The sequence below is a fragment of the Sciurus vulgaris genome (genome assembly GCF_902686455.1).
Source record: "Sciurus vulgaris genome assembly, chromosome: 8".
Lineage (NCBI taxonomy): Eukaryota > Metazoa > Chordata > Mammalia > Rodentia > Sciuridae > Sciurus > Sciurus vulgaris.
Genome location: NC_136468.1, coordinates 153,762,132 through 153,872,958, shown reverse-complemented (window position 1 = coordinate 153,872,958; position 110,827 = coordinate 153,762,132). Strand labels below are relative to the sequence as shown.

General features: G+C 44.2%; 2 protein-coding genes, 1 long non-coding RNA gene and 1 pseudogene across 7 annotated transcripts; 1 reads left to right on the top strand and 3 right to left on the bottom strand.

Annotated features, from left to right (window-relative positions):
• Positions 1–60,129: 60,129 nt before the first annotated feature.
• ZNF268 (zinc finger protein 268) lies at positions 60,130–74,323 on the bottom strand (the record flags this gene model as incomplete). Its single annotated transcript, XM_079150425.1, has 6 exons — positions 60,130–63,608; positions 68,141–68,233; positions 68,452–68,578; positions 69,396–69,596; positions 73,684–73,881; positions 74,027–74,323. The coding sequence occupies 6 exons, from the start codon at positions 74,321–74,323 to the stop codon at positions 61,138–61,140; spliced, it is 3,387 nt and encodes a 1,128-aa protein (XP_079006551.1). The 3' UTR covers positions 60,130–61,137.
• A 3,914-nt stretch (positions 74,324–78,237) lies between these two features.
• Positions 78,238–81,899, bottom strand: LOC306667119 (diablo IAP-binding mitochondrial protein-like; annotated as a pseudogene). Its single transcript has one exon. The product of its transcript is annotated as a diablo IAP-binding mitochondrial protein-like (transcript).
• A 10-nt stretch (positions 81,900–81,909) lies between these two features.
• Positions 81,910–104,176, bottom strand: ZNF10 (zinc finger protein 10). 3 transcript variants are annotated; one of them, XM_079149438.1, is made up of 6 exons: positions 104,051–104,176; positions 97,281–97,436; positions 96,439–96,516; positions 91,516–91,642; positions 91,071–91,166; positions 81,910–86,148 (listed from the first exon to the last, which is right to left on the bottom strand). In XM_079149438.1, exons 3-6 carry the CDS (start codon positions 96,469–96,471, stop codon positions 84,701–84,703), a joined length of 1,704 nt encoding a protein of 567 aa, XP_079005564.1. In that variant the 5' UTR covers positions 96,472–96,516; positions 97,281–97,436; positions 104,051–104,176; the 3' UTR covers positions 81,910–84,700. The 3 variants fall into 3 exon arrangements, with proteins under 3 accessions (XP_079005564.1, XP_079005562.1, XP_079005563.1); XM_079149436.1 differs by lacking the exon at positions 104,051–104,176 and adding an exon at positions 101,355–101,489; XM_079149437.1 differs by lacking the exon at positions 104,051–104,176 and adding an exon at positions 101,362–101,489.
• On the top strand, positions 101,361–107,614 carry LOC306667121. 2 transcript variants are annotated; one of them, XR_013765449.1, is made up of 3 exons: positions 101,361–101,492; positions 104,055–104,867; positions 106,890–107,614. It is a non-coding gene; the product is annotated as an uncharacterized lncRNA (long non-coding RNA). The 2 variants fall into 2 exon arrangements; XR_013765450.1 differs by having other exon boundaries at positions 106,739–107,614.
• The last annotated feature ends 3,213 nt before the right edge of the window (positions 107,615–110,827 follow it).

Here is a 110,827-nt window from a genome sequence, read left to right as displayed (position 1 = left end):
TAACCCTAACAACCCTAACCCTAACCCTAACAACCCTAACCCTAACCCTAACAACCCTAACCCTAACCCTAACACCCTAACCCTAACCCTAACCCTAACCCTAACCCTAACCCTAACCCTAACCCTAACCCTAACCCTAACCCTAACCCTAACCCTAACCCTAACCCTAACCCTAACCCTAACCCTAACCCTAACCCTAACCCTAACCCTAACCCTAACCCTAACCCTAACCCTAACCCTAACCCCTAACCCTAACCCTAACCCTAACCCTAACCCCTAACCCCTAACCCTAACCCTAACCCTAACCCTAACCCTAACCCTAACCCTAACCCTAACCCTAACCCTAACCCTAACCCTAACCCTAACCCTAACCCTAACCCTAACCCTAACCCTAACCCCTAACCCCTACCCCTAACCCCTAACCCCTAACCCTACCCCTAACCCTAACCCTAACCCTAACCCTAACCCTAACCCTAACCCTAACCCTAACCCTAACCCTAACCCTAACCCTAACCCTAACCCTAAACCCTAAACCCTAAACCCTAACCCTAACCCTAACCCTAACCCTAACCCTAACCCTAACCCTAACCCTAACCCTAACCTAACCCTAACCCTAACCCTAACCCTAACCCTAACCCTAACCCTAACCCTAACCCCTAACCCTAACCCTAACCCTAACCCTAACCCTAACCCTAACCCTAACCCTAACCCTAACCCTAACCCTAACCCTAACCCTAACCCTAACCCTAACCTAACCCTTACCCTAACCCTAACCCTAACCCTAACCCTAAACCCTAACCCTAACCCTAACCCTAACCCTAACCCTAACCCTAACCCTAACCCTAACCCTAACCCTAACCCTAACCCTAACCCTAACCCTTACCCTAACCCTAACCCTAACCCTAACCCTAACCCTAACCCTAACCCTAACCCCAACCCTACCCCAACCCCAACCCCAACCCCAACCCCAACCCCAACCCCAACCCCAACCCCAACCCCAACCCCTAACCCCGAACCCGAACCCGAACCCGAACCCGAACCCGAACCCGAACCCGAACCCTAACCCTAACCCTAACCCTAACCCTAACCCTAACCCTAAACCCTAAACCCTAACCCTAACCCTAACCCTAACCCTAACCCTAACCCTAACCCTAACCCTAACCCTAACCCTAAACCCTAACCCTAACCCTAACCCTAACCCTAACCCTAAACCCTAACCCTAACCCTAACCCTAACCCTAACCCTAACCCTAACCCTAACCCTAACCCTAACCCTAACCCTAACCTCAACCCCAACCCTACCCCAACCCTAACCCTAACCCTAACCCTAACCCTATAACCCTAACCCTAACCCTATAACCCTAACCCTATGCGCTATCCTGAACCTTACTCTGCCCCTTTTCCTACATTCTAGTGTTCTCAACCTAATTTAAAACTGTAACCTTTCCCTTATCCTTATTTCTAATTCAAATCGTAACACCAGTTGTTTCCCGTTCCACTCACCATTTAACATTTCACTGATTATGTTCAATCATCAGTTATCCCCTCATATGAAGTCTGTAACTCCAATCCTATACCCTATCCCTCACACTATTTCTGTTCCTATATCCCTTCTCAAAACCATTCTGATCCCCTTCTCGAAGTATAACTCCTAACTTCAATTCTAAATCAATTCCCATCATGGCATTACTTACCTTTGGATGGCAGCAGCTGTCTTATCCATAAGTCTTTGGTCCACAAATCAGAATCCTCTTCAGATGCTGAGCATCAGTTTCCCAGCTGACTCTCGGCTTCTCTTTATCATGAACACACAAGCTTTTATGGCCTTCTTTATTCATTTACTGGAGTGGCTCACGGCAGTCAGGAAAGCAGTGTTCCCCATGAAGCCATCTTTAAACATACCCTAAATGATGCACTTGAGCAGGCAGACGACAGCACACAGGAAAGGCAGTGCTGAAGGGCACGTTGCTCCCGTGCCCTCTCCGGGCAGCACCCTCTCAGCCCCTCAAAAACAGAGTCCTGAACCCTCGCCCTTCTGCTCTTCATGGACGCTGCATTAAGTGGACCTAATTCACTAAATCACTGCTCACCGGTGATCAGCTGAACCTTCAGCCCTCAACCCTCCCCCAATCTGTGGGAGGGCTCAAGTTCCAACAGGCTAATCACAGGGTTAGTTCCACTGCACGCAGCCATCCAGGGCCACCCCGGAGCCCTACCCCATGGTCCAACTCACTGACATCAATCACACTGCTGCAGAGATTGAAGAATCAGGAGGTAAGTGCCAGGAAACTGGAGCAGAGACCAAAAGTGCAAAATTCTTGGTACCAGATAGTGAACCCTTGGAACCTTAACCACTGAGCCCCAACCCCAACCATCTTATTTATGTATTTATTTATTTATTTATCTAGCTTTTTATTTATTTATAGACGGGGTCTTGTTACATTGCTTAGGGACTCACTATGTTGCTGATGCCGGCTTTGGAAAAGTGATCCTCCTGGCTCATTCTCCAAAGGCACTGGGATTATACACGTGCATGACTGTTTCTTGCCCAAATTTCTTTTATGACACAATAACTGTCGAGAAGGAAAAAGCTGATCTACATATCCTGCGATCCACACTGTATAAACAACTTTTACAGTTCATCAACAGAAGCACACAAAACCCCAATTTTCAAATTGAAAAAGAACCTGGATACACACTTCAACAGCAAACATGAAAAGATGCTTAACATCTCAGTCATTATGGACATGCAAGTTAAAATCACACTGAAATTTCCTCATTTGATAATATGATATAATAATATAGCCATTATCAAAATAATTTAAAATAGCAAGCATTGGTAAGGAATCCTTATATATACATGTGACAATAAAAAGTGTCTGCAGTTTGTCAAAAAGTTAAAATTAGAATTATCATAGTACTCAACAATTCTTTTCCCAGGTATTTACTCCAAAGAACTGAAAAGCGGCGTTCAAACCAACATGTGCATGTGCTCTTGCCGTCTGTCGAATTCAGGAAAATGAGGGACGGGCTCAGAAAGAGTTCCAGGAGGAGAAACCTGGACACGAGTGGAAGAGGAACGTTTCTCCCAGTTGAGCAGGTGGCAGGAGTGAGCGCTGATCATCACGGCGTCCTGCTTTGCAGGCCACGTGGTGGTCACGGGGAGTGGCCCTGCTCTGCAGGCCATGTGGTGGTCACGGGGAGTGGCCCTGCTCTGCAGGCCGGTCACGGGGAGTGGCCCTGCTCTGCAGGCCACGTGGTGGTCACGGGGAGTGGCCCTGCTCTGCAGGCCACGTGGTGGTCACGGGGAGTGGCCCTGCTCTGCAGGCCACGTGGTGGTCACGGGGAGTGGCCCTGCTCTGCAGGCCACGTGGTGGTCACGGGGAGTGGCCCTGCTCTGCAGGCCACGTGGTGGTCACGGGGAGTGGCCCTGCTCTGCAGGCCACGTGGTGGTCACGGGGAGTGGCCCTGCTCTGCAGGCCACGTGGTGGTCACGGGGAGTGGCCCTGCTCTGCAGGCCACGTGGTGGTCACGGGGAGTGGCCCTGCTCTGCAGGCCACGTGGTGGTCACGGGGAGTGGCCCTGCTCTGCAGGCCACGTGGTGGTCACAGGGAGTGGCCCTGCTCTGCAGGCCATGTGGTGGTCACGGGGAGTGGCCCTGCGTTGAGGAAAGTGCACTGCAGTGTTTCATGTGGAGGTGACATTACGGTAGGGCAGTGGCCACCGTGGAAGATGTGGGACATGTGCAGAGCACTTCACACCAGCGCGGCAGGCTTCCTGTAAGCTCAGCACTCTCAGGAAATCAACTGCTTTCAAAACAGCCACGTCAACTCCAGGCCAGAAACCAGACACATCAAGTGTCACTGGAGGCCGACCCTTATAAACCCAGTTCAGTCAAAGGCATGGCACAACTGCACTTCCAAAAACAGCTGTCAGGAGAAACCACATATGAGTGTCAGAGGCTACTGGAAGGCTACCATGTGCAATAAGGAGACCACAATGAGGATATCATGTGAGTGACAGAGGCCACCGTGAACACACAACAGGAGGGCCCGAGCCCACAGTGGGACTGTTTAATTAATACTAGAGCCCACAACACAGCTATTATATTAATTTTGGATGATACAGTATGGATAGCAAATCCATATTAAAAAATACAGGGCAACTACTACTTTTCAATAATATAGTGTGGCTATTATATTAATAATAAGGGCCACAGTGTGTATATTATATTTACATGCTATACTATTGATATGCCATTGATATTAAAGGCCAAAAAAACAGTGGTTATATTAGTTTTAGATGCATATTATGAATATTACATTAATTTAAACGTAAGAGGGCAGCTATAATGTTAATTTTAGACGTATATAGATCACAGATTAATATTCAAGCATACAGGGCAGGTATGAGATTAGATTTAGTTGGAATTATACTGATATTACATCAATATTTAAGGCCAAAAAGAACTCATTATATTAGTTTCAGATGCTACAGTATGGACATTATAGGTTACAGGCCACCTATCATATATTGTAGGCACTACTATAGTATTAATAATAAAGGTCTCAGGACAACTAATATATTAGTTTTATATCCTATAGTGTGGACATCATTATTAGCATTAAAGACCACAGAACACCTTTTACATAAACTTTAGATGCAACAGTATGGATATTGTATTGACATTAAAGGCCAGAGGGTGGCTATTATATTAGTTTCAGGTGATACATACCAATATGTTAGTATTAAAGTCCAAAAAACATTTAATTTTAGATAAAATACTAGGGATATTATATTAGTATACAAGGCTATGGGGAGATTATTATATTAAATGCTATAACATGGACATTGTATCAATAGATAAGTCCACAGGGCAGCTACCATATTAGTTTTAGATACAATGGTATGGATATTATATTAGCACTAAAGGCCAAAAGGCAGAAATTATATTAATTTTAGATATTATTGCCTGCATATCATATTAGTATTAACATCCACAGTTCTGGTAATGTATTAGTTTCAGCTAAATTATGAATATTATATTAGTATAATAATCTTCCTCAGGCCAGATTTATGGCAGTTTCAGGTGCTGAAGTATGAATATGTTAGTAACAAAACCAAGTGGGAGCTATTATCCTGGCTTTAGTTGCAAAAATATAGATATCATATAAGAATTAAAGGCACTTGGGAAACTATTACATTCAGTTTGGAGGCTGCAATCTGGGTATGATGTTAACATTAAAGGCCAAACATCCACTATCATATTAGTTTTGGTTGATATAGTACGGGTATTGTATTAATGACAAAGACCACAGGGCAGTTATTACATTACTGTAAGATGTTTTATTATGACATATTACTATTAAAGGTCACAGGCAAATAATCGGTTTTAAGTGCTGCAGTACAGATATCACATCAGTTAGTTTTAGAGGCGGTAGAGTGGATATTGTAATGCTATTAAAGGCCACAAGGTGGCTCTTTGTCAGTCTAGATGGCATAATACAAATAATAAAGGTTATAGAGTAATTATTATGTTAGTTTGAGAATCAATGTATGGATATAATAATAACAGCAACAAGGTAGCTATTATATCAGTGTCTGATGCTGTTATATGGGTATCATATTAATATTAAAGGCCAGGAAACAGCTATTATATCAGTATTTATATTATGAAATGTATATCATATTATTATTGAAGGCCATAGGGAAGCTATTTTATCAGTTTTAGATGCCACAATATGGATATTATGAAGAAATCAAAGGTCAATTACAGAATGAAACCATTTAGATGCTACAGTTATTAATATTTTAGGCTGCAGTACAGCTATTATATTACTGATGGATGCTATAGTGTCGATATTATATTAGTATTAAAGGCCACAGGTCAGCTCTTATGTCTGTTTTAGATGTTATCATATGGATATCATATTAATAAAAGTCATAGGCAGTTATTATGCTAGTTTTGTATGTTATAATATGGGTATCTGCATAATAAAATCCAGAAGGCAGATATTATATCATTTTCTAATGCAAAAATATGGATATAATATTTGTATGAAAGACCACAGGGAAACTACTACATTCATTTTATTAAATTTAAATACTATACTATGGATATTATGTACTCATTAAAGCCACAGGGCAGATACTGTGTCAGTAATAGATGCTTCACTATGAAATTCATATTAATATTAATGAGTAGAATGCAATAATAGTATGGATATTATATTAACATAAAGGTGACAAGATGTATTATATTAGTTTCAAACTGAAGTATGGATATCATATTAGTATGAAGGAACAGAGGATATCTATTATATTAGTATTAGATGCTACACTATGGACATCATTAATATTAAAAGACACAGTGTAGCTATTGTATTAGTCTCAGATGCTACAACATGGATATTTCATTAGCATTAAAGGTCACAGAGTAGCTCCTGTATTAGTTTTGAATAGTATAGTATCAACATCATATTAGTATAAAAGGCAACAAGGCACCTATTGTAATAGTTGAAGATTCATAAGTATGATATTAATACTAAAGACCACAACTCACTATTGTACTGGTTTTAGATGTTCTAGTATATTATATTAAAATTAAAAGACACAAGGCAGCTATACATTAGTTTTAGATGCAACAGTGTGGATGTTATATAAATATTAAATCCACAGAGCAGCTATTATATTAGTATTAGATGCTGTAGTACACATATAACATTATTGTGTTAGTTTTAGATTCTACATTTTGTATAGCAATTTAGTAATGAAGGACACATGAGCTATTAGTTTCTGAGGACACAATATAGTTATTATATTAAGAGTAAAGGCAAAAGGGCAACTAATATATTAATTTTAGTTAATATATTATAGATATCATAGTAGTACCAAGAAAAGACAGAAGGTACCATTTTAATATTAGATACTACAGTATGGATATCATATTAGTACTAATGACCAAAGGGCAGGTATTATATTAGTTCTAGATGCAGCAGTATGGATTTCACATTAATATTAAAAGCCCACGGCAGCTCTTACATTAGCTTAATAATAGAAGCCCACTTTCCTGTCTCTCCACATAGACATGCGCAACTCTGTAACTGTACAATTCACAATGTCGAAATCAAGTGTCTTGGATCTGAAAGTAGATATCATCAGTCTTAAGAATTCTGCCATCAGAAAGCTCCATTTTCCTAGATAATCACCTAGAATTCAACAGTGCTGCACACCTCAGTTCTCTGGCTCTCCACACAGAATTCAGAAGCCCTGTGCTTCTTTCCATGATAAAACACAAGTACTCTGACTCTACATCTAGATACAGCAGGCCTGGTTGTCTTGGGACTGTACACAATTCCCTTCTCTCCACATAGATCTCAACACTGCTTACACTACATCATAAAACTATATTTCTCTGACTCAAAAAGTATAGATTCCTGTGAATACTGCCATCAATAGAAAAACAGTATCTTGTGTTTTCACAAAGTCCCACCTTGTGCTTCCTCCCAATTTAGATACCGTGTTCTCTAGCTCTCCATGAAAAGCTCACCATTTCTGCAAATTCTGGGACTTTAGAAATCCAGTTCCCTGACTCTTCATATAGAGACCAGCAGCTTTCAGTGTTCTGCTATCACCGAATAGCAGTTCTTTGAATTTCTAAACAGACTCCAGTAGCCTTGGGTGTCCTGACTTATTAGATTCCCAGTTCTCTGGCAATCTGAGAAGATGGTGTAGTCCCAAACATTGAGCCATAATAAACCTCCAGCTCCCTGGCTTGAGGTTTAGAGTCAAGATGCCCTGTGAATCCTGCAAGCACAGAACATTAGTTCCACAGAACTCCACATAGAACTCAACATCCTTGCACATTCTGCCATCATTAGAATCAACATTCCCCATCTCTCCACCAAGAACACAGCATCCTGTGAGACCTACCATCATAGAACTTCAGTTTACAGCTTGGAATGCAGAGATCCCCTGCCCTTAGTGTCCTGTTATCATAAAAACATATTTCCCTGTCGGTGCACATAAAGACCAGGATTCCTGTGTGTTCTGCCACTATAGAACTCCATTTTCCTGATTCTCCATGTAGATTACTATAGCCCTTTAAATTCTGTAATCACAGAATCCAAGTACCTTGGCTACCCATATATGGCTAAGCAGACCTGGGCATTCTGCCATCTTAAAATACCATTTACATCCCACCTTTCATACAGCTCAGCAGCCCCATGGAATCCTGAAATCTGAAGTACCTGTCTTCCGTGGTTTTCTAAGAAGAGTCCACCTGCCCTGGGAATTCTGGTCCTCCCGGAGCCCAGAAGTTCCCTTTCTCCCATCCAAGAGCAGAGAAAACCTGTGAGTCCTGAATTCATAGAACACCAGTTCCCTGGAACTTCCACGTGAATCGCAGCAGCTTGGGAGCCCTAAAATAACTGACACCCAGTTCCTTTCTCTCCACATACAGACCCTCAGGATTGCAAAACCTACCACCATAGAAACCCCGTTCTCAGCAACACTGTGTATCTGGTGAGCATACAGTCCAGTTCCCTGATGATCACGTGGAGGTCAACAAAACTGTGACTACTGCTATCCCAGAAATCACCTTCCTGGCACTCCAGGTAGAGCCCAGCAGCACTGGGAGTCCTCCATCGTTAACACCTGGGTCCCTCTCTCCATATAGAGGTCAGCATCCCTGTGAGTCCCACCAATACAGACCTCATTCTCTGCTGTTCCACAGTGTCCACCAGCCCAGTGTATCCAGTCATTCTAGGCTCTACGTCCCTGATGTCTGCACAGAGCTCAGCGGCACTGCAATACTCATATCATAGGAATCAAATTCCCTGGCACTCCAGATACAGTCGAATAAACCTGGAAGCCCTTCCATTAGAGAACAAAACTTCGCCAAATTTCATAAGGGACCCAGAAGTACTGGGAGTCCTATGACTACAGGAACCTGGTTTCTTGGAGCTCCACATAGAACCCAGCAAACTTGGGGGTCATATATTCCACAATACAACATTCTGCAAAAAAAGTCAATTTTCTGAAAACCCTGAGCAATGGAAATAGGTTTCTTATTTTCAGTTCTATTAAGTTATTTTGATAACTATGCAAAATTTAAAAAAGAGAAAACAATAAACAAAACGAAACTGGGCGCCCAGGCTCCCTGCGAGTCAGCCACAGTGTCCCAGAGCCTGGAGACACGGATCCCTGGGCTAACCTCAGAAGTGAGCACACGGTCACGACTTCTGTCCTTCCTCATCAAGCTCCATGACGACAACTCTGCCTTGCAGAGCAAGCAGATCTTGCTCCGAGGTGTTCTCCGCCACCAGAGTCCCTCCAGCTAATTCCGGCCTTGCTCCCTAAGACGCGGCTCCGGGGCAGCGCAGGCCCCTCTGCGTTAAGGAGGGGACCGGCCGCGCGGTCAGTCTGGAGCCGTAGGTCTCCGCCCGCCCTCCACCGGGGGACCCGCCGCGCTCACCCCGCGCCAGGCTACGAAGCTGGCCATGGACGGCGCGTCCGAGCGCGCCTCCATCCCGGGTCTGCAGCCATAAGAGCCGGGAGACCCGCCGCCCCGCGGTCCCCGCCCGCCCCGCCAGTGCTCCGCCGCCGCCGCGAGCCGCTTCCCACGCGCGCTCGGGGAGGCCGCGCTCACCTGGGTGGAGACGCTGACACGAGACAGCGGACAGGACCGCAGCATCCCAGCGGAGGGAAAGGTGCACGCGGGAACAGGGCGGTCCGCGCGAGAGGCAGCACGTGCGCCTACCTCGCTCCGCAGCACTGCGCACGCCTGGCCTCGCCCCGCACCCGCCCCGCTGCACCAGGCGCAAGGGCGGGCTCTCTCTCCGGGTCGCGCTCTGCGCAGCCCGCAGCCCGACCATTAGGTGCCTAGGGGCCTGCGTTGCACGCCCAAGTGGACTCTCAGGAAAACCAACCCGAGAAGCGGCCCGGCTGTCTCCTAGAGTCGGAGATTAAGAAAGAAGGAATCGATTTGGCCCAGTTGTGTAGACAACGGAGTCCGCTCACTTTGGAGAGGTGCTGTTCACTGCAAAAGCAGTGCACAGCCTCTTCTGCACCCCTCCTGGTTTAGAGAACGTTCTGCTGCAATCTAGGGTGGGCTGGGAGATGAACCCGTGCAGACACACTTGGAACCATTCCACCGAGCCTAATCAAAGCCCAAAACGTCAACTGTTGAACGAGAATTAGGATTCCAGTGTAACAGTCATGCTACTGGTACTGCATCTCAATGTCATACTTGTGTATCTTCCATTATGTTTGCCAAGGAAGTTCAAGTCCTCACTAGGCAATTTACCACCATGTGATATGTTATAGAGGTTGACTGTGCTACCCTTCTCATTTGTAAAACAGAAATGAGTTTGAAAATTATTTAAAGTCTCTCATGGCAGTATATGTTCTGTGCTTTTCAGGTTATGTTAGCAATTACATGATACTCTGTTTCAAATCTTGTCCCCTAAAGCCCTCCAGAGCAGCCTTCCATTTTGTTTAGTAATTTTGCTGACACATCCCATCCACGCAAACCCCTGTCTTGCCTGGTGCTGCCAGTGTGGTGATTTTCTAACCTTGAACCTCTCAATGCCATTGAGCGCTTACATCCTCCTACAGCACTGTGCAGTAACAGCCACACCTTACACCTGAACATCTCTAGCAAGCTTTTTGGTGTCAAGATCTCAACCCTAAAAATTAATTTCCTAATTCCTCATTATGCTAAATCCTTAGCCCTCACCCCCCATGTGTGGGTTAGGATTTTTTTGCCATAAAATGTTATTAGGACTCTACTAAAGTAACTGGGAAATGTAAATCATCTCATTCTCTATTTAAAAAGCATGCAGTGAGCCAGTTTTGTAGGGCATACTTGTAATCCCAGCTACTTGGGAAACTGAGTCAGGAGGAGTCCTGGAAAGTTCAAGGCCAACCTGGGCTACCTAGACAGACCCTGTGTCTCAAAATCACCACAAAAGAAAGGGGCGGGGATCTTGCACAGTGGTCAAGTGTGCAGAGGGGTGATTTGAATTAAGTCATGGCCTCTGACTCTCTCATGGCTGCTGGGAGCTGCCTGTGCAAAAATGCAGGTTGTGATGGCCCAGTCGCTGTGGTGATGCCAGTCCAGGGAGAGGAGAGGCTTTGTGCAAAGGCACGAAGCAGTTATCAGCTGAGGCCTTGAGTTCAGATACCAACTCCCAGAGATAGAGGATCCTGAGAAAAAACAAGATGACCCTAATGTCTCACCAGTCCTGCATCCTTCAGATTGCCTGCTTTGCTGAAACTTTCCAACAAATCACCTTTTGATGAAACCTACATGATAAACATGCTGAGCTAGCTCTGGGTCAGTCAGTCTCCATCAGAGCTTGGCTGTCCCGCCTGGCTCCACCTTTTCTACCAGTGTCTATTTGTCTTTTCTTCATCCTCCATTGCTCCTCTTCTGGTTTCTAAATTAATGGCCAGGCACGAGTCCTTGTGATATCACCATTTACCAGTGACGGGTCCTGCTTCCTCAGGTGTTGAAGTATAACGTCAGAGAAGCACGCCAAGGCAAGCATATTAAGCAGGTTTTATTTTAATGTAATAATACAGACTTCTCCTAGGAGAGAGAAGGGGGCCATGGCCGATGTTCTAGAGTCCCAAGAAGTGAGCATGCCCAGAATCTTTTATAGTTAGTGTCTTCTTTTTTTCTCCAGTTATCCCCACCCCCCCTTATCTCTTTCCTTCCTGCCTACTGACTAGGCCCAGGAGATGCTGGTGACATAGCAAAAGTGAGAAGCAGATGGGCAGGGGGAAGGGCCATAGGGAGGATTTAGGCAGGTAGGGGCCAAGGGGGCATTAATTAGCAATTCCCTGCCTGCAACTTTTTCGGAGGGGCAGTTAGGTAGCCTTGGTGATCAAAAGGGCTCTGGAGACACTGACATTCCAACTTCCCAGACTCTGATGGCCTCCATGGGCTCTATTTCCTCAGTTTGACCTGATCCCCTATTTCTACCCTAACTGCCTGTCCCCAATTCTGGCTTCACTTGGCAGCTGAGCACTTTCCAAACATGCAAGAGCCCCTAGGTTCAATCCCAATACTGCAGAAATAATAAAATAAAAACAACACAGTGGCATATTTTCCAATTCGTAAAGCCTTTATGGATGGCAGTATAATCTTCAGCATATGCAGATGTTTGGGGAATTAATGGCCATCATACATAGGAGATCGATATGGCCATACTTCCAACACCATTCACTTATACACCTTGTATCTCAGAGGAACTCAAGTATAAGCTTCTAAAGTGTATTCTGGGTGCCCCTAGGGAACTGGAGTTCCTTTCAGAGGGTCCATAAAATGAAAACTTTTTATAATATAAGACACTACTTGCCTTTTTAGTCTCATCATTTCATATTTTTACAGAAGAATGTTTCCAGAGACTACCAGACTTACATTATGCCAAGTGTCTGGGAACCTATTTCCTGTGGCTGTGCACAGACTTATAATTCATATGGGTTGATCTGCTGAATGTACCACCACAAGCCGTATAGGAAAAGATAGTATTTATTAAGACATATAAAGTATATACAAAAGGAAAACCATCCCAGGTAGCATACCAACTCAGCACAGGAGAGACATCACAGACACTTCGCAGAATACATAACCAAAGAAAGCAGTCTTGTCACCTTTGAGTTCTTCCCATCTCTTAAATACACTGCAGTAAACATATAAAGTTATTGTCTGGAGCCACTGGGCTCAGTGCCATCAGTACGTTTGGTCTACAGACCTGGATCTGGCCAGGAGCCAGGCCTTGAGAGCAGAAACCAGATATCTCTAAGTTTTTTTTTTTGTTTTGTTTTGGTTTTTTGTTTTGTTTTTTAATGTTCTCAGGCAGAGAGCTTATCTGTCCTTGAACAGGGGCACTGCCAGACCACTAAGTTTCTCATGCAAGTTGTTTACTCCTTGCCCTGATTTCACTTTTTGAAAGCACTCTTAAACAAGACTCCATTTTTCTCTACAACAGCACACATAGAAACCACAGAGTCAATGCATTTTCAGCTGTTGAACCAATGGTTCCCAGTTCTGGCTGAAGTATATATACAGTCACCTGAAGGGCTCTTCAAATTCCCCAAATCCAAATTGCATTGAAATGATGTAATTCGTATCCCTGGAGAGGGTCCCCAGCAACAGTGTTTTTTAAAGATTTGGAAGGAATTATCATGCGTAGCAAAACTAAAAACCACTGCTTTAAATTAACATCTTTTTTTTTGGGGGGGGGTCCTGGAGATGGAAGTCAGGGCCTCATGCTTGCAGGGTAAGCACTCTACTAACTGAGCTATATCCCCAGCCCTTGAATGAACATCTTTTGATGAATGAATTGCAGATATATAAGATGTTTGTTAATGACTTTGACATTTCAGGCTCATCCAATTTGTTAGTCAGGTTTTTCTAACTACAAAACGTTCCTGTCATAATCACTTAATAAATTAAAAAATCTTATTTTGAATCAATGTTCTGCAAATTCTTGTTGATAAGTGATTGGTATTACAGGTTTGCAACTGAGGTGAGGGAGCACATTATGGCAGCAGCACATGGCAACATAGAATTTAAAAAGCAAACAGGGGTCCACAGTTCCCTTCAAGTACATACTGTACAATGAACTAAACAGTCCCACTATGCCGTACTTCATAAAGGTTCTGCCACATCCAGCACCCTGGCACCACGCCTTTAATGCATGGACCATCAGGGACAGTTATCCAAACCAGAGCACTAGCATCGTCTAATTGATATCCTTTGTATAAACTGGGCTTTGATAGTCATTTGTTTTCTCATTCAACCCAGATAAAAATTATTGACAATACTTCATAGGGCAGTTCTAAGTGCCTTGTTCATGAACAACATCATTGTACAGAAGAATTTTCATTGGGGAAAATCACGATAGAAAATGTGTTCAGCCAAGTGTGGTGGTGCATACCAGTGGTCCTGATGACTGGGAAGTTTGGTACAGGTGGAAGCAAGTCCAATGACAGGCTTGGTAACTTAGTAAGACCCCTTCTCAGAATATAAAATAAAAAACATATAACTCAGTGCTAAAACACCACTTGGTTCCATCCCCCATCCTGAGAAGAAAAAATAAATAAGTAAGTAAATAATAGAATACTTACCAACTTGTGGCTGAAATGAAAAGACTTACATCCAAGTGTTAGAACATGCATAAGTGCCTGAGAATATGAAAATCCAAAGTGAAACAATTTGAGATTTGAACCAAATCACAGATTTGCTATTATTCTCATACCTAATCATTTCACAAACATAACATTTAAAATTTCCATTAAAATATGATATACATATGAAGACACACAAAGCATTTATTTAACGGTTCAGAAATATCCAAAAGTAAACACATTTTGAATCGGCCTTGCTCAGGACAACTAAATCACTTTATCTATGACCCCAAAAAGCAACCAAAATCTTAAAACTCCACATACAAATGTTTTATTACATAAATATAAAATATATATATAAATAAAGTGCTTGTTATTATAAATATCAGTTATCCAAATTCAACATCACTTATTACATGCCATTTTTATTTCTTGTATGCTTGGTGAGGTCATATGTACATGTTTTGAATGTCACAATATTAACTGTACAGTTTTAACAAATAAAAACCTTTAATACTTTTAAGCATAAAATATTTACAACATACCAAGACAACTATGTTCTTTCCTCCACAACTTTTTGTTTCCCAGAAGCCAGTTACTGTAATGGATATTTAACCATACATTCATTTTGCCTCAAAGTATGCAATATAACTTTTAAATCCAGCTGTTAAACCATACAGTATCTGTGAGAGTCAATTAGTGTGTGTGCTTCAGTAATGTGCTCCTTTTTACTGATAACTACTATTGTATTTTATAGAAACACTACAACTTGTTCATTTCAACATTCAAGAATGTTTGAGTTATTTCTTATTTTGGACCACTAGGACTACAGGACCTACGAAAATTCTTTTTTTTTTTTTTTTTTTTTTTTTTTTCACAGTACTGGGGATTGAACCCAGGGCCTTGTGCTTGGGAGGCAAGCATTCTACCAACTGAGCTATATCCTCAGCCCCCAAAAATTCTTAAATAACTATTCTACTGTGTTTATTCTTTACTAGCATTTCAGTGATGCAGTATTCCATTTTTACTGTTTGCTATGAGGATTATAATTTTCATCTTACCATTTCAATTTAATTAATCCATATTATATGAATTTACTAAATATGAAATATAAAATCCTTACCACAGACTGTATATTTTCTTGTATCCTATGGGCAACTACTGTAAATATTTATCTACACATTATAGATTCCAAAATACATTGTATCAATTTTCTTCAAAGCAATCATAGATTATTTTAAAAACCAAGAAGAGGTATTAATCATATGATTGATAATATATATTGCCGAGGTCCAGCCCTAGCAGGAGTCCATGGGTCCCACACTGGTAACGGGGCGCGGGGAGACAGCGTCGGCGATGGATGGAGAATGAAAGACACAGACTCTAGTTCTGGTGCAATCACTCCCACTTTATTCTGGGGAAGGCTGGGTTTATATACATTTTTCTTCAGGCTTTGATGACAGGCTTGTGACTAATAAAATCAAAGAAGTTTCCAAAGCATAGGCAGAAATTGTTTTTACCAAAAGATTATAAGAAAACAGTAACCTTACAGATTATCCTTACCTAATCACCAGGGCTTGCCATGGTGATTAGGCAAAATAAGCTGGTCCATACCTAGTAGCTACTGTGGGAGGTGCTTTGTGCTTAGAACTTGGGGAAACTTTGTTATCTATAAGTTTCTGTGCCCTAACAGGTTCTGGCTGTACCAGTAAATGCAGTGTTTGGTTTTTAACATAATAAAAACATTCTTTTGCAGTGAAGTTCACATCACAGGGTTTCAACATGTGTTTTGTCTCCATGATATTTTTCTGGAAATTTGTAGAATTATCACCTCTAGCAAGATCCCCAGACTGAAGTGAGTAATATATTATTAGGACAACTCCACAGAATAACATCCAAGCTAGGGAGGCATACATCTGGCTACGATCCTTTTAGGATGAGTCTTTGCAATCATCCTTCAGTGGAACTCTGTCAAGCACTGTAAGGAGAGCCAGGCGCCCCCGAAATATATCAGGCATGACAGTACACACCTATCCCAGCAACTTGGAAGGCTCAGGCAGGAGGCCTGAGTTCAAACCCAGCCTCAGCAACTTTGCAAGGCCCTAAGTAACTCACCAAGACCCTGTCTCTAATAACAATATAAAAATGGCTAGGGATGTGGGCTCAGTGGTTAAGTGCCCCTGGGTCCAATCCCTGGTACCAAAAAAGAAAAAAAAAAAAGATTGCTAATATATTATAAATCTCAGGTAAGGAGCTAAAACTGTGACAATGATATGCCAACTACAGAATTTAATAGATAATACTGAGAAATTTTAAAAATGATTAGTGACTTTTTTTGCTATAATATTAGTAGATAGGTATTTCTTGGAAGATTTTCTTTCCTATGTGCCAGATGGTCCTAAGTATAAATTTTCAATGCCATTATTTACAGCCTCAGAAATAATTTAAACAGCAGGATATATGTATGACTTGTCATACTAACTGTTTTATGTACTACTGGATATTTCCCTCAGGAATGGGAATTCAAGTATCATTTCAATGTCACCAAACACTACACAGTAAGAAGTCCAGAGATCCATTAACACCCCTGGTGACAACTCTCAGACAAGTAAGAGATGAAAAAGAGTTTTATGTAATCATAGTCAAATTAAGTTCCGACTCTCGGTTTTTTATCTACAAATATGACGGCTCACCTTAGAGAGCATTCAGGCCCAAGCACACAGGCTTTCTTGGCTTTCCCATCCCTCACATTTTTCCTACTTTTACACACTTCATTTTTTGTGACTTTCAACAGATCTACTTTACAAACTCTCTTATTTTTCACTTGGGGAAAGAACAAAATTAAGACAGCAAGGGATACACAGAAGCTACAGTACCCTTACGTGAACCTAGACAAAGACCTTGGTGGGAAATCTCACAAACTGCAGGACCTATGAATCAGAAACAAAAGGACAAGACCACAAACCAAACACAAATGTATTCACTCAGCACAAGAGTGAGAGAAACATTAGCCAGCCAATTTCCTGTTCTCAATCAAGTGAAGGGCAAAACCAAGAAAGAAATCTGCCAATCTTCAAAAAGGAAAACAAGTCTAATCAGGAAATTTCTGTCAGGATCAGCCATACTCCTTTGCTCACTGCAAACAATAAAATATATTCCACTTAGTTTTAGGACAAAATATTTCATAAAGTCTTACCACTTCAGATTGATTCAGTTTGGTAACATTGTCAATTCAACTTGCAAAAAAAAAAAAGAATGCTGTATGGTGCTTATCTGAATTCTGTGACGGGGCAATCTACATATATGTTAATTCTATTACTCAATTTCTAAGATATTTCCTATAATTTGTATGGACTTACATATCTGAAGGCCTCTTTCTTCATTTCCGATCAATGTACACCCAGTGATAAAAGCTGAAGCAAAAAGTGGGAGAAAATATTTGAAGAGCACTTATGTAGCAAAAAGTTGATAGAGTAGAATGAAAGAGGTATTGTATTTGTGAGGAAAACAGACATGCCAAAAGAGCAAAGCACAAATTGTTTCTAAATGCACTTAACAAAGAAGGAAATAGAAAAAAAATAAAAGAAGGAAATAGTCACCTGCCATATGAATATACAAATAGGAGTATAAATCAATACTACTAAGACAAATTAATACTAAAACCAATACACTATTGCATACCCATAGGAAGGGAAACATGAAATAAAAAGGCAAAAGATCTGAATTTTTAAAAAGACTGAACATTACAAACACGTTATGTGATTGGAATCGTCAAATCCTGTGGGTCATGCAAAATTTTAGAGGCACTTGGAAAATTTGGTACTGACTACTTAGCATACCTAATGAGTCATCAATTCTACTCTATGACACAACAGAAATGCACAAAACTATTCTTAGAATGCTCCAAAAGGTAGCTGCCACTGCTGCTTTCACCACCAAACTAGACCGCATCTGCCAACACCTTCCACACTCCTGGCCCCTAATTAGGTCTCTGGTACCTAAGATTGCCAAAAGCCTATGCCCAGTCCCACACAATGTGAGAAAAGCATGGGAAAAGTTGCATACGTGAGAATTAAGGATCTGAAGGAGGAGATGATGGACAAAAAAGTAAACTGGACAGAGCAAAGGAAAAGTGGTGAAGGAGTAGGAGAATGGATCTGAGGAGAAAGAAGAAATGCTGAGGATGTATAACATGCAGAGGGGAAAAAGGTGGATCCCAAGTGGGAGAAGACAGGAAATACTGTGACTGAACAACACGTAGGCCACTGCTCTCATATTTGAAAGTTCCTAAGGACCAGGAGTTAGTGGTGTCATCAGAGAAGCGCGCCGCACAGCTGGCTCCCTGCTCTAGGAGCGATGCCACACTCTTCCCCCAAGCCTTGTCATTCATTCCTCGCCAGGCACTGCTCATCCAAGCTAAATCTGCTTCAGCTTCACTGTCTGACCTGTTCCATCTGAGCTCCCCCAGCTTGTCACCAGCAGCCCATATTCTCTTTTTATTCTTCAACACCCCGATCCTTATCCTCAGGTAACCTCACGTAACTGCACTCTTAATGCCCCAGCCCTGACATTCTGAGCTCGCCCTCTTTATTCTGATTCCTCGATCACCCTCAGATTTGTTCCATCAACAAAGCATCAAGCAAGCTTTGGGTCAGGTTTGGTTTCCTAGACAAAGCTACATTAGTCTACCTTTTTAAATAATTAGTACATGGTCCCACTGTTGTTTTCTCCCCTTTGTTTTGTTTTAGAAAGGAATGATACTTTAAAAGAATTAGTTGGAACAAAACAGGTGCAGTTACAACAGGAGACTGGATGGTATAGTGATAGACAAAAAGACCTGAAGGTATTGTCTGTAGCATCATTGATGTTCTATTTCTTGATAGAAATAGTAGTTATATGGCATGTTCCCATTGTAATAATTCATTGACATGTATATTTTTGATGCTGGTTAAGTATTTGCCTTCATAAATAAGATCAAATTCATTAAATAAAAGGTGGTAGGGAAGAGCCAAAAGGAGAGACTTTAAAAGGATACTAGAAAATACTTCAGGATAATGGATATATTAATTTTTTATTGAACTGGTTTTATGGATGTGTTCACATCAAAAGATAAACGTATATACCATAAATATGTATAAAAATCATATCAATAAACCTGGAAAATGTGTTATGTGTCTAAGTTGAGGTTAAAAAGAAATCACACATTATTAAATAATAAATTTAAAATGAAACTAAGATATCAGTCTCAAATTTCGACAAAGACAATTTTTATCAAAAGAACAGTAGAGGAAAAATACTAAGCAAAGGAGAAAAATTTAAAGCTACAGTGAACATACCTTAGAAAGTATCAGAAATGCCAGATGTTGCATTTAGAACACAAATGAAATTGAAAGAGCGCTAATAAATTCCCCATTTAACAAATGCATGTTATTTATATATTACATAATTATAACATATATGGTTATATACAATGATGCCTCACTTAATGATGGGGATACATTCTGGAAAATACATCATAAGGTGATTCTGTTATTTAGTAAATGACACAGGTTACTTACACAATCCTAGATGGCATAGACCACTATATACCTAGGTTATAATTTAGCCATTAGAACACAGGAAATTCATCATTGCTAAAAGCATTGTGCCACATATGACTATAGGATTTAACATTATAGCCATCAGCATAGAACTCATAAGGATATGAATAATGAGCCCTGTGGAACCAAAGACAGAATCCTTTAAAAGACTCTAGCCATTTAGATAATTATAAAGATAGAAACTGCACTGCAGTAAAAGAGAAAAAAATACATCCTTTCCAAAGTTGCTTGGATGAGGGAGTATCTGCATGACAAAAAATGCCATTGTATCCTTTCCTGATATAACTGAATAAATCATTCACTGGCAATATATACTTGAATATAAAAGGAAAATAAAAGATATGCCATGGTTTTTATAAGAAAGGGATTTATTCAATGTATAGAGTGGTGTGTGACTGTAATATCAACTATTTGGAAGGAAAAGGCATAATAATTACAAGATCAAGTTTAGCTTGAGTAACAAAATAAACTTTACAAAGGACAGTGATTGTGGCTGAGTACTATAACACATCTGTCTTCAATCACCCAAAATAATAATAATAATAATAATAATGAAGAAGATGAAAAAGAAAACAGAAGATGGTTATTTGTTTCCGAGTTAAATAATATCTTTATAACAAGATTGAGATATATTAAAGTTTATATCTATGATATGATACCATTCATGGGTACAAACCAAAGAGACAGATTAGGAGAAATTAATTGCCTCACCTGTTTAAAAACAGTTTGAAAAAGAAAGGAAGGAGGCTAAGGCAGGAGGATCCCAAATTTAAAGCTAACCTCAGCAACTTATCCAGGCATAAGCAACTCATCATAACCCCATCTCAAACAAAAAATAAAAAATAGATATATAAAGCAGGGGTTGTTGCAGAGTGCTTAAGCAACCCTAATTTTATAACCGGGTACCAAAAACATAAATAAAAAATGTAAAGAAAGTATAAATCAGGGACCAAAAGAAGCAAAGGCAAGAGCCAGGCCTATAATCCCAGCAGAGGAAGAGAATTCTGAGTTCAAAGCCAGTCTCAGCAATTCAGTGAGACCCTAAGCAATTTAGTGAGACCATGTCTCAAAATAAAATATAAAAAAGAGCTAGGGATGTGGCTCAGTTCTTAAGGATCTTTTGGGTCCATCCACAGTACTAATAAAAAAGAAGGGAAGAGACTTGCATAGCTACTTTTTAAGGAGAAATGTAAGTGTTCAATGATCATAAAATAGTTCAATAACTTCAGAAATGAGGAAAATGGCAAAATAAAATCACATCTGTGAGACAAAATTAAATAGTATCAGTAAACATGTGGAGCAAATAAATTCTCATGAACTGAAGAGTGACTGAAATTTGTTATTTCTTTGAAGAAACTGGCTATTGAAAATCAATGCTCATTCCCCAGCAGAAGCATATGCTTATAAAAATCACTGTACATATGAACCATGGCAATATCTAAGGACACGGCAGCATCGGTCAAACAGATGAAACGCAGGACACGAAGAAAAGGAAATGTACACTGGGAAAGAGATGAGTAGGAAAGGGTGCGAGATGATTTCCGGAGCCCATTTTCATCATGCTGTATCTGGTTTGACAATTATGGTGAAACAGCACGTGGTTTTGTGTGAACATCACACACAGGTGATATTTTACATGCATATGTGTTTAGGAAATATGTAGAATTTGAGAAAATAAAAAAATACAAAAGAACATAATAGACTCAATCATACACACCATTTGTGTACATGAAAAAGCATCATTATCATGAAGTAAAAGTCTCACCAAAATCTAAAATATTACCCCCTTAAAATGTGAGCATACTTTATTTTTCATGGAAGGAACCAGAATAAAAATTTCATAAATCATGTGGAATATACATATGAATATATATAAAATTAGCCACCAAAATTATGAATTGAAAGAAAAGTTATTTTGCAATAATAAAAAACCAAGGAATCATAATTCAAATGAAATCCATAGGTGAATTTATATGTATGCAAATTTTTATGTAATTTTTAAATAGCTATTGAAAATCCAACAAAAATATAAACACCTCAAGAACAACATCACATGTGAATGGATGACATGGCCATATCTAAAGGAAGATTGACTGGGGGCAGAGTTTACTGGAACTGTGTGTGTACAGAGTCAGCAAGGCACTGGAGTCAAATTCCAGCACAACAATTGCCGGGGGCCAGCCCTAGCAGGAGTCCATGGGTTCCACACAGGTAACGGGGCGCGGGGAGACAGCGTCGGCGATGGATGGATAGTGAAAGATAGACTCTAGTTCTGGTGGAATCACTCCCACTTTACTCTGGGGAAGGCTGGGCTTATATACATTTTTCTTCAGGCTTTGATGACAGTCTTGTGGTTAAAGAAATTAAAGAAGTTTCCAAAGCATAGGCAGAAATTGTTCTTAATAAGGAACCGAAAGATTAAGAGAAAACAGTAACCTTACATATTTTCCTTACCTAATCACGATTATTTTAAGAATGTCTAACTAAGTCAATGAGCTAATACAATGTTTATTTCCTTAATATCTAAACTCTATGTGACCTAAGTCTATTCTTATTACTCTTGCGGTTAAAGCGATAGACAAGTAGTCTCATGTGACCATCTCTACTAGGTCCATCTGGTTAATATCTAAATTGCTGAGTGAAGGGCTACAGGAGGGCAGCGGTCGCAGTGGTTCTCCTGGCCAAGTTTTTTTACTGAATAGATTACATTGTCTTATGTAGCTCTTTTTCCCAGAACAGGGCATTGTGCACCAACGTTTATTATAGGGGTGACCTATTCTTTGTAGGAAGGAAGGAATGTTGTGAAACCTTATTCTTTTACCCCACCACCACACATAAACAAAACCATCGTTAGGATTTACCCAGCCTGTTGGAGACAAAGGCAGATCTATATCTATTTTCTCCAGAGTCTTTCAGGGACTCATTGCACAGCTGCAAAATCATTTTTAACTTTGTTAGTGGTAAAGACCTATTATCTTTCAGATTGTAGGTAATATTTTCTGGAATTTTTGTTGTATTCCCCTCGTCCCCTTAAGCAATCTGTTCAGACTGAAATGAGTAATATATTGTCAGAAAAACACAGCAGAAAAAACACCATGCTCCAGAGCAAAACATCGGCAATTCCCTTTAGGATGAGCCTTTGCAAACATCCTCCAGAGGATCTTTGTCAAGCACTGGATGGAATTCCGGACGCCCCTGCAAACAATAAAAGGCAAATCAAGAGAGGGTGATGCGAGGAATATAGAAGAATAGGAGGATCCTGAATTTTCCTCCATTCATGGATACACTGAATATACATATTATATTTCAAGTACCTCTTAGGCAAAGAAAAAAGTGAGTTGAGAGATTTATATACATTGCACAACTGGGAAAATATCTGACACTCAGTGATTAAGTAAAGCTAGGATGGAATTGGGCCTTAGTTCAGCCTTAGGCAATGTGTCATATGATTGGAACAGATCACCAACAGCCAGCCTCACCCTGAGAAGAGGAAGATTGGGACCATATTTAAGATCATATATATAAAACCCTAGCTCTAAAAATTCTCCTGTGGTTTAGGTATTAGCTTAGATAATGTTGGAGAAGGATCTACCCATTCATGAGTACTAAGAACACAGAAAAAGTGATGGTTATCTATGTTCATGCGAGTATATCCCTGGGTTTCAACCCCTGTGGTGAGGGGAGAGAAGTTAAATCTCAAAGGCCTTGGTTTATGCCTCAAGAGAATTGCTAGGGTAACCTGCCAACTAAAGTTACTGACAGCTGAGCTACTCCCTAGCCTGCATCAAAGTTAAAAATGAAAGAAGACATTGGAACAACTGCAGCCTTTATGGGTGTTCGACACTTAAAGAGACCCAGCCTCCAGCTTGACACTGTGGAAATTCCAGTTCTGCTGATTTTCCCTGTAAGGAACACTTTCTTCACTGAGTGTCTCATCACTAACATCTTTCATTCAATGGAGGAAACTAATTGCCTCACATATAACAAAACACTTTGAAAAAGAAAGAAAGTAGGCTTAGGCAGAAGGATCCCAACTACAAAGCCATTCTCAACACTCCAGCTCTGGGAGTTAAGCTTACAGAGCATAAATAAATCTCCCACAGGTCACTAACCAGTGGTTTCCATTGGTGTGAGAGCATCTCCTTTGGCTGCTACAATTCCAAGCAGTAGTTTGGAGAAAGGGTTATCATGTAAACAAGTCTCTTAATTTCCAGAAAAGGTTTATAGCACTCTCTCTCTCTGACTACCTGACAGACTGGAATCTACAATCTCCCATCAGAGATTGAATGCAAAGTAAAGCAGTGGACATTTGTCTCTCACCCTGCACAAAACTCAACTCACAATGGATCAAGGACCTCGGAATCAGACCAGAGACCCTGCATCTTATAGAAGAAAAAGTAGGTCCAAATCTTCACCTTGTTGGCTTAGGACCAGACTTCCTTAACAGGACTCCCAGAGCACAAGAAATAAAAGCAAGAATCAATAACTGGGATAGATTCAAACTAAATAGCTTTCTCTCAGCAAAGGAAACTATCAGCAATGCGAAGAGAGAGCCTACAGAGTGGGAGAATATCTTTGCCTCTCATACTTCAGATAGAGCACTAATCTCCAGAATCTATAAAGAACTCAAAAAACTCTACACCAAGAATGCAAATAATCCAATCAACAAATGGGCTAAGGAAATGAACAGACACTTCACAGAAGAAGATCTACAAACAATCAACAAACATATGAAAAAATGTTCAACATCTGTAGTAATAAGAGAGATGCAAATCAAAACTACCCTAAGATTCCATCTCACCCCAATTAGAATGGCGATTATCAAGAATACAAGCAACAATAGGTGTTGGAGAGGATGTGGGGAGAAAGGTACACTCATACATTGCTGGTGGGGCTGCAAATTAGTGCAGCCACTCTGGAAAGCAGTGTGGAGATTCCTTAGAAAACTTGGAATGGACCTACCATTTGCCCCAACTATCCCACTCCTCGGCCTATACCCAAAGGACTTAAAATCAGCACACTACAGAAATACAGCCACATCAATGTTCATAGCAGCTCAATTCACAATAGCCAGACTATGGAACCAACCTATGTGCCCTTCAATTGATGAATAGATAAAGAAACTGTGGTATATATATACAATGGAATATTACTCAGCTATAAAGAATAATAAAATTATGGCATTTGCAGGCAAATGGATGAAATTGGAGAATATCATGTTAAGTGAGATATGCCAATCTCAAAAATCCAAAAGAGGAATGATCTCACTGATAAGCGGATGATGACACTTAATGGGGGGTGGGAGGGGGACAAGAATGGAGGAAGGAGGGACTGTATAGAGGGAAAAGAGAGGTGGGAGGGGTGGGGGGGAAGGAAAAAAATAACGGAATGAATCAAACATTATTACTCTATGTAAATATATGAATATGCAAATGGTATGCTGTTACTCCATGTACAAACAGAAACAACATGTATCCCATTTGTTTACAATAAAAATAAATTTTAAAAAATTGAAATAAAAAAGAAAAAAAAAAAAAAAGAAAGACTAAGGTTTGAGAAAATTTGGTATCCAGGGTCCAGACACATTTTTGGTTTCATTACATTCAGTTAAACTAACAGTACAAACTACCACATAATTATTGTATAGAAGTGGCATCTTTGTGATACATCACATGTATAGAGGCCATCAAGGGAAATATGTAGAACTTATCACAAAATAAAAATTTACAGAAGGACATAAAATGTATGTAAATAAAACCCATCATTGCAAAGACAACCATTTTACCTCAATTTAATCTATAACATTTCCCCATCAAAATTTTAGCCTGCTTTTCTTTTAATAAAAGAAGGGACTAAAACAAATATTTTTTCCTAAAATTTATCTGGGAAGTAAAATATGTAAAATACTCCCTGAACCTCTAATTTAGAAGACCAAAAGGTTGTTATGACACTAATGTATATTATGAAACTATATTGCAATAATACAAAAAATAAATTACAACATAAACCAAATCTGAATCCATATGTATGTAAATTTTTGGTATTGTTAAGAGCAATAGAAAGGCCTACCTAAATCCAACCATATGAAAAATAACATTAGATGTGAATGGATGAAACTATCCAATCTAATGTTAGAATTCGGGACTGCAGGTACAGTCCACTTGCAGAGTGTGTGTGCACAATGTGCAAGATTCTGGGTTCAAATCTTAGCAACACAATAAAAAGCAGATGTTGAGGGGGGATGATGTTGAAAATAAAGCAGAATATTAAAATTCTGGACTCTCCCTCCATCCATAAATATGGTTAATAAAAAGCTACTCATGAGCGTCTCTGACAAAGTCAGAAATGAGTAGAGAGGCATAGATACATTGGGCAATTTAGAAAATATCTACCTTCAACGAGCAGGAAAAGCTGGGGTACACGGGGACTCGTTCTCTCTTGAGCAAAGTACCAACATTTCAGGCCAAATCCCCAACAGCCAGCATCACCCTCAGTGAAGACAAGTACTAAGTCACAGAAAATGTGGTTTCCTATGGCCATGAACATCTTTCCAAGGGTTTCATCAGCTGGGATTAAGGCAGAGAAGTAGCCAAATATCAAACGTGTCAGTTTATCTTGAGAAGCGATTTGCCAGCATATTTTCCCAACTGCTGTTGCTGGCAAATGAGCTTCTCTCTGCCTTGCATTTTGGGTGTAACGGGGAAATACAGTAAACCACTCAGCCTGAGTGAGATTTTTGCACTCCTCAGCTGTGACCCACCCTGCTCACCCCAGGAATACCTCCAGGACTGCCAACTGCTCCTAGAAAGAAGTTTGTGCACTGAGTGTCTCAACTTCAACGTATTTTGTGCAAGTTACTATGTCCTGAAGTTCCAACCTCTAGAAGCAAAGTGGGCAAAAAAAGGAATTTACATTGTTTACCAGCACTTTTATGGACTGTGATACCCAGCGGTAGTGCAGAAAATGGGTTAGAAACCACAGATTCCATGGGGCTGGGTTGTGGCTCAGTGATAGAGTGCTTGCCTAGCATGTGTGAGGCACTGGGTTCGATTCTCAACACCATGTGTAAATAAATAAGATAAAGGTCCATCGATAACTAAAAAAAAAATTTTTATTCAAAAAGAAACCACAGACCCCTATTTATTCCCAAGAAATCTTTACAGAACCCTCTTACTCTGGCTACCCCACATAAACTTGACTCAGGGAGTTAATGCATCAGCCAAATAGATTTCCTGCAGCCTCTGCAGCGCTGTTAGAATGGCCATTATAAAAATCTGAGAGCCAGGTGTGGTGGCACATGCCTGTAATCCCAGAGGCTCAGGAGGCTGAAGCAGGAGGATTTTGAGTTCAAAGCCACCTCAGCAACTTAGCAAGGCTCTAAGCAACTTAGTGAGACCCTGTCTGAAAATAATACATCCTGGGTTCAATTCCTAGTACCAAACCAAACAAATATCTGAAAGATCATAGGTACTCCAGAATATATGAATATGTAAAAATGTTGGTGATGATATAAATTTAATAAGGATATTTTAGAAAAAAGTGTTATTTCTCCAAAAGCTCAAAATAAAACTGCCATATAATCCACTAATAATAGTGCTGGGTAGCAGGGCACGGTTGTACATGTACTCCCAGTGGTTAGGAGGATGAGACAGGAGGATCTCGAGTTCAAGACCAGCCTCAGCAACTTGGCAAGGTCCTAAGCAACTCAGTGAGACCCTGTATCAAAAAGAGTGCAGGGGGCCTGGGGAGGTAGCACAGTGGTAAAATGCCTGTGGGTTAATCTCCAATACCTAAATAAATAAAAATAAATAAATAATAATTTTGGGTATAAAATGCCAGACTATTCAGTAATGATAACTCTGGGTCTATATCTAAAGGAATTGGAGTTCTTTTGTCAAAGAAATCACTGCACTTAATTTTTGTGTGTGTGTGATCATACATTTACATAGGGTACTGGTGTTTGATTCATTCTGCTATTTTTTCCTTCTCCCCACCTCTCCCACCCCTCTTTTCCCTCTACACAGTTCCTCCTTCCTCCATTCTTGCCCCCCTCCCACCCCCCATTGTGTATCATCATCCACTGATCAGCAAGATCATTCGCCCTTTGGTTTTTTGAGATTGGCTTATCTCACATAGCATGATATTCTCCAGTTTCATCCATTTGCCTGCAAATGCCATAATTTTATTATTCTTTATGGCTGCATAATATTCCATTCTCTCTCTCTCTATATATATATATACCACAGTTTCTTTATCTATTCATCAATTGAAGGGCACATAGGTTGGTTCCATAGTCTGGCTATTGTGAATTGAGCAGCTATGAACATTGATGTGGCTGCATCACTGTAGTATGCTGATTTTAAGTCCTTTGGGTATAGGCCTAGGAGTGGAATAGCTGGGTCAAATGGTGGTTCCATTCCAAGCTTTCTAAGGAATCTCCACACCGCTTTCCAGAGTGGCTGCACTAATTTGCAGCCCCACCAGCAATGTATGAGTGTACCTTTCTCCTCACATCCTCTCCAACACCTATTGTTGCTTGTGTTCTTGATAATCACCATTCTAATTGGGGTGAGATGGAATCTTAGGGTAGTTTTGATTTGCATTTCTCTTATTACTGGAGATGTTGAACATTTTTTCATATATCTGTTGATTGCTTGTACATCTTCTTCTGTGAAGTGTCTGTTGATTTCCTTAGCCCATTTGTTGACTGGGTTATTTGTATTCTTGGTGTAAAGTTTTTTGAGTTCTTTATATATTCTTGAAATTAGTGCTCTATCTGAAGTATGAGTGGCAAAGATTTTCTCCCACTCTGTAGGCTCTCTCTTCACATTGCTGATACTTTCCTTTGCTGAGAGAAAGCTTTTTATTTTGAATCTATCCCATTTATTGATTCTTTCTTTTATTTCATATGCTATGGGAGTCCTGTTAAGGAAGTCTGATCCTAGGCTGACATGTTGAAGATTTGGACTTTTTCTTCTATAAGGTGAAGGGTCTCTGGTCTGATTCCTAGGCCCTTGATCCATTTTGAGTTGAGTCTTGTGCAGGGTGAGAGGGGTTTAGTTTCATTCTGTTGCATATGAATTTCCAGTTTTCCCAGCACCATTTGTTGAACAGGCTGTCTTTTCTCCATTGCATGTTTTTGGCTCCTTTGTCTAGTATGAGAAAATTGTATTTATTTGGCTTTGTGTCTGTGACCTCTATTCTGTACCATTGATCTACCTGTCTATTTTGGTGCCAATACCATGCCGTTTTTGTTACTATTTTGTTACTATTGCCCACCTCTGCCAGCCCAACACTTGGTCCTGGAACCTCTTCCAGGCAGACTCTGGTGATTGCTGCTGCATAGATAGGTAAATCCTGCAGGCAAAGAAATTCCCCAGTCCACTAGAAGGAGGAGGGAGCACAGTTCATATGCAGCACAACATGGCCTTAAGTAGGGAGGCAGACACAGCATCTAGCCAGCCTTCCCGGGCCACCTGAGCCAAGTTCATCACCCCTATACCTCAACCTCTCTTTCTACACCCTGGTCTCCAACCAAGGATGGAGGGGAACTGAGCAGGTTAGATGACCCTACTGCCTGAGGGGATGACAGTACCTGGCAGCCTTGAGGTTGTGTCTTCTCGAGGACATCCGTGTTGTAAATGCTACAGGTCTGGGAATTGTGGCTCTGTAGAGTATGATTTTGAGGTCATCAGACATTAGTGACTGTGGTTGAGTGAGACAGGTTTAGTTGGCTCTAATGGGTCAGCAATAGGTGGATTTGGGGACAATAACCAAACCTGAGGGTAACAGAAGACACCCTTGCCTTGTTCTGATCCTGCAGGGATGAGGCTTCCTCTCATTCATCCAAGTCTCCTTTAGTGGGAAAGAGGGTCCTTGGTCAATAGTTCCTGCAGGGAACAGTCCTCAAGCTTATCTGACAGCAGTCGCTGACACCATGGTCTAAGTAATCCAAACAGTCTGGACAGAGAAACTAAGCTAATGGTAAAGACTAGCCATGGAATGAAGGTCTTTGCAGCTGCTGAGGCTGAGCTAGGAGCTGAGGGGAGGCCTCGCTCTGTCAAGCATCCCAGCAAGCTGTTATGTGAGCTCACCTGTGCTGCCTTGCCTCATGCTGTGTGCAGGAGCTTACCGTCCCCCCAGTCCTTTGTCTCAGACTTGTTGCTGGGCAGAATCACTTAGGCATTCTTGGTTTGTTTACACTACCTCGATGTATAGTTCGCCTATAGGCTGGTTCTGTTATGCTTTAACAAGCATGTTAACCTGATTGGATAATGTGCCTATTTATGTCTTAGACAATCCTAAGTAAAATTAGATCTGTTGCCTGGAGGCAAACTTCAGGAACCCCACAGGGCCACACCTGCCAGGGGGAACCTGGAAGCAGCTCCCAGGCCCCACCACTGATCAGCGTGGAGGACCTTGTACTGCACTTTAATTCCCCCAACTCAACTTTTGCTTGTTTCTTTCCACGGCAACAACCGCATCCTGAGGAGGATTTTGTTACTTTGGGTTTTCAGAGAGAGCTACACTGCCTAGTCCTGATGCATAACCTCTGAAATTCACTGTTCTGGTTGTGCTACAACATAAGCTTGCACATTTAAGCTGAAATAGAGCCCACTATTCCATGCCATGCTATGAAAAGATGGTGCTATGGTTTGGATGTTTGGTTTCCACATTTCAATCCAGAAAGCCCAGGGTTGGACAAACCACCCTTCACATCTCCACCCTCCCCTTCTCAGCCATCCATAGTTTCGAACAGCCAAGATGTCCCCGTTAATCTCAGCAGAGAAGGTTCCTCAGGAAATCAAAGAAGAGGATGCTCCACCTGGTCAAGGCATCTCACCTGTGTCCCCTGGGCCCAAGCTGGCCCTTTAAGGGAGTGAGGGTAGAACAAGCTAGGGGCCATGCCCCTCTTCTCAGGAAACCTGAACCTTCTCAGGAAACAGAAAGGGGAGAGAGGAAGGGAGGGGCTGGTTGTAAGGATACTGAGGGTGGATTTCTCTCTCCACAGGGATTGAGTACAGTGACTAAGGAGGGACATCTTGCCTCCATCCAGGGCCTCTGATAATTGCCATAGGCACCCCTTCTGAGGAGGTCCAGTCCCAGTCAAGGTTCAGCTCCAGGACTTTAGTCCATTTACCCAAAATGGGCATGATGCAGCTGAGCGAGTTAGGGTTCTGCAACTTCCAGCACTAGCACAAGCTTGTTCACTATAGGAGGAAGCAGAATGCCCTCCTGCAGCCCACGCCTCCAGCTGTGCCTGCCTTACAGGCATCTCCTTGCTGGGACTCCAGGCCCTGCTGGCTGCAGAAAAGGCCACGGGTCAAGACAGAGATGGCCTGGGAGTCTGCATGTTTCCTGGGAGGACTGAGGGCTGGCACTCCCCATAGAGCCACTGCCTCTTCCCTCTTGAGTCTGGGGGCCTTCCTGGTGGGGGATGCATGGGACCAGTGCTCCTGTGGCAGGTGGACAGATGGTTGTTCACACACCCTGCTGGCAGCAAATCCCAGAGATCAGGGGCTCAGCATAGTTTGTGCCTACGTGCAACACTCCCAACTCCACCACCTCCATTAAAACGACTGCCTGAGGAAAGCTCGAGGCTGCCAGGAAATCTTCCTACGTCCTAACCAACCCTGACCTCCGTTTCTCCTAGGATTTACTAGAAAGGGATTACAAATGACAATATGAATCTCTTCCAACTCAGAAGTGCCTCTCTCAGAACCTGAGAGCCCTTCCCTTGGAATATAATCATCAAGCAGGATAAGACCTCTCTCCCAGTCTTTGGGAAGACAACCGCCACAAACACAGCTGGCCTAATCGCATGTACATGGACTGACACCACTTTCTTATTTCACTGACTCCCAAGCTCAAACTCTTCTCTATCCCTCCTTTCCTCTTTAAAATACCCAAATTACCTCTGCACAGATCATAATGGAGCTCAGCTCTTTCCTCTACCATCAGTAGTTACCCAGTAAAATCTGTTCCCACTGCTTTACCTTATGTCCAGTTGTATTTATCTGTGACATTGCAAGTGGGCATTCAGGAAAGGAGAAAAAGGAGTCAAGGAAACCACCCCCCTAAACTCCATCCTCTGCACTCAGCCCCTCCAAGCATAGCAGTAGCCCATGGACACGGCGGGCAGAGGGACCACATTCATCAGGTGCACACCACCGAGTACTCAGTCCACTGGGTGCAATGGACTCATCTTCTGTGCACCCAAGGGCTGGGCCACAGGACAGAGATAGAAGCTGCCACAAAAGCCTCTGGGAGCTGCAGGCTGTATATCTTCTCTCCCCTTGCCCCAGGTACTCTGGGTAATGCTGTCCATCCTACCTGTGACTGCCTCCCACCTCACTGCCTCTGGAAGCTGCTGGCCCCGAAGGGTTCTGGGTAGCGTAGTCTGGTATCCTGCCTATTCTGCCCTTACTGCAGAGAATCTGCGGCCCTGGCCACGCTGCGCTCCTAACCATCCACCTGGACACTCTTGGGCGTTTCCTGCAGGCACTGGAGGAAGCTGCACCCACTATATGGACACCAGTTGGGACTGAGGGGCAGCCTAACAGGTATGGTCACACAGTAGGCCCCCAGGTGCTGGGGTGGGACCAGGAGCTATGCTGTCTCAGGGGCTTGCTGTTGCCTGGAGGGATGAACCCTAGCCCATGCATACTCCCAGTCCAAGGGCATCATGCACTCTGAATGGGAGCATCAAGGCAGGATGCAAGGAACAGGTCAGGGCTATTAATGCTCCAGTGACACCTGTGGTCCCTGGAGGTAAAGCAGGCCTGAACCTTCAGGGTTCCTGCCCCTCATCTGCATGGGGGCTAAGCTCTGAGAAAACCCACAAACCAGGACTGTAGAGGGCAAGCTGTGTTCTGCAAGAACAAGGTCACTGATTAGAGCTCAGGGGCTAGGGAGGGGAGAGTGGGAGTCCTCACTGGGGACAGCGGGAGGACACAGGCCCACACTGTTTTTGAACCCAGCACCTTACTGAACTGGCAGACACAGAGGTCTGTCCCAGATTGCTGGGGAGTATGTGGCACTGTGGGAGTGGCTCCCTGCCTGGTTATATGATAGTTTCCCTGAGCAAACTGGCTCCCCTAACTCCACCCCATCGTGTTCATCACAGAAGAAGCCCCTCCTCTTCCAGGCCCCTTAACCTGTGTGACTACAAATACAGGAGAGGGGCTATTCCATGTTGTTAGAGGTCAGAGCTGGTATGGCAGACCCGTCACACTCCCTCTCATTTAAAAATAGTATTGGCTCTTGTGTGTTCATTGATTACATAAGTTCATGGGTAATCAATTGACTTATAGCCAACATTGTCCTCCAGCAGTTAACCCTTTTCTCATCCACGTGGGACATGGCAGAAACCCCCACAACTCTAGTATGGATATAATATTAATATTAAAGGTCACAAGACAACTATTTTATCACTTTTAGATGCTACAGTATGGACATATTTGTGTTAAAAACCTTAGGGCAACTATTATATTAATTTTAGAGGCTAAAGGATGAAGATAATATAAACTTAAATGCCACAAGGCAGCTGTTATATCAGTTTTAGGTGCATACATGGGTATCCTATTAGTATTAAAGCCACAAGGCCCCTACTGTATTAGTTCCAAATACTCGGATGTCATATTAGTATTGAAGGGCATAGGGAAACTGTTATGCTAATTTTAGTTGATATGGACATCGTATTAAAGACCATAATTCAGATATTTTATTAGTTTTTGACATTCCATCAATATTAAATATTCCATTAATATTAAAAGCCACATGGAAGCTATTGTATCAAATTTCAAGCCTATAGTATGGAAACCACATTATTTATTTACTTATTTACTTACTTATTTATATGTGTGCTCAGGTTTTAGAGGCCACAGTACTGATGTTATATTAATGTTAAAATCTACCAAGGCAGCTATGATACCAGTTTTAGATGATATAGTATGAATATTATATTAGTAGTAAAGGCCAAAGGTCAGGTATTATATTAGAATTAGATGCTTTACTGTGGATATTACGTTAGGCCCCACGGCGGTTGTTACTGTAGTTTAAGATGCCATAGTATGCATATTTTATTAGTGTTAAAGACCAAAGTTCAACTATATATTATTTTCAGATTGCATATTATAGATACCATATTACTATGAAAGTCCATAATGCTGCTATTATATCAGGTTTAGAGTCTATATTATGGAGATTATATTAGAATTTAAAGTCCACTAGGCAGATATTATATTAGTGTTAGATATTACAATATGAATATTCCATTAATAATATATTAATATTAGAGGCCACAGACAGCTTTTATATTACTATTAGATGTCATATTATGGATATTATCTTAGATTATTAGAGGCCTCAGTGTGGATAATTAATAATTAATATTAAATTCCAAACAGATGTTTTATTAGAAGCCACAGTTTGAATTCTATATTTGCATTAGAAACTACTATATGGTTCTTATATTTATGTAAGATGTAACCATTGGTTATTTGTTAATAGTGATGGTATGGATAATATATTGTTATTAAATGCCACGAGACAGCTATTAAAGTAGTGCTAGGTTCCACGGTATACATATTATATTAGTATTACAGGCCAAAGTGTGCACATTCTGCTAACATCAAAGGACAAAGGGCATGTATTACATTAGTGTTAGAGGCCACGGTGTGAATAATATATTAGTGTAAGAAGCCACAGTGTGGGTGTGGTGTTAGTGTTAGAGGCCGCAATGTGGACATTACATTAATATGAAGGACCACAGGGCAGCTATGACATTAGTATGAAAGGACACAGTGTGGATATTATGTTAATATCAAAGACCATACGGCCACTCTGTGGACACTATTAGTATCAGAAGCCACATGTGGACACCGTAGTATCAAAGCACTAGCACTAGAGGCTGCATATGGATAACATGTTAGCATTACCACACAGCCACAGCCACATCAGTGTTACGACACCCTGGGGTCCTGGAAGGCTGTGTGCCCTCCGGTGGTTGCTGGGACTCGGCACAGCATGCAGGGCATGCGTCCCCTCCAGGCATTCCTGAGAAATGGAAGAAGTCCGGTAGTGGATCTAGAGTGTTCAAGACCATGCTTTTGGAAATTCAAACTGATATGAACCTACTATCCATGATTTTTCATGACCCAAAAATGTACCTATAAATTATCTGCATTTAGACAAGTGCTTTGAAAAAACATATCCAAACAAAACCAGCATATAATTATGCACATCAGCTCTGCTAATGCTGATCAGATCAAAACTCAGAATGTCCTTCAACAGCAGAGTGCACAATCAACACAGAGCAGAAAGGAATGAAATATCAACCTACACAAAACACAGAAGGATACCTGGTGTGCTAAGTGAAACAAGTCAGATGAAGAAGTGGCATGGCATATGGCCCACCTTTTATGACATTTTACAAAAACAAAATTAGTCAGATGACAAGGTGCACAGGAGGAAGCTGGGAGGGTCCATCCCACATGGAGTTGGGGTGCACCCTCTGTGTGCATGGTTGTGTTCAGCAACTCAGAAACTCTCTGAACCACTTATTTCAGAAACTTCTGTGGAGAAGTAATCAAGTAGGCATTATGGATTATTAACTCAATCTCCAGCTTCTGTTCACAGAGGATGGGATAAGAACTGAAAGTCCCAAGTTGTTAGTCATCACTTGGTCTTCAAATGATCATCCTACATCCTGAAGTGTCCTAGAGCCCACCAAGTGTCCTTATTAGATCAATAGATTCTCCTCCCACCCAATAGATTCTGCAGGATTCAGGAACTCTGTGCAAGGAGCCAAGGTCAAAGAACAAATGTTACAGCAAAAGATGTTCCTAACACTGCCATCACTCAGGAAATGAGTATTTGGGAAGCTCTACGCTAGTAATTGGGGGCAGAGGCCAAATGTGTGTTTCTTACTATGTCACAACATGTAATGTGGAACAATAATTAATTCACTGGCCATAAGAGAACAATGAATTAATTACAAGGTAGAATCTAGGAACCAGGTTTCTCACTGTGGGATGAGAAGTTATAGATAATCAAACGGTAAAGGCAGAGTGATCTATGGCATAATGGATCAGAATCCACTGACAGTAGATCATTATAAACTCATGTTTAGCTTAATACACACACAGGTGGTCACACATAAAATAGCCATAATTGGAGGGGTGTAGATTAGAACACACATATGCTCTCTTTGCATCTGTCAGTGGTAAGGGTCAAATGTAATGGGTACATTCACCTGTCAGATTAAAGATTTTGATACCACTCTAATAAAAGGAGCCAGGGCTCTTAGAAGAAGTGACTGACACTAGGACCAAGACAATAAATATGTGAGTCAGGATAATCCTTGAGTATCAGAAAGAAAGAACTTTGGATAAAAAAAAAAAAAAAAAAAAACAGAAAATATATTAAAGAACAACAGGAGACAATGGAAAGAGCTCCCTGTAGAAAGAACTCCAAAAGGCTAAAGCAGGAATGAGTTGAGCAAGAAGATACTATTGAATTGGATAAAAACAACAACTTAAGGTAACTATCCAACGTCCACATTGGTATAATAAATGACTGAATAGATAAACAAATGAGGTTGACTAGAAACCTCTTGTGCAAAGAATTACAGGAGGTTGAAGCAGACACAGCTATCAAGGAGGTGGAGCTGACTCCCTGCTCCTTAAGAATGGGCCCTGCGATTGTGCACCGGGCCCACTCCAGAGGAACAGAGCCAGTGTGGACTGCAGAGAGCAGTGGCTTCTCCGTGCGGAACCGGGAAGGACTGCCTCAGCCAGGTGAACAGTCAACACTAACACAATTCACCTTGAGGGCCTGGAAGGCAGAGCAGCTCCCCACCTCTGCAACCTGCCTCACTCAGACCCATAGCCCTAAGCTAAATATGAAAAAAGTGAACCCCAAGGAGAACAATCTAACGAACACCTGATGGATCCTCCTCAACACTGCTGAGGTCATTGGAACAAGGAAGGTCAGAAAAGCTGCCACCCCCAAAGAGACTATAGAGATACAATGACTGGATATTGTCTGAGATTCTGGACGAGGTCCTGGATGGGGTCCTGAAACAGGAAGATGCAGAACTGAGAATCCAAAGGAAATATGCCTTCAGGGGCTGGGGTCCTGGCTCAGTGGTACAGCTCTTGCCTAGCATGTGTGAGGCACTCGGTTTGATCCTCAGCACCGCATAAAAATAAATAAAATAAAGGTATTGTAGCCATGCACACCTAAAAATAATTTTTAAAGAAATATGACTTCAGTTAGTTACAGCAAACCAGTATTTGTTCTTCGTGACAATGGTCTAAGATGCCAATACATCTAAGATAGCACACATAAGTCATCACAAGACAGAAAACTAGGTTCAGCTACCTAAAAATCTTTGACTTTCTTTGCAATCTCTGTTTAAAGATAAAACTACTCTAAAGTAAAATCTTAAGACATTGTGATTATTTTTCAAACACCTGCTTGTTTATAGTTAATTACTGATAACTAACACTCTCAGCTAGTTTTGTATTCTATTATGAACACAATAGTTTATTACAACATAAAATTAAACAATTCAATATAATGTCTAATTCAAGAGAACTGCCTCTTTTACATGTCGTATGTTGAAATAATAGCACACATATGTGAACTATATTTTCTTTTTTTTTTTTTTTTTTTTTTTTTTTTTTTTTTTGGGTGCTGGGGATCGAACCCAGGGCCTTGTGCTTGCAAGGCAAGCCCTCTACCGACTGAGCTATCTCCCCAGCCCCGTGAACTATATTTTCATGCAGTCACTAAGTCCTGGGTGTGCCTTCTAAAACTTGGTCACTTTAGACTCAAGAAAAAAAATAGCATTTTAGAGACTATTTCAACTCATAACTGAACTGTCTCAAAAGAGTGACTTTGTAAAAAATATAGATATACATATTTCAATGGCAAATTGGCTCACTGTGACTGGATCACTTATCCCAAAGATTCCTTGTCTCTAATTTTATTTCCATGCATACCCTTAGAATCGAATATCTGCCACTGAGACAAATAATCAAATAAAATAAAAAAGAACAGAAGAATGGCAACCACGGCGAGTGACGCCTCACAAGCAAATGAGTTTGACGGGACACTGGCGGCCGTCTCCTCATGGCGCTCTGCAGGAAGTGGTGAGGCAGGAGGGCACAGGCGGTGCTCAGGCCAGGACTGGCCTGATGCTGCTGTGTTGTGGGAAAACACTGTGCCTTCTAGAAACCACAAGGATCTAGCAGATGCCCAAACTCCTCACTGGTTCCAAATTTAGTTGAACTTATAACTGATTTTGTCATCACTCTAGTCAGGAAACTGATGATAACTACTGGGTCTATGGGGCTGGGGATGCACCTCAGGGGAAGTGTGCTTGCCCAGCATGCAGGTGGCCCTTGGTTCAAACCCCTGCACCACAAGGGGAAAAAAGAATTTGTTACTTATTTGTGTAATCAAATAGAAAATGAATTATCATGACTCCTAGGAAAACATGTTGGGCCCGAAACACAGCTTAGACCCTCAGAATCAAAATACTCTCCATACAGTGGATTGCACAGTGGTGTCACGTCATAAAGATGTTCACATTAAGCACACATAAAAACAACAAAAAAGACTTTATTGACTGTTGAGGAGAAGAAAAACAGACATAGTCTAGCTTAGGAAATTACCATACATTATAAACATGACACTGACATCAAAATCCTCCAGGACAAGTCAAGCACTTTGACACATGCCTGTCATCCCAGTTACTTGTGAGGCTAAGGCAGGAGGATCACAAATTTGAGGCCTACCTCAGCAATTTAGCAAGACCCTCTCTCAAAATAAAATTTAAAAAGGGCTGGGGATGTATGTTGCTCAGTGCTTATGTGTAAGACCTTGCATTCAATCCCCAGTGCCAAAAAGTTCTCCAAGCTACATCTGATCATAGACAACCATGGCAAAAGAACATTATGTCAGAAACCACTGAATGATTAAACTAAACCTGCACTTTGTTTAGCTCACAATACTCACATGTCTAACCTCTGCTTGTACTAATTCAAGTACGATAAATTTTCAATATGATAAAAAGTCTATGTATTTTTCTAATGAATCCAACAGATATAAAGAGATATACTCAACTCTGCTCTAAAAGCCACCTTATAAGCACATTGAGGCACCAACATTAAAATGTAATCACAGCACTTCCAACAAAATAATGCTAAGTACCAATAAATACAAACTCTCAAAAGAAGAAATTCAAATTTACGCAATCGAGAGCATGATGGCACTTTCAAAGGATAGTCTGAACTGAGGGGAACACTTAATGAGTTCAGCTGTGATTCCTGACAACGTGTGAAGTCTTGTGCTTGTGGGAAGGCCCATGCCCCTGCTTGCAAGGGATAAGAGAAACTTCCTAATGAATGTGGAGCTTTAATAAGACTCAGGGATCTACTTTCTAAGTTTGAAAAGTAGAAAAGTCTGTTTAAAGTCTAAAAGTCTGTTTTAAAAAGGTTTATTATTAATAAATGTATCTTATCACAAAAAGCAGCTGTTGACTCGTCTCTTACATTGTAATGATTTGATTCCTGAGGAAATTTCCTATCTACAGTGGTTTCAAGTATCATATAATATCAATAGTTGATATTAAAAAAATCACCATCCTGTTTCTATCATCTACAACTGATTTGAATTTTGGCTTTGAATAATTTCACCCAAATTTGGAAGAGTTATGGTGGCATGTGTCTGTATGTGTAAATACATGATTTTTTAAAACATACCTCTGACACTTGAGTTCTGCCAAAGGCACCATCTGTGGGCATGTCCAGGTGCTGGGATCCAGCCCAGGGTCTCTCACATGCTAGGCAAGTGCTCTACCACCCAGATGCACACCCAGCCTCCAGAAGTCTTAAGAAGCAGAAATTAATTAAAGTCGCTTAGGATTATCACGAGAATTTTCAAACAAGACGACTCTTTCAATCAAAAAAGTAAGCCATAAGTGTATTTTTAAAATATTGCTGATGAAAAAGGGTAGAAGTTCACAGGATTAAGGATTCTGTAGAAAACTAGAAAGAGGGCCGGGGTTGTGGCTCGGTGGTAGAGCACTTGCCTAGATTCGATTCTCACCACCACGTAAAAATGAATGAATAAAAAAATAAAGCTCTGTCAACATCTAAAAATAAATGAATAAATAAATAAAATATTTTTTAAAACAGAAAACTAGAAAGAGGAGAAATTAAAAGTTGAATAGGAGAAACCTACAGAGCTGGAAGCCTGGAGGATGGGGATTTCCGAACACACACGGACATTTCAACACGACTCTACAATAAGGAAACTATACGTGGGTCAATCAGCATAGAAAAGCTCGAGCTGGTGCTTAGCAATCTCCACTGGAAAAGATCCAGCAATCTTCGGGGCTCACAGCCGAGTGTTACCTGACCTTTACCAAATTCTGATTTTATTCTGAATGTTCATGATCAAGAGAAAAGAGAAAGAGGTGACTTTCCTGAATTCATTTTATGGCCAAGGAATTTCATCCAATGCAGAATGTCAATGTTCAGACAGAGGGCCATGTTGTGAACCATTACAAGCACGCTGCCAGTTAGCTCCCTGAGGCTTAGGAGGGAGCCGAGGCTTGACCTACCCAGCAGGGGCGGAGCCTGGAGGAGGGGCGGGGCAGGATGGAGGGGAGGGGCCTTGTGGAGGGGCGGGGTCAGGAGGAGGGGCAGGGTCTGCAGGAGGTCAGCAGGGGACCACAAGGAGTGGCCTTGGTGGTCGCTAGCTTAGAGCTCCTCAATCTCCAGCCTTCCACCCTGATATCTTGCCTGGGGGAAACTGAGGCTGAAGTTGGGTCGAAGCAGCGACAGCCTTCCTGATCCCCACCAGCCATCGCACTAGGCACCAGCAACCTCCCTGAATCCGGGGGCAGTAGTCCCTGGGCCACCCACCACCACGGCCTGCTCTGCACCAGCTGCTTAAAGTGCTGGGGAAGTGGCAGGCCCACACCTGCAATTCCAGCTACTAGGGAGACTGAGACAGGAAGACTGAAAGTTTGAAGTCAGTCAATTTAGCAAGATTGTCTCAGAAGAGACCTGGGAACAGTGTTCAGTGGGAGAGCACTTACGTAGAACGCATGAAGTCCTCGGCTCCATCCCCAGAAGAGGAAAAAAGAGGGACGCAATGCTATCGTTATTATGAAGCCCATTTCCTTCTATTCTGCCTTCAAATTTCTTCATCATTTCAATGCATTTTAATGTTCATGGACAATTAACTATTCTAAAACTAAAATATAAGGTCCTATTTATTGTATATCAATCCATTCATGATAAAAAAAATTTCTAAAATGAAGTTTTTAGTCAGTAGAAAATCTAGACTGGGTTCATAGAACCTGTCTCTCCAACATTTTGGCACAGGTACCAACTTCCTTAACACGATGCACAAAGTTCAAAAATAAAATGAAGTCTCATTAAGTGGGATGACTTTGTAGGACCCCCCAAAAGGAAGACCCTTACTCGAGTCTCAGGATGGCGGCTCCAGGAAACACGAGAGACCGGCTTGATGCAAAAGCGCGAGGCACTTTAATAACGGAGCTCCAGGCCAACACGTATCTCACGCAGGAGATAGAGGAGTTGACCCCGAGGCTCAGAAATCAGGGGTTTATATAGGAAAAGTTAGGGAGTTTGGCACGGGTACACATAATTGGCTGATTCAAACATAAGCGGGCACATGACTACATTGATTACATCAGCAAGTAGTAGGTGCAAATTGACATTCCAGCAATGTGGTAGGGCAGTTTATTTTGGTTAGCAGGGGTCAAGCTAACCTTAAAGAAAAGGGAAGAAGGGGGAAAGTGGGTGACACCAGATGGTCCATGGCCTTGTGGAGATTGTTTATCCTCCCTGGGCAGTTAGATTTTGATGATTTGGCAGTCTTATTTTAGGCTTGTTTAGGTATGTTCAGGCCTCAGGCCTGTCCCTCTTTGTTTCTTTTCCTAAGTTCATTTGCTGGACTACAGATTCTGTGCTTTAATTATGGGCACTTAAATTTTAACTCCTTCAACTTCAAATTTAAAAACATCTGCACAGCAAAGCAAACAGGAGCATGAAGAGAGACCCTCAGAATGAGAGAAAGCTTTGTCAGCTACTTTCCAACAGGGGATTAATATTCAGAATATATACATAATTCAAAACACTGAACACCAAAAAAATTAATAATCAAAAATGAGCAAAAAAAACTAAACATATTTCTCAAAAGAAAATACATATGGCCAACCAACATATGAAAAAAAAATGTTCAACATCCTTAGCTATTGGAAAAATGCAAATCTAAACTGCAAGATTTTTATCTCCAGTTAGAATGACAAAATCAAGAATACAAATAATAAATTCTGGCAAGGATGTGGGGAAAGGTACACTCACATGTTGGTGGCAGGACAGTAAGGTAGTGCAACCTCCCAAGAAAGGAGTGTGGAGATTCCTCACAACACTGGGAATGAACCACCATGTAATGAGAAAAGGAAATAATGGGAATTGCTATAGTCGTGTGCTATGCAGTAATAATAAGCTGCATTTGGTATCTGCCTGGACTTGTAAAACTAAAATCATAACAGGCGTCTGGTGACAAACTTGCTGTGTGGCGGGATGACACTCCTGAACAATGCCAACATGGACCTTTACCTATGATTTGAGTGGCGGCTCCTAGTCTAGTCGTGTTCTGGTCTTTATCATGAGGACCAGAGCATGACTGGGCTGAAATCGCTACTTAAACCCCTGGACTTCGGGAGCAAACTGTCAGCAGCACTGTGACCAGAGGACTCCCGTTGCTCTGTCTCTTGACTGCCCCAGCTGCTGTCCACTCCATCACTGATTGCTGATTGACCATTGTCACTGAGGCCAGATGAATGACCACCTCTCCTGCGGCGAAGACTGCCACCCAGTCTCCAGCTTGTCGGACACCCGAGGACATCCAAAGACATCTGAGGAGCTGAGAGAGGCTACGGCTGAGAAGAATCCCCTGGTCTTGCTGACTGGCTTCTTGGCTAAGAGACGTTGCATTGAGTAAGTCCATGGGGATCGGACTCTAGGTGAACAAGGGAGTGACTCTTCAATGCACTTGTGACTTGCTGTTTTTAGGAACGTAGAGTTGAGTGTGCATCGCAAGAATAAAATCCACTTGTCGGAACCAAACTCCATTCCTCTCTTACTGCTTGTGACACACCATATGACCCACTCCTTAGTATTTATCCAAAAGAACTAAAATCAGCACACTATAGCGATACAGCTACATCAATGTTTACAGCACCACAATTCACACTGACTGACTTATGGAACCAGCCCAGATGCCTACCAACTGATGAACGGATAAAGAAAGTGTGATATATATACACAACAACTCAGCCATAAAGGAGAATGAAATGACCACATTTGCTGGTAAATGAGTGGAACTGGAGATCAGCAAGCTAAGTGAAATAAACCAGGCTCAGAAAGTCAAACATTTTAACTCACATGCAGAAGAACCAGGACATTTGAAAAGGGGGTGATACCACAAAGATAGAAGGGAGGTCAGTGGAAAAGAAGAAGAGGATAGAGGGGGAGAGAGGAGGACTGGGAAAGGGAGGAACTGAGGAACAAAGAGACCAACTGATGTGTGTGCACATACGAGTAGGCCACAGTGAGCTCCACGTTCATGTGCATCTATAAAGCACCAACTTCATAAAATGATGAATACACAGAGGAAGACCTGTAGGGACGGAGAGGAGGGGGAGAAGAAAGCGGAAGATGGAGAAAATCATATCCCATGTATGTCTGCACACATCGAAACGGACCCTTCTGTCATGTATAACTAAAATGCACTAATAAGACCATTTTTAAAAGAGGGACAATGTACGTGTACTGCCAATTAAACTCGGACTTTCTCAGACAAAGAAAAATGTGGTTAATGAGTTCAGTTCCATGGAAATTATGGAATAAATTTTTAATAAATTCTGACTTTTTTAGAAATAATGAATTTAAACTTAAATACCTTAGTGGGCTTAACACATGTAGTTTTCAATTTTCAATATTTTTCTACTATTTTAACACTGCAAGAGAAAAACTGAACCATTAAAACATTAAGGAAAACAAGTGATGGGGTGCACTATGGCCCCCTTCCCTCAGGTTAGGACCCTCTCTCAGTATTCCACCTTCCTCTCTGCCAGGTTCTCCAGAAACCACCTGGGTTTGCTGTGTTAAGCCACCTGTAATCCCAGGGGCTCAGGAGGCTGAGGTAGGAGGATCATGAGTTCAAAGCCTGCCTCAGCAATGGCAAGGTGCTAAGCAACTTAGTGAGACCCTGTCTCTAAATAAAATGCAAACTAGGGCTGGGGAGGTGTCTCAGTGGTCAAGAGCCCCTGAGCTCAATCCCTGCTACCCGCCCCCCAAAGTGAGGAGGGTCACAGCCTAAAGTAGACTTCAAGTCAGAAGGGATAAAGAAGGACATTTCACACTGCTTAAGAGAACCATAAATCAGGAAGACATAACGATCATAATTATTTATGCCCCAAACAATGGTGCATTCATGTGCATCAAACAAATCCTTCTCAATTCTAGGAATCAAATAGACCACAACACAATAATTCTAGGTGACTTTAACACACCTCTGTCACCACTAGATAGATCTTCCAAACAAAAACTAAACAAAGAAATCATAGAACTCAATAACACAATCAATAACCTAGACTTAACAGACATATATAGAATATTCCATCCATCAAAAAGCAAATTTCTTCTCAGCAGCACATGGAACCTTCTCGAAAATAAACCATACATTATGCCACAAAGCAGCCCTTAGTAAATGCAAAAAATAGAGATACTGCCTTTTGTTCTATCAGATCATAATGGAATAAAATTAGAAATCAATGACAAAATAAAAAACAGAAATTACTCCAATACCTGGAGACTAAATAATATGCTATTGAATGAAACATGGATAACAGAAAACATCAGGGAGGAAAAAAAATTCTTAGAGGTAAATGAGAATGACAATACAACATATCAAAATCTCTGGGACACTATGAAAGCAGTACTAAGAGGAAAATTCATTGCATGGAGCACATTCAAGAAACGAATAAAAAGTCAACAATGAAATAACCTAACATTACAGCTCAAAGCCCTAGAAAAAGAAGAACAGAACAACACCAAAAGTAGTAGAAGACAGGAAATAATTAAAATCAGAGCTGAAATCAATGAAATTGAAACAAAAGAAACAATTCAAAAAATTGATGAAACAAAAAGTTGGTTATTTGAAAAAATAAACAAAATAGAAAAAACCTTAGCCACACTAACAAAGAGAAGGAGAGAGAAAACTCAAATTACTAAAATTCATGATGAAAAAGGAAATATCATGACAGACACCACTGAAATACATAACATAATGAGAAGTTACTTTGAAAATCTATATTCCAACAAAATACAAAATACCAAAGACATTGACAAATTTCTAGAGACTTATGCTTCTCCCAAACTGAACCAGGAGCACATACACAATTTAAACAGATCAATATCAAGCAATGGAAGAGAAGAAGCCATCAAAAGCCTACATCCAAGAAAAGCCCAGGACCAGATGGATTCTCAGATGAGTTCTACAAGACTTCAGAGAACTCATTCCAATACTTCTCAAAGTATTCCAGGAAATAGAAATGAGGGAACCCTACCAAACTCATTCTATGAAGCTAATATCACCCTCATACCCAAACCAGGCAAAGACACATCAAGGAAAGAAAATTTTAGACCAATATCCTTGATGAATATAGATGCAAAGATCCTTAACAAAATATTGGCAAACCGTATCCAATAACATATTAAGAAAATTGTGCACCATGATCAAGTGGGGTTCATCCCGGGAATGCAAGGTTGGTTCAACATCCATAAATCGATAAATGTAATCCATCATGTCGGTAGACTTAAGGATAAGAATCATATGATTATTTCAATTGATGCAGAAAAAGCGTTCAACAAAATACAACACCCCTTCATGCTCAAAACACTAGAAAAAATAGGGATCGTAGGAACATACCTGAACATTGTAAAGGGTTATGCTAAGCCCACGGCCAATATCATTCTTAATGGAGAAAAACTGAAAGCATTCTCTTTAAAAACCGGAACAAGACAGGGATGCCCTCTTTCACCACTCCTATTTAACATTGTCCAGGAAATACTAGCCAGAGCAATTAGACAGACTAAAGAAATTAAAGGGATACAAATAGGAAAAGAGGAACTTAAGCTGTCACTATTTGCTGATGACATGATTCTCTATTTAGAGGATCAAAAAAACTCCTCCAGAAAACTTCTAGACCTCATCAATGAATTCAGCAAAATAGTAGGATATAAAATCAACATGCATAAATCTAAAGCATTTTTATACGCAAGCAATGAAACATCTGAAAGGGAAATGAGGAAAACAACTCCATTCACAATAGCCTCAAAAAAAATACTTGGGAATCAATCTAACCAAAGAGGTAAAAGATCTCTACGATTAAAACTACAAAACATTGAAGAAAGAAATTGAGGAAGACCTTAGAAGATGGAAAGACCTCCCATGTTCTTGGATAGGCAGAATTAATATTGTCAAAATGGCCATACTTCGAAAGGTTCTATACAGATTTAATGCAATTCCAATTAAAATCTCAATGACATTTCTCATAAAAACAGAAAAAGCAATTATGAAATTCATCTGGAAGAACGAAAGACCCAGAATAGTCAAAGCACTCCTGGGCAGGAAGAGTGATGCAGGAGGTATCACAATACCAGACCTTAAACTCTACCGTAGAGCAATAGTAACAAAAACGGCATGGTACTGGCACCAAAATAGACAGGTAGATCAATGGTACAGGATAGAAGTCATGGGACATACCCACATAAGTACCATAACCTCATACTAGACAAAGGTGCCAAAAACTTACAATAAAGAAAACATAGACTGTTCAACAACTGGTGCTGGGATAACTGGAAATCCATATGCAGTATAATGAAAATAAACCCCCATCTCTCACCATGTACAAAACTCAGCTCAAAATGGAGAAAGGAGCTAGGAATTAGACCTGAGACCTTTCACCAAATGGAAGAAAAAGTAGGCCCGAATCTCCAGCATGTTGGCTTAGGACCAGACTTCCTTAACAAGATCCCCATAGCGCAAGAAATAAAAGCAAGAATCAATAAATGGGATAGATTCAAACTAAAAAGCTTTTTCTCAGCACAGGAAACAATCAACAATGTGAAAAGAGCCTACAGAGTGGGAGAAAATCTTTTCCACACACACTTCAGACACAGCACTCATCTCCAAAGTTTATAAAGAACTTAAAAAACTTTACATCCCAAATACAAAGAACCCAATCAATAAGTGGGCTAAGGAAATGGGCAGACACTTCACAGAAGAAGATATACAGGTGATCAACAAATATATAAAAAAGTGCTCATCATTCCTAGTAATTAGAGAAATGCAAATTAAAACCACCCTAAGATTTCATCTAACTCCAATTAAAATGGCTATTATCAAGAACACAGGCAATAATAAGTGTTGGCAAGGATGTGGGTAAAAAGGCACACTCATACACTGCTGGTGGAGTTGCAAATTGGTGTGGCCACTCTGGAAAGCAGTGTGGAGATTCCTCAGAAAACTTGGAATGGACCCACCATTTGACCAAGCTATCCCACTCATCGGTTTATACCCAAAGGACTTAAAATCAGCATACTACAGTGATGCAGCCACATCAATGTTCATAGCAGCTCAATTCACAATAGCCAGATTGTGGAACCAATCTAGATGCCCTTCAATTGATGAATGGATAAAGAAACTGTGGTATATATACACAATGGAATATTACTCAGTTATAAAAGAGAATAAAATTATGGCATTTGCTGGTAAATGGATGAAGCTGGAAAATATGCTAAGTGAAATAGGCCAAGCTCAAAAAACCAAAGGCCAAATGTTTTCTCTGATAAGTGCATGACAATGTATAACGAGGGGGCGTGATGGGGGAAGAGAAGAATGAAGGAACTTTGGATGGTGTAGAGGAACATGGGGTGGGAGGGGGAGGGGGGGAAGATAGTAGAACGAAACAGTATTACCCTATGTATATTTATGATTTCATGAAGGGTGTGAATCTACATTGTGTACAACCACAGAAATGAAAAGTTGTACCCCATTTGTGTACAATGAATCAAAATGAGTCTGTAAAAATAAAAAAGATTTTAATAGTAAAATAAATAAATAAATAAAAGTGAGTTTTATTCACATAATAGTAACACTGACCTCTCCTGGGAGGAAGAAGGGGACCACAGCTAATATCCTGGAATCCCAAGAAGTGGGAGGATCCTGCCCATTTTATACATTTTAGATTTACCTTGTTCTCATGGCCTCTCCCCAGCATCCTGTCTACATGACCCATGACCAAAGTGACTCATGCCCAAAATGTGGGCCAGGGGCAGAACAAAGTCACCCAGTGGTCCAGGCAAGAAGGGAGCAGCCCAGGAATCATTCACTAATAGCCCTTGTTGGAAGGAACAATACCCTGGAAGCAGGTCACCTTGACATCTAGCAGGGGAAAGGGCTCTAGAGGTATTAGCATTTCAATACTTCAAAGGCAGGTGACTTTAGACACTAGTGAGTGGTTGTGTCCTGAAGATACTAACGTTTCATTCCCTTTGAATCAGCTTCCACTTCTCAACCTGACTCAGCCGCCATCTTCCTGACCCGACCTGACCATCTACCTACACTAAACTTTGATCTTTGTTCTTGCTTCACTGCAATGCAGTCTTCCTGCAGAGATCTCGTGGAACTGCAGCTACACCCAGGCACCCCTAGGGATTCTGGGCAGTGTAGTCCTGTATTCTGCCCAGGCAGCCCTCACCACAGAGGATTCTGGAAGCTGCAGACCCCCAAGAATCATGGACATTGTGGTCTGGCGCCACATTGGTGTGGCTAGTGGCACTTGGATCTCCATGCCCCCAGGTATTCTGGGTATTGTAGTTTGTTCTACTCAAGCAGCCCTGACTTCAAAAGTCTCTGAGAGCTGCAGGCCATTGACTATTCTAAGTAGCTCAGTCAATCCTAAATTGACCTCACCATCAAGCCTCCCATGGTCTGCACACTGCAAGCCTGCCTGGGCACCCATGAACCCACAACCAGCACGGCCAAACTCACGGTTCTGGTGAGGGGTGCAGGGGGATTAGAAAAATAAAGACTCACAAACACAGATTTTGAAGATGAAACTGGGATCAGGTGAAGCCTGCTCTCTGATGGAGAAGTAGATCTAAAGAGTTATGCCAGCAATCTTTATTTATGTATGTATCATTAGCAGGTTAAAGACTATGCAAACATTATACTTTGTATTCAGGAAAGTTACAGAATCTAGGACATCTATGTAGTTTTTCTGCAGTTGCAATCCACAGTTGCAAAGTGCAACATCGGGAGTTTTGTGTGGCTCTCAAGAAAGTCCATTGTTAGAAACAGGAGAAGTAGAGCTGGTAAAGCACTGTGGCTGTCTAGCATAAGAGTTCCTTCCTTCCCAGGAGCTGGGTGCCTGAGATCAAGGTCAGAGCTGATAGGACTCTTGCACAGCCTCCTCATGCAGGGCATTGCCACAGCAGCTAGGCATCCTGTGCCCTTGCACAGAAACATTCCCAGACACCAGGCATGCCACAGCCATGAGGTCATCAGAGACCCCCAATCCCAGGCACTGCTCTCCCATCCTCTGTCACCACTCTCCACAGCAGGTACCACAATATAGAGCTGACCTGTGCAGCCCTCACTGTGGAGAACTCTGAGAGCTGCAGGCTGGGCTCTCACCTGGGTGTTATGGGGTGCAACTTAAGAACAGACCGATCACCACTGAGAAGTCCGAATTTGAGAGTCTTTATTAAGCCGGCCGCTGACTGTCTCACACGATGCCCCCAAAAAATGGCTATTGGGAGAACAGCCCCGACCACAGGGTTGTAGGGGTTTTTATACCAAAAATCACATCAATCATAAGTGTCTGTTGCTATGATTCAAAATTACAAACTAACATCATGAGATCATCGACAGGGGGAAGTGGGTCAAACTGACCCTTAACTAGGTGCAAACTGAAGAATGGTTGCTAACATCCATACAATTACCGTTTACATGGTACATTGGTTACTACATAGGAGCTGCCATTGTATATTATTAAACATGTCATGCTAAGTAACTGATGATGGGCACAGAGGCAGGGTGTTCCCATGGGAGAAGCTTACTTCTCAGAGCAGAATGGAGTCTGTTTAGTCATTTCCCTTAGAGTCTGGCCTATAACATTCTCATGGAGCCAGATCTGTCAGCCGATCACACTGGGCAACCTCCCCAGCATTCTGGGTAGGGTAGTTCAATGCACTCAACAACCCTCACCAGTGAGATTCCTGGGAGCTGCAGTTTCCCGAGTATCTTGGGTAATGGAGGCTAATGGTTTGTCTGATCATCGCTGAAGATTCTAGGTAGTGCGCTCTGTCAATGCAGCCCTCACCACGTGAACCTCAGGGAGTTACAGCATGACAGGGTATGGGCATGCCCTTGCAGGCCCTTGCAGCCTTCACCCCGAAGGCTTCTGGGAACAGCAAGCATCTGATGTATGGGCAGCATAGTTTGTCATTCTGTCCACACAGCCTTCACTGCAGAGGTCTCCGCAACCTGCAGGTCTCCAAGTTTTATGGGTAGTGTAGCCTGTCATTCAGCCCATGCTGCCCTCACTGCAGAGGGCTCTGGGGACTGCAGGCCCCAAAGGATTCTGGGTAGTGCAGTCCATCTTAACCTTTGCAGCCCTCACCCCAGAGTATCCCAGGAGCTGCTTGTTGCATTGTTATCCAGCCACCCTGAGGACTCTGGGCATGTGGGACAGCAATCTGCTGCCCAGCATGCACCAAGAAGGCCCCTGGAAGCTTTGGGCAATTTGCTTGCCCTGAAGGATTCTGGGTAGTATAGTCCAGCAACTGCCTGCCCAGTCAAGAATTCTCCACAAAGTCCTCTGGGAACTGCAGGACACGTGGTTGCCAGGAGCCCTCTTGACTTCTGGGTAGTGTTCTACCCATGCAGTTCTCAACACACAGGATCCTGGGAGAAGTGGGTCCCTGGGGATTCCGGGTAGTGTTGTCCACCATTCTGCCCACACAACCCTCAGTATCTGGCCCATAGGAGCTGCAGGCCACGTGCTGACCCTTGTAGTGCAGCCAAGAAACTGCCCATGCAGCCATCACCACTGTGGGACTTGCCAGAGGGCCACCCCACTGTGGACGGATGCAGCCAGAAAACTCCAGCATCATCAGCTCTCTTCTAAAAAAAACTGAATTCGTGTAATGGAAAGAAGTCTTTGATCCAGCCACAGTCAAAAATGATCACGACTAACCCAGGAGCCCCGAGCCAGTGGTAAGCCTGAGACTACAGTAAGCACAATTCTAACAGGGAAGAATCTTCCAGGGTTTCCCACACTAAGAGGTTAAACCCAAGACTACATTATTCACACTCCTAAGGGGAGAGAAACTACCATGATTCTCTGCTGCTAGCAAGAAAAAAATGCAACTACATTATCCACCATCTGAAGGAGAGGATATTCCCTGAATCTTCTGCAGAGAGAGGGCAAATCATGGGACTAGGTTACCCACGATGCCAAGGAGGAGGAAGCTCCAGGACACCCGGCACTGAGCAGGCAAATAATGGGAGGTTGCCCACAACTCTAAGGGGGAGGAAGCTCCCAGAATCCCCAATGATTGGCGAACTCAAAATGACTCCAGTCCACATCTGGTCACCTGGCCTGCCCTTACCTTTGTGCCTCACAGTAGGGGAAAGCGTTCTGTGTGGAAACACCTGTAGACAATCAGCTCAGTCAGTAGAACGCAGGGGCAGAAGCCCAGGTCTCCATCTTCCCCATAGGAGCTTCCCTTGGAAGGACCAGACCTGGAAACAACTGAGCCCCACAGGGCCACACCTGCCAGGGAGAACCTGTGTCCCACGCTGATCAGCCTGGAGGACTTTATGCTGTAGCTTCATTCCCACAACACGACTGTTAATCTTGTATTTTTCCACAAGCAGCCACTCTATCCTAACCCTGAATATCGCTCATTAACTCTGGAGAATGAGAGAGAGCCATGCCGCTGCTGGGACCTGGCGCGTGACCCACGGCATTCAGCACGCCGGTGGCCCCACGTACGACCTCGCTCATTCAAGCTGAAACGGAGCCCACCACCCCATGCCTTGACCTGAAAGGATGGTACTATGGCTTGAATATCTGCCCTCCGGATTTCATGTTTTGGACACTTAATCCCCACAGTCCTGGGGCCCAGAAAGCCCAGAATTGGACAAAACACCCTTCACATCTCCTCCAGCCCCACTGCAGACACCCCCAGTTTGGAAAAACCAAGGTGTCCCTTTTCATCTCGGCAGGCAGGCTGCCTCGGGAAAACACAGAAGGTGCTCCACCTGGTCTTGGTATCTCACCTGTGTCCACTGGGCCCTGCTGGCTGGAGGACAGGCCACAGGCAGAGGTGGGCTGGCTGAGGGCGGCACATCCTGTCATGGCCCAAGGCACAGGAGCTGCTGCTGCTGCCCTCTGGGTCTGGGGGAGTCAGCCTGATTGGGAACAAGAGGGCCCAACTCTCCAGTTGTCCCCTCAACCCTCACGTTCTGGCAGCACATCCTCTGTCCTTGGGGCTCCCAGGAGGCCAGTGTCCATGTTCTTCCCCCATCCCAGGCCTAAGGGCTAACAGGCTTACATGGGGCCACAGTGGGCAGTGCAGTGGCCTTTGGATGCTGGACTCTGAGGCCCCCGTCTCTCTGCTGCATCATCCTCTCCCCCTGCCAGGAAATGCCCTTGTCCAATCTCAGTCAAGCTTCCCTCCTCCAGGGAGTCCTGCCCCCAGCTCCCAGTAAGGACTCCTTGATCTCATACCTTGGACCTACAGGACAGAGGGTCTTCATGCCTGACCCTCACTGACAAGCTTGGGCGCTTCAGAAGGCAGGGCTGGGGTCTGATGCCTGGGTCTAGTGCTGATGACCCCCAGCCCAGCCCACACTGGGCTTGGCTCTACAGTTGGCACATGGGGAGGTAACAAGCGCCAGTCTCAGACACCACAGTGCATCCCTCAGGCCCAGACAACCTGCCTGGAAACGCAGCGGCCAGGAACTTTTGTGTGTGCGGTGCTGGGGATTGAACCCAGGGCCCTGTGCATTCGAGGCAAGCACTCTACCAGCTGAGCTCTATTCCTGTCCAATGCCAGGAACTTGTCATTGAGAAATAACCAAGTGAGGGCAGAGGGCAGAGGATGGAGCACCCAGCCTGACACGGCTCACAGGTCAGAGGCTGGATACACCGTGTCCATCAGTAGGCAACAACACATCTACTGATGCCCACCAACCACCAAACACCAGCACAGGATTTAAAGCCGATGGGAAACACAAACCATAGTCATGGACTGATGTCAGGAGGCAGTGAGGTAAAAGAAGGGAGGGCATCCAAACCATCGACTTCGGATGAACAAAACATTTCCTTCACAGACACAAAGAATTAAAATCTGATGGAAATCCACCCTCGGCTACCCGGCCTTCTCTAACCACCTTGTCTACCCAGTGAGGTTTGCCTCCAACACTCAAGGGAGACATGTGAACACAAGATGTCAGAAGGCAGCCCACACCCCACTCAAAAGGCTAACGGGTACACAAGTGTGGCCGTGGGCAGAGGAGGAGGGAAGGCGGCCAGCAGGGACACTCCCTCTCTGTGGGGCCTTCACTGCACAACTCACAGGGCTGACGGGGCAGTGTGGCTGTGGGCAGAGGAGGAGGGAAGGTGGCCAGCAGGGACACTCCCTCTCTGTGGGGCCTTCACTGCACAACTCACAGGGCTGACAGGGGGCAGTGTGGCGTGTGCACAGGTGGAGGGAAGGCGGCCAGCAGGGACACTCCCTCTCTGTGAGGCCTTCACTGCACAACTCACAGGGCTGACAGGGGGCAGTGTGGCGTGTGCACAGGTGGAGGGAAGGCGGCCAGCAGGGACACTCCCTCTCTGTGAGGCCTTCACTGCACAACTCACAGGGCTGACAGGGGGCAGTGTGGCGGTGTGCACAGGTGGAGAGAGGGCGGCCAGCAGGGACACTCCCTCTCTGTGGGGCCTTCACTGCACAACTCACAGGGCTGACAGGGCAGAGTGTGACTGTCTGGCTGTCCAGAACGGTGACACCAACTGCCGGGCCTCGGTGTGGTCATCATGCTTGTCTTTGCACAGTGTGCCCACCGGGGTCACCAGCTCTCTGCGGCAGGAAGCAGTCCTTTGGTCCCTCAGCAGCACCAGGAATGTCCCCGTCTTGTGCCAACACAGCTGGTCCTTCCCTTCTAACATCCTAGCGTCCATCTGTGAGGCAGGGACTCTGCGGCCAGGCCCACGCCCAGCAGGCGAGTAAGAGCTCTCCTGAGAGGAGGCCTACATCACACCCTCTAGAATTTCCTTCTAACACCCCAATGTTTGCAACCCTAGCAACGGGGACTGTGTGCAAAGCACAGCGCTGGATGCTGCCCAGGGGGACCAGGGGGCGGCGGCGGCTGGCTTCCCGCCCTGCCGGGACACTGCCAGAAGCCCAGGCTCTGCTTCCCCGCCGCAGACCCCACCTCGGACCCTGGAAGCCTCGCCCAGCGGCCTCCCCCGCCCCAGGCTCCTGTCCGTCCACTTCCACGGCGCCCGCACCCGGCCGCTCCCGCCCGCCGCGGGGCGGGCCCTGCAGGAGGAGCCCGCGAGCACGCTGTCCGGGCTCGCCAGTCCACTCCCGCGGGCGGAGACCCTGCCCAGAGTCCAGGCGGGGCTGAGCTGGCGCTGCCCCTCCTCGGACCCGGGCGCGCCCTCCGCCCAGACCTGAGGGCCGCGGCCCGGAGCTGGCAGGGCCGCCCCAGGGGCCAAGGCGGCCACGCTGCAGCTGATGCAGCAGCTTAGAAGCCGCTCAGGAAAGTGGAGCCCGGGGCACCTGGAGCTGGGCCTCAAGGGGAGGCCAGGTCTGTCTGGAAAGAAGCGTGTGCAAGGCCATGCAAAAGCCTTGGGCAGAGACGGACCGGCAGCCTGCGCTCCAGGGCGGACGTGGACGCAGCCTGGCCTGTTGAGCAAATCCTAGGTACATCGTGGCTCCCAGGAGCTCGTTACAACTAGGTCAGGGTCAGGGTTGCCTGGTTGGCAGTGAAACCAAATGGTGTGTTCCAGCACTGGGGGAGGCTGTGGTCACCTGAAGTCAGTCACACACGCAGAGATCAAGTTACTTAGGCCACATCGTTACACCTTGGCTGCCCCTGGAAAATACGGTTATCTTAGAATTTCTATTAAACTTTTTTTTTTCTTTTTTGCTTCTCCACATTTTCTAACCTAGCAGTCAGATCTGGGGAATTCCCTTTATTACTTTTCCTTTTCAGAAACCTCAGTGCACTTAGCTGAACATCTTTCCACTCTTGGTCAGCCTCCTGGGAACTTCGGCCTCACCCTGAATCCCTCGTCCCCACCCCCGACCCCGGGGCTTCCCTAAGGGAGCGTGACTCATGGGCCCTGCCTCCAGCGCCTTTTGGATGCTTCTTAAACAGGCAGATGCCTCTCAGATTTGTCTGCATATGAGGGCACCCGGCTATTGGGGAACAGTCTTCTGGGCTCCCTCCATGGTCTCCCAAGGAACACCCTGGAATACTTGCCCAGCAGAATCCTGTGCAGGGCAGAGAGAACATAAAGAGGTGAGGGAGTGCTCAGAGTCTGGTTCCTTCTTGGAGGCAGGCAGAGTAATCTGAAGGCAGAGAACAGAAGACAGGATCCTCAATTCAAAGTGCTCCCCACATCCTGACCTAGAGGGAATCCGGAATGGTCCCTCTGCTGTGAGAGGTGACTCAGACCAACAGCCACACTCAGAGGGTTGGAGGTTCTCCTTTCACATGCCTCCCACTGGGCCATCTATGGACAAATCCAGCCTCCCCTGTAAGGCCCAGGCCATGTGTCCTGGAATGCCCTATTCCTTGTTAAGGCTGGAACTGAGGAGAAGAGGGTGACACATTAAAAACTCAGCAATTAAACCGTTTATGCAACAGTTTTAAAAATCAAAACATGCTGAAGGGTCAGGACACTAAAGGCAGTACTGCTGACTTCCTGCCTGAGGCTCTTCACCAGCTCCTACCCCTCTTTCCCTCTGGCTGGGAGCTGGGGCCAGCAGGGGCTGTGCTCAGAGTGCAAGGGTCACATTTTCTGGAGGTGTGCCCCATGGCAGCTCACGTCGCATGGCACCCCAGTCACCCCAGCACAATGTGTCCATTCAGAGGCTGGTGGGGGGCAGGCCTGAGGCCCACCTGGCCACCCCGGGGTCCTCCTGGTCCCAGTGGCACTGATGCAGAGGGTGGGTCTCACTGTAACCTGCACTGTCTGCAGGCTGATGATGCTGTCCTTGGAGACGGCATGAGAAGTGAGTTGGGGCCCCTTCTCTAGAGACACAGCTCTTAAAAAGGAGTTGTTGGCTGCCTACCTCATGGAGGGCAGGAGAAAACAGCCACCACTGTTGTGAAAGAATGGGTGCTTTTGAATGACAAATACTCAGCACTTTGTTAGCTGAATACTGCACACAAAAAGTTGATAAGAAATATAAGCCCAAGAAAGTCAAAGTGTATTGTTTTGAGTGTTAGATTCTGATTCTGTATTTTTCCTAAAGAGCTATAACTTACATGGTGTCCACATCTCGAGTGTACACCTGATTTTCCTTGTATGTGTATGCATGATCACCAATTCCAGGACCCTAAGTCTCTCATGTCCACGACCACTCTATACCCCCAGTAGCCACTGCTCTAAGTCACCCATGACCCTGGGCTGTATCTGTACTTATGTGGATGGAGTTTTCACTTGCACTCGGATCAGGACAGCTCCTGAAAGCCACACGTTCCCCTTGCTGGCCACATATCCCAATGACAACCACCATTTGGCTTCTATTGCCATAGACTAAGTTTGTCTCTTAAATTTCACATAAAGTGAATTATGTACTATACATTCTTGAGCCTGGCTGCTTCTGCTCAACAGTGTTCTGAGAGTCATCTATGCTGTTGCAAATTCAACAGTTCATTACTTTTCCTTGCTATGTAGAAGCTTGTGGTTTAATGGACCACAAAATGCTTGTGCATTCAAACAGTGAACACATGAACAGCCTGCAGTGTATCATCAAAGGCACTGTGAACATCCTTCTAATACTTAGTAGCAGGGGCATGCACTTATTTCTCTTGGGATATAGCCAGCAATCAAAATATTGAATTATAATACTGGCAAGTTTATTTCTGGAAGAAACTGTCAATTTCCCAAAGTAGCTGTAAAAATGTATGTTCCCTTAGCATGAGTTCCAATTCCTCCACATTTTTGATGGAATTTGAAACTGTCAGCTCTTCTGTCCACCCTGCAGGGAGCACTGGTACATCCCCATGCTGTTCCTGGAGGACTGTGACATAGGCACATTTGCATATGGACATTGTCCGTTTGTTTTCCCTTTCTGTGGACTGTTTCACATTGGGTTATTTTCCCAGTTCCTTGTTTTACTGCTTCGTTTGGTGGAGCTGGAACCCAGGGTCCATGCATGCTAAGCACATTCTCCCATGGAGCCACACCCCAGTCAAGCTTATCTTGTTGTTTTATTTTCCTTTTTTTACGATACGGGAATTGAACTCAGGGCCTACCACTAAGCCACATCCTCAGCTTCTTCCCATTTTCTTAAAGATGTCTTGGCGGTGGATTTCTTGATTTTAATGAAATCTATTTATTGTACTCCCTTTATGGTTAACATGTTTGTACTCTATTTGATACATTTTTGCCTTATCCAATGCCATAGTGTGGTTAATTACATTAAAAGACTTCTAACTGTAAACTTTCCAAACATACAACTGTCTTTTAAGTACAATCAGCCAACTATCCTCTCACAAGAAAGGTGACAGAAATGGGTGATCATGAAAAAGACCACCCTAGTTGCCAGAGTCTCTTTCTGCTGTACATCCCTGCTCCAGATGGATCAGGTTCTGAGACAGCTCCTGAACCTCCATTGTGTGTTGCAGATAGAGAAGAGAAAGGGCTGAAAGGCACGGGGCTCTCCCCAGCAGTTTCTCTTGTAGGGGAACTTCCGCTTCCATCTCATTGGTCAGAACGAATCACTAGTTTAGAAGCACGGTCACACTTAGGACAGTGAGGGGATGCAGTTTAAGAGCACACTGCTGGGCTGGGGTTGTGGCTCAGTGGTGGAGCACTTGCCCAGCATGTGTGAGGCACTGGGTTTGATCCTCAGCACCACATATAAATAAATAAAATAAAGGTCCATTAACAACTAAAAAATAAATAAAAGCACATTGCCATTGTGAGTACAGTGGTCGGTGGGCATGAAAGGGAGGTTGACCACCATTAGTACTCCGTTAAACCTAGCATGTCGTTTTAAATTTTTTTTTTAGTTGTAGAGGGACACAATACCTTTATATTTATTTTTATGTGGTGCTGAGGATCAAACCCAATGTTAATTAAGTGCTGTCACTGAGCCACAACCTCAGCCCTAGTAGGTCTTTTTTTTTTATTTTTTGGCCAGGTATACATTTGTTTGCTATAATTCCATTAAGACAGGGGGATGGGAGGGAAATTTAAGCCAGGGCCTCACACTTGCCAGGGAAGTCCTCTACCAACTGAGCTATTTCCCCAGCCTGAGAACTGTTTGACTCTATGTTCACAAATGTTATTTGCAAATCATTTCTCTCCCAAATAGCTATTTGATGGCAGTTTATAAACTGTTGAAATGGTCTCTCCTTGGCTCCCCCGCAAAAAAAAAACACCCAAGCAATTATTAACTATTCCTGAAGCCTCTAGAACCTTTGTCTTTCCAGGGCTGTGGAGGGATAGAGGAACTTACTAGATCTACAAGTCATGAGTGAATTATGGGTTTGCTGGTGGCAGATCCAGGATTTGTTGCCACTCATAGATGAAAAGCTCATTCCTGTCAAGCTTCATTCATCTGACAAATTTTTCATGTAAGAACTTTTATCCTTAAGTATGCAACACTTCTGCCTTCTACGTGCTGAGGCTGCACGTATGAGATGGCAAACTGAAGTCTAAGCCTGGGTGGTAGTTACCCAAACGTACACTTTCTCCTAGAAGCTTGTTCTATCTTATTCGGTATATCAATGACAAAATACACTTTTACACAGTTTACCAGTTAGGATATGCACTTTAGCAAACATTTGCAACTCTTTACATAGGTTTCTTCTCTGCCAATCATCCTTCTTCACCCCAGGTATCTTGGATTCTGCATAATGAGCAGAACAGCACAAATACTGGGCATTCAGAAACCAAGGGCTCCCTCCCATCAAGGAGCACTTTGAGTCCCTTCTCAAGTAAACAGCACAAAATGGAAACTGTTTCAGAAATATTTACAGTGCTGAATCCTTATATTCTTCCCAGATAGCCCTAATCTGCCAGGGTCCTGCTCTTTCCAGATCAATGCTCATTTACATACGGAATGTGTGAGGTTGCAAAGGAAAGTGACTGTGGGAGAGATGCCACCTGATTTTCACCACCTGATTCTATAGCTAGGCACAAACAGCAGCACCACCTCTCAAAGCCCCGGCTTGACACACCACCTCGATGTTTTGAGCTCACCATTTCCCATGTTATCCATGACCATCAGAGGCCCCTCCTGGCCACAATCCAGGATCCTTGTTTGAGAATTTGCAGCAGCAGCACGTGCTGATATCCCCCAGAACACAGAATCATATGTAAGTATGATTCTGTTAGCTTTTCTACTTTGTACCATGTGCCAAGTTCCGGCCACAGAACTTGAAAGCCTTCCGTCCTGTCATGTGAAACCACCATTTCCTACTTTCCTTTCCACAAAGCCTTGCAAGTTTCTGTCTGCACCTCACTCTCTGGCACCCATTTCTGAAGCAGTCCAAGTTATTATGCAGTTAAACACACACACACACACACACACACACACACACACACACATTAGCTTAGCCAATGTATTAAAAAGGATACCAAATAATTCAACTTGAATATAAGTGACTAGGTAAAATGACATTCACTAAAGCTGTTCATGCAAATCTACGCAGAAGGAACAATCACATCAAGATGCTACCACAGGACAAAAGCTCAGGTTGCTTTTCCGTGCTTGAGAATTTTACTGAAAATCTGGAGTTTCAGCCGACCTTACTGATCATGCAGGACACCCTGAACGGTGGTCGTGTCATGAGTCCCACACTGTGAGGGTTACTCCTTGTAAAAGAAATCAAGATGTTCTAGCCAGAACATCTAGCTCATCATGGGATGAGCACCAGGCTGATTTCCGTGACTAAGAAGTCAGCTGCTAAGACTGCTTACAAAGGGTGAAAATGACAGGAAGTACTTGTGGTATTGTTAAAAACTCACTTTTAATTAGCCACAGTTCTCTAAAAACAAGTTGTATTTACTCAGAAACAGAAACATTTGGTAGATGATACTTTATATGTTATCTATGTTTCACACGTGGCTTTCCTAAATAAAATATCCAACTAGACAAAATCCATATGAAGTAACACTTATAGGAAGATATTTAAATCATTTCTGTGGGTCTTGGGATGTATTTTTTATTGAAATCCTGATTATTACATGAACACACTAAAAAACCTTATATCCTATTACCATTCAAAGTTGAGTATATTCTCCAATCTTCATAGCAAATGGAACATCTGCAAAATAATTTCCCTTAAAATTATTTCTAAAGGAAAATTTCCATATTAAATGAAATAACAGGCATGAATGTTCTGACACCTGCTAAGGTGACCCTTCCTGCTAAGGCTTCCCCCTCTTGTGATACATCAAAATCTTCATTCCTACATCATCACCACTATTATTATTCCTAGAAGCTGGCCATTTCTAGATGAAGAAATCATAATGTACAGCATGATCCTCTAAGGTATGGACTCCTGATACCTAATGTTTGTAATTTTGATTGTTCTGCCATTCACTGGTTCTATTATTTTATTAAAATCCTAATGAGTAATAATTGATGAATGTCAGCAGAGTCCATTCCACATTCACTTCCCCACGAAGCTTTCTCCATGAACTTTACCTTGGACTAAGACAACCTGCCAGCATTCATCTCGCACACATGGTATCCCACAAGTGTAGACTGAAGCCAGGTATAGTCCCCACTACTCAAGAGACAGAGGCAGGAGGGTCACCTGAGCCGAGTCTGAGCAACTGAGTGAGATCTGTTTAAAAATAATAAAATAAAAGATCTGCTCCTGAAAACATTCAGAGGGTTTGCTGAATTTTTAGCATTCTCGTGTTTATCCCTAGTATTTGTGGGTATACAGAATAGCTTTTTGTAGATTACTGTGGATTCCTGGCATATGCCAACCATTGAAAAGGTTTCTGCTCAATATGAGTTTTCTGGCATATGAGATGATTCCAGTTGAGTTTCTCTTTTATATGACTTTGTTGGTATCCCTTGTGAATTGACTCTTGAGAGAAATTTTCTGATATGAAATGCATCAATATGTTTCTCATGTGCATGAGTCCTCTGATGCATAATGAGTTGTGACCTCCAGCAAAAGGCTTTCCCACACTCAGGGCACTTGCAGGGTTTCTCTCCTGTATGTGTCCTCTGGTGTGCACTGAGAATTGACTTCTGAGAGAAGGTCTTTCCACATTCAGTGCATCCATAGGGTTTCTCTCCGGAGTGAGTTCTCTGATGTACAAGAAGCTGAGATTGCCTAATGAAGGCTTTCTCACACTCACTACACTCATACGGTTTCTCTCTTGCGTGTATTCTCTGATGTACGAGAAGTCGTAACTTCCCGCTGAAGGATTTCTCACACTGATTGCATTTGTAAGGGTTTTGCCCAACATGAGTTCGTTCATGTACAAGGAGTAGTGACTTCCAAATGAAGGCTTTCCCACATTCATTACATGCATACGGTTTCTCTCCTGAGTGAGTCCGCATGTGTATAATGAGGTATGACCTGCTGCTAAAGGCTTTCCCACATTCACTGCATACATACGGCTTTTCCCCTGCATGAGTTCGCTGATGTGCGATGAGTTGGTCTTTCCTATTAAAGTCTTTCCCACATTCACTGCATTCAAAGGGATTTTCTCCTGTGTGAATTCTTTGATGCACAATTAGCTGTGAATTGAAACTGAAGGATTTCCCACATTCGGTGCATGCATGTGGCTTCTCTCCTGTGTGTGTCCGCAGGTGTATAATGAGATAAGACTTGCTCCTGAAAGCTTTGCTACATTCATTGCACACATAGGGTTTCACTCCTGTGTGACTTCTTTGATGCACAATGAGCTGTGACTTCAAACTGAAGGCTTTCCCACACTCACTGCACACATAGGGCTTTACTCCGGTGTGAACCCCCTGGTGTACAATGAGTTGTGACTTGAACGTGAAGGCTTTTCCACAGTCAGTACAGACATAGGGCTTCTCTCCTGTGTGAATTCTCTGATGTACCATAAGGTTTGATTTTGTATTAAAGGCTTTCTGACATTCACTGCACTTGTATGGTTTCTCTCCTGTGTGAGTTCTTTGATGTATAATGAGCTGTGACTTCAAACCAAAAGCTTTCCCACATTTGTCACACCCACAGGGTTTTTGTCCTGCATGAGTCCTCTGGTGGGAAATGAGCTGGTATTTCCGACTGAAGGCTTTTCCACATTCCTGGCATTCGTAGGGACTCTCTCCTGTATGAATCCTCTGGTGTATGATGAGCTGTGAATTAAAACTGAAGGCTTTTCCACAATTACTGCATTCATGTGGCTTCTCTCCCGTGTGTGTCCGCATGTGTATGATGAGATAGGACTTGCTCCTGAAGGCCTTCCCACACTCACTGCATCCATACGGTTTCAATCCTGTGTGACTTCTCTGATGCACAATGAGCTGTGACTTCAAACTGAAGGCTTTCCCACACTCACTGCACCCATAGGGCTTTACTCCAGTGTGAACACCCTGGTGTACAATGAGCTGTGACTTGAACGTGAAGGCTTTTCCACAGTCAGTACAAACATAGGGCTTCTCTCCTGTGTGAGTTCTCTGATGTACCACAAGGTTTGATTTTGTATTGAAGGCTTTCTCACATTCACTGCACTCGTATGGTTTCTCTCCTGTGTGAGTTCTTTGATGTATAATGAGCTGTGACTTCAAACCAAAACCTTTCCCACATTTGTCACACCCATAGGGTTTTTGTCCTGCATGAGTCCTCTGGTGGGAAATGAGCTGGTCTTTTCTGCAGACACTTCCACATTCATGATATTCATGGGAATTGCTGCCTAGGCAAAGCCTCTGATATTGTGAACTGAAATCAAAAACTTTCCCACATTCACTGTCTTCATGTAATTTCTCTCCTGTGTGGGTTTTATGGCATACAATGAGGTATGCCTTACTGCTGAAGGCCTTCCCACATCCACTGCATTCACAGGTTTTCTCTTCCCCATGGGTTTGTTGATGCACTATAAAGTATGACCTGCTGCTGAAGGTCTTCTCTCCCTGATGCACCTGCTGACATATAAGTGGTGACTTCTTCTTCGTGGTTTTCCCAGATTCATTATTTTCACAGTGTGTAATTCCAGTAACAGTTTGCTCATGTTTAGAATGAAATAATGATCCCCTCTGTATGTGAAACTCATCAGGATTCTTTCCAGCATAATTAGTAGTGAAATCTATATTATAGTTCAACATCTCTCCATGTGTGCCACATTTACGAACATTTTGTCTCGAAGAAGCATAACTTGTACTAAGAAGACACATTTCTCCAAATGCAGTGCATTCAAAGCTTTTTGCCATGCTTCCTGGCTTGCCTTGGTTCTCCTGCTGCCACTCTGTATGATCATCAATTTCCCAGATTTTGTCTAGAAGTGAAAATAATTAGTCATGTTATAAATAACAAGATGATCCTGGTATAGTACACAATTGCATTAAAATTACCCTGTCAAGAATTTTTTTAGTTTCAGACATCAGATCTCAAAGGAGAGTGACTGGTACAAGAAACTAATGATGAATAAAGATGGTTTTGAATTCCAAGTTTTGTATAATGTAACAAAAACAAAACCAGCTCAAGGAAGAGTGAGTATGATATAAAGAAGTTGTATGGGACCTCTGAACATTCGTCTCATTCAACAAATACTGAATACATATTATGTGCCAACACTGCGCTAAGTTCTGGAGAAATGACAGCGTTGCATATAAGCTCATGATCCCTTTGGAATAATGTCCCACTGAACTCCCAGACCACACTGGAGGAGTATCATCATGAAGCTACTTAGGACAAGGAGAAGTTCTTAAAGGGTTCCATAGGAACAACAACACAAAGTTTCAAATAATGGACCAAACATTAAAATAGCCTCTCATCAGCAATGTTTGAAGACAGAAAATGGAGCAGTTGACAATACTGAGAGTAAAAATATTGTCAGATACACAGGTCTGTAGAGAAAAATGGAGTCCTGTTTAAGAGTGCTTCCAACAAGTAAAATTAGGGCAAGGAGTAAACAACTTACATGAGAAACTTAGTGGTCTGGCAGTGCCCCCATTCAAGGACAGATAAACTCTCTGTCCAAGAACATTAAAAACTTAAAGACATCTGGTTTCTGCTCTCAAGGCCTGGCTCCTGGCCAGATCCAGGTCCGGAGACCAAATGTACTGATGGCACTGAGCCCAGTGGCTCCAGACAATAACTTTAGATGTTTAGTCCAGTGTATTTAAGAGATGAGAAGAACTGAAAGACGAGAAGACTGCTTTCTTTGCTTATGTATGCTGCGAAATGCCCATGATGTCTCTCCGGTGCTGAGTTGGTATGCTACCTGGGATGGTTTTCCTTTTGCATATACTTTACATGTCTTAATAAATATTATCTTTTCCTATACAGCTTGTGGTGGTACATTCAGCAGATCAACCCATATAAATTGTAAGTCTGTGCACAGCCATGGGAAACACGTTCCCGGACAAGGTCTCAAAAAGTGTCTACCACTTGCACCCTTTCTCAGGAAGCTGCTGAAGGAAGTGTTCCAAAGAAACACACCACGAAGCCAGGCAGTGTGGAGCACGCCTGCAATCCCAGCAACTGGAGAGACTGAAGCGGGAGGGTCAGAAGGTCATGACCAGCCTCAGTAACACAGCAAGACTGAAAAAGAAATTAGAAAAATGATCTCATTCACAATAACCTAAAAAACAAAATGAAATACTTGGGAATAAATGACGAAGGAGGTAAAAGACCTCTACATGAGAACTACAGAACACTAAATAAGGAAACTGCAGATCTCAGAAGATGAAAACACCTCTCATGTACTTGGACAGGTAGAATTAATATTATTAAAATGGTCATACTACCAAAAGTATTATACAGATTCAATGCAATCCCCATAAAAATACCAATGACATTCTTCACAAAACTAGAAAAAGGAGTACTAAAATTCATTTGGAAAAATAAAGAGATCCAGAATAGCCAAAGCAAGTCTGACCAAAAAGAACAAAGCTGGAGGGCTGGGGATGTGGGTCAGAGGCAGAGCATGGGAATCCATCCATGATGACACATATGAGAACCAAGCCTAGTTCAAGCCATTAACCAGGAATATCTGGCCTCAGGAACTCACAGCTGGATGACTGTTCAAGAACGCCTGTGTTAGCTCACCATTCAAGTTCAAATACAAGCATTAGATGTGAGAGTGACCCACTAGAGCCAAATGGCTTGCTTACTTCCACCCCACCGCCTGTTTTTCAAGGAAGAAGCTTCTACTGGTCCCTTTTGATCTATACTGCTATAAATAAAGCAAGTGCAGGCTCCTTCCTTTGTTAGAGCCAGACCCTCAATCAGTAACGTCCCTGCTCTTCAGATAATTTTGTCTTGTCTTTATTTCTGATAAACAAATTTCATAGCTTTTATTTCACAGCCAGTCCATCCCTCCTACAGGAATCCTTTCCCTTGCCCACACAGGATGTGGCAAGAGCAGAGTGCTTGCTTGGCATGCATGAGGCCCTGGGTTCAATCCCCAGTACCACCAAAAAAATCCCATGAAAGAAGAATGCTGTCAGCACCACAATACTAGAGCTTTTCTCATTCTACAGAGCTATAGCAACAAAAAATAGCATGGTACTGGCACCAAAACAGGCATGAGGACCAATGGAATAGAAGACACAGAGATAAGCACACAGAAATACAATTATCATATACTACACAAAGGTGCCAAAAACATTCATTGGAGAAAAGATGACCTTTTTAACAAATGGTGCCAGGGAAACTGCATATCCATATGTAGAAGAATGAAAATGGACCCTTATCTCACCCTGTACCAAAGTCAACTCAAAGTGGATCAAAGACCTAAGAACTAGACCAGAAACTCTGCCAACTGCTAGAAAACATAGGCCCAAAACTCCAGTATGTTGGCACAGGAACCAACTACCTTAACAAGACCCCTAAAACTAAAAATCAATAGGTGGGATGCCATCAAACTAAAAAGTGTCTGCACAGCAAAAGATACAATTAAGAGAGTTAAGAGAGCTCAAAGAATGGGAGATCTCTGCCACCTGCTCCTCAGACAAGGCGCTAATATCCAGAATATATAAAGAACTCAAAAAACTTAACACGAAAAAGTAAATAACCAAGTTCATAAATTGGCAGAACTAAACAGACATTTCTCAAAAGAAAACAATACAAACGGCCAACAAATACATGAAAAAAAGTTCACCATTTCTAGCAATTAGGGAAATGCAAATCAAAACCTCATTGAGATTTCATCGTGCTCCAGACAGAAAGGCAATCATCAAGATTACAAATAATTGGGCTGGGATTATAGCTCACTTGGTAGAGTGCTTGCCTTGCAAGCACAAGGCCCTGGGTTTGATCCCCAGCACCGCCAAAAAAAAAAAAAAAAGGTACACTCATATATTGTTGGTGGGACTGAAAATGAGCACGACCACTCTGGAAGGCAGTATGGAGATTCCTCAAAAACCAGGAATGGAGCCACTGTATGAACCAGCTATTCTACTCCTCAGTGTGTATCCAAAAGATCTAGAATCAGCATACACAGGGATGTAGCCACAGCAATGTCTACTGCAGCACAATAGTCAAGCTATGGAACCAACCTAGGTGCCCTTCAACGGATGAATGGATAGAGAAAATGTGGCATATATACACACTGAGTATTAGCCATACAAAAGAATGAAATCGTGTCTTTTGCTGATAAATGAATACAACTGGAGAATATAATGCTAAGTCAGACACAAAGTCAAAGGTTGAATGTTTCTTCGGATACATAGAAGCTAATCTAAAATAAGGGGGTAAGAAAGAGAAAATAAATAGGGGAGGGGTATTCCATCAAGAGAAAGATCAATGGAGTAGAAGAAGGGGGTTTAGGGATTAAGGGGTAGGGAGGAGAAATGACATAAGGGGCAGTGGAATAAATCTGACCTAACCTTCTTAGGTATTTATGAATATATTACAGTGACTCTCACCATTACATACATCCACAAGATACTAATTTTTAAAATATTAAGCAAATAGCAGAAAGATCAGTAGAGTAGAGGGAAGGGAACAGGGGGAGGGAAAGGGTAAATACCTGAGAGTGAGTTAGAGCAATTATATTAAATGCTTTTATAACTTGGTCAAAATAAATCTCAATGTTATGTATAACTAATATGAACCAATAAAAAATGGACTAAGAAGGTTCTTCAAAGCCACAACACATGGGCTGGGGAGTTAGTTGCTCAGTGGTGGAGCACTTGCCTACCATGTGCAAGGCCCTGGGCTCTAACCCAGCACCAAACACACACACACACACACACACACACACACACACACACACACACACAGAGTTACGACAGATAAGGATAAAGAAGAACACACAAATACCCACATGGACACAGAGGGAAGAGCAAGAGAAGACCTGAAGGAATGAGGACTTGGAAGAGCACCGTGAAGACAGGCTCCATGGGGGTCATGAAGTGGCAGGGAGCACAGGAGTCATATGATGCTGGATGTGCTCAGAGGGGGCAGAGAGGATGTGAGGGAGCCAGCAGGGCCGACCTGGAGGCGAAGATTCCCCAACAGGTTTCAAAGAGGTGAAAGAAGTCGGAACTGCCGCTGCTGAATTTAAGCATAAAGTATTTACAAATGTGTGTGTGTGTATACATATATATGAAAACCACATATGCATGCATGTATAAAGGACACAGAAGAAGCCATACCAGTGAGGGGGAAGAGGGACTCTTGCTTACATGAGTAATAAAGTGAGTCTATCAACATCAAGCAAGAAGGGACAGAGGATGCAGAGGAGATTAAGGGCATGGCTATGGAGGAGACCAAAACTGGACAGACAAGAGGGTGTGTCTCACGGACACTCATACCAGCTCTGAGTGAAAGGGGAGAGAGTACGCCATCTCTGTCACTCACCTGGGTGAGCTCGGCCTGGGCTCCGGGCCTGCACCACACATAGCTCTTCTTGTTCCAACCTGAAGAGGACATCAGGTATGGAGTGTGGATACCCTGTGAAAGGAAAACCAGACAGCCTGGACCCCAACGCTGGGGTCAGGGGCGGGGGAAGAGTGCTCTGGAAGGGGCAAGATGAAGTCTTCCTTCTGCAGGGTCATTCGACCCGCACACTGATGCGGACCAGGAAACCTCCCAGTGGAGCGACAAGACAGGGTCCACAGAGCACCGGAGGGCAGCCTCATTTGCACTCGCGCCCTCAGGGCAGCACCTACCCAGAGACGCCAGGTTGCAGTAGTTCTCCAGCATCACACTCCGGTACAGGCACTTCTGCGCTGGGTCCAGCAGCCGCCACTCCTCGCAGGAGAACTCCACACACACGTCCAGGAAGGAGAGCGGGGCCTGTGACAGAGGTGCAGTCCATCCATGGGGTGGGAGGACATTAACAAAGCACAAAGCCCAAGCCAAAAAAAACTGAACGGACACTGAGCATCAGTGCTACTGGTGAATCTCAAGTGCCAAACAGACATGCTTACTGGAAACATCCTTTCAATTCTGCATTTAAAATTTTTCCTAACAAAAAAGTTAATGGTAAAAAGAAGCATGCCTGGTAAAACTTGAATATGAATTTGATGTAAATTGTACTATACATGAATCAGAGACTCATGAGATGAAGAGTTGGATTCTTTTTTCCTGTACTGGGACTGAACCCAGGGGTGCTCTATTCCTGAGCCACATCCCTAGCCCTTCTTTATTTTAAAGACAGGGTCTCCCTAAATTGCTGGCCTGGAATTTGAGGTCCTCCTGCCTCAGCCTCCAGAGTCACTGGGATGACAGGTGTGCTCCATCATGCCCTGAGAAGAATCTGATATTAATCATTGTAAAAATGAAGACCCTAAACTTAAGAATTGAGGTGTACTCTGAGATTCTGCATTTCTAACAGCTTCCAGAACAATTCACATCTTGCAAACCAATATAAACAAAAGCATACTCTAAAACAGAATAATTCTCAGGGGTGGGAAAGTGGCAGCAATCAGGCATGCAGATGTAAGTAAATGTATGAATAAAGGTATTGTACACAAAGGCTGCATGATGTATAAAAGGTACCAACCAAGAAGGGATCGACTCAGCCTGCTGACCTAAGGATCCCCAGGTGCCCCCCACCAAAAACAAACAAAAAATAAAGGAAGGAAATGGAATAGACAAGCAAGAAACTCACCCAGGACTTGGTGGTTTCTGGATGCTCCTGGGAAATAAACAGCCACTCTAGGACTTGCTCTGTCCTGGGGCTCTTCTGCCCCTGCCCAGTTGCTCCCAGGAGAGGCCTCTGGCTGGGGGTCCCTTGGCACAGGACAGGCTCCTGACCTTGGAGCTCTGTGATCGTGTTACGCGAGTGCTCTCCTTCCTGGAGAGGAGGAACCTGTGGCTCAAGAGAAGCTTGCTTCAGCAAGGGTTTCCTTTGGGCCCCACCTCAGCCACTAGCTGGTGACTCCTGCCATATGGAGGGGAGGCTGGGGTTCTGTGCACAGTGACTGGCGGCAGTAGCAGGGCAAAAGCCAGAGCGCATACACAGAGCCCAGCACACAGATGGTAGTTCCACCAGCTCCCATGCCCTGGAAGTGCAACAAACCACCAGATTCACTGGATGTTTACAAGACTGCTGGGCAGCAGGGTCAATGAGAACAGCAGCCAAATGCTCAAGAGGGCCCCACAGGAGGTGTCCTGGACCACACAGTGTCAGTCACAACCAGGCCCATCCTGCCACCTGATGCTGTACTCTGTGAGGTTCCATTTTTGTTGTTCAAACACTGAGTGGACAAGATTGCAGGAGCATAGTTTCTTAATCTCCCAAAAACTTCCACTGAAAACAAGAGACTACCAAAACTGTAAAGGAAAAACACATGGCAACTATAAAGCAAAATAAACTAGCGCAGGGTCATAGGATGTGGCCTATGTAACCCACTACCAGACCCACTGGTCCAATGGCCCAGGCAGCCCACAGGACCACAAGGTCACACTGGTGCACACCCCTAACAGCTGAGCACCTTGTCCTCTGGAACCTGAGTGAGTGCCTCTCAACGAACACAAGGAATACCTCTCAGGCTCAGAACCACGGTGACAAAAACATTCCTAAAGTCACTAAGTGATCTAACAGTGCTCTGACTATCTGAGACCACAGGGACCTGAGAAATCCCCAGTACAAAAAAAAAAAAAAAAAAACTCACTCTAGGGAAGTTACTGGAAACAGAGACCAAAATGGGTTGCCGAGAGAGAGAAAAATGATTCAGGGAAGCGAGGGAAGAAAGGAGGGTGTTCTGAGTGGGGCACAGAAGAGAAAAGGGAGAGACAGGGTTTAGATGCAAAGATGGAGGATGCAGTGGAGGCTTAGTCCAGAAACAATCTGAACAACAACGCAGAATGTGAATGTAAGAGAAAACAGCAGAAAACAAGGCGTGTCTAGCCCCAGGAGACACAGCATTGGGGCAGAAGAAAGGCTCCTGGCTGGCCAGCCTTCACAGGACAGACAGAGGCAGGAGCCAGATCTGGCCCATTCCAGGCCCAAAAGAACAGCCACAGAACACCTTACTTAAACTGGAAAAAGAAATAAAACACCATACAGTGCTTTGGAAAAGAAGGAACCAATGACAGGCTGACAAACAATAAAAACACATACAAAATATCTGCCTCCCTTGCACACACAAACTGTAACCTAGTATTTCAGAAGCTAAAATTAGGAAGACAAAAAGGACAGACATATCAAAAAGGACCTAGAAGGCAGGTGGAGAATGTGAAATAAGAAATGTGAGAACTAAGGAATGGACTGGGAAAACACCTGAGAAACAGGTCAAATTAGGAAGAACAAAGGCGGGGGCGGGGGACCGACAGAAACCAGAGGACAGCACAGGTGAAAAGCGAAGAAAGCCTAAAGAAGGAATGATGGAGCAAAAAAATCCAGAGAAACAACGAAAGTGACTTCTGAAAAGACCGTTCACAGAGGCTGTTTGCTTTGTTTTTCTTTTGTCACACTGGGAGGGAATCCAGGGCCTCACACATGCTGAGCAAGCTCTACCACTGAGACCCCCTGCTTTTAAGATTTTTTGAGACAGTGTCTTGCTAAGTTTCCCAGACTGCCTTCCAACTGAAGACCCTCTGCCTCAGGCTCCTGAGTAGCTGGGATCACAGGCGTGCCCACTGTGCACAGCATTTGTGTGCACTTTATCTTGAAAGCACATGCACTGTAATATCGTGCTCCCAGCTACTTGAAAGGCAGAGGCACAAGAATCGCAAGTTCCAGACAAGCCTGGGCAGTATATCAAGACTACAAAATCAAAATAGGGCCAAAGAGGTTTACAGGTTAGTAGAGTGTGTGCCTAGCATGAAGAAACCCTGTGTTTGATCTCCAGCACAAAACCGCAGAAGGGGCTGGCAAAGTAGCTCAGAGGTAGAGCACTTGCCCAGCACCTGTGAGGTCCTGGGTTCAATCGGCAGTACCCACCACGCCTGCAAAGAGTGCTTCGACCTTATACTATGTAAATGTTGATTATTATACTGACATTGTAAAGCTTTCTTTATCTTAGTCCTCTACACATCTTAGGTTGTGTGCAATTTTATCCTTTTATTCCAATTGTAAATAGCATAACTTCTTTCATACACTTTCTGAATAAATACCATTTGCAAAGAGTAAATCTATTGCTTCCCACTGGTTTCATACCAAGGCACCTTTTTGGTTCTCCACAGGCTGCTGTTCTCTTCCCATCACAACAGAACATCTTTACCAAGTCCACACCACTGTCTCTATTGCCTCGTTCCATTTCTGCACCCATTGTGCTCCTACTGTCCCACACCTTCACCACCCATCCCATCCATCACGCACACACACCTGCATTCTTCTCTAGAAACATTACCAGCAACACCACCACTCCACTGCCACTAAATGCAATTCAGGATTCCTTGACTGCTGTGGTTTAAATGTTTGTGTTCCTCCAAGTTTCATGGTGAAACTGAATCCCCATTGAGGTGGCACTATGAGGTGAAGCCTTCTGGGAAACGATCAGGTCACAAGAGCTCTGCCCTCCCGAGTGAGACTGAAGTCCTGTAAGAGAGCCTTCAGAGAGCTGCCTGGCCCTTCCACCTCTCCTGTCAGGTGAGGACACACGCATCCCTTTTTACCACCTGCACCATCCTGGAAGCAGGGAACAGCCTTTAGCAGACACTGAACTGCTGGCACCAGGATTGTGGTCTTCCTAGCCACTTGTGACATAACTTGTGACATAACGATCTAACATTACTTGACCTCCCTGAGGCAGTTCATGCAGCAACCATTTTTCAGGCTTGCCTTTTTTTAGCACTGGAACACAAGTCTCTCCTTATTCTCTCATACTTCTCTTGGGCTCCATCTCATCTCCACCACTCCTTCCTTGCCTCCCCTTGCCATTTCCCTAAGCATTGTTCTCCCTGAGCTAATGTGAGCACAACTAATTAGAACTTTGACTTTCTCTTGAGATGCATGACCCCCACTTGCCCACCAGCAACCTCCACCAGAAAGTTCCAACCCACATGAAATGTAAATACCCCACCCAAGAAAAACTAACAGCCTTCCCTTACACATGGAATGGTGCGACCATAAAAGCAGGCCAACAGACCAGAGCTCCAGCCCTCCTTCCTGGCCTTCCATCTCTCTTGCCACCAGTACTCAACTAGTTACCAAATACAGTGGCTTCTACCTCTGCCTCCTTTCTTCTCAAAACCACTAGTTTATTTAAACCCTTGTGTTCTATTGCCAGTTGCACTATTCCATCCAAAAATCCGCTGTGAAAACTCTACGATGAAGTCTTTGTCCTCTACAGGGTGAAATCCAAGCTCTTAGGGGGTCCACAAAGTCCTCTATGATCTGTAACTTACCTTTGGCTCTGGCCTCATTTTGGGGGGTGGGGGTACTGGGGATTGACCCAGGGGTGCTTTACCACTGAGCTACATTCCCACACTTTTTTTTCTTTTTTGAGACTGCATCTTGTTAACTTGTGATCCTCCTGCCTCTGCCTCCCAAATCTCCCAAATTGCTGAGATTACAGGGGTACACCACCACATCCAGCATCAGTTCTTAATACACACTTCCACAGCCACCATTATGCCCCAACACTCTTCATTTCAGCAATCCTAAAGAGGGCAAATTTCAACAACACAGTAGATCATCTGAAGCTCCTCAAATGTCTACATGCAGCTCCCTTCATAAACTGGCGGTCCGTCTCTCGTTCGCTCACCACATTCACCTTTCAAACTCTGTTTACAAATCTCTTAATCTAGCTGGGTGTGGTCGTGCGTGCCTGTCATCTCAGGTACCGCGGAGGATGAGGCAGGAGGATTGCAAGTTTGAGGCCAGTCTGGGCAACTAAGCGAGACCCTGATCAAAATAAAAATGGGCATAAGGCACTGGGTGGGATTCCAAACACCCAACGCCTCTTCATCTCCGAGCACTTCTTGGCAAGATTCTTACGTCCACAACTGACCTGACGCAGCCGGTTCACCAGCACCGACCACCGCGCCGCGGCTTTCCTCGCCCACCAAGCCCCGCAGACCACCCGCGCCCATCTCCGCACTCGGCACTTGCCGCGGCGGCGACAGACCCAGGACAAACTGACGCACAAGTTATGCAGCAGGTGCACAAGACGCAGTGAGCGAGGGTGGGAGAAACTGGAAGACGATGACTACCCCTGTAACTCGAGACTCGGTGGGCAGAAAGGAGACTGCAGGCGAGCGCAGTCCGGCGGCAAGAAGCACGGTCCTCCACGGCAGGCCCAGCAGCCGCCACGCGCGGGCAGCCCTCCCGGGGTGAGCGGAAGCCCCACTCACCCAGACGGCAGCGGTGCGGACCCTGCCGGCCATGCCTGGGAGGCCGCGGGGCTGCCGCGCCCGCTCCGCGAGCCTCACAGCAGCCACACGCCTTCGGCGACCAAGACCACGCTGGGCTCCGGCCGCCTGAGAACAGGCCCCGCCCCGAGGACGCACAGGAAGTGCGTCACACGGACCGGCGCGCGCGGAACTACGACTCCCGAAGGCCTCTGCGGCGGGTCCGCGCGAGGGATGCCGGGAGCCTCGGCCCTTCTCCTCCACTTTGCAATCGCACAGGTGCCGGTTATCTGGCTGCATGTCGCGCTAAGTGACGTTTGGACGGAGGAAGAAACGGAAGACGGCAAGCGGCAGCAGCCCGCGAGCTTTGAAAGTGTCGGTCTTCCCCGTGGAAACACCTGGAGGGCCGTGAAGCCGCCGGCCAGCCGGAGCGAGCGGATCCGCCGCAGGGCGCCCTCTGACCCCAGGGGCGCCTCGCTCTCAAAAAGCCAGGTTTGAATAAACCTGTTTCCTCACCAGCCCGTTCCCCGAATTTCAGTAGAGTCACGCGTGGGTTCTCCCGGCCACGCCCGAGATCCCAGCAGCTCTTGAGGCTGCGGCAGGAGGATGGCAACTTAGTGAGGCCCAGTCTCAAAAAATAAAAGGGCTGGGGATGTGCTCAGTGGTTAAACACCCCTGGGTCCAATCCTCAGTACCAAAATAAATATCTTATGTTAACTTTTTTTCTTTTTTACATATAACCATTGATATACTTTGCACTTTGTATTCTTTTATCCTATATGATTTTGTGACATGCATTAGCCATTTGGGAAGTACCAACTGAGAGGACACATTTCATTATACAATAAAATCATAAGTCATTAATATTGATTTTAAGTATCATGAAACCGAAATTCACAATGGCAGATACAAGTTTACTGAAATTACATTTTTAACCTGAAAAAAATTTTTTTCTTTGCAGTACTGAGGATCAAACCCAAGGCCTCAAGCATGCCAGGCAAGGCTCTACCACAAAGCTACACCCCCCAACCCCAGAAAGCTAATTTTATATTGGCAAACTGTACTGGCATTTGTTTTCCTTGAAGTGACAAGCTCATTGGGCTGATTTAGAAAAAAAGTCTACCAAGGCCTCTCGGCCCTTCTTTAAGGCAAACTTCAGCTCCCAACTGAGGTAACCTGGAATGCTTTCACTTGACAACTCCACAACCCGGAATGTTCATTGCACTCAGGAGGTATGCGCCCAAGAGCTGGGATTTAATAAAATTTTGACTGCATCCTTAGGGACATTCTGAAGTGAAACTGGCCACTTTTTACTCTGACATGTAGTTTTATCCTCCCTTGCTTGTGCATTATTGTACAAAGTTTCACAACACATAACAGCTTACACTTGGGAGTGTCAGTTCGCCGTAAAACTGTAATCCCAGTGCAGAGTCACATTAATGAAGTGTGGTCTTCTACAGTCTCCTTTGGGTACGTTTCATCAACCTGTCCTTCAGTTTTGCAGCAGGGATGTCATGGAAGTCATAATGAGCTCCTTTCATTGCGTCCTTGAGGTGAACAGTGGCTGTGATTTGTCACATTGCTGATGATGTTTGTCACCTGGTTCAGATGTGCTGGTCAGCATCATTGCCTTACTTATTTTCTCTGTTATTAATTAACATGTATGTCATGGTGAGGCAGTTGGGAATTGTGTAAGTACCTCATTCCTCAGTTAACTTCCAACTATATTTTCTTCATATTAATATGAACATGGAGACTGGGGATAACATGAAGCTGGCTGGTTCTTCACTTCATACTCACAGCCCCAAATCCTGCATTCAAAAAAGCACGTTTCAGTTCAGTATCTTCTCCATGATTTTCTTTTAACTTTGCAATTCTTCAAATCTGATTGAAAACAATGGGTCCAACAGGTGGTTATGGTGGAAACAACCCTTGGATGTCAACTTTAATGTCAAGCTGAGCCTTATAAGGCTCTGAAATCCTGAACAGGGCATCCAGTGTCACAGCACACAGAAGGAAGCTTCATGAGATGGTCTCTGCCTGGAGTTATCCAAATAAGGCTGTGGAGAATCCAAAAGTTCCAAACGTGGTCAGTTAAGAGCATTAAATTTGTCTCCACTGTGCTCCTTCAGCAAGCAGGCCGTGCACCATGCCCCATGCCACACCCCCCAAGCCTGTCCTCACTGAGCACTACAAACTTCTCCCTACCACCTAAATTGTAGCAAAACATTCACAACAAAATATTTACCATCTTAATGATTTTTAATGTACATTTAGTGGTATTAAATGATCTGACCCAAGAGTCCAAAATTTCTGCCTTTAGTCTGGCCTATATGGTCCAATTTTTCTCTTCATGGTTTGTGTGTGTGTGTGTGTGTGTTTCCCTGATTCTATAACAACAAATTCAGGAAACAAGCAGGGAAACACTGAGAATACACACAGATACAAAAACATTTAAAATCTGGACACAGAAAATGGTTCTGCCTTCATGGCTGCCTTGGGAATGGAGACAGATGTTGAAGGAAGTAGAAGCTGTTGCTCAGCACTCAAAACAATCTACTATGCTCTTTGCCAGAATCACTGCTACAGTCTGAGATCAGGCTTGGGAGAGGATCCCAGGGCTCTGGTAATGAACCTGCCAGAGTTTTCAGAAGACACAGTCACCATGTCTGCATCATTCTGAGACTAGGATCTTCCACCGGCTGCACAGTGCAAGGGTGTTAGAAATACATGGACTCCTCTATGCCTGTAATATTGATGACAGGATGTCAGTGCCTCGTGTGGCTCAGTGATGAAGGCCTGCCCAGCATGCAGGAGGCCCCAGGTTCTGTCCCCAGCACCACAAAAACCAGACTATTCCATACTTCCTTCTGGCCATCATGATGGCCAGGCAAGGAGTAGCAGAAAAGACTCAGAGACCAGCCCAGGAGATGCGGTGTGGAACCCAGCTCCTTCACTTAACAGTTGCAACCCCAAAGAGTTGCTTTGAACTCATGAAGCAGAGCTGTTGTGGATCTAAATGAGGCAGCATGTGACAAGCCACACACAGGCCGTGTAGGGTGCTTTCTTCACCTTACTCTCCACTTGCTGCTGTCGTTCTAAAGACACACTGGTCCCAAATGACAACAGGGGACAGGACAGTCTCAGTCTGAGAATGTGCCTCTGGGGAGAGCAATAAGCAGGTCTCCGAACAGGTAGTTTTATACCACCACCCGACTATGGACCAGGCACTATCTTTTCAGATCTCTGCCACAAGCTTGCTAGTTTTTTAAAACTTTTATTTCTTGGTGGTACCAGGGATTAAACCCAGGGACACTCAACCAGTGAGACAAATCCCTAGCCCTTTTCATTTTGAGACAGGGCCTTGATAAGTTGTGGAAGCTGTCCTTGAACTTGCAATCCTTCCATTTCAGCCTACCAAGCTGTTGGGATTACAGGTGTGTACCACTGTGCCTGGCTTGCTAGTTTTCAAATGAAGCTTTTCCCATTTCCAAGTTTTGTGAATTTGGCCAAATTACTTAAAATTTCCAAACCCAATAGAATGGGGAGGATGATATTAATTCTTCACAGGACTGATACAAATATGCAGTCATCTGACCATGGAAAGGGCCTAGCACACTGCTGCCTCCTGTCAAGTTGTCCCTGGGTTCCCAACACCAGCACCTGTCATGACTGAGCCTTCAGTTGCAGCTGCAGATGTCCTCCTTGCCCTGAAACCCTGGTTTTCCACACATTTTAAAAATCAATTTTATTGAGGTGAAACTTACAACAGATTGGACCCATTTAAAGGGTGTTGTTCCAGTAGAAACCAACAGGGCCAAAAGAAAACGGCTCCAGTAATTCCTTGGGGCAGCCTGACTAGTCCCTTCTCACCCAGCCCAGACCACGCCTGATGTGTATGGATCTGCTTTCGGAGGTTGGGCTCCATCTTGTGGACCATTACAAGGCAGTCCCATGGTCTGTGCTGCTCTTGCTTCCTTTACTAGATCTACCCGTCCCGTTGGCTGTGTCATTAGTTAGGTGCTACGGCAGATTAGAATTCCATTATATTTAACAGCATTTGCTTATTCATTCACACATTGCTTGTTTTTGCGTTTCTTCCTGTTTTAGGCTACTGTGAACAGAGCTCAACATTCATCTACATGTTCCTGAAGGGACATTTTTTTCAATTCCCTTGGGGAAATTCAGTGGACTTGGTGGGCCATGTAGGTTTCCAAAGTGTGTGAACCATTTTATAGCCCCACCAGCAATGTCAGTTCTCGTCTTGCCACTCCCAACACTACCTGGTTCCCCTTAGTCATGCTCCTGGATGTGAAGTGCTAGCTCCTCCTGATTTTGATTTTCACTTTCCTTATGTTGAGCATCTTGTCCTGTGTTTACTGACCACTCATATGTATTCATTTATGAAGCATGAGAAAATATTTTGCAGTTTCTACTTGGATTGTTACATTATTCTTCTCCTTTAGGTACAACAGAGAAATTCAAAGGCAAGAAACAAGACAGGAGGCCTATGCTTGAGAGTAAGTCCTGTTGAGAATATCATGTGAACACTCTGCATTCACTCCCTTAACAGTCACACTCTGGACCCTTGGCCTTAGCCATCCAAGAAGCTGATAGTAAGGCCGTTTCAGAGAAGGCATTATGTATGCTTAAAAAGAAATCCTAAACCCGACAGGTTCCCCTTCCCTAACAAACTCAAATTCCTATGAAGGGATTAAAATACTAAATCATATTTGAAAATCTGAGTAAGCTTGAATATGAGGCTAAATAGCTATTGAACTTAAGGAAGTGACTAAAAGATCCCTCTCTGGCCCAGGCTGGTGAAATGCTTTGGGCATAAGGTAAAAATAAGACAGCAGGTATGCTGTGGGGGTGCATTAGACAGGGTACTTACAGACCCCAAGGGCTAACAGCCAGGTCCAGGAGAAGTTGAGACCACAGGCAAAGAGCCAGGCATTCAGAGCCCACAAAGGCTTTTGGCCTGCCTGGTCAGGATAGGAGCTGCCGCCTCTTCCCTGTGCAGAGTTGTGCCATGCTGGGTGGAGGGCATCCGCTTCTTGCTTTCCCACTGAGTGGGTAGAAAGGGCAGCCAGCTCAGGCCCTCAGTCTCCACGGAGGAGGCCTCCTGTTCCTGGCCAGTCCTCTCGTCCCTTCCCTCCTTTTTGTGCTTCTGCCAGCTTGGTTTTTGCTTTCTGGGAGAGCTGGCACACCTCCTGCATCCACGAGTGCACCAGTGGAATGTGACTCCTGGCAGTTCTGGAGGCCTGATCTGCTCGATTGGCACATCCTGCTGTCATCTCTGAAAAGCCAACTGAGGTCATCCAAGTGGTTTCCAGCTTCAAGTCTTCTTGTTTTAACATCATCTCAACTCTGGCTCCTATGATCACCCGCCACACTTCATCTTCCTGTGAATTCCTTTTCCTAAAATCATTTGTATATTGTCAGTACAAAGAAATTATGGTATATTCAGTGATTGCTTCCATCAATTCATATGTGGTTTGAGAGAGAAAGATGGAGGTGCTGTCACCAAAGACACAGCCCTCTTCATTAATGCTTTCTTACTAAGAGAATGAGGCTCCAATTTCTGAGCAAAGGAACTGCACACAAGGTTACACCAAATGCAGCCACCACTGTTTTTTTTGCCATGGTCTTACCAATTCTGACATACTCTTTCCTAGAATCAACTGCAACAGGCAAACAACATCTGTACTCAGGGGTCCTTCTCAACCCCCCTGCAGGACACTGTTGGTTGATGGGACATGGCTGGCAGGTGGAGAAACAGCCCAGGGCTTGGGGAACTCACTTTCAGGAGACAGTCAGTTGAGCTGTTTTCTTAAGTTATAGGGCTCTTTATATTCTGGCTAGGAGTCTTCATCAGATGTATGCCTTGTGACACATACTCCTAGCTTGTGGCTCACTTTTGTATATTATTTTTTATTCAGCAGCCAGTTATTTGCATTGTTAGAAAAAATTCAGATCTTTTTTTTCCTGAATCTTTTAGCATTTATTAACTGTTCAGAGCAGTCATTTCCAAGTAGAAGAGTTCTGACTCCAGGTTCTCCACTGGCCTGTGTGCACCACAACTTGGTCTGTTCCCAAACACTGGTGGCAGAACTAACTTGCCTAGCTGCCACCAACATCACTGGGCTTGCAGACACAAAACCCTGAGGATGAAGGTCACCAGGAGGATGCTGGTGACGATTCCCATCCACTGGCTCCTGCTGAGCATTTCCACCTTCACCCTGCTTCCCCAACAGCTGGGGTCTTGGCTGTTTGTTTTGTAGTTCTGGGGATTGAATCCAAGGGTGCTCTACCACTGAGCTACACCCAGCCCTTTTTACTTTGAGACAAGGTCTCCCTAAGTTGCTGAGGCTGGCCTCAAGTGTGCAATCTTCCTGCCTCAGTCTCCAGACTCTCTGGGATCACAGGCATGTGCCACGATACCCAAGAGCTAAAGTCATTTTCATTCTGGGGAAGAAACCCAGGGCCACATCCATGCTAGAAATGGAACCCAGCTCCACCTGAACTATATCCTCAGCCCTTTTTAATATGTTAAGACAGGGTCTTGCTAAATTGCCCAGGCTGGCCTTGTGATCCTCCTGCCCCAGGCTCCTGAGCTGCTGGGACTACAAGGTGTGCCACTGTGCCTGGTTGTTCCATTTTCTTAGTTTTATGTAAAATTTGTGCTTTTAGTGCTAAGAAATCTTTGCCTACACTGTTATCATATATATTTTTCCTCGACACCTTCACTGTCAGCTTTCATATTCGGGTCTGGAATGAATTCCACGTTAATTCTTCTGTATACCTGTAAGAAAGGGGAGTCTTTCTCTGCCCCCATACAAATATCCAGTTATTTAGCAGCATTCATTGAAAACACTCTTCCCTACATCAAATTATTGGACATTATTCAAAACTTGAACAGATGTGTAGACCGACGTCTAGACTTCATGTCCTATATCTTATCGATCTACACCTATGTTGACACAAATAATAAATAGTGCTTATTAAGATAGCTCTATAGTAAAGATTTGAAATTAGGTAGTGCAGCCCTTGTACTTGTTTTTTGTTGTTTTGTTCGTTTTGGTATAACTGTGTCTTGAACCAGGTCTTTGCACATGGCTAGGCAGCACTTCACCACTGGGCAACGTCTGCAGCCTCTTTTTATTTTCACCAAGCTGCTCAAGCTGGTCTTGAATCAACTTTGTTCTTTTTCAGAAATTTTCTTTGGTTTTTCATTGCCATACAAATGTTTGACTAGTTTGTCAATTTCCACACGAATGCCTCTAAATCTGAAGACTGCTCTGTGAAGCACAACAGAGCTTCCCAACCTTGGCATGGCAGGGACACCCTTTTTTTTAATGTGGTGCTGGAACTGAGCCCAGCCCCTGCACAGCTAGGAAGGCGCTCCACAGGAGCACAACCAGCTCCTCCCCCACACCCGCCATGCTGTCTGCGCATCTTCTTCCAGCAGCATCCCTCACTGACTACAGACGGCGCCTGCTCCCCTGGACACCTGAACAGTGCATGCCTCTACTGTGGCACAAGGGGCTTTAGGAGCCAACTTCCTTCCTACCTTTCACTGCCAGGACAGGGAAGCGACCCTGTACCCTGTGGCCTTGCTCAAGTTCCTCATCAAGATTACTTAAATATGAGTTTCTGAAGAGAAAAAAAAAAAAAAAAATTGCATCACTGAAGGGTCTGTTTTCCTGATTCTAAAAATAGCTTATGTTCCTCAAGGACACTTTGGCAAGAATAGAAAAATTAAAAGAATGAAAGGAGCAACCTGAGTTCTCCCAGAGGTAGGCTACCTGCCATCAGCCTTCCCACATGCCCCTCATCTGGGCAGCACCACCTGCTGTCTAACGAGGCGTTCCCGCGGCACACTGCTCCAGCTCTCTTCACCGTGCTGGCAGAACCAGCACTTTCCTAAGCTGTCAGACCTCCGGGTACGTACTATTGCGTGCCATGGTTATGCCACATGACTGCTCTGTAAGTGTACGTTCTTTATTTTGCAAATGATGCACTGCTGTAAGCAAGACTTCTGCCAGATGCTTGTCAGGCGAGGTCCTTGGGGGTTGACAGAATTACGCACAGCTCTCACAAACAGCATCTATTATGTGCAGGTACCAAATGCTGCTTGCATTTCACCTCAGTCCACACAGCAGCCCTCTGACGTAGCTATTAGTGTCCTCCTTCAATAGCTGAGGAATACCAGCCACACGTATCAGAAAATCTGGGGCTACTCATACTCCCATGAAGAGCCCGGTAATGAAAACTGCTGACAGGAGCACACCACGTGTGAACAGCATGGAGAAACGATCAGCCTGGATCTGACTGGCTCTGCCACCACTGGTGTTCTCCCCACTGTATCGTGAGGAGCACAGGTTAGGAGGTGCCATGCTCCTTTACAAGACTGATTCCAGCCATCATCCTAGTTCTTCCCAGCAGAGATCACAGTCTGCTCGTCTCTGCAATACTAGTATTCAGCATTCAACCACTGAACTTCATCTATGCTATTCAATGGCAAACCATGGTCAGCCCCCACTGTTAACTGAGAGCACAGTGACAAGTGACGCAAAATCCAATTTTGCTTGGGAACAGCACTGCAATAGGAAAACGTGTATCACAGTGAACTGTGGGTGCCCTCACAAGTGGCAGCAAGGGGAAGGTTTTAAAGGCGAAAACAAGGACATCAGGTACGAACAAGCAAGGTGATGTCACTCCGAGGCTGAGCACAGCTGCTGGGCAGGGGTCCCTGTGAAGGGTCACTGTGCGAAGCCTTGTGGCCTTTGAGTGCACATGAGGCTCTCTGGTTGTCTTATCAAAGCCGCTACCAGGCAATAGTGGATGACAGCTCTTCCTTCACAACCTCATGGCTTTATTTTTTTGTTAGGGTTGACAAAACTACTTCACTTTGATTTCGATAGTTTTCACACTACACACACAAGATTCATTTATACAATGAAACAGAAAATTAAAACAGATCCTCTTCCTGAATCTATTTTGGGTCATGGGCTTACCAGAGCATCTGAAGGTTGGGGTCTTCTCCCTAGAAGTCCTCTGTACCAGCAAAACAATTCTGCACACAATATTAAAAGCTGTTTACTAAGCCTCAGGAATCAAACCATAATCCCACTAATTGTCAGTGATTTTCACAGGTAAGTTCTGACTTAGGCAAAAGGGAAAAACATGCATGAGCGGAAGGCAAGTGAGAACTGAGGAAGCAACAAGCACACGTAAACTAAGTGACGAGTGACATTTGGTGGGGCAATGATATTAACAATCACAGTAATGGTCACAAAGAGCTTGGCACATGTGAGGCACTCTTTGAAGCTGCCACACACACTCTCACTCACCTCAATGACCCAAGGTGCGTGCTACCCTCATCTCCAGCTTGCTGGGAGGCGGTCTGCACATCAGGCACAGAGAAGTCAAGCAGATGCCCAAGAGCACCAGCTGGTTAGGGACAGAGGTGGGATTTCACCCTGGGCAGTCCAGCTCAAGTCTATGCCCTCAGGCATGAATTCTCCTCTACAAAGGGAAAAGACTCAGGCAGTGCTGGGTTTGTCTGGTGTGCACATGTGCTCTGCACATTGCCCAGGTTCCTGATCCTGATCCAGTGGCAACCCTCCCTTGTGTATCCAAATGCCAACGTTCCTCTAAGTCTCCACATCCAGAGAACTGCTGCACTTTAAAATGCTTAGGAACCTTCAGCACCATTTTGCAAAAAGTGGAACTCTATGACCCCAAACAAGTTAGAATTAATAGGAACCTTGGCCAGCAGGTGGTCCTCAAGCTTCCTGGATATTGGAGAAACTAGATGTCCTTTCTCAACACTTTAAGATGTCTTAACAATTATTTCAGCAACACTGAATAGACTACAAAGCTCACAATCCCCATAGCTAAGAAATCAGTTTTGCCCATTCAATTTTTCTTGTCTTTCCATTCAATTTTTGCCCACGTACAAATACATTTAAAAATGGGTAGTATCACTGGTAGTGTAAATGTGTTCTTTATTGTTTGACATGAGAGGCATTTTCCTGGCTGCTAACCAAAATGTGGCCCAGCCAAGACACCAACCTTAGGGAGCACCACTGAGGGTCCAGAGACAGCACTTGGTGAGCAGCACCCTGGCCCATAGGAGTGCATTCTTCCAGCTCAGTGCAGCAGCATGGCTGCTCTCCTAGAAAGACCCTCCCTACACAGGCCCGCTCGTCTCTTCTCTTTCTGAAGACAGTGATGAAGCTGGATCATCCCCAACAACTCCCCTCACAGTGGGCCAGCCCTTAGGGTTTGGTCGACAATGCTCCAGAAAAGTCGACTTGTGTACTGAAATGAAATTGGTGGACTTTTCCTACTCCAGGACCAAATTTTTTTTTTTTTTTTTTGGTGGTACCAGGTATTGAACCTAACGGTGCTCTACCACTGAGCTGCAACCCCATCCCTTTTTAGTTATTTTCTATTTGGAGACAGGGTTATGCTGTTGCTGAGGGTGGTCTTGAACTTGCAATCCTTCTGCCTCAGCATCCAGAGTAGCCAGGATCACGGGCCTGGCCACTGTACCCACTCTGCACATATTCATTTGTACAGCTTCTCTCCAGGTGTTCTCCAAAGCAAAATGCCGTCACTGCTCTTGGAGAAGGATGCCCTACCGTCATCACGTCAGCACACGCTCCTCTAGTATGCCTTGTCTGGAATGCGAGTAAGGGTAGGGCTGCCTGCAAGCGCAGTCCCACACCGACGGCAGGTGAAGAACTGCTCCCCGGTATGCGCTATCTGATGGACGACAAACGGAGAGTGCTGGCCGAGAGTGAGGCCGCACCGCTGACACCTGTAGGCCCCCTCTCCAGCATGGGTCTTCTGGTGCTTCATGAGGTCGTTCTTGCGGATGAAGGCCTTCCCACACCGGCACTCGTAGGGCTTCTCCCCAGTGTGGATCCTCTGGTGCACGATGAGGGCAGAGCTCTGGCTGAAGGACTTTCCACAGTCGTGACACTCGTAAGGCTTCTCTCCAGTGTGTGTCCTCTGATGTGAGAAGAGGTGTGAGCTGCGACCAAAACACTTCCCACAGTCCTTGCACTCAAAAGGCTTGAGTCCAGTGTGGATCCGGTGGTGCACCACCAGGTGGGACCTCTGGCTGTAGGACTTGCCGCACTCGCTGCACTCGTAGGGCCGCACTCGGACGTGAGTCCTCTGGTGCAGGATGAGGTGTGTGCTCTGTCGGAAGGCCTTCCCACACTCAGGGCACTCGTAGGGCTTCTCTCCTGTGTGCGTCCTCTGGTGCCGAATGAGCCTGGAGCTGTGGACAAAGGACTTCCCACACTGACCACATGTGTACAGTTTGTCCCCAGTGTGTGTCCTCTGGTGGGTGACCAGGTGGGAAAACCAGCTGAAGGACTTTCCACACTCTTTACACTCATAGGGCTCCTCGCCAGTGTGAGTCTTCTGATGCCCAATGAGGTGGGAACTCCGGCTGAAGGACTTTCCACACTCCTTACATTCAAAGGGCTTCTCTCCAGTGTGAATGAGCTGGTGCCTGGTCAGGTTGGAGCGCCAGCTGAAGAATTTCCCACACTCCTTACACTCATAGGGCTTCTCCCCGCGTGAGCCTGGAGACATGCGGAGGGACGCCCCAGGAGCCAGAGGGTTGCTGCCAGCAGGGCACTTGCAGGGCTCGCCCCCTGGGCGAGTTCTCGCAAACTCAATCAGATGGATGTTTTTGCAGAAAGCCTGGCCACACTGGCCACTGCCACCCGTGCAGTGCTCCTGATGCCCCCTAAATGCCAAGTCATGTTTCGTGCTTCTGGCATCTGAGCCCCGTTTGTGGAAATACTCTCTCAGCACCAGCTGAGCAGGAAGGAGGCAGCTGCCCTCGTACTTACCACTCTCACAGACCCTGCCTGGAGAAAAGGCTTTCTTTGGGGTGAAGGCCACTTGCCTCAAATGTCTCTCTTGGTTCTCCTGATATTTGCCCAATTGGTCTTCACGTTTCCACACATCTTCTAGTGACAGATACCAGAGATCATTCCTTGCCATTCCTTCCACTTTAATGCCAAAGGATTTTTTATCTTTAGAAATACTCTTACTGGAAACTGGCGAATTAATTTCAACTGTAGTCTCCAAATCTGAAAGAAATTAAAAAGTTTTCTTCAATTAAAGTATCAGGTTAGGAATGGTTGTACATGGACTCAGAACATGGAAGAGGTGCACAGAGCTGGCTTCAGTGTGGGGGCAAGAGAGGGGAAAGTGCAGTAAGCCACAAAACGCCACGCTGCAGACACAAGAAACACCACAATGAGGGGGAGATGCGGTCTGTGCACAACTACTGGGATTGAGATGCACTGGCAGCTGGGCACAGGGGTGCACAGCACCTGGGAGGCTGAGACAGGAGGATGGTGAGTTCAAAGCCAGCCTCGGCAATGGTGAGGCGCTAAGCAACTCAATGAGACCCTATCTCTAAATAAATTCAAAATAGGGCTGGGGATGTGGCTCAGTGGTCCAGTGCCCCTGAGTTCAATCCCTGATACAAAAGGAAAAAAAAATTAAAAATGCAATGGCAGGTAGGAAGAGGGAAATGCCAGAGACAGGGTGCCACCCATTTCCTGACCCCAACAGGAACAAGACCTGACCTGTCCACATGCTGCTAGGCCTCCCCATCACAGGACATGAATCCTGTGCATACATAGGTCCTGGGGTGGCAGAGCCTGGGAAAGGGGGGCCTCATGAGAGGTCCTGAGGTCATGGTGTGCCTTGGAGGGGACAGGGGGACTCCAGTCTCTTCTGCTTTGCTTCCTGGCTGCTGAAGTGGTGGTTCTACTCCACCATGTGCTCCTGAAAAAGCATACTACCCCCCAGCGACCACACATCACAGGCCTGGCTGGCTCTAACTGGAACCTTCACAACTATGAGCCAAGATGAACCTCCACTCTTTATAAGTTAATTTTCTTATTTGAGTTTTTTTGAAGAGGAGGGACTGGGAATTGAACCCAGGAGTGTTTTACAACGGAACCACATTCCTAGCCCTATTTTTTGGGGCAGGGTCTCACTAAGTTGCTAAAGTTGGACTTGAACTTGCAATCCTCCTGCCTCAGCCTCCCAACCCACTAAATTACAGGCGTGCACCACCATGCTTAGCATACAATATTTTTAATAATGTTGTGCATGAAACAAAGTTTGTATACACTGAACCATCAGAAAACAAAGGTGTCCAGGAGGCTGAAGCAAGTTCAAGGCCAGCCTGGGCAACTAGCAAGACCATATATTGAAATAAAATATAAAAAGGGGTGGGAACATAGCACTGTGGTGAAGGGAAGAGAAGGAAGAGAGCAAGCAAGCAGGCAAGCGAGCATAGGTGTGACTGTCTCCGCACCCTGGGGACACCTGTGGTTGCTTGGCACTGCCACTGTCCTGACTGAATCTGCACTGCCACAATCAATTTCTTACACTTCTTCACACATGACTAAGAATAAAAAATACCACATGCCAGTAAGAGTAAAAAACTACATAATGCGTATGGCGGCCTCCTGCTCAACTCCCTGGAAGACACGCCACGCCTCTGTTCATGGCCATCAGCATATGCTCAGGAGGGTGCTCTTACACTCACTCTTCAGTGATCTAAGGGCACTGTGGCCTCCAGGCTGGATTGAGGCAGTCGCATTTAGGGAAAAGGGCTTGGCATAAACACTGTTTCTAACAAGTCTCCACAGAATGAGCAGCATGCTTACCAAGGAAGAATAACGTCCTGCAGCGAAACCCGTGCAGCTTCCCCAAGTGATCCTGAGCCACTGGCACAGAAAGCTTATGAAACCCATCAGAAAAATCATTCCCGCAATCCCTGCCTTTCTGTTAGCATAACAATGGCCCAGCAAGAAACCAGCTCCTTTAAAACAGGGAGTGCTGGAGCTTCTGTCCCTCACAGCAGGTCTGTGCTCAGAGTGCTGAGCAAGTTGCTCATCAGCACATCCCAGCCCTGGTTCTGTTGGGGCCTGGGTCCTGCAGGGGCTTCTTTCTGGTGCAGTCAGCATGACAGACTTGTTCTGACACCAGGACAGTGACAGCTTCCAACAGTGCCAACCTCGGCCAGCTCTTCTGGGAACTTCCCCCTGCCTGGGCATCAGTAGACACTTTATCACTGCCAATCTTTAAAAATGTGTCCCTGTCTTTCCTTAATTTCTGTAACCAACCAACTGAATATCCACGGTTCCCCTGAATTTCCAGTTTACTGAGATGAGCACACCATTGTGTGGCATGTGCTCACTGAGATGGATCACCTTTTTGATTCTTCTGATACACTGCAGACATCTTCATTTTTGGCTTCATGCATTTTAAATTTTCTATTTTTCAAGCTTTTGTCTTTCTGTTCATTACTTTAGTTCACCAGTTCATCTTTCTGTTCCTTCAGATGTTTCACACTTAAACTGTGTCCAGTTTCTCAAGCAGCACCTTCTAAGCTACAGAAAGACACAAATGCTTGCACTTTTTCTTATCACCATCATCAAGGGCATCTGCAGGCCTTTTTGACATTTTAAACCCTTTACACCACAGTGTAGAGAGTAAAGAAGAAATACAGTGAACAACAGGCACAGATCTTGGCCTCGTGGAGAACTGGGAACCTGTCCTCATGATCCTGATGATGCACATTTTGTTGCACTCCATGGGCGTGCTTGTGTAAGGAACACAGGCACAGCTAGAAAAGATATACCACAGCTGAGGGACTGGGAGTCATTGCTGGGGGGAGAAAAAGAGTTTCGGGTTTTAGAGAGGTCTGGATTCAGCTTTCTGGATTAGATGCTCAGCCTGTACCTTGTCATGACAGCCTTAGGAGACACACGCCAGGAACATATCTCTGTGCCCAGCCAGATCCCTGGCTGACTTCTTTGTAAACCCCACCCCCAACATCCTCATTTTCATGACAATTAGATCCTATTTTCTATCTTGCCCTGATGATTCTTTCCCCTTTCGGTCACCCAAGGCATCAGAGAATCTCAGAGAGCAGCTTTTCAAACTACAAATGGCAACTGCAACATTCTAAAATGGACACTGTGACATGAAGGGGTTACACACTGGGGAAGAAGGGCTCTGTGTGTGACATGGGAGATGAACGGGGTGTGCTCCTCACCAGAACCCGCAAACCCAGACGGCACTGTAAACGTGTCACTGTCAACTGCAGCACCTGTCAGTCCACTTCTTGTCCCTCTGTTAAAGCATCGTTCATTACACTGCTCATTTTGATAATGAAGTTCACCAAGACTTGTAGATTTTTTTAAAATTTCACGTGTCTGAGAACATGGAGTTTTAGTATTTCATTTTATAACGAATTATCAATAAACACCTAAACTGTTTTACCAATAAACATCTAAACTGTTGAATCCAGTTAATGACTGCTACTTTTGGAAACCTGTCAGTTAACATCTAGGAAAACTTGCTGAGTGAAGGAACATGAAATAAAAGAAATATAAGGAAGCAAGAAAGAAAAGAAAATAGAAAAAGCTTTCTTCCCAGGGCCCAAAGCAGTTGACTGATCAAGTTCTCACAAGTGAGTCAAAGCAATCCTCAGTGAGAAAGTGAAGCAGGAGACATCACAATACCATACCTTAAATTATACTACAAAGCTATAGTAACAAAACAGCATGGTATTGGCACCAAAACAGACATAGAAACCAATGGAATAGAAGAGAAAACACAGAGACAAACTCACATATATACAGTTATCTCATACTAGACAAGATGCCATAAACATACATTGGAGAAAAGACTGCCCCTTCAACAAATGTGCTGGGAAAACTGGAAATCCATATGTAGCAAAATGAAATTAGACCTCTCTCACCCCACACAAAACTCAACTCTAAGTGAATCAAGGACCTAGGCATCAGACCAGAGAAACCGTGCCTACTAGAAGAAAAAGCAAGCCCAAATTTCCATCATGTTGGGTTACAAACTGAATTCCTCAATGAGACTCCTAAAGTGCAAGAAGTAAAATCAGGAATCAATAAATGGAATGGTATCAAACTAAAAATCTTCTTCACAGCAAAGGAAACATGAAGAGAGAGCCTCCAGAATGACAGACAATTTGCCCCCTGCACTTCAGATAGAGCACTAATCTCTAGGATAGAGGAGATGCCTGCCATGTGGGCCTACCAGGTACTGGAGAAGAGATGGAGAAAGAGGTCTCTCCAACATGATGGGAATCCAATGGGCTTGGGAAGTTGATGTCCTATGAGAGCTACATGGAGCCCCTGACGTGTGCACTGGCCCTCTGCATGGCGAGGAGCACTTTATCTGCAGTATGACTGACAGCAACACACGGGACGGTGAGGGGAAGAATGCCAGAGTATGAGCTCAGGGGACAGAAAAGACCTTTTTTACAAAGGAGGCAGGGGCAGAGGGGGGGAGCAGGAGACAACTTCGTATTTTCTTTTTTTTTTTGTGTGGTACTGGGGATCGAACTCAGGGCCTTGTGCTTGCGAGGCAAGCACTCTACCAGCTGAGCTATATCCCCAGCCCAACTTCCTATTTTCTAACTCAGAGGCCGATTTCCCTGTGCACAGATATACACAGGAAATTGGGAAAAGAAATCATCTTTGCAAGCTGCACAACAATTTGTACTTTAGGGATACTGACATTAAAATATATGAGTGCGCTAAAAAACATTAAGTGTGGAGTTATCACAGTGAGAAGAGGTCCCAGAGCAGCACTTCTGGAATGGAGGGAGTCGAGCCAGCAGGAGCCTGAGTGCCTCTGGAGCAGCTTACAAACGCTCAGAACACTGGCAGGGGACAGTTCCACTGGCCAGCACACAGGGAAGAGCTGAGCTATGTGGAGGTGCCACAGGAGAAAGAAAAGAGGCGGGGGGAGCTCATCAAGGCGTGCCAACAGGAAGACAGTGTCAGCGGCCCTGCATGAAAACACAAGCGTGCCAGGAATGCGGAACAACTGAGGCAGGAGCCCTCTCTCAGAAGGGAGGACCTGTGGAGCGCCGAGCTCGGCTCCGAGCCTGCCCCCCTCAGGTCACAAGGACGTCATCGTGGCAGCTCTGCCTGGTGCTCACCTGGGTGCGCCTCTTGGTGAGCTGCCCTCTCCACCAACCAGGGCTCTTCCCCTTTCTCCAACTGCAGAATCACCTCTGGTTTAGGAAGCTGGTGCCCTGTTCAGGGAAAGACCGAGGCCTGGGTAAGCACGGGCGAGCTCAGGACGACAGAGAATCTGGTTCAGCCCACCACAACACTCCCACAGCACTGGTGCTACTCTGAAACTTTGAAAACTGACAATGTGCAGATGCAGAGTTAGCAAAAGAAATATGCATTTTTAAAAACTTAACCATTTTTTCCCCCACAAAAGTAAGGATACAAAAAACCTGCTCTATGCCCTAAAGGAAGTAGTAACTGAACCCAAGCCCACACCCTGAAGAATGCTTCAGGGTCCGTAGCCACTTAGCAATGAAGAGCCAAAATCACCACAGTGCGTAGTGTATCACGCGCAGAGGTCAGTCGTACCCAGGGACGCCAGGTTCCTGTAGTTCTCCAGGGTCACGTCTTTGTACATGACCTGCTGAGCTGTGTCTAGCAGCTGCCACTCCTCCCTTGTGAAGTCCACAAGCACATCCTTGAAGGTCACCAGTGTCTATGAATCAAACAGACAGGCACTGAGCCAGATGAATACATCTGTCCTCCCCTGGGAGGGAGAGGCTGACAGCACGGGGTGGGAGAGGATGGACCTACTCTCTAGGAGTGAGCAGTGTTTATTTTGAGGAATCTGGGTCAAGGCTCACAAAGAATGGCCCTTAGGTAGTTACTATCCAAAAGCAATGTCTGTGTAGTGCTTTAGGTTAGGAACAAATATTTTACTTAAACCAAGCTTATTTAAAACAAGTATGGAAGGAAGAATCGGGTATCAGAAGCTAAACTGTTTACAGCATGTGAAATCAGGACCTTACTTCAAGGCAGGAAACGGGAAAGCAGAGGGGGAGCATGCCATACAGCTCAGGAGGCTCCATCAGCCACATCTCAAGATCCCAAACGATCACCCAGAACACTTTCCCTCAACGCTGACAGGCATGAAAACGGAGACGGTGGGACTGGGGATATAGCTCAGCTGGTAGAGTGCTTGCTTTGCAAGCACAAGGCCCTGGGTTCAATCCCCAGCATCACAAAAAAAAAAAAAAAAAAAGAAGTGTTGATTATATATAGAAAAACTACCTATCTGGAGTTTGGCACAGTGGCACACACCTACAACACCAGCAGCTGCGGAAGCAAGAGGATCTCAAGTTCAAAGCCAGCCTCAACCATTTAGTGAGGCCCTAAGCAACTTAGTGAGACCCTGTCTCAAAATAAAAATAAAAGGTTGGGGGATGTGGTTAGTGGTTAAGTACCCCTGGGTTCAATCCCTGGTACCAAAAAAACCCCTATTTAAGTGATTAAGGATTTCTCATCAGAGCATGAAGATTAGAAGACAGTGGGAAAATATACGCTCCTTTTTATAAATGCTGAAACAAAAGAAATGTCAAGACAAGATTTCTTTTTTTTTCCTTTTGGTGGTACTGGAGATGGAACCCAGAATTTCACACATGATAGGCACTAAGCTATACTCCCAGTTCTTTTGGTATATTTTTCTTTTGAGACAGGGTCTTGCTGAGTTTCTCAGGGTGGCATTGAACTTGGGATCCTCCAACCTCAGCCTCCTGAGTAGCTGGGATCACAGGAATGTGCCACTGTGGAAATCTTTCAAAAATGCCACAAAATATACATTTTCAAATGAAGTAAAACTAACACAGTTTGTCCTCAGAAGATCTGCTCTGAAAGGCATGCTAAAGGTTGTTCTTCAGGCAAAAGGTGAATAATGCCAGAAGAAACCTAAAATCTTAGAAATGAAGGATGAACCACAAAAACAGTAGCTATCTGGGTAAGTGCAATGGTTTTCTTCCCTTAATGTCAAAAATATATGGGATAGAGGATAAAGAAACATAGACAACAATAATGTACATTTCAAAAAGCTAGAAGAGGGGCTGGGGTTGTGTCTTAGTGGTAGAGTGCTTGCCTAGCACGTGTGAGGCACTGGTTCAATTCCCAGCACCACATAAAACAAAATAAAGAGCAACAACAAAAAATGCCATATAGGATTTATGTACTTAAATAAATATTTTTTTTTTTTTTTTAAAGTTAGAAGAAAGGATTTTCAAAGTTTTCGCCATAAAGAAATGATAAATGCGGCTGGGGCTGTGGCTCAGTGGTAGAGCACTCACCTAGCACTGGATTCAATTCTCAGCACCACATAAAAAATGATTAAAATAAAGATATTGTGTTCATCTACAGCTAAAAATATTAAAAAAAAGAAATGACAAATGTTTGAGATGAATATGTTTAAGTTCATTCAAACATAACAGAATTGAACATTACATGATACTGATTAATAGAATTTTTATATTTTTATGTACTAGTTTAAAAACTTTTAAAATATTAAACTTAGAACTATAAAACATATATATGGTAGTTGAAAGTAAAACTGCAACATTTTTCAGTGGGGTTTTTCGACATATGTAAGAACACACACACACAGGATGAAAGTCAAGGGATGCATGTGTTGCAAAAGGCTTCCAGATTTTAGCTGTCGTGATAAAAATTAAGTCTAGGTGATAAAAGATTACATATGTATATTCTAATCCCTACAACAACTCTTTAAAAATACAAAAATGCATTGCTAAAGAGTCAAATATAAATTAAAATGAAATACTAAAAACGCCCGAATAAAGGCAGAATGGGGGTTGGGACGGGGAATACATAGAAAATACAATGACACATTTAAATCTAATTGCACTACTAACAATATTAAGAATAAAGAATCTGCACATACAATTGTCAAACTGGATTAAAAAATAAATAAATCCAGAAGCCTCCACTATCTGCTGACCTGGAGAGGGCAGAGTAAAGCACAGGAGGAGACGCCCTGAAGCCTGCCGCCAGGACGGCGAAGCTGGAGGACTCAGTGCTAGGCAACACAGACCTCTGGTCAGCCACCTACCAGGGCAGAGAGGGGCAGGTACTGATGGCACAACAACTAGACCAAGATACAAAACGGAAATCTTTGACACTTCTATAATAAAACCTGGAGGAAAATCTCTATATTTCGGGTTATTCGGAAGGTTCTTAGCTGTAGCACCAAAACGTAATTGATAAAAGAACAGACTGATAAAGTAGACCACTAAAATTAAAATGCTTTTTTCTTCAAATGACACTGCCTAAGCCAGGTAATGTAGTGATCCCAGCTACTCAAAAGCTGAGGCAGGAGGATCACAAGTTTGAAGCCAGCCTGGTGAAACCCTTTCCCAAAATACATAAAAAATGAAAAAGGCTGGGTGCAGCTTAGTGCAGAGTGCCCTGGATTCCATCCCCAGTACAAAAAAAAAAAAAGACAAAGAACTCTCAAAACTCAATAGTAAGTAAATAGACCAGTTTAAAAACTGAGCAAAAGACTAAAACGTTTCACCAAATGTGTTAAATACTCAAGAAAAGATGCCCAAGGTTATATTCATCAGGGAAATGGAAATTAAAACCACAGCAAGACACCGGACTCCTCTTAGGGAGGGTAAATTTTCAAACCAAACACTGGTGAGGCTATGGAGCGACTGCTGCTCTCCACTGTGGGAAAGCACTGCTCATTTTCAGTTAGCCTTCCTTATACCACACAGCCTGTGTCAGCCGGCTCTGACTAACAGAATATACGAGTAATCAAGTTAAAAACAGGACAGGCTCATTTTGGCTCTCCCTTCTGGAGGCCCATGCCGGCTGGCCCTGCGGCGGCACGGTGCTTCGTGGCAGGATGTGTGGCAGTGGAGACCTGGAGACCCATGGCGAGGTGGGTGAAGAAGAGAGAACCAGACACCAGGGCCCCACAATCCCCTGCGAGAGTCCACCCCAGTGCACAGGAACCTCCAGCTCTAACAGCCCTTCCTCTTAAAGGTCCCACTGTCCCCAACACACCAAGCTCAAGAACAACACCGGGCCTCCGGGGAACATTTGACCTGTCATTCTCTTGGTTAAATACTAGGAGAATGAAAACAGGCTCACACAAAAACCTACATGCAAATGTGTAAGAAACAACAAAGGGCTTTACTGATAGCTGCCCCAAACTGGAATTAACCCAAATGTCCTTCAACAGACAATGCAAAAACAGTTTTTATGCACTTCTACTCCAACATATCAAACTACTTTTTCTACCACTGAAAATTTCCATTAGAGGTTAAGACCAAAGCCACTGTGGTTTCTCATTAACTTGTTTTTCAGCAATGCAGCCTAGTTTCTCAGCAGCACCACTGACGTCTCACCTGCTCTGAAGCCCCTCAGCTCTACCAACTTGCCAATTACTGACCTGTGCCAATTCTGCTGCTGGGCCTTTCCTAGGGGACGGCAGAGTCAGGCATAGGCCCACACTGCCCACTCTCCCCTCAGAGCTGTTTTCAGTTCTTCAAACAGGCCCTGCTTTCTCAAAACTCTGGGTATTCACAAATCCACTTCCTTCATGCTTATGTGGATAATCAAAATCATTCTTTTTTTTTTTGGTATGGGGGGTGGGTAGGGATTGAATTCAGGGGCACTCAACCACTGAGCCACATTCCCAGTCTTATTTTGTATTCTATTTAGGGACAGGGTCTCACTGAGCTGCTTAGCTCCTCACTTTTGATGAGGCTGGCTTTGAACTCTCAATCCTCCTGCCTCAGTCTCCCAAGCCATTGGGGTTACAAGCATGCACCACTGCATCTGGTTCATAAATCATTCTTAATGTCTTGGTATGAATGTCACTTCAAGTTTTTTCCAGAACTTTAAAATTATTCAAAGCTCCTTGTGTTAAATGCACACACCAAACACCTGTCCAAAGCATTCTAGTACAGGGCTGAGCCCTCCAGAGAGGTCAAGGAACATCCGTTCTGCTCTTGGCCTGCTCCCCTGGATCACCTGTCCACAACTACATAAAGCATGCTCCCAGAGGGTGCGTCCCCAAGTGCTCTGGGCTGTGCCTTAGTGGAGTTTTCTCCCTTTGATCACGACCTGTGCTATCCTGAGATCCTTCAAACAGGAGTTTCCCACTGAGGAATCTATACAGCCAGCACCACACCTGGACAGCCAGGACCAGGGAAGCCTGTGTGAGGCACCAACACGCTACCTCTTCCATAACCTCTGCAGGTTCAACGACTAGTGTGGAGGAAAGAGCATTCCACCAGGGTCCAACTCCAGCCCAGGTGTTCCACTTGTGTTCGTTTTGTATTAAAGGAAACAAAACTACATCTACAAAGAAAGCAGACAAACACTCCTGGTCTCCTGAAGAACAGTCTGAGATGCAACCTCCTCCAGACCAGGGCACAGGGCGTCAGAACCTTGGCACAGAGAGGTTCCCAGCTGGGCAACAAAGAAAGCAGCACAACATACCTGGGACCAGGCAGGCAGCAACGCAGCCTCCATGCCCTCCTTGTTCTTAGCAACACTTTTCTGAGCAACAGGGGAGTCCTGAAAAATCAAGTTGGGGAAAAGAGAAACATGAGACAAAGGTGCCAACTCTCCAACTGTCTGTGCGAAGGTGTCAAAGACCCACGACCCAGAAAAGTAACACACGGGGCCTGAAACTTCCCAAGATTAGGGACACAGGGTTACATAAAAGGGACCCCTTAATCTCTGGGGTGCCATACTAAAGCTTATTTGGAACTGAATAGTTCTACCTACCACTACAAATCCTTTTTTTTTTTTTTTTGCGGTACTGGGGATCGAACTCAGGGCCTTGTACTTGCAAGGCAAGCACTCTACCAGCTGAGCTATCTCCCCAGCCCTACAAATCCTCTTTTGATGTAAAAAGCAAAAAATTAAACCTGACCTGACATTTGCACTTTAGAAATAACAAACAAGTCCCTCCAACTGGTCACAGAAGGAAGTGGACTGAAGCACAGGGACGTGAGAAGCCAGTGGCTCAAGGAGGGAAGTGCAGCTCCAGGGAGCTGAGAGCAGCATCTGGCCCACAGTCTGCATGGGGGACAGACAAAAAACTGAAACCTGCCATAACCTTGAGGTGAGCACTCAGTCCTGTGTGTTCCCAACCTTGGCCTCCAGAAACCTGCAGTAGAGGACACAGCCCTACCACCTGGGGCTGCAGAACTGTGAGCCAAGTACTGTCTGAAGATGCCAGGGACCTGGTACTTGTTACACAGTAACAGGAAACTCACATGGTCAATTTCCTCCTAGAGATAACTTACATATTAAGTAGAACATCTTGCACTTACCTATTTACCACTGCAGGCTCTGCACTCCTTGGTACGGATCCAGATCTCCATTTGGTCTCACCTCCTTTCTCCCTGAAGATGTTCTTCAACGTTGGTGGTAATGGGGTCCTACAGCTGTAAATTCTCGCAGCACCTGTTGTGACGTCTTTACTATACCTTTGGGTTTTTTAAAGAGCTTTATTGAGATGCAACTCCTATACCATATAATTCGCTCATTTAAAGTACACACTTCAACAGCTTTTGGTACATTACATGATTTTTAAAATCACAGTGAAATGTAAGTAACAATCTGCCACTGCAGCTGCGTTCCAGCATACAATTCAGGGCATCGCAACCACAGTGTCGTGCAGCCATCACCACTAACTCCACAGCTTTTCACTGCTCAAAACAAACTTCGTATCTGTCAGTTAACAGTTTCCCTTCCTCCCTCTTCATAGTCCCCAACAATCTTTATCTACAAATTTGCCATTCTAGATATTCATGTAAGTGGAACCCAACAATATTTGTCATTCTGTCTGATTTATCTCACTTAGTATGAGGTTTACAAAGCTCGCTCATGTTGTCATGCAATAGAACTCCATTCCTGCTGGGCACAGAGGCCATGCCTGTGATCCCACAACTCAGGAGGCTAAGACAGGAGGATTCCAAGTTCAGGATCAGCCTGGCAACTTAGTGAGATCGTCTCACAGAAAAAATAAAAAGGGCTGGGCATGTAGCTCAGTGGTACAGCACCCCGGTCAATCCCCAGAAATATTTATAAAAAAGAAGAACCTCATTCCTTTTTATTGACCGAGTACTACTCTGTTGCATATTTCACATTTTATTGTCCACTTGTCTGTTGTTAGACTCTTGGCTGTTTATGACTTTCAGTTATTGTGAATAATGCTTCAATGGACACTGGCAGACAAGTATTAGTCCCCCTTTCCAATTTCTTTGGGAGTACCCCCAGGGTCATTTTGGTGTTTAGCCCTTTTTTTCCTTTTCCTTTTTTGCAGTACTAGAAATAGAATTCAGGGCCACGACAGGAACTCCACCACCAAGCTACAGCTCTAGAATTGAATCTGGTATGCTTAACCACTGAGCCATGTCTCCAGCCTGTTTTTATTTTGAGTCAGGGCCTCACTAAATTGCTTAGGGCCTTGTTAAGTTGCCGAGACTGGCTTCCCACATGCAGTCCTCCTGCCTCAGCCTCTCACAGTCAAACTTTGTTTTTTTTATTTTGAGATGGGGTGTTGCTAAGTTATCCAGGCTGGCCTCAAACTTGTGATCCTGCCTCAGCCTCCTGAGGAGTTGTTCATGTTTTTCTTCCTTACTCTCCTACCCTTGGGTATAATAATATTAGACCACAGCCCACTTATCACTGGGGATCTGTTCTGAGAACTGCATGCGAGGTGATCTTGTTACGGTGTGAACATCACGGAGAGCATCTATGCAAACCTATGTGTAAAGCTGCTGCCAGCTTAGCCTGGCATGCTGTGTTCTTTTTTATGCAAAGGTGTACTCTCTAACACAACAGTTAAAAAGAACAGCAAACACATATTTAGCATCAAGTCTTACATACTGTACACCCAAGACACGCCACACTGTGTGGAGGTGCTGGTATCAAACACAGTACATGGCCTTGCGTAAGGCAGGCAAGCACCACACCCTGAATCAACCCAGCCCACCTGCTGTGTCCCACAAGGCACTGTGCTGCCACCACATTCTGATGGCCATGAGGCTGTTCTTTCACTAGACAACAGCAATTTTTCATCCCTATTACATCACAGTACCACTGTCCTACATCTGGCCTGTTGCTGACCAAAACATGGTTGTGGAGCACAAGACTGCTCATGCAATGGGCAACTGGACACCGTCCACAGCTCAATAAAGCACTTTCCTTTTTTTCCCTCCACTTCTTTTTCTTTCTGTATTTCATTTTGGACAGCTATATTGCTTGTCTTTAAATTCTTCTATTTTTTTCTTCTGTAAGTCTGATGTATTGTTAATCCATTGTATTTTCCTTTTAGATAATATAGATTTTTCTCTTTAGAATCCCAATTTAATTCTTCTTTTATACATTCTATTTCCCTACTTTAGGTGGGGGTTTTGATTTGTTTGGGGGATTTTTTTAATATGACAGTGTACTATCCAAAATAACACAAACAATAGTAAATACATAAATCAGTAACAAAGTTACTGATATGGGAGACTGAAACCAGGAACCTTTTACCACTGAGTTAATGTTCTCAGCCCTTGAGGCGGGGTCTTCCTAAGTTGCTAAGGGTGGCCTCAAACTTGTGGTTCTCCTGCCTGAGCCTCCTGAGTAGCTGGGATTGCAGGTAAAGGTTGGGAAACAGCATGAAGAAAGGCTGAGCCACAAGATGGTGTGTGATCTGCTGGTACATCCAGTGCACACAGCCAGGCCTGGTGCCTGAGAAGACCATTCTCAGAAGTGTGGACTATCAGATCTGTGTCTTAAAAATGCTGTAGTAGGGGCAGTTAAATGAAGGACCAGAGGAAGTCACAAAGACAGCAAAGAAGTCAGGCAGGAGGCTGACAGTTACCCAGAAGACGGGAAAATATGGGAGGGCAGTAAAAGGGACATGGGGAGCAGAAAGCACATCCTGGACAGTGACAGCTGTAGTGTGAGGAACAGCTCGTGCTGGTGGTTGCTATAGAACCCAGTAGAGAACAGCACACCAGAAGGAAGAGGTGCTACAGGAATGGAGGGACTGGTGTGCCACACAGGGGGTGGGCACAGAGAAAGCACATCTAGAAGGGTCACCTGAATGTGATTTAACCCATGTGGCATCTGCCTACATGTTTCCTTCTATCTGTGTGTACTCAAGCTGCCTGGCAACAGACCCCACCTCTGCAGTCTTTTGTCATGGATTCAAAAGTAACTGTGGGCTTTTGCTTTAAGATACATGTGAAGCAGACCTCCTAAGGGAGGTCACAGATTTCCATCAATAGCCCTTGGGCAAGCCTCCCCCCACGACACCTGCTATGGGACTATCACATTCAACAAAGGTAGCCAACGCACTACAGGACAAAAACACGGCAAACAAGAGACAACCTCAAAAATACACTGATTAGACTGTAGGGAAATCAACAAGTAGGGAGCAAAGGAGAAAGAAGCCCATGGAGAAGGAATTCTCAGACAGTGAGAAGACACAGAAGGGGGAACTTCAAGGAGGTAGGATAAAATAGAGCTAGATAAATTAAGGGTGGAAATGTATTAGATCAGCTGGACACGGGTTCACTAATGATTTGGGGAAAGCAGTTTCAATACACTGAACCCATGATAGGAATAAAAAGTTTAGAAATGGCATAATAAGAGAAATGGTAATGGAGTCAAGTGGACAGCATGTACAGGCAGGACCTGGCACAGAGGGGAGGGTGAGGGGACACCAAGTCTGAGGAGAAAGCAGGCCTGCAGAGGAGGGTGCGTCACCATGTACTCCAGGAAGTCAGGATGGGCAGCTCTTGACAGCAGAACCAAAAGCCGTGTGCCGTCAATGAGAGAGATGGCACTGGCCATGAGCTCTGAGGAGCACAATGGTGGGGCCATTCTGCGGTAGAGCAGCAACAGCTGAAGAAAAGCAGGCTGAGCTTGTGGAAAGTGCTGGTCACATCTGTACACCTGGCTGTGATCTCTGGTGGGCTCACTGCCAGGTGAAGGGAAAGGCACATGGTGGAATGAACCATGCAGGCTTTGCACAGCCAGGAAGTGAGGATGCCCAGCATGAGATGTGTCTGATCCACAACAAAACCTTCTTTGGGCACAAACATGAAAATCTAGGAAGGAGTTGACAGACTTGAGATGAAACTCTAAGAACAGATGTTATGAGACTCAGATATAAAAAAGACCAGGAAGACAAGAGGCAACAGGCAGGAAGAAGGACCTTAGAGTTGGAGGTTTCATAGATTATGTTGCTGGGGTGACGAGAGGAAGTCTGAGGCACAGAGGCGGAGGCATAACAAGGGGGATGTGCAGAGCCCCCAAGGGCAAGAATGTCACAGGTAAGGAAGGCTCGGCTCATGTAACGAAGTCCCAGGAAAACAACCCCACAGAAGAAAACCGTTTCAAACCTTCTACCTGCCGATGTCCAGCTATACTTCTCTCCTGTTTTGGCTGCAGTAGCATAATGAATCTTGGCCTGCAGGGAGCAGTCCCCCTTTCCTGGGTCACCACAGAGAGTTTGAGCCCATCTTCTTATTTGGTCACTGGTGTAGGGAAAAAAACAAAGATGAGAGGTAGACCTGGTGATCTGGAATCCAAAAATCTTCCCAGTAAGACAAGACACACCCATGAAAGGCAAAGGATCAGTCTATGAGGCAAAGATCAAAGGCATTCAAGAAGCTCACAGGTGCCTGAGGGCTTCCTAATCAGTGAGCTCCTTTTAGGTGGGACCACAAATGACCCAAGGAAAGGTCTCATGCTGAGTTAGCACAGTAAATGCCATTCTACACTAGCACCTATAAATTTGCAGAGCTATTTTTATTCCCACCACCTCCAAATGGTAAAATCTACTAGGAGACAAACATGATAAATCTTCAACATCTGAATGTAAATACTACAAGCCTACATATTCTACCAGAAGTAGCCACCAAACAAAGTATTTAAGCCAGGCACAGTGGCATACACCTGTGATCTCAGTGATTCAGGAGACTGGGGCAGGAGGATCACAAGTTCAAGGCCAACCTGGGCAACTTAGTGAGACCCTGTCTGAAAAATAAAATTATTTAAAAAGGACTATGAATGTGCTAATTGGTAGAGCACCTGCCTAGGATGTGCAAGGCTCCCTAGTACTGCTGCCACACAGAAAGTATTTAATTTATAATTACTCTGTTTTTCTTCTGAATCAAAGTCAAAAGATAGAGCCATCTGCAAATTCTTTTTCACCAGACAAGATACAGATTCTGGGGACATCTTTGGGGAGTCATCACTTTGCATACCACAGAGGCAGAGATGGACTCAAAGCTTCTAGTACCAGCGAAAGGTTCTGCAAGTCACCACCTGAGGTATGAGCAGTTACACAACTTAGCTCCAACCAAATTACTCAGCACACAGCTTCACCAGAGTCTACATCCTGGGTGCTGACAACTTTCAACCCTCCCCAGACTTGTGGACAGGAAAGCTTAGGCTGCAGCAGCTAAGAGGGACTGTGTAGAAGGAACAAAATGATGTCCTGAATGTTTGTTCCAAGTCCAAGAGGTTGTACAGCATACAAATGATGGCAGCCTATATCACATCCTTGGTAGAAAAACCAGGGCCCCGGCTAACAGGAAATACGCTAGAAAGAGCACTACAGTAAGGGCACTATCCACAGCAGAACAGAAATAGGAATGAGGGATATTTGTTTCCCTTAAAGTTCTTAAAACCCAAAAGAGTACTTCAACTATATGTTACTACGAGGCTTTGGTGCTTGAATTATTTGAGGAAAACCATCATTTCTAGGCCTAGATCTCCTTTAACAGAATGCTTTTCTAGTCAAACTGTAAAGAAAGGGAATGGACCACTTCCATGACCACTTTATGAGGCATGAAGATATTAAGGAAGAAAAATGAGCATAGTTCTTATAAAAGTTTCCAGTTAGATTTTGTTGAGAAGCAAATTTAATCTAAAAACAGAACTATTTTCATTCTTATTGATCCTTTATTCTTAATTCACAACTTCTAGTATTTTGAATTTTTTTCCATATAGTTAACACATTACTTCTATTTAAAATTAATTCCAAGTATTTTCTTCCTATTGTGAATAAACCTTTGTTTTTTGCAAAAGTATGCGTGAACTTGCTATGGAGGACAGTAAAACAATGTGTTACTTGAGTCACTTCATTAAAAACTTACTGATAATAATTAAATCTCCTGCATGCTGGGGACTCAGCTAATTAATAATGATAGTTTCATAGTTTGTTTGCCAGAACACAGGTCTCAAATCTGTTTAAATATTGCCCTAAGCAGAATCTCAAGACAATGCTGCACACACCCACAGTCAGCCAGCCTGCCTCGCAGAAAGCAAGATGGGTGCCTTAAATCCCTGCACCTGCGATCGGCCAACTCGAAGACCTCAAGAAGTGCCGAGAGAAGGAATGAAAGAACACAAGGTTTCTTAAGAGGCAGGAGGATGTGCAACTCCCTGCTCCTGAGGCTTTGCAAGATGGAGGACAATTATGAAACAGAAGAGGAGCTGAGGTGGTCTGGGGGCTAGGAAGTTGGGCCACGTGGTCCTCGGGTAACTGCGGACACCACCGCTCCCCCAGCACGTGTGCACTGGCATTCGGGGTGACACCTTGTCTTCCCTTCTCCTTTTCTTTTTAAATCTAGATTAACTGAGCAACCCTGATTCTGACCCAACTTCCTCACATTAGCCGCTGGGTGACACACCAAAGCGTAGCTAATTCAGCAAACCCAGCGTCAAGAGAAAAATGAAAACGTGAAACCAAGTTTGTGAGCCGTCCCTGAAAAAAGTAGGCTAGATATACACAAGTTCCAGCTAATCTATTTGATTTAAAAAAAAAAAACCCAAGCGAGAGACACTATTTTCTTCTAAGGTCACACAAACCGCTCGATCGGAACTGAAATTACCCTCCTGCGCAATTTCTACGCAAACAGCTTAGATAACTTCCACGGGGAGCGAGGTTCTAACCCGTCCTTACATCCGACCACAAAAGAGCGACCCGTCCTCTGCTCCCTGCCGGGTCCCGGAACGCGGCCCGCCCGCGGACCGGGGACGCCCGCGGGGGCGCCCGGCAGGCCGCCGCGCTCGGCCCGCGTCGGCTCACCGAGGTGCGTCCCGGCGCCGTGCTCGTCCGCGGGCGCCTCCGCGCCCCGCCCCGCCCCGCCCCGGCCCTCCGCCAGGGCGCCTCGTGTGCGGGGAGCGAGGTCCGCCCGGAGGCAGGGGCAATGGCCAGGCCCGGCGAGCGGGCGCGGGCAGCTGGCCCAGGGCCACGCCGGCCGTCTGCGGCCGCGGGAGCGGCGTGGACCGCGGCGCCAGCGCGCCCTGCGGAGCCTTTTCCCGGCTCCTCGGCGTGTCGTTAGCGCGCCCCGCCCCTGCCGGCACGCATGCGCTGCATACGCTGACGCACGCACGCATGTCCTCACGTGCCCACACGCACGCTGTACTCCGCCCCTTCCGGTACGCTCCCCCGCGCTGCACGCTGGGAGATGCAGTGCCGCAGCGCCTCTCTCCTCGCGCCGCGGCTGCCGTTCGCTAATAAAACCCCGGGGTCCAGTGTGTGCATTTCAGCCCTGCGGACTGGCCCGGGCGCTCCACCGAGCACTGCCCCCCGTCCCGCGGGCGGCGTGCCCTGGCGCCTTGGCAGGCGCTGTTCGCCGGGGAGCCGGGGGGCTTCGCTCTTCTCTTCGCTGTGAAGCAGCTTGCGCAGTGAGCAGGCAGGACCTGCAGGCTCAGGGTCCTTGGCACATGCTTAGCCTCCGACTCAGCTGTGGCTGATACAACGCCTCCTTTTCTAAAGAGAAAAATAATGTTTTTTGTCACCTACCGGAAACAGCTGGCCATACAGTCTTGTCGCACTGTGACTTTTATGACGATTTTTAAGATGACCGCCTTTTACGATGCCGACTTTGGTGGTTTTCGTGGTACGTGTTTGGGTTTTCTCTTAAGTCCTTGTAGTCTGGCCTTTATTGCAGTTCTTTTTCTCTTAAGTTTAGTCTTTTATTTTGCAGTTTATCTACACCTTGGTTTGATTATGTAATTTATTTTCTATTGTTTTCCAATAAATATTGCATACATTTTTAAATGTCAAATAAAAATAGGAAGTCCCTTTTCTCCGTCCACTTTCAAATATTTAAACAACTCTGACTTTGGACTGTCCTTTGTGTGTGTGTGTGTAGATGGACACAATACCTTTACTTTATTTATTGATTTATATGTGGTGCTGAGGATCGAACCCAGTGCCTCACACATGCTAGGCAAGCGCTCTAGCGCTGAGCTACAACCACAGCCCCTGAGTATTCTTTCATTCATCAATCTGAGACACTATTTTTAACATTTTTTCCTGTGCAACATTGAGAATGTTGGCTGCCTTTCTTCTTACCATATCCTTAACTCACAATATAATTATAAATATGTAATGTAGTTCTCACAAATTTTGGCCAGATACATTCAGTGTTTTCATTGTGATGACAGTCTTTCCTGCAGAACCACAGACAGTACGATTTTTTTTTTTTTTTCAGGAATTGCTTTTCGTTGTTGTTGTTGTTGTTGTTGTTGTTGTTGGATTTTTTGTTTGTTTGGCACTGGGATTGAACCCAGGGACACCTAACCACTGAGCTACATCTACCACCCTTTTTGAGACAGGGCTTGGCTGTGGCTGGCATCAAACTTGCTCAGCCTCCAGTCACTGGTATTACAGCTGAATAGCTTTAAATCCATGTAAGGTGCCTTTCAGTTCCACTTCCCTCAAGCTTTAATCTGCCTGCATTTTAGCAGACTTCCTCTTTTTCCTGTCCAGCCTCCCAGGACTGATAGCTCCCCTGTAGGCATGCAGCAGCCAGCATCTTACTGATTAGCTACCTGTGAGCACCACTTGCTATGCTCCGGCTTCAGCCTCCTACCCACTGGGATTAGAGGCATACACCTCCATACCCAGTTATGTGCGGTTCTTAAAATATCCAAGCATGGCATCTTTTGTATTCACGCTCCATGTTTGTTGCTTGTATTAAGGCCGTTATAAAAGTTATTCAAAAAATTACAATATCCAATGTTGTTAACATTGTTAGGGCCTTACTCCCAAAGCAGGTTTTAGATAATATAAATTATCATAAGAAAAGATGGGAGGTAATTAAACGAATATTTTTTTCAATGTCAAGACATATGTAGCTTTCATGACTGTGGTAAAATTCCCTAGTAGAGTAGCAGCTAAGTCATCAGTTCTGCTCAGCATATGGAAAGTTACTCAGGAATACAAGTTATACAACAAAGTTGTGTTTAGAACAAATAACTGATGTTTAGCAGGAAAATTACTTTTCCATTCCAAAAAACTAACAACAAAATAGCAAACTGTACATGACATTTAATTATACAACCTTGCATCATTGATTCTTCAGTTTTAACTTTTTAAAAATATTTTTTAGTTGTCAATATACCTTTATTTTATTTATTTAATGTGGTGCTGAGGATCAGCCCAGAGTCTCACACATGCTGGGCGAGTGCTCTACCACTGAGCCATATAACTCCAGCCCCAATTTTAATTTAAAGGAAAAAATAATGCATGGTTCTTTTACCCAGGGCAAAGTAGTCTGAGAATCTAGTACAAATAATCAGGATGGTAGTTCTAGAAGTAGGTCAGAGATGTCATGTTACATGTCCATACAATGCAAGGGATGATTTCAAGCTAGCTAGACCTTGCTGAGAGGTAATGGGGAGGGTCTATAAAATGCTTTCACCTTGTTCCCATGGGGTCATTTCTACCTCTCTTCTTTTACCTGAGTCTGCTCTTTGGCTACAGGGAGGACACTGATGAAATGCAGCCTACTCCTGAGTGGATCAGAGAAATGAGAACCATCCTGATCTTGCTGCCCTATTATGCAAGTTTGTCACTTTTAGACTCACAAGATGCAGTCATTGACCTGTCCTCCACATGGGCTCTCCCTACACAGGACTTCACCTGTGTCTGTGTGAGAAATACTGAGGAGGAAAGAATAGTGGCTGGATTTCTGACAACCTGGTTACAGGAACCAGTGACCTTCAAGGATGTGGTGATGGAATTCACTCAGGAGGAGTGGATAATGCTGGACTCTTCTCAGAAAAGTCTGTACAGAGAGGTAATATTGGAAAACTATAAAAATCTCACCACAGTAGAATATCAATTATGCAGACCTTCTGTGAGCTCCTTGGATCAAGAAGACATAAGAAGTATGAAAAGGAGAACTCTCCAAGCCATCTGTCCACACCGGAAGATTCGACTTAAAACCAGAGCGACGACTCCTATACAGAATATTTTGGAAGAGAAACCATCTAATGGAGGGCAAATAAGATTCACAATGAATGATTGGTGTTCCACATTAGAAGACTGGGAATGTGTTAAGACCAGAACGCAGCACACAATCCCAGAGGGGTTCGAGGCAAGTGACACATACCCAAAAGAAAACAATGTCTCAGGAGACATTATCTGACTATCATGAATTAAAAGAAAACGCTAAACTTAGATCAGAACTTATTTTTTTACAGAGTTTTCACGAGTAAACATTGCCATAAATATTACTCAGATAGTGAATGAGACACAATTCAATTCCAAACAATTATGAGAAAGACTATCTAAGTGAGAAGCACTGTGAAAGTCATGAATCTGATCAAGCTCCAGGGCATTGTGAAAAAATGGAAACACTAAAAAAAATACGCATGCTCCAAATATGGTATACGCTTCCTAAACAGAATAATCTGCTTCCTACGCATACCAGTTTTCATATGACAGGAACACATCAAGAAGAAGAAAACATTTGATCATCATTCACCCCTTAAGCAACAAGAACAGATTCATGCTGGAAAGAAACAATATGAATGTAATCAATGTGGAAAAGCCTTTGAAAGGAAATTCAATTATATTTTGCACGAGAAAAGTCCCGTGGGTGAGAGGCAATGTGAATGTGGAGTATGTGGGAAAGTATTCAGTGATTCCTCCACCTTAAGGAGACAGAAGAACTCACACTGGAGAGAGACCGGACGAGTGCAGTCAGTGTGGAAAAGCTTTCAGTCAGAAAACATCTCTTAAGGCTCATGAGAGAACTCACACTGGAGAGAAACCCTATGAGTGTGATCTGTGTGGAAAATCTGGTGGCACAAGCCTTACCTCATGGTGCGCAGGAGAATACACTCTGAGGGGAAGCTCTATGGGTGCAGCGACTATGGGGAAGCCTTCAACACCAGCTCTCACCTCAAGGTCTCAAGAAGACACGCTGGAGAGAAGCTTTTTGGATGCGGTGACTGTGGGAAAGCGTTTGGTGGTCTCCCGTCCCTCAGAATGCAGCCAGAACTCACACTGGGGAGGAGTCCTGCAAATGTGAGGAGTGTGGGAAGGCCTTCACCGTGTCCTCTTCTCTAACGAGACAGCGTGCATCTACACTGGGGAGGAACCCTACCACTGTATTTAGTGTGGAAAAGCTTTCGGTCAGAGCTCTTCACTTACTATACACCGGAGAACTCATGCTGAGAGAGAGTGGACTGTGTCCTCATCGTTTTCATTGTCTTGTGGTGGACTGCGAATTCATTATTCAGTCTTTCTCCTCTAAAATTAGCATTTAAGGTTTAAAATGGCCCTGAAAACACTCCTTTGGCTTTATAACACATTTGTCCCATGTTGTCTATTTGCTATGACTTTTTTTAATCCTTGGTTGTTTACGATTCCATGTTTTTAATATGAGGCACATATGAAGTGTGCCCTTTTGAGTTCTGAGTTGCTGCACTGGTTCACAGTATTGGGAACACATGATGCTACTTTGTTGGTGTTTTCTTGAGAGTTGCCATCTGGCCCAAAAAGGCAAATATTGCTTCTGACTTAACTAATGAATGCTGTTTTAAGTAAGCATACCAATGGATCTAGTTACAGAACTCTTAATAGCCTCCTTGTAGCCAAGGGTGACAACATCCTCTCCAATCAGAAATAGACTGGCATCACTGGGAGCCGTTTTTTTTTTTTGTTTTTTTTTTTTCTTTTTTTTTTTGCAGAACTCTGCCTTACTGCCTTCTTTCTTCTCCCTTCAAAGTTATCATTCTTGGAGCTGAATGAGACATCTGTCTTGTACCCAGGAGATTGACAACTGTTGCCTAAAGATAATGTAAAAGAAAAGAGATCCTGCATCCCCAAATAAATGAATAGCTGTGCTAGTCCTCCACTACTTATTATCAGGACTTTTTTTTTTTTTTTTTTTTTTTTTTTTGCAGTGCTTGGAATCAAACCCAGGGCCTAGGCACTGAACTACATCCACAAACCAGGACATCTTTGTATGTGAGAAAATTAATCATATTGGGGCTGGGTTTGTGGCTCAGTGGTACAGCATTTGCCTAGCATGTGAGGAGCACTTGGGTTCAATCCCCAGCACCACATAAAACTAAATAAACCAAATAAAGGTACTGTGTCCATCTACGACTAAAATTTTTTTAAAAAAATAAGATATAGCTTTTTTTAAAAGCAGTATGTGAGTAGCCAAAACAATGACTTCGTTTTTTTAAACAGTCGTTGGAGTTTAATGTTAAGTGTATGTATCTGCAAAGGAACCTGAAAAAGGAAGATGGAAGAGGGGTATAGGCAGGGCAGGATTTCTGTGCTTGGGCAGGAGGTGAAGACAAAGCTGAAATCCCTTTGATTTTTGTGCTTGGGCAGGAGGTGAAGACAGAGCTGAAGTCACTTTGATTTTTGTGCTTGGGCAGGAGGTGAAGACAGAGCTGAAGTCACTTTGATTTTTGTGCTTGGGCAGGAGGTGAAGACAGAGCTGAAGTCACTTTGATTTTTGTGCTTGGGCAGGAGGTGAAGACAGAGCTGAAGTCACTTTGATTTTTGTGCTTGGGCAGGAGGTGAAGACAGAGCTGAAGTCACTTTGATTTTTGTGCTTGGGCAGGAGGTGAAGACAGAGCTGAAGTCACTTTGATTTTTGTGCTTGGGCAGGAGGTGAAGACAGAGCTGAAGTCACTTTGATTTTTGTGCTTGGGCAGGAGATGAAGACAGAGCTGAAGTCATTTGGAAACAAGACATCAGTAAAGCAAGGGAATTCCAAAATTTCAACACCAGAAATCCAGAAAATTTTCGGACATGGCAAATTACCAGTGTTAAATGCAAAGTGAAACTCGAGATATTACTTCTTGGTCTCACAGATACAAATTGTTCCCTAATTTATTAGGAAAAAATATAGGAGGAGGGACATATGATGGAAGAAAGAGGCAGTAGCTGCAGTTTCAGTCACGTCAGCTTCATAGAAAAACGGTCCATGTGCAGTTCTAGACCTGAGGTGTCTGGAATAGAAGACAAAAATTGCAGCAACATCAGTGGATGGATCGAAATAAGGTTTGTGAAGGTGACCACGATTGCAGAAGGAAATGTGGGGAAGAGAGAGTATCTGCTGCTGACCGTGACAGCGTGTATTTGAAATAGTATCAAGCAAGGAAGCACAGTGGGTAACAGGGAAGCCAGGAAGAGTGACATTTCACCAAACCAAGACAAACTATTGGTTCAAAACAATATGAAGTGAGTCATTGCCAGTGTTAGTTAGGGATCAAATTAGGTGGGGTCTTTAAAAGTGAGTATTTATGGCCACATGAAGATCATTTAAGGGGTGAGAAGTGCCTGAATATATCTGAACATAATAGGAAGGGTAGTAGCTGGGGAGAGATTTGGTGTCCAGGGGAAATCACTTTTAAAGTCTGAGCATTACATCCATCTAAGTGTAGTAGATGCTGGATGGAGAGATCAGATACAAAGAAAAAGAAGGACAGTTGAGCCGGGCAGCCTCCCACTCTGACACTCTGCCCCCACCAGTCACTGCCGTCCAGGGGTCTGTTCTGCTCAAATGAAGGTGGAGCAGAGCCAGTTGTGGTGGTACACACC

Coding starts and splice junctions, on each gene's coding strand:
- ZNF10 (XM_079149438.1), bottom strand. CDS start 96,471: ATGGAGGCTGCGTTGCTGCCTGCCTGGTCCCAG. Junction 91,167..91,515: donor CAGGAACCTGGCGTCCCTGG/GTACGACTGACC, acceptor TTCCCTGAACAG/GGCACCAGCTTCCTAAACCA. Junction 86,149..91,070: donor TCACCAAGAGGCGCACCCAG/GTGAGCACCAGG, acceptor AATTTCTTTCAG/ATTTGGAGACTACAGTTGAA.